The sequence below is a fragment of the Amblyomma americanum genome, chromosome 1, assembly GCF_052857255.1.
Source record: "Amblyomma americanum isolate KBUSLIRL-KWMA chromosome 1, ASM5285725v1, whole genome shotgun sequence".
NCBI classification, from domain to species: Eukaryota; Metazoa; Arthropoda; class Arachnida; order Ixodida; family Ixodidae; genus Amblyomma; species Amblyomma americanum.
Window position 1 is genome coordinate 155,338,547 of NC_135497.1, and position 142,463 is coordinate 155,481,009.

General features: G+C 46.4%; 3 protein-coding genes, 3 long non-coding RNA genes and 1 pseudogene across 6 annotated transcripts; 4 read left to right on the forward strand and 3 right to left on the reverse strand.

Annotated features, from left to right (window-relative positions):
* Positions 1-324: 324 nt before the first annotated feature.
* LOC144113988 (uncharacterized) lies at positions 325-2,040 on the reverse strand. The gene is made up of 6 exons (XM_077647412.1): positions 1,859-2,040; positions 1,694-1,726; positions 1,224-1,307; positions 1,044-1,097; positions 907-945; positions 325-700 (listed from the first exon to the last, which is right to left on the reverse strand). The coding sequence occupies exons 1-6, from the start codon at positions 2,038-2,040 to the stop codon at positions 484-486; spliced, it is 609 nt and encodes a 202-aa protein (XP_077503538.1). The 3' UTR covers positions 325-483.
* Positions 2,041-14,767: 12,727 nt separating this feature from the next.
* On the forward strand, positions 14,768-51,936 carry LOC144114338 (E3 ubiquitin-protein ligase RNF212B-like). The gene is made up of 13 exons (XM_077647993.1): positions 14,768-14,859; positions 14,963-15,099; positions 15,193-15,344; positions 15,412-15,473; positions 15,547-15,609; positions 15,756-15,812; positions 25,716-25,774; positions 47,013-47,084; positions 47,654-47,763; positions 48,753-48,804; positions 49,274-49,316; positions 51,119-51,209; positions 51,911-51,936. Exons 3-13 carry the CDS (start codon positions 15,236-15,238, stop codon positions 51,934-51,936), a joined length of 744 nt encoding a protein of 247 aa, XP_077504119.1. The 5' UTR covers positions 14,768-14,859; positions 14,963-15,099; positions 15,193-15,235.
* On the reverse strand, positions 29,922-38,257 carry LOC144113989 (uncharacterized). Its single transcript, XR_013310928.1, has 3 exons — positions 38,192-38,257; positions 33,441-33,512; positions 29,922-31,390 (listed from the first exon to the last, which is right to left on the reverse strand). It is a non-coding gene; the product is annotated as an uncharacterized LOC144113989 (long non-coding RNA).
* Positions 51,937-68,304: 16,368 nt separating the features above from the next.
* LOC144113990 (uncharacterized) lies at positions 68,305-87,705 on the forward strand. The gene is made up of 4 exons (XR_013310929.1): positions 68,305-68,444; positions 80,673-80,852; positions 82,013-82,298; positions 86,945-87,705. It is a non-coding gene; the product is annotated as an uncharacterized LOC144113990 (long non-coding RNA).
* Positions 87,706-96,414: 8,709 nt separating this feature from the next.
* On the forward strand, positions 96,415-111,945 carry LOC144114353 (piwi-like protein 1). The gene is made up of 6 exons (XM_077648015.1): positions 96,415-96,465; positions 99,346-100,191; positions 100,549-100,689; positions 104,427-104,999; positions 106,043-106,426; positions 111,413-111,945. The coding sequence occupies exons 1-6, from the start codon at positions 96,415-96,417 to the stop codon at positions 111,863-111,865; spliced, it is 2,448 nt and encodes an 815-aa protein (XP_077504141.1). The 3' UTR covers positions 111,866-111,945.
* LOC144116668 (U2 spliceosomal RNA) lies at positions 105,656-105,798 on the reverse strand (annotated as a pseudogene).
* A 19,547-nt stretch (positions 111,946-131,492) lies between the features above and the next one.
* On the forward strand, positions 131,493-138,636 carry LOC144136557 (uncharacterized). The gene is made up of 3 exons (XR_013315632.1): positions 131,493-131,575; positions 133,442-133,542; positions 138,461-138,636. It is a non-coding gene; the product is annotated as an uncharacterized LOC144136557 (long non-coding RNA).
* The last annotated feature ends 3,827 nt before the right edge of the window (positions 138,637-142,463 follow it).

The following is a 142,463-nucleotide window of genomic DNA, read 5'->3' on the forward strand; positions in this document are numbered from 1 at the left end:
TTTGATGGAACGGGAAACAGAAATATCAGACTTCAGTCATATCATGTAAGACATCGCTAAAAACATGAACTTCTGCAGTTGAATACAATAAAATCTGAATTAGGATTTGCTGATTTCAGTATTATAAATTAGAGTACAATGAAACACATAAAAAAGGAACCTAGAAAATGACTTTGTAGATATTGCACGTTCATTTGTAGAAAACTATTTGTACTACCTCGATGGAAAGAAACGCAAACAACCTGGTGCCAACACGCTCCCCTCTTTCAATTTCTTTTCACCGCGCTTTTTCTTCGGTGATAGCAAAAAGACCCTAGACTCGTCCATGATACATTCTAGGACAACTCTAACATCTTTTTCGTACCGCCCAGGTAAAAGCACAATGAAAATAAATTCCAACAGCAGGGCTTGTTGGCGCCGGGTTGTTCGCGTTTCTTTCCATCAAGGTAGTACCATGAAAAATAAAAGCACACCACCAACTATTTACACTTCAGTTCTAGCCTGCAGCATCACGTCGTATGTCATCATCTCGATGTTGTGCATGAAGTCTTCGGCTACCTGACGTGGCAGGCGTCGCAGGCGGGAGTCTAACAACATGCAGAATAGTGCAATGTCGTCTTTTTGTTGCCTTTCTCGCTGCTCCCGTATTGTTGACAAATGGCTCACACATGCCTGCAAGATGTTTTCGTCACCTGCGTTCCTGTAGACCAAGCATTTTAGAGTAGTGGAAACTTAACTAGTGAGTCAGTTCACGAAACATCACTGAAGGAAATCTTGAGCAAAAGAGACTGGACAAGAGAGAGCAACAGACTAAGCACAGTCTCACAATGAACCTTGCTGCAAATTCCTTAAACTTGAGGAACAAAAACATGTACACTCTCAGTAATAAACAGGTTATAAACTCACCCAGGGTTTTCTGCTGTTTGTTTCTGTGACATCCGTGGCCTACAATGCAACACACAGTTTTCTGCATTATACGAAAGAACTTGTCTTGCTACGCCTGTTTAACTAACTATCTGTTCCGCCAGAAACTGCACACATACCGTTTTGCAGGCGGCAGCTGGGCAGCCTCTGGCTCATACACATCAGGACTGCATCTGCAATACGAGTATCATTAGGGCACTTTTTCTACACATGTAATTTATACCAACACACAACCGACTGCGAAGTAGGCGGCTTACAAGAATGTGAAAATCTATCAGAGCATTTCAATTTTTCCTTACTCTTGTGCCCAGGTTTCCCCCTCCACATCACAGCCAGACGCCTGAGGCAGTGCTTCCGGAAGCCCTTCGACTGCCTGCGTGGAGCTGCAATACCAAAGATCAAGGATGAATATGTAGCAGCATGACAACAGTTTATGCAAAGGCACCATAGATTTTTTTCCCTAAAACGTAGCTGCATTCCTTATTGTTGAGGTTTATGCTTCATAAGTAACTGCAACAGGATTTGCTTATTTCAAACACTGTTCCCTAAAACCCTCTATTCTTGTTTTCACTAATGGCAGGAGCTTATACAAGACCAATTTCAAAGTTCAGCTCCTACTGAACTTTTGTGTCTAAGCTAGCCAGTGTTTCCTTCAACCGCTCAATCATCGGTCCTTTTATCATGTCTATTTCCATGCTGTCTTGGCAGGCCCACACCATGCGGCATACATCTGGAGTTATGCCTAAAAAGACTCCTGTTGGTCACTAACCTTTCACCAGCCTCGTCAGCAGATAATTTGAAGCTGAAAAGAAAATAACGGAATTATTTCACACCAGGATAACCACAATGGACTTTCTGCATGACCAAGTGCAGTTGCTTGTGAAATTTGTTTGCAGAAAACTATATGTTCTTTTAGTTGCCTATTGTTTCTCACCTTATATCATCCTCTGTACTGCAAAGGAGACTGGAAAAAAAAATTATGTAGTTCAGCTTTTTATGGTCCACTCTCAGGAGAACAAATATAGCTGCTTGATAACATGCACAGATTTGAGGACAACTGGTCATCGCACCGAGGCAGAGATTACAATAGGGTGAATTGACATTGATGATTCCCATAGCAGAAAAAAATTCCTAGAAATTCAACTCAGTGCAGGCTGTGGTGAGGGCTCCATCAGTGCCATCATTGATTCAAAGTGTGGCCATTTTATGGTGGGAATATCTGCTACCCCAGCTCCACTCTTTTGTTTATTTTTTATTTCTTGTTTTTTTCTCATATAAATATCCTTTAAGTTTTTGAACTTCTGCTCCGCCTGGGTGCCTGGAAGATAAAAACATCATGAATATATCTGCAAATAAAATAACCATCATTCAGGAAAGGCTGTGCGTTCAGCTTGTTTTGTCTGACTGTGCTCAAAGTGTTCCTACTTCGAAGTAGTGACCTTTTTGCTTCTCTCTAGAACACTGCGCTGCATGGCATGTGTATGCTCAGAGTGTGTACATTTTGTGTTGGCGCCGAAGTAACGCAATTGGGTGCGCACAAACGTGTGTAGTAATAACTTGCACTTGAGCAAGCGTTAAAGACAGGGCACGGGGAGAGAGAGAAAAAAAGGGGGGGCGGGCGAGAGTAAACAGTCCTCGTGGTAGCCAACGCACGTGTCTCGCGAGTCGCGAGCGTGAAAACACACGTGTCTCGCGAACGTGAAAACACACGTCTCGTCTTCCCGCATTTCAAGCGAAAGAGGGACAAATGACAAGCGATCGAAGGAAAAACAGTTCGCAGTATGTTTTCGTCGTATGTAAACATGAGCACGCGCTCTTGAGGAAAAACAAGCTGCCCTCATCATGCATGCTACAACAACACTAACTCAGCACATCTAAAAAACGTGGCATACTTACGGGTTAGGCCGAATAACTGTCCTATTTCTTCCCATGCGAAGTCCTTTTTGCTTCTGTTTTTGAAGTCTCGGCTGTGTTTATCGTACAGGAATCTGTGCTCTCGCACAGCGTTGATGAGCAGCTCTGCGGAGTACTCCATGTTGCTGTCTGACGCAAATTTCGATCTTGCCGCCAGGAATGAACAACCGGATGTAGGCGGCGCTTTCGTCAACTTCCGAAGCGCCGCTGATTGGTTCAGCCGTTTGCGAGTCGCAGTCGCAAGGCTGAAAAATCGAGCAGGGAGCGACTGGCTTGCGACCGTCGCTTTTCGACCAATGCGACCGTTTGCGACTGTCTCTTTTCGACCAAAACAGTCGCGCGACCTCTGCGACTCGCAAGTGTGAATGGGCCCTTATACGTATGCTGATGTCGGATACCCCCGAAAATCCGACATTCGGTTAATTCGGACGTTTTCTGCGGCGCCGTGAAATCTCAATTAACGTGGTTTTACTATATTTTCAAACAAGAAGAAGAATGAGCATAACCTCCGGCTCACAAAACTTTCCTTACGTAAGCGCGGTTCGACAATGGCCTCGTTGACCGTTTTGTCGTCGGCTATACCATCACTGGTAAGAGGTCCTGCGCCGACCAGTCCGGCAGCGCCTGCCTGTAAAATAAGTTTTTAGACGAAACTGCCACAAACTCCGAAAAACTGCTGGTTTTGACGAGCGTTATCGGCACGTTTCACGACGGTGCGCATAACGTGCCAGTTGATTGGAGCACCCAAGCTCGGGCTAGGTTTCCGCTCAAGTGTGCGAGAGGAAAGAGCGGCTCCTCGCGAGACTAGCGCCCTCTGTCCGGTTTGAGACCGCGGTCTGCAGATGGCAGGTCGACGCGAGAGAAGAGGCCGTGAGTAAAAGAGGTGACTGTCTCGAGCCGAAGAAAGAGGCCAACGACGAGCAGGAGGAACGAGTACGAGGCACAGAGTCAGGCTGCATCTGGATCCAGTCGCTTCACGCAGATCCTCTTCACATCTTGCCGCCGTGTGATGCTGCCTGCGAAGGAACAGCAAACGCGGAGCCCAAGTTGTGAGCCGGCGTGAAGAGGAAATAACGCGAATGTTTCACTACCCGCAGTCCAGTCACCAAGCCACGGCTGGACATCAACTCGTTCACTCCGCGGTGCGCAAGAAATGCCCCCGAGCGCGCCCTCCCATCACCAAAGGCGCCATACGGAAACAGACTCAATAAAGAAGAGGGAGATAGGCCTAACCCTCCCCGCACTCCCTGTTACCGTAACAGAAGAGCGCTATCCAGCCTCACTGAAACCGAAGGACGCTGTAGCGGCAGGGGCGGATTTATGAGCTAGGCTTGCCGGGGCGGTGGGTTCCTATTAGTTCATTTGCATTTCGTGAACTTTCTTCGTCCAAAAAATGGGGGCCACATCTGTTTTCCCATCAATAATTTTCCGCCGCCTGCTTGTAATTCGCACCCGAGTTCCAGATGGAGTTTGCATCAGCAATCAAAGAGACAGAGCTCCTGGCACGCGATAACGACTTGTTAGTGGCCGGCGACTTGGCTCTCGCATCGTTGGGAGCCGCGATTATGGCCAGCTCCATGGCCAGCTCAGTGCATAGGGCAGTCCCGAGCATTATTTACGTGCGAGCAGATTTCTAAACTCGGTCACCGATTGGCTGACGCCCCCAATGCAGCTCCCAAAACGATGCAGCATTTTAACGAGGCACAGGCTGGCAGGCCCATCGCGTGTCCTCGCATTTCCCTTGAACTTGAAATGAATGAAATTGGTTTTTGAGGAAAGGAAACAGTAACTGTCCCACATGTCTTGGTGGACACCCGAACCGCGCAGTAAAGGGCGGGATAAAGGAAGGCGTGAAAGAAGAGAGAGGTGCCGTAGTGGAAGTCTCCGGAATAATCTCGACCACCTGGAAATTTTTTTTTGAAGTGCACTGACATCGCACAGCACACGGGCGCCTTTTGCGTTTCGCCTCCGTTTCGGCGCGGTCGGGTTCGCACCCGAGAACTCCCGGTTCGGTAGACAAGCGCCTTAACCACTGAGCCACCGCGGCAGAGCGAACACCGGCTTTTTCCGTATTGAAAAGGTGCTTCGCCGCGGAAAACAGGGACGAGACATCGGAAGAAAACGCATCACATTGCGTTCACTTTTTCAATACGGATCACACCAAATGGCCCGCAACAGAACCTTGCTGAGCGTTTTTTTTTCTCATTATTATTTGTATTTCCTTCAAACAACTACAGCGTGGCGCAGCCTGGCTCTTTTCACCTATAATTATTATGAGCGGAACAGCGCGTCAACGCAGCGCAAAAGTGGAGAGGCACACTGTTCCCCCTGACAGCCACCTCCGCAAGTGGCGCCGCTGTGAGGCCAGGCACCGCGTACGCCACGTGCAAAGGTGAGCGCCGTATACCAGAAACCTTCTGACGTTCGGCTACAAGAGTAGCAGTCTACTCATGGACATTCTCCGTACAGCACCCAAGGTGATGACGAAAGGATGGCGAGAATCAGCGCGGTGCCCCAATCAGTGCCCCGAACGAGGTCCTCGATTTCACTGAACAACGACTGTAACGTGAATTAATTGCCAAAGGCGGCATTAACAAAAAAAAAAGAAACCGGTTTGAGGGTTGCTGACGGAAAAGCAGGCAAAACATAACACTGTAGGAGTCAAATTCGCTATAGACTAAAATGATGCAGAAATTTATACAGAAAGTAGAGTGACGTTCAAGAGAATAATTAATTGTTGGGGTCAAACAATGCCGCAAAATAAGTAAAGAAGAAATGGCTGGACCTCGTGGCCCCCGCCACGTCTCCGTTTCACTGTGAAGGATTTAAGCATTCTGCAAGAGTGGCTGACTTGGCCAGTCGGCGATTCGTAGCAAAAAAAAAAAAAAACAACGGAAAACAGCCCAACTTTTGAAACAAGGGACAGAAAATGGCGACCACCACCGCGCTGACTCATTTGATCCCAAAAGAGAATTCAGTAGTCAGCCTGACAGTGTTCCTCTTTTTTTTTCGTCCTGGTCTCCAAAGTTTCGCACTGAACGCCCGTCCATCCATGCGGGAAATGTTTGAAGTCCTCAGCTTTCTTTCACAGCCAGAAACGGCGAGACAAAATTAAAGGCTTATTTACAAAGGACAGGTCGGCCTAGGTTGCAATCTTTTGGCTTGATACGGCGCGTTTGACGGCCGACCTCCAGGGCACTTCAGGCAATCGCCAGGCACAGTGAAATAAACGCGAAACCCCACCACAGCGTGTGATGGCAGGTGCTCAGTCAGGAGGCATACCAGTGTCAACCCTTTACCATGCGCCGCGCGTGCACGGAAGGGCTAAACCAAATGCGCACAGCCAGAAAAATGGCCGTTGCGAATAGCTTGTCTGCGATCGAGGTTCACTGTCACCTTGACTCTTCGTGCCGAATGTTTTCCGCCCTCAGTGTCGCAAAGAGCGCGTGGCACTGGTCTCAGAGACAGCAGAAGACCGACCGTACACGACAGGGACGTCCTGGATGCTCATCTGGCGGCATGTCCGACTACAAGCGCGAACGTTTGTAGTCGCCCCCTTCGCGAAATGCTTCATTTAGAAATATTAAAAAAAATTAAAGCAACGTACTGGTACTTTGCACGATCCATTCTTTCGCAGTTCCCTGACAGAAGGGGCTGCATGCACATGTGAGTGCATATATAAGCAGTACTAAACCGAGGCTTCCAAAGCCCACGCACACACACACAGAAATGAAGACTTCCGACAAGCTATTTCAACTGCGAATGGGTTTGTAAAGGTAGTCGACCATACACTCAACTGTAACAAAAATATGTCCGATATGTTCGAACCTAAAACAGGAAAAATAGGTCTCTGCCCACAACGAATACGTACGCCTTCAGCGCACACCGCACGCGCTTTCCGCCCAAAAGGTTATACGACGCGTACAGAAGCTAAACCGTGCAAGCACTAACATTCGGGAATCCGCTTGTCCAGCCTGGCTTTGCAACGTAATAAAACCACGGACACCGAATAAATATCCCCCCCCCCCCCCCCCCCCCCCAGAATTAACGCGTGAAATTTGGACAGCTAGTGCTTTTAAGAGATTATCACACCTCGTTAGATTATTCCTGCACATTAGAGAATTTCACGAAAGTTCTCGGTTATATGCGTAAAAAAACAGCGCAACAAAGCCTTTCTGTGCAACAAGAGGTTGGGGTGAAGGCTGCGATACGAAAACTGTCGCATTGAAAAGAAAATTACTGTTATGGTGGCTTAATTTAGGCTACAACTTGCGCATAACTAAGATTTGCTCGTTGGTTTTGTGCAACCCAACATCAGGTGACACTAAACGCTGCGTGGTCGGTTACGATGGTCGCTCCATCAGAGGGTGAGGAGGCACTGTTGCGCTTTGCCTTTGCGGTAGTGACACAGCGGCGAGCGCAGCCTGTTTACGGCGTCTGCTACGCGGGCGACGAGCGTCGACAGTTTCGAACCAACCGGACACCAAAGCAAACTTAGCAAACCGACTCGGAGGCAGGCGTGAGCAGGGCTCGCTATGCTGTCCAGGAAGTCCATCTCGATTTCCGTTGAATCCCATCCGAGAGAAATGAAGACAAAACAGTCTTCCTTTTTTTTTTTCTTTTTCCCCCCCTGGCGACTCGTGCGTCTGGACGCAGCTGACACTGAGCCAGCATATTGAAAACAGCACCCAACAGTATCGCCCCGCCGCGGTGGCTCAGTGGTTAGGGCGCTCGACTACTGATCCGGAGTTCCCGAGTTCGAACCCGACCGCGGCGGCTGCGTTTTTATGGAGGAAAAACGCTAAGGCGCCCGTGTGCTGTGCGATGTCAGTGCACGTTAAAGATCCCCAGGTGGTCGAAATTATTCCGGAGCCCTCCACTACGGCACATCTTCTTCCTTTCTTCTTTCACTCCCCGCTTTATCCCTTCCCTTACGGCGCGGTTCAGGTGTCCAACGATATATGAGACAGATACAGCGCCATTTCCTTTCCCCAAAAAACCAATTATTATTACCCAACAGTATGACAGTAATTTTTCGCGCTTCTATCTTATTCGTAACATATGCTTTTAACAAGTACGTTTCTTATTTTCTCGCAACTTTTTCGTAGCTTCAAAACTTCCAGACCAGCTTCATCACGGGAAATCAAAGGAGCCGTCTTTGCCGAGTTGGCAAAAGGGAAAGGGAACACGAAAGGGAAACGAGAGGGGGGGGGGGGGGGGGAATGAACTATAAGCAAGGCCACCAAGCCGAGCGACCGCCTTCTCCCTCCCTATTTTTTTTTCTCCTGTCATTGTTTTCTCGGTCCATTTGGAAGGCTGGACGTCCGCGCAGAGCATATCGCAGCGCACATCATATCCCTGGTCACGATGCTGGCAGCCCGCGCAGAGTTGCAGAGAGCGGGCGAAAATTTTAAAAGAATAAGAAAAATGATGCGTGGACAGGACAGCAGCCTAAAGAAAGGCAACAGCTGGAGAATCGCTCACCGTGAAAGTCGGCGTCTTCGTAGCCCGACGCACTGCCGCGGCCCGTAGAACCGTAGCGGCACTCAGCCGAAGCGTCATTGGCGAGCAAATTTTTCTCGGTCTTGGACACCGTAAACCGAGAAGTCATTCTGCTAATCGGTAGTCCGCAAGCGCTATATGTGAGAACTTCTCAAGAGTTTGCAGTGTCTCCTTCCGTCGATGCTCGCATGCATGCAGTACGGATGTCTCTCCGCTCAAGCGCTCGGTCACACTTGGGAGCCAAGCACGCGCGCACGCACACGCACTCCGCTCATAAAACGCGCCCCGCACCCGACGGGCCGGCCGTCGGTCGAGTTCACCCCTGGCGCGAACAAAATTCAGATCTAGCCGCGAAAGAGACTTTCAAGTTCAGCAAAAATCGTTAATAGCTGCTCTACTGCCCAAGAACAAACTTTCCTCGGCCGCTCCGAACTCCACTCGGAGTTTTATTTGACTGATGCCGCTTGACTGGCGCACCACGCTCCCGATCTGTGCCCGCCAGCTCACAAGCAACGCGTGCAACAGACCTCGAGCCGCTCTCTACCTGCTCTCTGTCGTGGTGCGAAAGTGAGGAAAGTGAGGCGAAGAGAGCACGGCCAATGTTGAGGCTAACCGTGTAATATGGTTAATGAGTCGACGACTAAGATACGGGGTAATGGAAGTTAACAGGGAAGTGTATGAGGTCAGGCCCCACCCTTTTGCACAGGATGGCATTCACTACGGTGATGCCACTTTCAAAACGGTGGGTAGTAGGATACGTCGCCAGGCAACAGCTTTTTTGGGGGGACCAGAGCTCTGAGGGAACCATTGTAGAGAAGGAAGAACCAAGATCAAAAGGACGATGGAACCATAGGAGAAGAAATAGACACAAGCGCCAGGGCCAAGTTAATTCAGATACTGGTTTCATTAACATGCAAGGTGGCAGGAAGACTGAAATGGGAGGAAAGAGAAGAACAGTTAAGGCAGGAGAAATTAACAGTGTATGCTTTAGTGGAAACGCATCTTAGAGACATGGAGCAACCACCCTGTAACCCAGACTACGCATGGGAATATTGCACTAGAACAGAGGGCAGCAGAAAGAGGTGTGGAATCGGGGCATTCATTCATAAAAGTACGAATTTCCATAGGGTTAAACTGGGATGCAAGGAACATTTATGGCTAAAAGGAAAAGTGGCAGGGGTGCAAACACTCCTTGCCTTTGTATACCTGTGGACAGAAGCTAATGCCAAAGAGGAAAACAAGAAAATGTTAGAATGTATTGCAAGCGACATTGATGAGCTAGGAGGACAGGGCGAGATATTTATATTAGGCGACATGAACGCACATATAGAACACCTGGATGGGTACACAGATTCGACAGGAAGCATGCTGCAGGACATGTGTGACAGGCATGATTTAGTTGTATGCAACAGTACCGAGAAGTGTTAAGGGCTCATAACATGGGAGGCAGGGAGTCTGCACTCGACGATAGATTATGCACTAATGTCACAGAGGATGTATAATAGATTAGGCGTAATGAACATAGATGAACATGGTTCCAGAAGTCTAGGTAGTGACCACAAGCGTATCAAGTTGAGTTTCAGAAGAGAAACCAATGTAGGACTGAAGCAAGATGAACAATCACAGGGGAATTTTTACTCAGAAGAGCAATTGGAAGCAGCAGTCAAACAAATTGAGAAAGTGATTTTTGAGGATAGTGAAACAGAATGGACTTATACCAAATTAATTCGATTACTAGAGCTAGAGCTAGCTAAGGTGCGAGTATAGCTAAAAGGGAAAAGACCCAAACCCAAGAGTTGGTGGGATGAGGAGGCCAAGAGGGTGATAAGAGAAACATCAGGAAGCGTCCAGGGAACACAGATATTCCAAGAGGAGGGGGGAACCAGAAGTTGAAGTAGACAGAAAATGGGATACCTTCATAAAGTGTAGAAGGGAAGCATCCTATTTTATTAATGAGAAAATTAGAAGAAAGGGTGCTCAATGGATGTCAAAAGTAAATAAAAAGGATAGAAAAGCAGCTCAAAAATTCTGGAAACATCTAAATGCAATGAGTAATAAGACTAGGCTAAACAAAAGGTTTATTGTTACAGATCAGGGTATTCGACTAGAAGGGGATGAAGCGATAAAACACATAGGAACAACGATGACAGAAAAATTTAAAGAAAGAAATGTTGCACATAATTTATCGAAGTAGGATAGACCAGTTACTCCAATAGCTTCACTTGAGCAAAGAGAGTGGGAAAGGTCAGAGAAGAAGGTTCCTAGTGGCACATCAACTGGACCAGATGGTATTCCGATTATGTTAATAAAGAAGCTAGGACCAAAATCCAAGCAAACATTAATACATGTATGAATAAAATGATAGTGGATGGGAAAGCCCCCGATGAATGTGATTAAGTAGAATGAACGATATATAAGGAAAAGGGGGACAAAGCTGACATAAGTAAGTACCGTCCCATAACAGTGACATCTGTGGTGTACAGGGTGGTGATGCAGATTATAAAGGACAGATTGCAGGCTTGGGTGGAGAACGAGGGGGTGCTAGGGGAACTAGAAAATGGGTTCCGGAAACAAAGGAGGTTGGAGGACAATATGTTTTCATTGACGCAGTGTATAGAGATTGCCAAAAAGGAACACAGGGCCGTATGGCTAGCCTTTCTGGATATTAACCCTTTCACTGCCGGGTTTCTTCCTCATCGCTGCACACTCTCTGCCAGGTTATTTTTTTACATGTTAGTTTCTTGAAAATCTTAAGCTAGTAATACACTACAATGCTCTGAAGGCCATGTAAACATTTTTATTCAGGATTATCTTATAGGGTTTAGTTTCACTGAATGAAATAAATTGGCACTTAAATAATTAGCAAAATAATTATCTGCTAATTAGCATGTTCAGGTGTTTAGAAAACTTTTTTGGTGTGGTATTCCTCAAAACAAGGCACCACACAAAGCGGCACCTGGCAGGTATAACACAGATAGCGAGACTCTTTTCGTTGCTTTGGTCGATGCTGTGTGTTAGTGCAGACGCGGCAGACTCGTGTTGGGTTCTGCTTTGCGGTAGTCGGTGGTATGAGAGACAGGAAGTGGCGCGCTGTCAGCCGTGTTGGATCTTCACCCTTTGACGGGCGTCCTCCCTTTGGCTTCGAGTTTCCTTCATGGTACTTCTTGATTAGCTGGCGGACAAGTTCGAGTCGAAAGTCTGCCATGCTTCTTTTTTTACCAGAGGCTGTGCTTTGCAGTAAATTGCTGTTTAGGATGGTAATGTCCAAGAGGTGGAAGAAGTACTTCTTGTACCACTTCATGCACTTCCTTGTGACTGTGCCGGTCATGGTCACAACCATGTCTACCTTATCTACAGCACCCATGCATAAGTTGTACTTGGAGACACACAGGGGAATCATTCTGCTCTCGCCAGTCTTCCTGTCCACCTTCCCGGACTCTACCATGCCACTCTTGTGCTTCGTTGTGAGCATGAGCACTTCACGTTTGTCTTTCCAGCGGACGAAGAGAAGCTGATCATTGCACATCTCGCTGGTTTCCCCTTCTTCCAGTCTTTTCTCGTCGCGTGGGATACCCTTCCTGTTCTTACGGACTGTACCGCAAGCATTGGTCTTCTTTTCAAAAAGGTAGGTGAACAGGGCAGGACTGGTGTACCAATTGTCAACCCAGAGGATGTGCCCTTTGCCCAGGTACTTGTCCAGTAAAGTGATAACAACTGAGGCTCCATATCCCATCTCAGAGTCCTTGATCTCAGTTGAGGATCCGGTGTACAACACCATGTCCAGCACTACGCTTGTCTTCACATCACAGAGTACGAATGATTTCAGGCCGAATCTGCTTCGTTTGGATGGGATGTATTGCTTGAATGCCAATCGCCCTTTGAAGAGAAGCAGGCTTTCGTCAATACAAAGATCCTGGTATGGAGAGAGCGCCCCTTGAAAGTTTTTCCGAAGCGTCAAGAGAACCGAGCGCACCTTGTGCAGCCTGTCACCATGAATCTGATCTTCATTATTGGAGAAATGAAGAAACCTCAAAATGAGGAGGAAGCGGTTGCGACTCATCAACTTCGAGAATGCAGGTGTACTCAAGAGGGGATCCGTGGACCAATACTGGGCAATGCTGCCTTTTCTTGCATGAGCCATGAGCATTACGACCGCAAGAAATACATAAAACTCACGTGGAGTCACATCTTTCCACTGGTGTATACGGGATCCGGGCGCAGGTGTCAGCGCGGCATGTACTTGGCGCTGGAAAATGTTCCGTTTGATTCACAATTGCTTCCACAATGTCCGGCGTAAACAAACTTTCAAAAATCTCGAGCTCACTGGACGCCGCTGTGACGTCATTGCAGATTCCTGAGTGAGATGGATCGAATGCATGCTCCTGGGGCTTGAAGTCTTTCTTCTTCCAACAGAAATTCCGGTCGCCAGGTTTCCTCTTCTTACGCAGATTTCTCGGTGCTAGGGGCTCGTCATCACTGTCATCACTCGACAAGACACTTAGATGGGCTGCTTCCTCGCTGTCACTGTTATCGGAGTCCGAATTCATAAGTAGTTCTTGAATTTCTTCATCTGTCAAAGCACGGACACACGAGGTACGCTGCCTCGCCATGGCTGCTCTGCTGAGACCACGACCGGCTTTATTACGTGGCTGAGACGAAGACGAAGCGCCGCGGTCGTAGAAACGTGCGCGCCACCTGTTGAAAAATCTTCCTACTAGTTTAATGTTATTTATGTGGCACCTCCATAGATGACGCCACATGCTTATTTTATTTTTGTTTTGCACGAGTATTATCGGGAGCGGCAGGGAGTGAGTTAAAAGCCAAAACGAGTATACTCGGGAGAGGCAGGGGGTGTGCATGTGTGGTCGCCCGAGTTATCTCGGGAGTGGCAGTGAAAGGGTTAAGGGAGCCTACAACAACATTATTCAGGAGTATCTGTGGGACATACTTGGCACATTGGAAGTGGAAGATGGAGTAATTAATCTTTTAAAAGATATATATAAAGGTAACAGAGTGCTTATAAAATAGGAAAAAAATGTATCAGAGCCTGTAGAGGTACAGCGGGAGGCTTAGCCAAGGATGTCCTCCGTCTCCTTTGTTGTTCATGTTGCACCTGCAAGGGCTAGAGTCCAAGCTAGAGAGGAGCGGACTAGGCTTCAATCTTTCTTTTTTTAATAAGCAAGGAGAATTGATTAAACAGTCATTACCGGGACTAATATACGCTGATGATATAGTGCTAATGGCTGACAACAAGGAAGATTTACAGAAGTTGATAGACATATGTGGTACAGAGAGAGATAGATTAGGTTTCAAGTTTAGTAGGGAAAAATCTGCAGTCATGATATTTAATGATGAGGGCGGTGAGCATAGAACACAGGAGTTCACGCTAGAAGTAGTGGATGAGTACAAGTATCTTGGGGTGTGGATAAATAAAGGTGCTGAGTATCTGACAGAGCATGAAAAATATGCAATGAATAAAGGTAGTAGGAATGCAGCTGTCATGAAAAATAGGGCACTGTGGAATTACAATAGGTATGAAGTGGTAAGAGGGATCTGGAAAGGGGTGATGGTTCCTAGCCTGACCTTCGGTAATGCGGTCCTGTGCATGAGACCAGATGTTCAAGCAAGGTTAGAAATTAAAGAACGTGGCGTTTGGGAGGCTAGCTTTGGGAGCACATGGCAATACACCAAATCAGGGGGTACAGGGTGATATGGGATGGGCCTCGTTCGAGAGCAGAGAAGCTAGCAGTAAGATAGAATTTGAGGAGCGATTGAGAAAAATAGGGGAAAAGCAGTGGGCTAGAAAAGTTTTCAGATACCTGTATATAAGGAATGTTGACATGAAATGGAGAAAGCGAACTAGAAAATTGGCAAGCAAATATCTGGACAGCAGTAGGGTGGAAAACCAGCAATTATCGGTTAAGAAAAAGGTTAAAGAAAAAGAGAGAGCTCTGTGGAAACAGGGATAGTGACGAGATCAGCACTGGGAACATACAGTATTTTTAAGCAGGAAATTGCCAAAGAAAATATCTATCATAACTGTAGGGGAAGTTCTTTGTTGTTTGAGGCCAGGACGGGAATTTTGCGGACTAAGACATATAGAGTCAGGTACCACGAGATAGACACGATGTGCGTTGCGTGTGGAGAGGAGGAGGAAACGGCTGAACACTTGATACGTTTCTGTAAAGGGCTTCATCCTACAGTGGAAAACAGCCGGGCTGATTTATCCAAGGCATTGGGGTTTAAGGACAGTGAAGGGAAAGTAGATTTTAAGCGGGTAGAAGTAACCAAGCGAAGATTATCTGATTGGTGGCTAAAATCAAGAGAATAGTAAAATTTCTTAGCTCACGGCTAGGTGGCTTGAGCCACCGCCCGATTTAAAGGGTTCAGCCGTATCCATCCATCCACCCATCCATCCACGTTGGCGCGCGGATCCGGTGAAAAGGCGATGCGGCATGTTCCGGAGCTCTGCCCGGCAAATACGATTTCACAGAAGCATTGAGTCATGTATTCTCTGCGGTAATTATGAGGCCTTTAACGTATTTTTTTACTAATTTTCATGTATAAACAGGTTCTTGTTTAATGCAAAGACGTGAAACGATAGACGATAACGTCTTTGCAGACGGCAGTTTTTCCCCTGTCATTCCGACGGTGTTTATGAAGATCGCCTACATCGCTTCCTAAAACGTGTCATTCATTCTCCGCGTTTGAAACACTGAAGCGGCAGCACTGCTCAAGAGACGCAAGAAAGCTGTTCCCGTTCGTATGCTTGACTTGCAGTGAAGTATGGTGGTTATTAATAGTTATAATAACACTTATTGTAGCTAGGGTTGTCTGTTTTTATTCCTCCAGGACGTCGTTGCATCTGCGCCGAGGTGTTGACGAGAAACTTGCAATGAACAAGCTGGTTTATTGCAACAACTGCTTTGCTCAGCCAACCGGAACATCATTGTTCTTTGTTACAAATTGCGCACATGTCTTTTGCCGGGGTTGCAAAGAGGAATGTGAGTACATTCCCTTTATTAACGCGTGAAATGAATTTGAATTCATCTCTGTTGTACTTCTGCTCAGGCACTCGAAGCAAGTGCAAGATTTGCAACGCAACATGTTCAACTGCCCCCTTGAGTCAGAATGTATGTATCCCGACTTCTCGTGCGTTCAGCGCAAAAATAAGGGCTGCTCACGTTGTAACTGGTTCTTTTTCAGATGAGCGCCGACGTTCGCGAACTCTTCAAAGACCCCAAAATCATTATGCAGAGGGCAATGATGGTAGTAGCTTTTGCAGTCACATATTTGCAGTCACGTAGGGAAAAATGCATGCAGTACCATGACCTTATTGTATCCGGGTGCTTCTTTATTGTCTGCTTCGATAAGAAGCCCACCATTACTGTACTTCTTTTTTTTTTGCTTGCTAGATCTGCGGATTCCAGGTGTCGCAGCTCTCCGGGCTATCTGCATACCTGAGGCAACAGGTACGAGCAGAGCTTTCCAACCTATTGTACAGTGAAAGCTACACTAGGCTAGTCAGCGGCGCACATCGGGAAAGCATCCCTTGTCACTAGCCGCGGGCGTTCATTGGGTTCATTGGCGTTTACAGCGTTGCAGAGGCCGTTCATTTTCACAAAAGGAAAGGTGCACAACTGGCTCCATGGGTCAGTGGACACCTCAATCTCACTTTTATGTATGTGGCGTTGGTTTCTGACTGCAAAAATTTGCTTTGATTGCGTTGGTTGCGCACACTGGATAGGCAGCACGCCCACCCTGGCAGGTGGCAGTTAACGGTTGATCGTGAGCGGTTGGTCACCACTTCAATGCTGTGGCCTATTGCTGCAGTGCCACATGCCAGTTAGCCACAACGTTGTTAGCACTAATGCATGCAGCCCACATCTCTCTCTCACCATACGGAGCGTTAACACACCTAACATAGGTCGCCGGATCGAATCCCTGCCGCAAGCTAGGCTAACTTAACTAGTAAGTTTATGCTGCATTAAAGCCGAAATCTTATGCCACCATTCGAACACACTGCATGCGACTAGCGGTTGAGCCACACTGTTCATATGAAGATTCCTGAAGACGTGGAATTGGGAGTATATATGTCGCCGGTTGGAATTCCTGCCGTGAGCTAGGCTTCAACTTGTAAGTTTATGCTGCACAAAACGCTGAATTGTATGACACCATCCGGGACATTCTGCGGAAAGCGGTTTTGCCACAAATTTTGCACGAATCTCTGGACTAAGTGGCCCGACTTTGCTGCCTGCCAGACAGGGATATTTATACCGGCTTAACATAGTTTAGTTTAGAGTTATGGTGCTCGGGCGTCACGCTGCCGCCTGTTATTTTATTCTATTAATGTAACCACCTCGGCTACCATGGGATACAATGTCATTGCTGTGGAGGCCGCCATCTTGGATTCTATCCATGGAATCAGCATAACTCTGAGGCTCGAAACGTGACCAGTAGAGCTGACACTCTAAGAACGAACTGCAGAAAGATGAAAAAGCTTGAGGGCCAAGGCCCCACGTATACTACATAGACCAACGGTCTCAAACACACCTGCGGCAAAGCTTAGTCGTGTGACCCGTAATGATTTCAGTCTCTGTCCTGAAAAAGCGTTGATACTTTTCGCATTTTCACTCTCTCACGGCTTGGAAGAACAAATAATTCCTCGACGTACTGTCATCCCTGGCTACACCAATAATTAGCTTTTCCTGAGAAGGGCTCACAAATTTAGAATACGATGACCTTCTACACCATGTTTCTGCCACATTCGGAATTTTAACATGACAGCGTTAAGGCTCCCAGTCTTCAGCAAATACGTCGTCGCCGTTGTGAGCGAAAAATCACTGGAGGATTACAACCTAGGTGGGCCGTCACGGCTTGGTGGTCAAGCGTGTTGCTAAGTTAAAGAGGATTTCTTCGCATGATTGTTTAGATTTTTAAAATTTTTTCAAAGAGGAAAACTGCACCTCGTATTTTCTCAGCGTGAAAGCGTCTTCGTGTAGACTCGTGTGACTAGAATTGATTGAACATGCAAAATGGGCAGGAGATGTAGAGGTATTAAAAGCAGTAATGAAGGAAGATGAAGATTAGCGGTAGAAATAGTAGAATAGAAAAAGGTCGAAAACTGGTCGTGTTTGCATTCACCGCCAGTGTAGTGGAATCCCTGGCTACAGTCACCGCATTGTAATGGCCTATCCGCCTTGCAGGTATGTGCTATTATGTGTTGAGGACAAAACAGCACTATCTGCCAGCACCGAAATAGTGGAAGACGATCATGTTCCTTACTGCGCCCATGGAAAAGGACAAATTTTTCTGGGTTGCCCCTGGTCGAAGATATTTATTGGTACAACCGAATCTATACCACTGGCTATTTACGACCAAGAAGTGTTCTCCTATGTTTTGTTGAGTTGTATGACGAATAAGCGGCCAAGAAGTGGCAACGGTGAAAGCTTGAAGGCTGTATCGGGAAACAACGATCAAGCGAAAGAAAAGAAATAGTACATGTCTATGTTTGTGGAATGGAGAAAAACAAACTGCTTCAAGGCTTTTCATGCACATCAATTGTGGCCTTCGGCTCATGTTATGCTCAAGGTAACCAAGACGTGATTTTTGTCACATGAAAAATATATGTGCACCTAAGGCCTCTACAAGGGTAAAAGATCGTGTTCTGAGTTGGACTGTTTCAACCACTGGGCTGTGGCCTCCTCGTGGGAAAGCACGATTCATTATTCGGTAACCATGCATATGCACGATATGATTTTACTTTTTGGTTCCCTAGCCACAGTAAAGGACCTGAATAAGGGAATAAAAAAATTCTAGGACTGTATATGAAAATCAGGGCTAAAAGGGTTAGAGGTTAACATCAGACAATTATGCAAAAAGTAAGTGCAAAATTTGGCCAAGATCTGGCGCTGTTCACGACAGATGGTGCTCAAAATTGTGTAATGCTGTAGATATACTGCGCTACAACACGCGCGTCGTCCGAATATGTGCACCCACGTTCACTCTCTCGAGTGGAGGAGCAACGCTGGCGTATATTTTCATAGATCATCATCATCAGCCTGACTACGCCCACTCCAGGGCAAAGGCCTCTCCCATGTCTCTCCAGTTAACCCTGTCCTTTGCCAGATGCGGCCACCATATCCCCGCAAACCTCTTAATCTCATCCACCCCCCTAACTTTCTGCCACCCCTGCTACGCTTGCCTTCTCTTGGAATCCACTCCGTTACCCTTAAGGACCAGCGGTTATCTTGCCTTCGCATTACATGCCCTGCCCAAGCCCATTTCTTCCTCTTGATTTCGACTAGGATGTTATTAACCTGCGTTTGTTCCCTCACCCACCACCCGCTTCTGGTTTCTTAATGTTACGCCTATCATTTTTCTTTCCATAGCTTTTCTGTAGATATTCTGTAGCATTTAGCATGGTAACTTTTTACATGAAAGAGACATAGAATATCTTTTATACGTCGGTAATTCTTCTGCTGCAAGGGTTACGCAGCGGAAGTATCTATCTTACTTTGTAATGTCACCTGTTTTTGTTTATGTGAAAAAAAAGTAAAATATTTGTGCTCCTGCAGACATTTCTTAGAGTTCAAGGGGCCAGCATCAGTCTCCCGTCCTGCGGCTACAGTATACATGCTAATGGCACAGATATGGAGCTTTTAGTGGAATCATGTTGTGTTATATAGCTTTATATAGCTTATAGCAGCACACCTATCCAGAACCATCACGAAAAGCTGAACGAACTCTAAAGGAGGATGCAGGGACTTGGACCTCAGGTGCTGCGCCTAGTTCGGCTTTTGAACTAGATGCGCTCGAATGTCACTTCGAAGTTTTGAGCTGTACACATTCCAACTTACGGCTGACGGTCCTTGTGCTAGCAGCAGTAGTGGTAGCAGCAGTCAAGGTAATATCCCCTTCATTATTATTGTGCCTCGAGTTTCTGCTAGACTTATTACTTTTTAATTGCGGCTGGTAGTAGTAGTAGTAACTTGAAAAAAACCAGTCACAAAAGACAAGGGGCAAGAGAAGGACTGTTCACGCCACAACGACTGGACTGTCAACTGAGATTTATTCGACAAAACATAGTCCCAGCAAGGCCAGCAGAGCATGCGCAACAGCCACATCACAACTCCCATCGCATAGGGCACACAAGATGCACATCTACCGTGACCGGCCTAAAGAAGCGAATTCCTTCTCGAGTAAGCACACCGAGGTTGTGCTAAGGCAATCTTGGCCTGACAAACTGATATGGTATGCTTCCAAGATTTCTCGCTCTTGCTTTCCCTTGCCTCTACCAAGAATCATTACATTGCTGAACTGTGGATAATACCCACATTCATTGCAATGGCGAGGCAAGTTAGCACCGTCATCAGACCCGAGGGAGGAGTGGTGCTCACGCAGCCGGTCATTAATACATCGACCTGTTTGGCCTATGTATACTCTTTCGCATGTGAGGGGAACTTGTACACGGCCTGAACGACACACACCGTGAAGCGGTTCTCGTGCTGCGTTGTGCAAACGTGGTTCCTTTCCCTGCCTCGAGAAATGCGCGAGCACAGACCCGAAAGCTTGCAAGGGGCAGAAAACACCACACTCACTCCCTGCTTGGCCACAACTTTTTTGATGCTGTGGCTCACTTTATGCACGTATGGCATGACCTCAAATTTCTTGCGTTCAGTTGCTCCACCATCAGCCCGCTTTGTCCGTTCTTTCTTGAGCTTCTGAAGCAGCGATTCAGCCACTGCTTTCAAAAGATGCTTAGGGAACCCCGTGGCTTCCAAACGTTGGAACTGATTATCAAGGCCCCTTTTGATAGCGTGGTGACAGCTTTTTTCCAGTGCATTGCGGAAACAATTCATCGCAATCCCTCTCTTTACAATGTTAGAGTGTGCAGAACCGAAAGGTAACAGTGTTCTTGCTTCTAGGTAAAAACATCCAGCATAAATGACCATCGTCATCATCATCATCATCAGCCTTACTACACCCACTGCAGGGCAAAGGCCTCTCCCATGTCTCTCCAATTAACCCTATCTTTTGCCAGCTGCATCCACCTTTTGCCTGCAAACTTCTTAATCTCATCCGCCCACCTAACCTTCTGCCGCCCCCTGCTACGCTTACTTTCTCTTGGAACCCACTCCGTTACCCTTAAGGACCGGCGGTTATCTTGCCTTCGCATTACATGCCCTGCCCAAGCCCATTTCTTCCTCTTGTTTGCGACTAGGATGTCATTAACCCGTGTTTGTTCCCTCACCCACTCTGCCCGCTTCCGATCTCTTAACGTTACACCTATCATTTTTATTTCCATGGCTCGCTGCGTTGTCCTTAACTTAAGCTGAACTCTTTTCGTTAGCCTCCACGTTTCTGTCCCGTAGGTGAGCACCGGTAAGATTATGCTGTTGTACACTTTCCTCTTGAGGGAAATTGGTAAACTGCCACTCATGATCTGCGAGAATTTGCCATATGCGCTCCACCCCATTCTTATCCTTCTAGTTATCTCCCTCTCATGATTCGGATCAGCTGTTACTACCTGCCCTAAGTAGACGTATTCCGGCACAATTTCTAGGCTCTCGCCGCCAATTGTGAACTGTTGTTCCCTTGCTAGGCTGTTGAACATTACCTTGGTTTTCTGCATGTTAATTTTTAGACCCATCGATCTGCTCTGCCTGTCTAACTCGTTGACCATGATTTGCAGTTCACCTCCTGAGTGACTCAGCAAGGCAATGTCATCAGCAAATCGCAGATTATTTAGGTATTCTCCATTTATTCTTATTCCCAACTGTTCCCAATTCAGGCCTCGAAATACCTCCTGCAAACATGCGGTGAACAGCATTGGCGAGATCGTGTCTCCTTGCCTGACGCCCTTCCTTATTGAAATTTTATTGCTGACTTTATGGAGGACTATAGTAGCTGTGCAGTTGCTATATATATCTTCCAGTATTTTGACATAAGGCTCTTCTATCCCCTGATTACGCAATATTGGCCTGTATGACTGCTGAGGTTTCCACTGAGTCGAATGCTTTCTCGTAATCAATGAAAGCTATATATAGAGGTTGGTTATGTTCTGCGCATTTCTCTATCACCTGATTGATAGTGTGAATATGATCTATTGTGGAATATCCTTTACGAAAGCCTGCCTGATCATTTGGTTGATTAAAGTCTAACGTTGCCCTGACTCTATTAGCGATTACCTTAGTAAATACTTTGTAGGCAACAGATAGTAAGCTGATCGGCCTGTAATTTTTTCAAGTCCTTGGCGTCTCCCTTCTTATGAATTAAGATAATGTTTGCATTCTTCCAAGCTTCTGGTACAGTCGAGGTCATAAGGCATTGCGTATACAGGGTGGCTAATTTTTCTAGCACGATGTCCCCTCCATCCTTCAACAGATCTGCTGTTACCTGATCCTCCCCAGCTGCTTTTCTCCTTTTCATTGCTTCTAAGGCTTCTTTACTTCATCTTTCGTTACTGGCAGGATGACGCATTGCTGTGCACTGCTGTCTTTCACATTAACGCTCTGATTACATTGGCTACTGTACAGGTCTGTGTAGAACTCTTCGGCTACGTTAACTATCTTATCCATATTCCTAATGACATTGCCCTGCTTGTCTCTTAATGCATACACCTGGGTTTTACCTATGCCTAGTTTCCTCTTCACTGCTTTTAGGCTACCTCCGTTCTTTAGAGCATGCTCGATTCTCTCCATATTAAACTTCCTTATGTCGGCTATCTTGCGCTTATTTATTAACTTTGATAGCTCCGTTAGTTCTATTCTATCGGTAGTGTTAGATGCCTTCATGTTTTGGCGCTTCTTAATCAGATCTTTTGTCACCTGAGATAGCTTCCCGGTATCTTTTCGAACTGTCCCACCGCCTACTTCTACTGCGCACTCTGTAATTATTGATGTCAGGTTATCGTGCATTGAATGAACATCAAGATCATCTTCCTCAGTTAAAGCCGAATATCTGTTTTGCAGCGCTATCCTAAACTCCTGTGCTTTCCCTCTTACGGCTAACTCGTTAATGGTCTTTTTCTTCGCTAGCTTCTTCCGTTCCCTCTTCAAGTCTAAGCTAATTCTAGACCTTACCATTCTATGGTCGCTGCAACGCACCCTTCCGAGGACGGCCACATCCTGAATGATGCCAGGTTTAGCGCATAGTATGAAGTCGATTTCATTTTTAATCTCACCATTGGGGCTCTTCCAGGTCCACTTCCTGTTTTCTCGTTTGCGGAAGAAGGTATTCATGATCCGTAAATTATTTCTATCCGCGAATTCGACTAATAACTCTCCCCTGCTATTTCTAGAGCCTATCCCATAGTCACCTACCGCATAGTCGTCAGCCTGCTTCTTGCCCACCTTCGCATTGAAGTCGCCCATCAGTACGGTGTACTGCGATTTTACTTTATTCATTGCTGATTCTACGTCCTCATAGAAGCTTTCAACGGTCTGGTCATCATGGCTTTATGTGGGTGCGTAGGCCTGCACCACTTTCAGCTTGTACCTCCTATTCAGCCTAATTACTATAGCTACTACCCTCTCGTTAATACTGTAGAGCTCCTCTACGTTGCCAGCTATATCCTTATTATTGAGGAAACCCACACCTAGTTCTCGTCTATCCTCTAACCCGCGATAGCACAGTATGTGTCCGTCCTTTAGTACTGTATACGCCTCACCTGTCCTCCTAACTTCGCTAAGCCCTATCACATCCCATTTAATTCCCGCTAGTTCCTCAAACAGCACTGCTAGACTAGCCTCACTAGCTTAAGTTCTAGCGTTAAACGTTGCCAGGTTCAGATTCCAATGGCGGCCTGTCCGGAGCCAGAGATTCTTAGCACCCTCCGCTGCGTCACAGGTCTGACCGCCGCCGTGGTCAGTTGCTCTGCAGCCGCTGGGGACTGAGGGCCGAGGGTTAATTGGTTTGATCATAGAAGGTTGTGGCCAAGTACTACACCAGGGTGGCCAAATCCTGCTCTGGTGAGAGAGTGCGTTGTCGGTTCTGGTCACCGAGATAAGGCCGCACTCCAGGCCTGGTTATGCAATTCCATCGACACGCGGATTATTATTTTTTTCTAAAAAACCCGGTGGAGAATTGCGCGGCACCAGGATTTGAACCCCGATCCTCTTGCACGCGAGGCGGATGTTCTACCTCTACGCCATCGCTGCATCAAATGACCATCGTCAAAGAAGGTTATTTGCAATTCTAGGAGCCTGATAGAATTATTGTTATGGAGTTCATGAGTGAAATTAAGGGCGCGTGAAGAAGCTTTAAAAGCACTCAAAACATCGTCTACTGCGGCAGGCAGTGTGTCATTAGGTAAAGCTGTAAAAGTACTAAAAGATCGTCCACGTACCGAAAAACATTGCACACACGCTTTTCCTGAAGTAGTTCCTGAAGTGTTCTGTCAAATTTTGCTAAATATATCTGAAAAAGCACTGGAGCAACGCTAGAGCCAATACATATTCCACTTTTCTGAAGGAACAAGGAGCCTTTGAATTCAACAACGGTTGATGACAGGTAAAAAGATAACACCAAAAAGGCATCAACCGACATGTCACATGCCGCATTGAATTCCGACATCCCACATAGAATTCAAAGGCTCCTTGTTCCTTCAGAAAAGTGCAATATGTATTGGCTCTAGCATTGCTCCAGGGCTTTCTCAGATATATTTAGCAAATTTTGACTGAACACTTCAGGAACTACTTCAGGAAAAGCGTTTGTGCAAAGTTTTTCGGTACGTGGACGATTTTTTAGTACTTTTACAGCGTTACCTAATGACACGCTGCCTGCAGCAGTAGACGATGTTTTGAGTGCTTTTAAAGCCTCTTCACGCACCCTTAATTTCACTCATGAACTCCCTAACAATCATTCTATCTGGTTCCTAGAACTGCAGATAACCTTCTTTGACAATGGTCATTTCTGCTGGATGTTTTTACCTAGAAGCAAGAACGCTCTGTTACCGTTCGGTTCTGTTTACTCTAAGATTGTAAAGAGAGGGATTGTGATGAATGGTTTCTGCAATGCACTGGAAAAAAGCTGTCACCACGCTATCAAAAGGAGCCTTGATAATCAGTTCCATTGTTTGGGAGCCACGGGGTTCCCTAAGCATCTTTTGAAAGCAGTGGCTGAATCACTGCTTCAGAAGCTCAAGAAAGAACGGACAAAGCGGGCTGATGGTGGAGCAACTGAACGCAAGAAACTTGAGGTCATGCCGTACGTGCATAAAGTGAGCCACAGCATCAAAAAATTTGCGGCCAAGCAGGGAGTGAGTGTGGTGTTTTCTGCCCCTTTCAAGCTTTCGGGTCTGTGCTCGCGCATTTCTCGAGGCAGGGAAAGGAACCACGTTTGCACAACGCAGCATGAGAACCCAAGAACCGCTTCACGGCGTGTGTCGCTTAGGTCGTGTACAGGTTCCCCCTCACATGCGAAAGAGTATACATAGGCCAAACAGGTCGTTGTAGTAATGACCGGCTGCATAAGCACCACTCCTCCCTGGGGTCTGATGACGGTGCCAACTTGCCTCGCCATTGTAATGAATGTGGGTGTTATCCACTTTTCAGCAATGTAATGATTCTTGGTAGAGGCAAGGGAAAGCAAGAGCGAGAAATCTAGGAAGCATACCTTATCAGTTTGTCAGGCCAAGATTGCATTAGCACAACCTCGGTGCGCTTACTCAAAAAGGAATTCGCTTTTTTAGGCCAGTCACGGTAGATGTGTATCTTTTGTGCCCTATGCGCTGTGAGTTGTGATGTGGCTGTTGCGCATGCTCTGCTGGCCTTGCTGGGACTATGTTTTGTCTAATAAATCTCAGTTGACAGTCCAGTCGTTGTGGCATGAACACTCCTTTTCTTGTCCCTTGTATTTTGTGACTGGTTTTTTTCAAGTTACTATGAACCAACTGGCCCGCATTTCAACCCTTCTGAGTAGTAGTAGTAGTATTGGTTTAATAAAGAAATAAGAAATGGAAGGAAAAGATGTTGCTGGCCGCAGCATTTGCTGTCTTAAGAGGAAACAAAAGGGACGGGGAGAAGACAGATAGGGGAAAACGCAGATAGTACTGATGGCGAGAAACGACAGGGGTTGATTTTTGTCGAGTTTTGCGATGTAGCTGCCCAGCTTGTCTGGTTCAGTGCACTTTAAAGGATCCAGGGTGGTCGAAATAAATGAGGTGTCCTTCACTGTGACGTCTCTAATATGCCATGTGCATTATCAGTAGTTTAACCCCTTACACTGTACCATATAGTACCATGCCATACCGTACTGTACTGTACCATACCAAACCAGTTCTTTTGCCATTTCTTTTTCTTGCTGACCATATGCCTTACGCAAGATCCGCTTCCTTGTTACCCTAATAGCATCGCACGGCTCCATCCTTGCAGGTGAACTCGCTCAAGGCATCCCTCAAAGCGGCCACTGATAACTGGATCAAGCACAAGCAGTGAGTAAACCATATGCATGTGGCGGTTACGAGATCTGTCAGGTCAGCGAGGAAATGATTACGATTAACGTGCCCATTTCAATGCAGCCATGAGTAGCATTTCTTTTCAAAAGCCATATGCCTGCGCTCGAGTGGATGTTAACTGTAATCATTTCCCCCTTCGCGAACTGCTCCACCTCAGAAGGCTCCCCCCATACACTGCTCGATAAGGTGATGACTGTGGGCACTGCAGCGCCTTTGCCTTCATGAATTTTATGCGTGTGCGTGTGAGGGGGGAATCTGCATGCACGTGTGCGCAGTGACAAGTGACTGGTTGTGTATGTTTTACATTTGTTTTGTTTTAATTTTTTACACCCGGCCAGACACCATGTGAAGGTGCCCACCCGCTTAAAGGGCATGGGCACTAATCCATCACCATCAGCAGCAGCAATAGTTGCAGGTGTAGCACTGGCATTGATGTTCTTTGGAATTGGAATTTTATTTTTTGGATCATCAAGAATCATGGAGCCCAGAGCTCGAGGCAGATAAGTCTGAGTGATGAGGCTCTGGGCACCAAGTAAAAACATACAGTACAGGAATGCATTTACAGCAGCACTGTGGGACATTGTTTACAAAAAGATACATGCATCAATACAAAAACAGGAACCAATGCATCTGATGAAATGAAAATAACTCTTCTGAATAACGCAATGAATAAAGCACCAGGGATATGAAACAGCAAATCTAGCAAATGGGGATCATTGAAACAAATATCAAGTATACAAACGGTTGAAAGAAAGTGAAGTCTAATAACCCTTTTAAATGAACGAACAGCTTTGAAATGCTGAGATAAAGTGTATGAAAGGGAGTTTATAAACCGAAACAATAAGAGATTATCTGCATACCATAACTAGTTCTAATGCGAGGAGTGACATATCGTGTGTGTCTGAGGTAGCATGCATCATGTTTTATGAAGTTTGTATTGAAAGAATTCAGTTGTTTGTCATGTTGTACCAGACTAACAAACAATACTGGAGTCGAGATTATATTAGGGAACAGTAAAATAATGTTTTAACCCTTTCGGCCCCAATTTTTTTTTTACCCCTTGAGGAATATTTTTTCTTGTATTTTACTTCATTGCCACCCAAGAAACATATATACATGAAAGATTTCTTCAGGACCGAATTTGTATAAAAGGTGGCGTCGTATCCTCTATATAGGACACCTGGGCTTACTGGTTGTAAAATAGAGCAATGTGACAGAGATTGGTGTTAGTGTTTATTTTAAAGCTTCCGTGGTGTTTAGAAACTAACGCAGTGCTTTCTTTAACTTAAAACAATTAGTAGGCTGTGATTATTGCCTGTGAGAGGCCTTGAAACAATTCTTTGCTTTTGTTATGCTCAGCTAGACATTACACTCCTCACATTCCGTTTTTGGTTTCTATTTGCATTCGTCCATCTTGTATATATAGTATTGGATGCATATATCGTGGCATGCTGCCACAAATGTATTAATATTAACCACAGAGAAAACTTTCCGCATCTGTTAAGGCCTTGAGTATCTTTGAAATAATACACAAAATTCTAATCGGGAACACACCTGTAGCTATAGAGAAAAAAATGCCAAAAGATGCGCATACCAATGCAGCCACTGCTTTGAGTTTCCACCATCTTTTTTGTTTACTCTTGGCGGCGTTGCGACAAGGACACAAGCATTTTCAGGCAGGTAGGCTGGAAATGCTGCTAGGTCAAAAAACGTGACGTCACACATGTGACGTCAGTGGGCACGTGACATATGATGACGTCATGTGTGGTTGTGGACAAGCACATTTTCTTTAGATTTTTCCGAGAGTTCCCCACATTTTTCCGAGCGTGCGTGCCCCGCTCTCGCTGCCTGCTTCTGTCCGGAATAGCATCAGTATCCCAACGAGGGTCAACATCAACCTGATCACGGTGACCATGACTCTCACCACAATGATGCTGGTCATTATAGAGATTTCAGCATGTGCTACAAGGTCTTCACTAAGCGGAAGAACATGCTGAAGCGTATTAGTAATGCCCAGAAGTTGGAGACAGAAGGAGCATTCCTTAAGTACGACCAGTGCAGCAGCAGGCTGCAACACTGGAAAATTTGGTTCGTGACTGCTGCGTAGTACACCAGTTTCCTGCCGAAAGCCTGCAGCTTACCCTTGAGAACGACAAAGGTAATTATTTATATATCATGCACGAATTTGCGCGCGGTCAGCTACTGTGACGTCTCTGAATGTATCTTTGTTTTTTGGGGGGTGGGGGAGGAGTTTTTTCTGCGAGCTTCTCGTATCTCATATTTATCCGTGCTCTGTGCTGTGCTCCTTTTGTGGCTTGTGTAGAGCGCGCTCGAAGGGCGAGCTCGGCCGTTGTGCATTTGTGTCAGTCGCCACTTCTTGGTGTACCATACAGCTTTTAAAGATATGAGGTTAAACACGGTCCGAGTTCCATGGGGATGTGCATGCACGACAAGCCACAGGCGACTCAAATATGACACAAGTGCACCGACAGACAGGAGTGGTCGACTTTGCATGTCATTGCATGCATGTAGACAGTTCTGGAGAATGCTTGACAAAGCCCCTATAGGTTTTGTTAGTGCTGACATTTCGCACGGGAGTATCATTTGTGGTTCAGTATGTGTTTTACATGACGTTTTGTACGAGATATTAAAAAAAAAGGTTTCTGGAGGATGACTGCGACATCAGTGTTCAATATGTTGTATGCGTACTTTGACAATAAGTGACACCATATAGCGGTATTTGGTTGGACTGCCGTGCTAGAGAACAAAACTGCTCGTTTCTCTAACCTGCGCACAAATATTGTGCTGAATCGTTCGCCACAGTCTGTTGTGTGCATATTTATGATCCATTTCCTAGCTGGCCCAGCAAGCGACAGAAAACGAGGATCGCACAAGGGAAAGTCGCGGCCTAGCGTAATACCTTGCGAACTCTTTTAGTGTGAACTGTAAATAAATCTATACAGATGCGTAACTGCGAAGCCGGTGATGTGCCTTCCTAGATAGAAGTTCTGCCTCCTCTCATCTTTCATCCTGTTTTCGTTTTGCATGGATTTCCTTTCGGCAAAATTAAGGGCCCTAATTGTTTGAGTCGATTTCGATAAGCTTTTATATATGACAGCTGCACGCGAAAAAGCTTACTTGGCGATCAAGAGGCACATGTTCGTCGTTACATTGCTGCGGACAACCCCTTTTAAAATTGGGAGCCAGAGTTGCTTGTCTGGCGAAATCAAGTTGCGTTTTTGAAAATCGACACACGGAAATGTTTGCTTATGGCTTGTCACTCTTGCAAAAGTGAATGTACTTAAGCTCTGGAAGAATTGCCATTATTTTCGGCACACATTCCGCACTCTGTAGATATATTGCGCGTATACAATCTGTGCATCAAAAATGCATATGCAAGCGCTGATCATATATGATCTGGACTGTAAGAGAGAAAAAAAAGTCTTGTTTCTAAGAAAGGCTCATGCTTTCAGTATCCTCGGGTGCACATGTCCGCAATCCAAATAACATATTGCATTTCAGTATTCTATCACCTAATTGCACTCTTCTGCGTAAAAGTGGGTGTTATTTAGGGAGCAACTAGGGCCAGCTAGCAAACCCGCAATCAAATGTTTATTCAGGTGGCGGCAACAGAAGCACAGCTCGAGTATCACAAACCTTCGTGATTGAAATGCATTGGGAATTTGAAGATATACTGAGCAATTTTGAAAAAAAAAATGCGCTGTATATTCTGCAAGGTGCGAAGTTTCAACTTTTAAGCACTTACAAGTGGGGACAGCGTAGTGAAAATTAGAGTACACATGATCCACAATGTTTTGTTTTTTCTAACAGCCATGCTTGATGAGCACAGGAGCATTTTTTATTTGTCATTGACATTGAGTGTTTTCAATTTGAACACCGTTGTACATAATATTTTGTATAGTATATTTTTCCACATTTTACAGAATTCCATGAAGGAAGAGATCCAGGTGTGCAAGTTCATAATATCTATGTTATAAAAAGCTTACCGACAGAAGTACAAGGACGTTCTACAGCTGCAACATGCCTGGAGTGGCTTGACCAAGTCGAGGCAACAAGACTCTTGCGATGTAAAGTCAAGGAAGCTGCAAGTTTGGTAAGACATGCTTCTCTTTTATGATCATTACAAGAGAAGAGAGTACTTTCAAGGTCCTGTACCAGAGGACACATTATGGGCACGATACCAACATCGCACACCTGAATATAGGTTTCCTTATCTGGCTCCACTTTCTGCACTTGTTCACAAAAGTGCCAGTGCAGTGCCAGTTCTTGCAGCGCGGGTGTAACCTGACTCTAGTACTCCCGGAGCAGTGGCCAAATTGAGTGCAAAAGTGCAGAAATGTTCGTTTGCTCCGGCCATGTGTTGGTGTTTATCGCGCGATTTTAACTATGCACGGGATTGTGCTAGTTGTGTTCAGCAGCGTGCACTTGTTAGAAGAGGCACATCTCATGGAGTGGCCATTAAATTTGTTAATTCCAAAAGTGATGAAAATTTGACACTGTCCTTTCTCTTGCATTGTGCATAGTGGGCCAGGTTGACCATCACTGTGTCAACGGGTACTTGAGAGAGAGGCAACGAACTTGGAATTCAAGAAGTTATTCAGACTCGCTCGAGACGACCTTTGAGTTTATACATGTGGCTCAGGCTGTTGCCATTCTTTCGAAATCTGCAGTTGTCAGCCAATTACAGCAGAAAAGAGTTGCTTGATAACTTGGACTTATTTGAACTCAACAACTCGTGTTCACTGTCAGCAGACGGTGCAGCGGAATGGCTATCAGAGACTGACTGGCTGGCAAAGGTGTCGGCTGCCGGTGACCTCAAAGACAGTCGCTACTGCAAGCGGAGGTGCGGATGATGTTGCAGCGAGTCATCACTAACGTTATCATCCACATATTAAAGATCTCACCATCTGCCTCTTATACAAATGCTACATCGTGCTGCATGTAATAATATTTGCACACAAAACAGATATAGCATAAAGAAACTTGCAAGGTTGGACAGAAAGGTGAGAACCCATATGTAGTGCACCTGCCAGGCAGTCGCTTACATGCACATACACGGGCATGCACACACACTGTCATTTGAGTTCTTTGGTGAAGGCATGGCGCAGATGCTGTATCTGGCATGGGCACACAGCTGTCTCAACGTCACTTGGCCGTGTAGCTGTCTGGTATGGAGCACACTGCACTGCTTGCATGAGAAGAGAACTCTCTGGGAAGCTATCGCAGAAGAACTCATACAGCACGAAGTCACATCAAGTGCAGAAGTGCAGGTGGCGCTAGCTGCACTGTTAAATCGAGTGCAAAAGTGGTGCACCTCCTGAACCAGTGCAGAAAGTGCAGCCAAATCAAGGAGACCTTATGGCTGACCGTGAAAGGGCAAGCATTCCTGATGACCTTTCGAAAGGAGTTCTCATGAAGACAGTACTGAAAAAAATTGGATGGGCACTTAAGCTCTATCTTAAGGATATGACGTGAGTGTTAATGCACTAATTAATAGTCATTGTCAGCTTTACATTCTTCTGTCCCTGTGAGTCCCACTCCATGGGCAATGGTGCAGTGGTTGAAGGGACCCTGAAATGATTTCGATGGGCATATTTTAGTACAACAGATCTGTAGAAGCGATCTTTTTGGGTATTCGAGTCAAATTTGAAAGCTGTTCGTGTACCGTATAATTTAGAAATAATTTTTAAAAATTCCTGCTCGCAGTAGCTCGCAACTGATTAGGATGACACACCTCACAGCATGTCCCCTATCCCGATGACGACAGTGGGCAGAAGAGCCAACCTTCAAACTCGCCCCGTATGCTCACTAACATCATCGAGGTAAGAGACGCGTGGTGAGGTATGTCGCCCTAATCGATTGTGAGCTTCTGAGAGCAGCGACTTTTAAAAATTATTTCTAGATTATAGAGTCCACTTTGTTCTTGCCTTATAGAGTCCCTGAAAAGGGTGTTTGAGGTTGTCTATAAAATGCTCACATTATGTAGAGACCAATGAGCATTCATGCCGCGTACAGGACCTGCCGTGAGCCAATAATTTACAATACAATTTTTAAAACTCCTGCTTCTGCACCTAGCGGCGACCTGCGGTGCTAGGTTTTCGCCCGAATCTGTGCTCGTTGCGTCATGTAGCGCTCATTACTTCAGCAGCGGACTGCTAGTATTGGTTCGTGCATTGGCAGCCAGCAGAGGGGGCGAGTGCAAACATTTCAGTGTGCAAAAAGTGACTAGAGGAGAGGGAAAGGCATGAAGACGTGGAAATTCAAATTTTGACTACAGATAACTCAGCTTGCACAAAGCACGCCTGAAAAATTCTTGCTGGAGGATATTTGTAAAGCAGCGTTCTTAAGCTTGCTATGCACATCGCATCTTTGTTGAGACCTCCTTTCACTGCCCCTTTAATGACAGCGTCCCAGGAAGAGCAGCTGAAGGTATTGGGGTCATGAACAGTATGTGTTGATTCTGCACTTGGAACAATAGGGCAAGAATTTGAATTGGTTACTCTTTTGATGGTGGATGAGTATGGAGCAGTATTGCCTATGGCCTGCTTCATCTGCAGAACAATGCATGTGCAAACCTTGGCAGCATTTTTTTAATCCATGAAGTCCTCCACAGGAGCCCTGTCACTAGAACTTCCCCTGTGGTGGCTCGGTGGTTATGGTGCTCAGCTGCTGATCCGAAAGACGTGGGTTCGATCCCGGCCGCGGAGGTCGAATTTTGATGGAGGCGAAATTCTAGAGTCCCGTGTACTGTGCGATGTCAGTGCAAGTGAAAGAACCCCAGGTGGTCGAAATTTCCAGAGCCCTTCACTATGGCGTTCCTCATAGCCTGAGTCGCTTTGGGACGTTAAACCACCATAAACCAGAACTTCCACGTCACATGATGCATCTGAATACTTCAAAAGGTGCGGGTTCAGTGGAGGCGAAATAATGGAGGTCCGTGTACTCTTCGATGTCAGTGCACATTAAAGAATTCCAGGTAGTCAAAATTATCTGAAGCCCTCTGTTACGGAGTCCCTCATAGCCTGAGTTGCTTTGGGGTGTTAAACCTCATAAAACCAAGCATCTGAATTCTTGAAGGCCTGGCTGACAGTCATGAGCCCACCTCAAGCGAATTATTTAGGTGATAAAAGAAAAAGGAAAGAAGAATGTGCTGCTGGAGGGCAGTGACAAGAATGAGATGGCTAAGCTTCTCGAGTCGTCTCTAGCCAATATGGACCCTAGGCTTCAGGAGTTTATTCAGTACTTCGGAGGAAACTATGCTCGCTACCAGGAGATGTGGGCCTACAGTTTCTGAACAAGGCTTGGCATCAACACGAACATGCATCTTGAAAGAATTCACAGGACTTTAAGGCATAGTTTCCTGGAAAATAATAGGAATCATGTTGCAAGCTCATCTCTGCACTGATGGACATGACACAAAACTCTTTGATGGAGAGGGTAGGCCACATTGTAAAAAAAAAGAGAACAAGCAAGATGAGCCAGATCGAGAACCACCAGAGATCTGCAGTGGCAATTACTGCATCTGCCAAGAGGAATGAAGAAGGTGCATGGGCTGTGCAATCCTAGTCCACAAAAGTCCTCGCACACACAATCTCAAAATTGACAAGGTGTGCCCACTCACCTCTGAAATGCACCAAATGTGTTTGATGGTCTTCATACACGTGTATCCACTGTGTGGGCATTACTAGCCCACCTGAAAGAAGAGATCAGAAGATCCTGAAAACTACTCAAGCAGTGTCATCAAACTCAGCAAATTTCCTCATTTTGGAAAGTGTTAATATAGCAGAAGCCTCCACGAGCGTGGCAAACTCAATTTGTCTTGGCCATGGTGGAAGTGGTCAAAGAATAATAGCAGAGGAAAAAAATTCTCAGGAAGTGCACAATGAGGTCAGCAAGCTTTTGGACCCTGTATTCAAGATCTGTGAAGACAATGTGAAGCAATAAATGCCCCACACATCAGGGGACCCAGCAAACAATAAAATTGAAAGATTTCATTCTACTAAGAAACCATGTCTGTCGAGCTCAGGTTCAGGTTTTTCGAAGCAAGCCAAGCTTCAGAAGAAGAGCACGAAAAAGGCAAATTCTCAACAGCAGTATCGAGGCTACTGTTATGATTACATCCCCAGGACACTACTTTTGAAAGGTGTGATCGCCCTTTTGGCACCCTGTTCTAGTCATTGCATATCCTTGACTAGTTTACCTGTGTACTTATCAACATAACCAATGAAGTATGTAGCTATGGGGTACCAGTTGGGCGGTGTGTGTGTTAGAGAGTGAGAGACACTTCCATGCTCGCCACATGTGCTGCAGGTAAGTATATTTTTCTTTCAGCAGAGTGTCTTGCACACTGCGACTGCAGCACAGGGGTTTTGCCGCATCTGGCTGAGCCAGACCACTTATTATCTCAGCAGACCCTGGCTGCTATGGAGTGCGTATCCCAGGTTACGGATAGGGAGGCTCTAACTAAGCACCTGAGTTCAAAAGACACTATAGGTTTGATTAAATGGAGGCATCTCTCCAGACACGGCGTGTCTTACTATGCCAAGGGTGCTTGGTAAGAGTGGAGCTTGCATGTGCAGACCAATGGGGTTTCCACTGCATTGTCACATTCCTCACCTGTACATGTTTTCTTCTCACTCAGGTCCATGGTTGCATGTTGCTAGCAATCAACAAATTTGCTGTGAGGGTGCAGCTTAATGCACACATGTTCTGGTCAACTTTGCTGGGTGACACATAACACTATTATGTGGTATGAAGTAAGAGGCAATTGTGTACAGAGCTAAAAGAGATGACTGCTCTAATTTGTGCCATTGTGATGCATTTCAGAGGACAAACAGTCAAAGAGACGCGAGGACAAAAATGCTGGCTTTTCATGATTCCATTGAAGATGTTATTAGCGTCAGTTATGGAAATACTTGGAAGATGACAATATATACTGTGCCTTTTTTCTTTTTTTCTTTCTTTTTTTACTGATACTATCAGCCCTGTTGAAGGGCCATTAAAGGAGTGGAAACCACAAACAAGAAAAAAAGCAATTTTAACAAATCAAATAGGGGTAACGTGCAATGTATGCAAACAACTGGTCACACTTGGACAAAGGTTTGGAGGGGAGTCAGTTCGACCATATTTGTTGAAGATAAACCGTGAAGCCAACTCTGGACCCTTTCCAGTTTGTTACGGTTTTTCTTTGTGTAAGGATCCCAGACAATTTTCGCGTACTCAGTTATAGGTCTAACCAGAGTCCTATAAGCCAAATTTTTTATTTCAGGTGATGCACTCTTTAAATTGTGCCTTAGGCTCCAAAGGGCTTGTTAGCCTTATTACTACATATCTCAAGTCACTTCTAGATATTAAACCATGATATTTGTTCTCCACTACTCTCCCAAGCTCATTCTCATACATACGTTACGAAAATTCCAGGATCTTCTTTTTCCTAGTAATGGACATACATACAGATTTTATGGGATTGATCACCATTTGCCAGTCATCGCAGCATTTTATAATGTTTTCTAGGCTGTTCTGCAATCTTATTTGGTCACTGAGAGATTCAATCTGATTGTAAACAATGCAGCCGTCGGCAAATAATCTTAATGGAACACAAGCGAGGTTAGGCACGTCATTAATAAAAGAAATAGTACAGGCCCAAGGACACTTCCCTGGGGTACTCCCGATAACACCAGTCGTAAGCTGGACCTGTACATGTCGGTTTCTACATATTGCTGCGGTTTTGTAGGTGCGAGGTGAACCATTTAGTGAGGTTGGGATTCTTGAACACTGTATTGATTTTTAGCAAAAGTTTGGAAAGTGAAAGCTTATCAAAGGCTTTAAAAAAGTGTAGATAAATAAGGTCCATCTGTCCTCGCAAATTTATCGTTTCTGAAGCGTCATGCGCCAATTCAACTAACTCTGTGATCGTAGACAGACTTTTACGGAAACCATGCTGTACTGGTGATAAGTTATACATTTCAAGGTAGTCGGAGAGGTGTTTGGATATAATGTGTTCTAGTATTTTAGAGCAAGTACTAGTAAGGGAAATTGGCCGGTAATTGCTACCGTCTGAATTGCTGGCTGTTTTATGAACCGGAACTATCTTGTCTAGTTTCCATGCGTTTGGGAAGGAACTGTTCACAATTGAATGAAATATTTTCGTAAGGAACTTTGACACCCATTCAGCATACCTGACTAAGAATTCATTCATTAGGAACACCATCTGCTCCGGGGCTTTTTTTTGTGTTGATATTAAGCAAAAGGTTCAGGACACCTTCCCCGGCTATTCTAATCTCTGAAATAGGAGTACGAGCAGAGTAGTCGGTGAGGATTGGAACTTTGCCATCATCTTTAGTAAAGACGGATGAGAAGAAGATGTAAATTGTTCAGCTCTCTCTTCAGTATTAATTTCACCGTTAGAAAAGTGCTGCTTAGTCGGCGGCTTCACATACCACGAAAACTTAGCCGGTGCTTCGGAAAAGAAATTCTTTAACGTTACTTTGCAAATTTGGACTTTTGAATCCCTAATGAGGCGCTTCAAATCTTGTCTCATATTGCGAACACTGATTTTATCCACTATATTGCTATTTTGGAAACATGCTTTTTGTTTTCTTTTATTTTTGTGTTTTGCATGAATAATTTCTCTATTTTTGTACTTCTTATTCTCCTTAGGAATAAATTGCTCTATACAGTGGGCTACAACATTGGAAAAGAAATTCCACAATTCATCAGTGTTTGCCTGTGATTCATAAAAGTACACGAATTCATCAAAAGAAGTTTAAGGTAGTCTGGGACACTCGCATCATCTGCGGACTGAAAATTCAAAACTAGTCTTTTTGGGTTGCCCGGAGAGATGCATGGAGACATACTGAAAGTAGCTATCGGCATTCGATGATCTGAAATTCTATCTTCAACATAACAGTCTTTCAGAAGGCTTATCGAACCGCGCCATACTAAAATTAGATCAAGGATAGATGAAGTTGTTTCACACAACCTTGTACGTTCAGTTACTACCTGCACTAAATTATGAGAGAATTCCAAGTCTAAAAGCTGTTCACAGCTTGCCATATCCGTCTCCCTGGGTGAACATGAGGTCCAATTAATTGTTGGTAAATTGAAGTCGTCTAAGACATTTATATTGTCTGCCTGTCGAACATTATTTTCCATGAATTCCCTTAGACTGGCGATTACTGCACGTGCAGAATTTGGGGCCCTCTACACCCCTTCAATGTAAACTGTCTGATCCGTCAGCTTTATTTTAATCCATACTGCTTCTAAATTGTGCAACCGCTCAAGGGCAGTGCACGAAATGCTTTGCATAACTAGTATGGCTGCACCACCTCCTCTTCCTGCTCGATCCCTTCTGAATGCTTTATAATCGGTTGGCACACACTCGGCGTCTGTTATATTCTCATGCAACCATGTCTCTGTTATGATAATAACGTCAGATTCATGTTCCATAACCACGACTTTCAGACCATCTGTTTTGTTTATTATACTCCGAGCATTTATATTTATCATCTTAAAACCATCCACTTTTTGTGCTCGCGTCAGTTGCTGTTTTCAGTGGGGCTGGTAATTTGGTATCTCTCATTTTTTCCTTCGTCCCAACCATACAACATATTATTCATTTTTAGTTTGTCAAAAACAAGTTTGGCCTTACGGCCTTCTTTCCTTTCATCTGCACACGAGTTCCAAAGTTTCTTCCTAATCTCCACTACCCACTCAGAGTAATCCTCACTAATGCTGATTTCAGAGCCTTTAAGCTTAGTACAATTGCTCAAAATTTTTCGTTTGTCCCTAAAGTCTGCTACCCTGAAAATAATGGGGCAGTTTCTTCTAGGTGCTTTCTTACCAAGCCTGTGAATTCTTTCAATGGAGCTTACTTCTACCTTGAGGATGTCACTACAAATGTCTTCAGTCACTTTCTTCATCAATATGACCTCAGTTTCATGGGCATCTTCTTTCACGCTTCTGATTATTAAATTATTCCTTCATGAGTGATTGTCTAGTTCATCGACCTGTCTAGCAATGCTCGACATGTCATCATTCCACCTATCGGTAAGCGCTTCAATATTTGCAAGCCTGTTCTGGGTATTGTCTGGGTTTTCTAGCTTGTGTTTAATTGCAAGAACTCAATTTTGCACTTCAAGGATTCTCATTTCAGAAGAAGCCTGGTTTGTCTGGACCTCGGTGAGTTTTGACAGGATCTATTTTTGGTTCTGGATCAATTCTGGAAACATTTCTTCTGTCACTGGACCGGGATTCTCCTCCACATTGCCCGACAACTTTAGCAACAAGCCCACTAATGATAAATATTCGCAAAAACAACTTAACGCATTGTGTGGACACTGCAACACTACAAGACAGTTTTGAATGACTAACCTGCACAAACGTGAACATTGGGTGACATAGTCAGGGCCGTGTTGCCGCGTCCACTGAAGCTGTCTCTCAGTGAGCTCCAATTTATAGGCAGCAGGTGGTCCTGCATGGGGGCGGGTCCCGTAGTCATCGTGCTTGAAGAAGATGCGCAGAAGGTAATGTCCACGTGCGGTGTCAGTGGCATTGCGCTGCAGCTTTCCCTGAACAATCCATCGCAGTCGCTCTTCCGGTCAAAATGTAGCATTGGGTTAACGCCGCAGGAACGCTGCTGGCATCCATCCTCCAAGAGTGCTGTAATCCTGCTGAAGGCGAAGCCGATACACGTGTTCAAGACCAATACAAACAGGGGAATGTTGGGTGACATAGTCACGGCTGTGTTAGGTTCTAGTATATTGCAATTTGCCTGTTCTAGCACTGGAATAAAGCTATTATATTTAGTTTGTTCATGTAGTTGTGTTGTCTTCCAGTCTCTTTTAGGTATGTGCTTCCAGAGTTTTTTTGAATTTATGAGTAGCACAGTCTGCCATGCAGTGAACAAATAAAGCTGCAGCAGTTGCTCAACGGTTATGGTGCTAGGCTGCTGACCCGAAAGACGAGGGTTCGATCCCTGCCGCGGGGGTCACATTTCGATAGAGGTTAGAGGCCCGTGTACTGTGCAATGTCAGTGTACGTTAAAAGAACTCTGGCACCCTCCACTATGGCATCCCTCGTAGCCTGAGTCACTTTGGAACGTTAATCGTAGATCGTTTAACCATGCTCCTCAGCATCCACATAAATGGAAGTACATATGCTCAAATGGGACAATTAACTGATGGGTTATGAATTGAGATAAGGCTATGGAGTGCACAAAATAGACGTCTAGTTGTCTCTTTGTCCGAATTTGATTTTCATGCTCATGTGATGTCAACTGAGGGCCGCCTAATGAGATCTGGTATACTGGCTCAGGTGACAGTTCGCACTAGTAATTGTTGAGATAAACCAAAATACTGACAAGTGGCAATGATTAAATGGCAGTGCTCTAGAGGTTGAACAACGATGATGAAATATGGATACATGCTTGCTGCGTAACACTATGTTGCTGTAGTATTGGTGGTAAACAGCTGTTCTTAGAATGTGCAGAAAGAAGCAGAGAGCATTTCATTGAGTGGATGGTAAAATGGGTCAGTCTGCATTCAAAGCAACAGTCAATCATTTAGAACAGCAGTTTTTGCTTGCAGGTTTCCTTCTTTGAAGTGATGCAATAAATATTAGCATACATAAGTCACCACATGGTGTTCCCCTACGACCACTGAATTTATAACTGATTTCTTCTTGATGCTGTTTTGGTTCCGGCTTAAATGAAATTATGGCTGTGACATGGAACGTGTGTTTAGCTCACGTCAGGCATGAAAAAAAAACTAACTTCTCGCACGTCATTTCTTGTCTATCCAGCTTATGAAACAGGCTGGCTTAAGCATTGTGATGGATTGATACATGACTCTGAGTGAAACTACATATCTGTGATTATTGCACGTTTTTTTCACGCCTGGCATGACCTAAATGCACCTTGCACATCGTGGCCATCGTTCGGTTGTTGAAAACAGAACCAAATATATGTCGAGAAGAAATTAAATTGCAAATTATGTAGGGGCAGAAGGGGTGATTCATGTATACTATTGTCCAATGAACTATTCGAAATAAAGCACACAAGCCAAGAATTTGATGTCTCTATTCCTTCAAACATAAAGGCAATATTCCTGTAGAACACAAAAGGACACTATTGTAGTGAAACAGAAGCATGAATCAAAATATTTTCCCGCTCAAAATGTTCACTGGAGCATATGCTGTTTCAGTAGCCGCCAGCACTGCTTATGCTTGATAATGTCTGCTTTGCCTGTTGCACGTTTTCAGTGGTCAAGATGATATCAATATACTATACAACTTGCTTTAAGTCTCGCTATGTTGCATCACATGTGAGAAGGTTGGCGCAGTAGCTGTGCTGAATACATGGTATTTCACTGCGTGATTAGTTTGTTTGGTACTGAGCACTCCGTTGTGATCCACTCTTCAAGAGCTATGCAATGGAAGCACTTTACCATTTCTGGTGACCTATGCTTTAGTGTCATTTAGAGACATTAAGGAACAAGAAATTGTTACATCAAGGTCTGACATTAAATATTGACAGTCCATGTAAGAATTCTTATACGTTATGGTAAATCACAGAATCACCAGTGAATAATCTAATTCCCGACTTCACAGCTGGGTAAGTTGTTAATATATTAAAAGGATGTAAGGGGCCTAATTGACTAACACATCCCTGGAAGACATGTTAATGTTCTGTGGAAGAATTAAAATAGTTATTTGAAATGAACTTCATTGAAATGACCGAAAACTTTGTATCATCGCAAAAATGTCAGGATGATTGTTTAGTTGCTGTAAAGTTCAGAATCAGCCTGGGGTGAGGAACACGATCGAATCTCATAGGAAATCTAAAAACACTATCAAATTTGAAACCCAAATATAAGCATAAATAATATGAATATTTATTGAATACCTCAATAATTAAATCTAGTCAGTTGCATTTCATACCGATATCCCTTACAAAAACTGATGCTTAGAAACTATGTTTGGCAGGGTAGTTAATTATTTGCATATGTAGGCTATATTCTAGAAGTTAAAATGCTTACTTATGAGATTTTTTTCTTTTTTGTTCACACAACTTTATCTGCTCTTTTTTTTGATAGCATTGTTTATTGCCTCTGGGCATAAGGGGGGTTAGGAAGAAAAGAGAAAAGAAAGGAAAGAGAAGGGGGGTGGGAGTTAAATAAAGCAGGAAAGATGTGCCGATCTAATGAAGGCGAGGAGGGAGCGGTGATGTGGCCCCTGCGTCCAATCAATGTATGAGGACGGGTTGTCTGGGTGGAGACCCAGACAACCTGCTTTTGTTCTTTTTATTTTTAGCCGTGTCAATTGTAGGCACTCACCCATCCGATTGTCCACTTCGTTTGTTTTAAAACTATGCTTTCAGCGTTGTTTTGCCATTTTTTCTTTCTCGTGTTTTTCTGGGTTTATTTGCTCTTCTGTTTTCTCTGGCGGCATTCCACATGAGCTGTAGTTGTATGTTTCACTTGCTTCATCTACCATAGGGTGTTTTACATTTACCTTCAGTTCTTTCATTGTTGGTTGTCTGAAAAAGGCATGATCTGGCCTAGCCTGATCCTAAATGTGATTTCTTCGTGCATTTGTGCCAACACGTGTACTGTTCTTTTCAACCTTGGTGGGCGCTGCCTTGAGGATATATATGTAATGGCTTCAGCCTTCTCAAATAAAGTTGTTAGTTAAGCGCTCTTTCCTATCCGTCTCTTCCTTCCTTCCTTGAATGTGCTCACGCTGCTCACATTATGATCCAACACCAACTAGCCCGACGTCAGCTCGTGTTATTTAGAATACAGCTGCCATTTTAACAGACATGTGTGTCACTGCTCTCTTTTTCAACAGCATAATGCTTCTGGCAAACAGAGTCATATAACTGCTCAGAGCTTTATGTACCCAATGCAAAAACACAGCCAGAAGTTCAAAAACATTGATGCAGGTGCAACTAACTTCCAGTACTTCCCAAGAATTTTAGCAGTTGTCTTTGTTAAATCTAAGCAGAAATTGTTCGACCCTTTCTAAGGAGCAGGGCAAAAACTGTTAATAATTGTGTGTTTCTTGTTAACAAGTCAATAATACGCATCATATGTTTGCCTTGGACCTGTCTAGACTATAAGTGGAAATGTTATAAACTCTGCTGATACAGCTTCTGAGATACACCCAATGCACCCAGAACTCAGAATGGAGATATAAATCAAGCATTTTGTTCAGATAAGGGTACCAGTAGTAGCACACCAAGCAAACTGACTTTCCTATTAGTTTTCATGAGACGTGTGAAATATGTTTTACATCAATAATAATGCCCGTGTTGTGTCATATGCTGGTGAAAGAATTCTCACAAGTGCTTTAGAATTAGCTATAGAAGAAAGTGCAAAACCTGTGCTTATATAATCAAAGCATCAGGCACAAGTAAATTTGAGAAAATTTATTGCAAGTTAATTTTTCTTTGTATTCTACAAACAAATCGCTTCTACATTAACCCTACTTTTCTAAAGTAACCAAAGGATAAAACCACTCATTCGGTAAAAATGGCCAGGAGTCATTTCTTAAGATGTCTAACTTTGAATGCAAAAATACACTACTTTTGTTCAAACTTCACAGTAAATGCATGTAATTAGCACAAGTGCATGACCAATCAATTGAGGCTCACGCTTCGCTGTGCATTAGTACCAAATCTTATTTTGGGACAGTTTGCTGCAAAACAATTACGTAAGCGGTCAGCATTCATTTACTTGGGAACTAAGCACAGGCATTAAGAAACTGTTTACTCCAACCTCCAGAAAATTTAATTTTTTTTTTTATGGTTGATATAATATGCTTACATGCTGTTAGCACACCGAAAATTGTTAGTGCATCATGATAATACTGTCATGAAAGAACAGCTCTTGTGGCTCAAGGCTGAGAGCATTTTGATTTATGAATCAACTTCTTAATATTCTAAGGGTTCTAGTAAGCAAATGAAACTGGCAATTTTGATAATGTGTCTAATCCTTGTATGCAGCTATAATACCTTTAGGAGGTGGTACATGTAAATAAAAAAGTAAATTATTTGATAATGACCTGCATGTTGTTGCACCTGTGTTGTATGTTTCTTTCTTGCTGTGCATTTTCTTAATGCTGTGTATTTTTTGATGGACATGTTTTTGGCTTATTATATTCTTTGTTTAGGCTCACACTTTCTGCATTAGCTACATTTCACCCGCTTTCGTGTCGCGATTTCAATGCAAACATGATTTTGTGTTTGGACATATCTTTTGTGTGCGGGCCTTAAGTGCTGGAACAACTTCAGTTTGCGCTAGATGGTATATACTACTTCAGACAGGAAACAATAGCACCAACAAAGAGGAACACAAAGAAAAAAAGACACAGGACAAGCACTGAACTTCATCTAACTTTATTTGCTGAGAAAGTTGTACTCATCTTTCTTGGCACTATTGTTTCATGTCTCTTGTAGTGTTGCTCTCCTAGTACATGCCAATAATGTCTCTTGTAGTGTTGCTCTCCTAGTACATGCCAATAATGTTGAGAGCTGAGTCAGGCTGTTGTACTTTCTTTGAGTCTTGCCTCCTCCTTACCTTAGCCTTTACTTAGCTGGTATCATATTTTTTACGGAGACATTTAAAAACCAGGCACCAGTGTCGATTTAAATGTTATTTTATGGCAATAATAAGTACAGAATATAATATGCAAGCTTTGCAGCAAAAAGAATCATTCACATTTTTTTTTTCTGTGAAGCAGCCTAAACACTCACACTGACATTAAGGTTCATTTTTCATATTCACAAAGTTCTGTGCGGCTTTAAAAGTTACAGAGAAGAAAAAAGAAAAGGATGTGTTCACGGTTGGTGCTTGCCTCTCCGTTTTCATTCTTGATTTTTAATAGGGACATCGCCATTTATACCACCAGCACCCTTTGGTTCGTCCTTGATAACTTATTCATTAATAGGAAAATTAACAGCTGTGACAACCTGTTAGCCATCAATGAGTCTGTTACACATACATTTAATAACATTTACACTGCAAGATGGTGATAACAGAGCGAGTTTGTAACTCTGGCCACTGCATATAAACAAGTATTATCATTAATAAAATTGTTTTCATTTTTGTGTAAAGTATTTAAATATATGATGATCATGGCATCAATAAACGTACACAGCTTATCTGCCACATGAATGGAGATGCTGTATGAGCTGGTTGTATTCAGAGTCATAGGATGACAGTAGGCACATAAAGTAACAGAATGAAGTTACAAGGATGAAAGTTTACACCCCGGATGAAGAGTGCTTTGGTTTCTTCTAAATTTTAAAAATGCAGTCTTAATGGTCATGTGCGAGAATCGTCACAACATCCGTTACGAAAGCTGAACAATTCAATAAGTATTCAATGGCACCATCCATGCACCATCCAAACACTATCTGCAAAAGTGCAATTAGCAGCAGTCGAAAGTTGGCCCACAACACCTCCAAAGCTTCTACTGCTGATACTCTACAACATTGAAAACCATGCACTGAGATGCTCATAAAAAAGCTGTGCCCATTGACTGTGCTCTGATTGTTTTGCATTTTTCTCTTGTGCTCAAGCACCAAATCCTGATAGCTTAGGCATGGAACTGGCTGCATATGGTGCTCTTATCATCATCTGCAGTTTTGTGGTGCTGCAGAAGTCTGTCTTGCAGCTGTTACCTTTATGCTATTAAATTAAATTTAAATTAAAGCAAGTGAAATGTGAGAAATAACAAAGGCAAATCCAGATATGCACCATGTGAAGAAATAGGTTTCAGAACAAGACTGCACGTCCTCTGCTGTGCAAGGCCAGATATATTTGACTCAAATATTCACTTATCATGCTCAGAAAATGCTCTCGCTCGGTGCATGCCTCCCTTTTTAAATGAGGTTAAAGCATTAGCGCCAATTTTAGTGTGGTGATCCTTCAATATGTGCACATTACACAGATTTGGCTCTTTGAATGATCCATAAGCAGATTTACGTAGAGAATGTGCCTCTAAACTACTGGCCTAGCGCTAACCACGGCTCCAGTGAACACCGTCTCTGTTCGGTGAACCGTCTCGTACTTGAAGGGACATTCGCTGCCCCCTTCCAGCCGACAAGGAAGGGGGATTCCTAGTGCTGCCCTCTTAACTGCGCGTCAAAGAGGGTAGGGAAGCTTTTCTGTCTTCGTTTCCCGCGGCCAAGACATTTCCTTGAAAAAAATTAAAGTTAAGGCCAAGAAAGTGTGCAAAAAACTTAACCTTGAATTGTTAATGAAAGGAGCCGATTACAGTAAAGGACTTAGTTTACAAGTGTTTTTTAGCGCAAAGACCCACAAACCAGAGTGTCCGTTTTGTGTGATCGTATCTCAGAGCGGCACTTGGCAGAAAACTTGCCGTTTTTCTAAAGATTTTAAATTCACTCACGGACTATCCGTACCAGGTAAAAAAGTTTACAGGATGTAATCCAGTTTTTAGAAACTAACAAGGGATTGATGGCCTGCTCCTTTGACGTTAAGGACTTATATTCACTACCCCATGATGAGCTTTTCGCATGCTTAGAAGAATGTATTGACCAGCAAGGATTAATTGAATTCCGAAACAAGAACGGCATATCCGTTAGGGGCTTTTTAGAACTGCTTCAAGTGTATTTAACTTCTACATTCATTTCCTGGGAGGGTGAGTTTTACCTTCAAAAACGAGGAGTTTACATCGGGTCATGCATAGCACCCGTGCTTAGTGACTTGTTGTTAGCAAAAAAGGGTAGAAGGCTTCATGAAAAATTGAAAGGGTCAAAGGTTTTACAGTGTTTTCGCTATGTTGATGACTTTCTTGTTCTTATAGACACTAGTGTGGAAATATTTGATGCAGTCTTTATGCAGATCAAAGCTACCTTTGTTCAGTGCCTTCATCCCCTCATACTAACTACTAAAGTGCCAGAAAACAATGTCATCCGATTTTTAGATATCAAACTCAGATTAATGCACCATCACACGTGTTAGTCTTATGACTCACGAAGCTGCAAACCATTGCTCTCTTTTACGTCGTCTCATTCTAAGCTCGTTAAATGTGCCGCGGTGAAATCTTGCTTTCACAATGCGCTTAACAAATCTTGCCCGCGCTCCATATAAGATAGCTTCTTTGACATAACTGATCGGCTCGTAAAGGCTGGGTATCCCAAGGAGCTGCTAGTGTCAGTGTCAGAATCTATTCTCAGTAGTTTGAGAAAAAATAGAAAAGGGGAACGGGCAAATATATTGACGCGAAAGGAAAAAGAAAAAACTACTGTTGTGCCTTACATTCATCATTTCTCCCACTGACTGAAAAAGATAGCAAATAGATCACGTGTCAAAGTAATTTTTTTGGCTCCAGATAAGCTTGGGGAGATGTGCAAAATGGTTAATACCGATTTCGTTCCTAGAGAGTGCGACATCAAACATGAAAATTAATTCGTCTCCTGTGAAGAAGGTGTAGTTGACGCCATTCCCTTGTCATGTGGCAAGCTTGATGTGGGTCAGACGGGGAGATGCCTTAATGAACGCTTGAAGGAGCACAATAACAATGTGCATAATACTGTAAAAGGGCATGTCGGCATCCACTGTAGAGTCTGGGACAGCAAAACTTGCCATCCTGACTTCACTCGCACACAAGTTTTAAGGAAGCACAATAACCAACTAACGCATGAAGTAATTGAAGCAGCGCACATTGCCTGGTCAAAAGACGCCTGCGTCAGCAGCCCCTCTTTATCGATTTGTTCCAAAGAACTGGCATTTTTAGCAGGGCGAAAATGATGATCATGGTTATCTCCTTTGCTCAATGTGGCATGGATGAATGACTGTGAATCTATGAATGGTTGTTTTGTTTATTTTTGTTGGAACTGATTATATTCCTCATTCCAAGCAATAAACATCAGTTGGAAGTCAGTGCTCGTCTCTGTGTCATGTCTGCCTCGTTGTCCCTGTCAAACTACACACTGTTCTGTTTAAAATAGTGCTAACCACATTACTTTTAATGAAGCCACATTTGCTTGGAGTGACATCTGGCTCATCACAATTGACATCCTTTCAAAGAGGTCATGTCTATCACTGCCTGAGAAAAATACTTAGGCCATGGCATGGTATGGTACCATTATGGTACCAGTATGGTACCATTATGTACCATTACGTACTGTATAATTAGTAATGTACCCCCCCTCTCTCTCTCCAAGGGAAAACGAGAGACTGCGCAAGGAGGTGGCGGCACTCAGGAGCGAGGTCAAGGAGCTGAAAGACCAACAGAGGCAATCTTCTACTTCTCCATTCTTTTCCGCGCGAATGTGATGCAAAGTCAAGCGCGCGCAACTCCTCCCTCCTTGCGCCTTGCCTTGTGTGCAGCATGTCATGGCTGCAATAATAGGATGCATGCAGATGAAGCATCGGTTGGCGCAACTCATCCAATCGACCTCGAGGTCCTCGACTTGCGGTTACGCGATTAGCGTTCGGGGCATTGCGTTGGGACTACTGAGGCAGCATTTTTTTCGTATTAGATGCTCAAAAAAGTGGCGCGCAATTTGTAATATAATACCTCGTCTTAAAACTAAGAGGGATTCGCGCAAAGAGTGTTCACTTGCCAGATAGCGGAAACAAGGAACGTATTTCACGGTTTCTTCAAGGAATTGATCGCACCACAGCACGCTGGAAGAAACTATGCACGAATATGCAGAGTTATGCATATACGCAGGAAATATATGCATATATGCAGGAAATATCTTGGATACATGTGTCCAACGTAAACCAGTTCTGCACCCGGCAGTCCCGCATTGACCTTGCAGACAATGCTGAGCGCAGACACAACATTCGCACTGTGCAGCCCTGGCATCGAAATCGGCCAGTCGCCGACCTTCCTGACCCGGCCCGCTTACCCGATCCCGCCTGCCTTCGAGCAACCCACCGCGGCGCCACCGGTGGCACGCATGGAAGGTGAGAAAGGCATTCCCCAAAGCGAGAGATTTTACGAAGGAAAAGCATGCTGAAGCCACATTTTCTACCCCCCTCCCCTAAATGCCCCCCTCGGAGTGGCCCTTTGAGAGTTAGCTTTGAGAGTTAGCTTGCAGGTATATATGGATGGGTGAATTTGTCAACAGACACCCTGCGTTCAGGTTGTCTTCAGGAGGGTCCTCCAGTCCAGGGCCGCCTCTGTGCGTGGCGTGACAGCGCTGGAGTCCCCAGCAGAGAATAAAACAGTGCCCTAACATGACTCACTGAACGAAGAAGCGCAGCTCGCTTCCCGATACCAAGTCCACGTTTCGAGGCATCGATCGGGGTCTGTCCCATGCTTGAAATTAACTGACGCGCGACATATACTGCCGCAAGTGATCGGCCGTGGTCTTGCAATAGAAATCTGTACTCTAGAGAATTCAACATGCCGACCACCAACGTTCCATCGGGCTTTGTGCCCGAGTTACTTGGGTATTGCCACCCCAGTTCACTGGGTGTTTTAAATAGGACGTGACATTGAAACTCGTCATGCCCTTTGTGTTCGTGCGTGTGTGCAGTTCTCAGCCCGCAGCGTCAAAGTTTGTAGCATTCGAAAATGGCGTGCGGTATTTTTACGGGCCACGCAGGACTGAGCCCTCCGCTTTAGTTTCGTGAGCGATACACTGATTCGGATGCCCTCAAGCTGGCGGCAAACGGCTTGAGAGCTGCGATCTCCAGCAGCTGGGGGTCCACTTCAGAGCAGCAGGGCGCATGATCCCTTGAGACCTTCTGGGCGCGTTAGGCACGAATGCGTCGCTGCTGCGGTACTGTAGCCTCGCGCGATTCTGGAGCAGGACTCGTCCGCCGTCTGGCCATTTCAATTCACATATCGTTGAGACCTAACAGACGGCGGTCTCGAAGCCGGCGAACTGTGCGGTGCGCTCGTATTTTTGCTGACCTTGCCCATGTTGTTATGTTGTCACATTTCGCAGATTTTGGACAACGCACTCCGAGCATGCAGAATTTCTCCGGCGGCACCATCGGGTAAATTCACTGCTACCTCCCTACTGTGCTCACCTTGTCTAGAGAACTTCACTGCCTCACAGCAAACTTCTTCTGAACCGTGGCCATGATTCGATGACGCGGTACCTTCGAATAACTCAGTCATTCCAGTTGTTGTAAAACTTGCTTTGTAACCATTGTGCCGAAAAGCGGCTGCGAAGCTTGTCCGTCCGCTGCCAGGCAGTCTTTTTGGCCTTATTAGCTGCGACAGGCCGCAGACTTCGCCTCTGCGAAGCAATAATTCCGTTCTCCAAAACTGTACCTACCGCAGACTGCTGCTGCAAATTGAAGCAGGAGAGAACTCAGGCATCTGCACTGGGTTCTACGAGCTATTTACATTGGGCTTGTACTGCTTTGTTAAGCTGTCTGTCTCTGTCCGTACCTCCCTCCCTCCTTCACTCACTCATGGCCTGGAGCGGGCTGGTGACTCCCGAACTCTCTTCTCATGCAGTTACACGCCGAGCAGACGTGCCACCGCCATGATGGCCAGCACGGTGAGTTCATAGTGACTCCGATAAGGTACTGCACGGTGTGGAACGTTCAACTCAATCCACATGTGTTGGCATTTTTCGTGAGCCTTCGTATGCCTTCGTTGCTGTGTCGTGTGTTTAATAATACTACAGCCTCCTGGTGTGCACCTTGTGGCTATCTGCTCATGTTGTCGCAACTAAGGAGCAGCCAGCTCTTATTATCAGAACCAGCAAAATTCTCGACCCTCCATCCGCGCCGAAGAGCGTCCCTCCTCAATTCATGAGGACTCTCTGGCCTACCTGAAAAGTACTCCCAGTGGTTAGGAGATGGACGCGGGAGCTTTTGTTTATGGCATATTACGACCAGTAGCACGTTGATAGTAAACATATCCACACTAAGCTAGTCCTTCAGCGGCTAAACGTTTTGCGCCAATACCGACTCGACGTTGTGCATAAACTCTCGAACAGCTGGGCACCTCGACGTTCATTTGTTCTGCTTCGCGCCCCGTGGCATGCCTTTCGCCAGTACTACTAGAAAGTAACGCGAACCTCGTGTTGCTGCCGCAAGCTCTCATCAAAAAGTTTCTGGCCTTTCGAAATGCACTGTCGCACTTCTAGGCGAACTGGTTGCCACCAAAACCAGGGCAGCTCACAAAAGTCTCCTATACTAGCCCCATATCCAAAAGTGCTGATAAATTTGCTCCATAGCCTCGGAGGTTGAGCGTACTGGTCAGTGCGGTATCGGCTGTAGCCCAGTGCATGCAACGTACTCGGGAGCAGGTTTTGTCGCAAATACGATGCGAATGTCTTCCGAGTTCCGCAGACGGCGCACTTCTCTCTAAAGCAAAGCATCAGTGAGGATGTTCGCATGAACGAGCTCCAAGGTGACCTCTGAGCCACAGTTTGAGTGCGTATATTTGAGCCGGTATCGAGCAGCTCCACCACTCATTAATGCGACGTTGTCACTGCACACCACCCCATTCCAAGGAACTCGGCTACTGATCAAGCCAACCAAAATGACTCATATGACTTGCACAGTGAGGATCTCCCTGTAGCAGATGGCCAGCTGAAGTGAAAGCCAGCCGCAGGTTGCACAGATATCCAGTCCGGTCCGATACTTTGTGCATAGACCTCGTATTCTCAGCCGCGCAATCTTTACTGCATGCATAAGACTGCGCATCGGCAGTTTTTCTGAAGCTCTCTTGGTAGTTTCTCGCGCGCTCTACAATTTTTAAAAGCCAGTGGAAATGGTTAAGCGTACCACTTCTGTCAAGCAGTCAAAGAAAGGGTGTTTAAGCCTTTTCTCTTCAACTATACCTCCAAGAAATCGGTCTGCGTAATTTATTCCCTCATGAAAAATACCAATGTCGCTTCTTGACTGGTGGTCGTGGGGCTACTTCCAATACGTAACGCGCTTGCCACACAAAATAAACAGTATATTACTGCTGTAGGATTTTTATCCGCACGCTTTAAAATGGTGTTACGTCGTGTATTCGCATGTTTCAGTGCTGTAAGGTTCATACCACCTTGTATATAACACTGGCTGGTTTCGAAGCGAACGCACAAAATGTTGTTCCTCAACTTGAAGCCCTCCGTGTTCCATGGCCACCCGTTTTGTTTATGGCACCCAGCAGTACCAGTGGCGCCATCTATCTGCGTGGAATTTGCAGGCTCTCGTTCACTGCCAGGCTGCGTAGCATTTTTCACGAGATATTCTACCATTCTTCGCGTGGGTCTTACCGAGCGCGCGTGTGTCGATATGCCTGAAGTGCGCCGCAGACGAACATGTGCTCACGCGATTGACAGTCTTGACGCGAATACCGCAGGACCTATCCCAGCAGAGGGGTCACCGCACCTACGCCCATGATGACCAGCCCGCCAGCCGCTTGGACGTGGCTCAAGCCACGCTGGCCTTCGGTAAGCAATCTCGCCCACCACCAGCTTCCTTGCAACCACAGGGCGTCCTGTAGCCGCTGAAAAAGCTAACGGGTAATTGAAGACAGCATGGTTAACGCCAGGCCGCTGTAAATTTTGCGCTGCTTCCTAGAGGAATAACAAAAAAATGTCAACAAATTCGCCAGTTGGAGGACGAAGATATTGCTCAGTACACGGCGCGCACGAACCTTCAGAGTTACTATATATACCGGGCCGGATGCAGAGGCGACCGCTCTCGTGCGTCATTCCTCATATGCGTGTAGCATGAAAGTGATGCTTGGTTGGCTGCGGTACGTACACCTCGCAGGAAATTTTATGTGGAAACACCAACCCCGCTGGTTGCGAGCTGAACGTGAAAAGGCGAGACATCTTTGCAGCCGGTGTTCCCGTTTGATTCCCGCTTGATAGTAGTCGCACACGTATACGGTGCTCCCACGAGCAAAGTAGAAGACAGCGAATCTTTGTTGCGTGATTTGTTGATTACCTAGTTCATTTCGAAGTGAAGATCCAGCAGCGAACCTCCCCTGTAACTTGGTCACTGGGACTGAAATGCAATTCAAAACAGAAAGCTAGGGAGGTCTCTTGGCGTGCCTTCAGCGCAACGATTTCGGCAGCACGTCAATGATGCTGAACTTCAATTCAGCATTACTTGGCTTTACATTTTTTTCCCCCTCTCTTCTCAGGGAGTTCACCGAGAGAGCGCAGGTGAGGAGGCTTACGACTTTCCAAGATATGGGCGACGCTATTATTAACAACGTGTGCAAGATGAAAATGCTGCTGCGCTTTCCAATAGCATAATAGAAAAATTTTCTAATCAATCACGCGCAGCTAGTGCCACGTGTGCCACCTTCAAGAGAATACTCCCAGCACTTTAATGGCCATGATATTTCTGTGGGGCCGCTTCTTTTGGAGGATTCGCAACTTCCAATCGAAACTGCCACTATGCCCCCCGCCCGCTTCAGCATATATTTTATTTTTCATGATAAAAAAAGGCAAGTTAAGCAATGCGCAAGAACAACGCAAGAAATATGCTTAAAGGGGCCATGACATGGTCGTTCTTCATATTGCAGTTTTCTGCTTGAGTAACTAATGCAAAAGCTTATGATTCAAATTCTGAAATTTGGCTGCCCTGGACGCGCTGTATTTTCCAAAAAATACGATCGAAATTGAGACCGGGAGACTCCTCCCACCGGCATCGACCGCCATATTGAAAGCTGTCGTGACGTCACTAGCACATGCACGGAACAACGTCGTCTGCTCTCGTTGCTGCAATATGCGCAGCGAGGTCTCATTCCCTCCTGTGCTTTCGCGGGCGATCGAAGTAGCAGTCGTCCCCCATATATGAATGACTGGTACCGAAAAAGCGATAATAGTAACGCAGTTTTTCTTCGGTATAGGTAGGGTCCGGTCACACTATAGCTGATGCGACGGCGATCGATGGTCGGTGGGCTGATGGGTACGCAAATGCCGTCGCTGACGCACTGGTCTGTCACGCTAGATTGACGACAACGCCAGCACGATCAACGATCGCGTATCGTAGTAATGTTAAAGAGGCAGCTTAGTGGGAACCAGAAGAGAGTGGTAGGGGACTAGTTGGTATGACATTCTATAAACTTAAGAATTGACCTCATGCTAACCACGGCGACATACGCGGTGTGCGTGCACCAGCGAAGATGGGCTTTCATTCGGTGCCTGCGCATAAATCCGATCGGCGAGGCAAGCGACACGGGCAGAAAACGCCGCATGACGGTGCCGCTTGCCGCCGTCGCCTGGGCTTGTGCAGCCTAGTGTTCCTGTATATGCTCCCCCTAGTGTTCCTGTATATGCGCGTCTGTTTTCCCTCGCCGCTCCGAACGCCATTCGCCGAGAGGCGGTCACATGATTTTCGTGACGTCAGGTGTTCAATTTTCCGCGGGGAAGCTGACTTCACAGGTGCAGTGCCGAGCGACCCTTCGTCAGCTCGATGCCTCACGAGAGCCCATGCTGTCAGCTACATTTCACACATTTCCCGTGCACGCCTGTGGTGTCAGGTTTGGGGTTCTGCTGTGGTAGTGAGCCGTGCAGTTGTCAGCTATGACTGCATGCAGTGCGCCAAACTGCAGCAACCGCACTGGAAACAGCAAAGTGTTTTACAAAGTGCCATGTGGAAGTTCGGCGGCTGAAGTGCGTCGGCGATTGAAGTAGCTTATGAGAATGGGCAGCGTTAAGCGCTACGAAATACAACTTATTAACAGATGAAAAAATGCTTTTTAATAAAATTTAGGTAAGCTAATATCAACGAGAAAAGTACTTATTCGCGGTCCTTTAAAGATTCGTCATTTCACTGCATTTAGCAACGGGGCACATTTTGTAGAATGTTTTAGGCAAGCAATTGAGTTTGAAATTTTTTTTTTTAGGTCAGACTCGCCTGTTCAATGCATTGGTGTTGCTTTAGTCTGCTTGCCTGCGACAAGTTGCAGAATCATTTTAATGTGGTTCTAGGGAGATGTGTTTTCATATTTTCCTTGCATAACTCGCACAGAACACGCGGCGGTGCTAGTTGTGAAAAGTAATTCACCGCAATACTCCCTTTTTTTAAGACTCGCGCAGAGGAAGACAGGACGGGACAGACGCTGCCCCATCCGGAACGGGACTGCTTGTTCATTTGAAATTACTTGTTCCAGGAAAAAAAACTGCAGGCCGTTTCTAGTATTTTTCGTCAATTTATTGTCATGACTACAATTTGCTGTTAACCGATGACGATTTTTTTTTCATCCTGTATGCACACCCTCGGCAAGCCACAGATTAGTTTTTCGCGCTATGTTTAAAAAATTGAGATCGAGTGCAATTTTTACGCAAATAAAAAACAAGCCCAAGCGCTGTACACAGCGAGACGATGTATGCAGCCCCTGTGCGCACGAGTGGTGGCTTTCCCGCAAAGATTGGATCATGATGGCGGACCTTCGCGCAACTCTTCTCCCTGTGGGAGCATATACAGGAACACTAGTGTGGCCGAGCGAAAGCTCCACGCCCGGCCGGTGAGCCGACGGCTGGAAACACTGCGCTTGTGTACCTTATCCGTATCGAAAAAAGTGAAACAAGCGGCTACATATCATATCTTCACACTTTGTTACTAGTCAGTGAGGAACCTTTCCCATATTCTTGAATTTTGGTTGACGGTGGACCGCCGGCCCCTTTCGTGAGAAGGCCTAGCGAGTACGCAGGATTCGAATGTGCGACTTCGGCGATTGTGAAGAGCGAATTCGCAAGCTTTAGCGCCTGCAAATAGCTGTCGAGCGTAGTTTTGGCTACAGTTCCCTCAAAGCGATGACTGCCTACATCTCAGGACGCGAGTACAGTAAGGGGGAAGTGCCTATATATGTGACCCGGTCTGCATAGCATGTGCAGAAGACAGCCGGCAGCAGCCATCGGCGTCGACTGTGGACAACATATCTGGTTGTTTTCATTAATTCAAGTAATGCCCGAACGTGTTGTTAGCCAAACCGACCTAAAATTAAATTCTGGTGGCATAAAAGAAAGCAGATACAATTAGCATAAAGCGCCGGTATTTTAAGCGAAGCGTTTCCCAAGCAGGCGATATAGCATCATCGGCCCTTATTGCAGTGTTATCATGGTGTGTAAATGAGTAAAAGTGCAATTTGTGAGCAAGAGTATGTAATATTTAATAAAAGGATAACCCACTAGGTGTTTTATGCCACGCAAGCGAGCAGTACTGTTTGCGCACAGCCATGTAAACAACCTCAGCGCGGGGCTGCAGTTGTAATCATGGCACTCGTGGAGCACAATGCGTACACACAGCAAAATGCTGTACTATAATATCGAAGCACTTATTTAGACGGCGGCGACTATTCATCGATTCGGACAGTGAAAGCATTCGAGTCACGTAGGGTTTTGCAAGCGGCAATTGGTTCCTAGCTGCAAAAAGGTTCTATGAGTCGAAGGAAATGTATGTTCGACCTACAAACGCGTACATGCAGAGCGGAAGTCGTCGCACTCGGCACTTTTCTCTGCTCCTTTCGTGCTTCAAGGTTACGGTAGTGCACCTCTTGATAATTTAAGTTTAATTATTGAGTGATGAATAGCGGACAAGAACTTGGTAGCTATAGCTACAAAACGCCGTGGCTTTCACGGCGCACATCGGCCAAGGCATGCACGGCACGTGCCGCTTTTCACATACGGGAGCACTTGACTGCTCAAAAGAGACCACACTCATAACATACGAACAGCATGCTTCTAAGCGTAAATAATAAAGCAGGGGTCCATCGATTTCTGTTTCCTCAACAATCGGAAAGTGGGCGCCATGAGCAAGTCCGCTTTCCCAAGGATCACTCAGCTCGCTTACCAAGTTGAAGGCTTGCCAAAAGAGAACACGGAAAATGCATTTTATTTCGCTAGGCTAAAAGAAAAAACCTTTCGAGCGACCGCTGTCTACGGTGTGCATGCAAGCACCTCAACAGCTCGCAGCAGACGACGCGTGGCGTGTATGTGCTTGTGACGTCAGCGAACAGAGGTTGCCAGACCAGCAAGCATTTCGCAAAAGGAACGAAAAAAAATTCGTTTTAAGGATATTTACCGCACAGAATCAACTGAAAATTGGGGGAATTGTAAGTTAGCTTGTTGGGAATTAAAGGCGATAAGCAGGGTATGCGTGAAAATAGGCTGTCATGGCCCCTTTAAGTCCTACTAAAGTTGTTCCTATCCTTGCTACTAAAATGAATCATCTTTAGTGTAGGTGGACTTTTGACAGTATACGAAGCATAAGGGTGTGCGAACAGCGAATCAAATATCCTCCTATTTTATTCGCTGAATGAATTAAATTGTGCGCTTTCAGCCTTATTCGAAACGAGTTGAATAAGTTCTCAAGTTTTCGAATAGCTTTTAAACTATTGGCAGTAACGCTCGGCGTGGTTTTATTCAATGACTGTTTCAAAAACAGGGCCTATACTCTCACCCCGCACAGCATGCTGCCGTGATCGCACTGCGCAGGAAGTGGGGTTCAGCGCCACGACGCGGTCGTTTCCTATGGCGGCGTTCAAAACGCCCACGCATGGACCGCTGCGGTGGCCAAGTCGTTTGAGCATCCGCCTCGCATGCGGGAGGTGCGGGGCTCGATCCCCAGTGCCACCGGAAACCCACCGATGATACAATGGGTACAAGCCTTCCCCCGCCTGGTGCTTGGGTTATTTGGGGTGAAATGCTTGGGAAATAGGTCTTTGACCCCACCTTGAGCAATAGAAAAACCTTGTGCTATGGCGCTCTTTAGCCACAGATGCTCTTGTGCCCTAAAAATTCATCATCATCATCATGTTCATGCATTGCCGCTGTGGTGGCTGAGTGGTTATGGCACTCGGCTGCTGGCCCGAAAGATGCGGGTTCGATTCTGGCCGTGGCGGTCGAATTTCGATAAAGGCGAAATTCTAGAGGCCTGTGTGCTGTGCGATATCAGTGCACGTTAAAGAACCCCAGGTGGTCAAAATTTCCGGAGCCCTTCACTACGGCATCTCTCATAGCCTGAGTCGCTTTGGGACGTTAAACCCATATAAACCAAACCAAACCATTGCTTCCTAGATTGGGCGATGAGGTAGGGCTCAGGCAGGTTTCAGCAAATCCCGCCTTGATGCGGGATCTCAAAAGCCTTGCCTCACAACTCTTGCCCTCTCCCGCCTACTGAGATATGGCACTGGTTTATTCGCTGTCATCACCAGTAGCAAAAAGTATGTATGTATGTATGTATGTATGTATGTATGTATGTATGTATGTATGCATGCATGCATGCATGCATGTATGTATGTATGTATGCATGCATGCATGCATGCATGCATGTATGCATGTATGCATGTATGCATGTATGTATGTATGTATGTATGTATGTATGTATGACCTCCTGTATCAGCGAATGCTTTCGAAAATTTAAAAAAATAGGCTTTTCGGGGTAAAAATATGGCTTTTGCGGCATACTGTTTTCAGTGTTGGTGGACATGAGAAAACCGGATAATCGCCTTTAATAGTAAGCTGGTTAGCTAATTTTTAGAAATAAAATTTTAACTAATAGAGTTAAGTGACTAGTTGCAATCACAGATTTGTAAAGCCAGTTGTTAGTAATAGCCACATCAGTTTTTAGAATTTCGAAAACGCGGTTACCCTTGGCGCTGTGGCTGGACAAAGTTTGGGTGCATCGTGCGAAAATACATGCCCTTACAAAGGCATGCAGGCAAAGCAACCCCTTCAGTTCACGTAACTAGCCGAGAAAGCTGGCTCCCTGAGTCAATGGACACCTCAATCGCGCTTTGAGGTATGTGGCAGTGGTGTCTGCCTGTAAAACGTGCTTTTGCAAAACATTTCATTCTTAGCAATGCTAAACCATGAGCCATTGTTTTTTAATTTCAATGCAATTGCCATCTGCCCACCGTGGCACTGGGAATCAGCTCATTGGCGAAGAGGTAGATAGCCTCCCGAAAACATTGTGTAAAAATGAGCCTTACGGGAGCTCGACTAGAGCAACCTGGGTCTTATAAGCCCCATCGGTGGCCATCTTTGAAACAGCAACCTGCAGGGGCATTGGCGCATTGTTCAACCACACCACCGTGTCAGTAGTGGTATGAGGGCTCTCCGCGTTCTATGAATCTATGCAAGAGAACGAGTACTTGAGCGGTAGGGATCGCTAATGTTTTCACATTATACTCTTAAGGGAAGGTTAAACGTCGTCTAAGTTTCCCAAAGCCCATTTGTAACGTTTCACAAACGCCTGAAAAAAAAAGGCATTGATAGCAATTTATTAACCTGCGACAAAAATAGTAAAGTCGCATAGTTGTAAGGTTTCAGTGGTACAGAATTTTCCGATTGGTCGGCAGAGGTCACGTGACTTTGTGACGTCATCATAACCTGCCCATCATGGCAGGTAGCCCCCCTGATTTTTGAAGTTGGCCCACCCCCCAAAATTCCAAAGGACCGCAGAAATTTGCAAGTAGGTCGACCCAAGAAAATGAATTATTGTGGATTAGTGGGAATTGTTTGGCGGATTTGTTAGATTGGTATAACCCCATCTGATAATCCAATAGAAGGTACTCAAACACTAAAGAAGCTGGTGAGTTATGCATACCATATAAGGGCAATGGAGGCTGTTCCAACAGAAGTTTCGGCGTGAAAATCGCAAGAACATTAGACACTCATTATAGACACCATACAGCAGGCAACCTAAATGCTATCACATTTTCTTTTTTAAGAATGTGGTTAAGAAGTCCCCCAAATTTTAATCACAGGTCCACTTACTTTGAACTTCGGATATAAATGATAGAAAACCGCGCTACCCTCAGGTCCGTTTGAACTGGGCTCGACTGACTAGCCACTTATAACGGTCGCACGGATTCTATTCCTAATGTATCTGAGGTTCGGAGGCGACATTAGTTGTCAGCAGCAGTTATGACTGCATTGTCAGTGGGAAAATGCTGTCCTCTCAGAAAAGCGAGGTCGGGTGATTAAGGTGGGGTCGGTAACAGTGCATTGCTTCAAGCAAATGGGGTCCTGCGTCGAAGAGCGTGTTGTCCAGCTAAAAAATTACCCCAAGTTCTAGCTTTTTCAGAGTGTTTCCTCGAAATATTGGCAGGTTTCGGTGCTTCCAGAAAGTTCGAATAGTACTGGGCATTGATTTGTGGAGCTTTTGGAGGTAATCAACCATCAGAATTTCCTCAAAGTCCGATAAGGCGGAGGCTCTGACATTTCCCTGCAGAACATTTCCACTTCTGTAGAACGTTTTCATTGTTCTAACTGCTGCTTCATTTCTGGATCAGAGTGGTGCACCCAATTTTTGCGGCCAGCTGACCCAAGGAGGCCTCCCGACTGGCGCGGATACGCTTCATTCATATGAGCAGACCATCAACCTTTGTTGCATTTGCTCCGCGGAAATAGTTCTATATGCAAATCCATGTAGATAGCGCCTGACCACGTTGGCCACAATACATTTGCCACCTTGGCCTCGCTTCCAGTTGTCCGCCGCCTTGCGATTTCCACCGTTCTCCTACCTGGTGTTGAAGCTGTTCCTTGGGTCACTGAGTGCCTTGGGTTTCTCTCCATTCCCAAAAGAGGCACGTATAGTACCCCACATCAGGAATATATTGGGGACGCTGTGGTTGAGGAATTCGGGTTCACCGGGGTTCTTTAATGAGTGCCGACATCGCACAGCCGGCTTTTTTTTTTTTGGACTTTGCCTCCATCCGAATGGGCCCCCTTGGCTGGGATTCTGTCCGTCAACTTGGGCTCAGCAGCCAAAAGTATATAAATTGTAAATTTTGGTGTTTAATTAACGTCTTGAAGCGACATGTGGGCTATGGGGGATGCCGTAGTGAAGTGCAACGAATTAATTTCAGCCACCTGGGACTCTTTAATGTGCGTTGACATCGCATAGCTCACAGGCGCCTTTTGCGTTTCACCTCCGTCAAAACGCGGCCGCCCTGCTTCTGACTGAACGTTGGTCTTCCAGCTTGGCAGGAGAGTGTCCCAACCACTAAGCCGCGGTGGCGGGTCTATTTCTAGGCTTACAGACCATCTGTAATGGGCAGCGTGTTGTAGAATACACTCACGTGCATTAACGTTTCTGGTGTGGAATGAACTTATAAAGCACAGCAACACGTCTCATACTTTTCAATCTCTGATTAACGCACATGTGTAGAGCATTTAGCCCTTGACTGACTCTGAAGTGCCAGTCTTCTTCCCACCACCCACTGCGTGAACTACTGGCTGCTTTTCATACATAATGCTTTGAGCGGTGTTGATGTAGCCTTGTGACTCCTGTACTTAGTGACGTTAGTCCAATATGGTCAGGGTGGGGGTTAAAAAAGCAAAGCATCTAAATGACTGCACTCAATCGTATCCACAACTGCTCTTGATGAATATACTCAGGTCACTACCACGCCCCGATTCGTCTCTGAGCAGCATCCGCTTCCGGACACAAAGCACTGATTCTCATTCAAGGTGAGTGCATATGATTTATGGATCCAAAAGTAATAAAAAAATAGTGTCTTTCTTGGCCATGTTTCAAGCCATGTTTCAGGTATAATTGACCCCAGAGGTGGTATGCACTGTAATCTCTGCTTGTAGCAGTATGGTGATTATTTTAAAAGAAACCTGCTTTGTTCGCAGATTCAAAGACATATTTTAATCCAGCGGTAAGGGTGAGCCCATTTGTTCTTTAGGAAAAGCATCAAATACTTAATGTGGCCCACATTTACACAACTGCATTCCCAATCAAAAATCCAAGCAAAGAGCACTTTAATGTTAAAGTTGCAGTGACCTTCCAACAACCATGCTTTTAAAGCTTGCTTTTAATTCTTGTGAAGAGGGTTCTAGTTTTCTCATTAGGTACCTGCTGTATGTATGAATGGTATTGATTTCTCTTTCATCACAGTGTGCCAGCATTATTTAATTGCATAATTCTCTTGGGCAAGCATCGTCGTTCTCAAGAACTTTGAGAAATAAGTTGTAGAAGTGACCATTCAGTTAAATCTAATTGCCATTTGCTTAAACGTTGTTCTGGCCATTACCACAGCTAGACTCTCTGACAATAAAGTGCAGGCAAGAAACAGGTGCGCAGAGAATGTTTCTTGGGCACATCTCCCATTTCTAGATTCAGGCATCCAGCAATGTCTGGAAGTACAGTGTGTATGGAACTGGCGATAAGATTCTGATAGCAGCTTTTGTACAGGTTTTGTAGTAGAAGAAATTTGAATTTTTAGCAGTAGCTTTAGGTTTTGTAGCAGGGAAAATGGTGTTTCGTAGCAGAAAAAAAATTGGTTCACACCAAAATTTCAGTTCTTGCAGCGCATAAAAAAGGGGATTGATAAACTTCAGGTTTATTTGGCAAGTTCAATGTTCACTGTGACCGTAGTAAAGCAAAAAAATAAGTAACCCTATTCCCAACTGCTCTCGAATCGCTATTTCTTAATAAAAAAGGATAGCCAGACAAACAAATGGAAAAACGATTTTGCTGAAGGCTGTAATTTTTATTGATCGTGAACAATAACGAAATATGAAAAAATCAACACAACACGCTGGCAATGTGTGGTGCAGAAGTTCCTCCACTGCAAGTAACATGATAGTGGCACCTTGAATATTCCAATATTTGTCATGAGTTTTCTGTCAGTGCAAGCAGACAGCTCCATTGGCTCCAAGGCAATGTCAACACAATGTACCACTCAAAACTTCGCTTGATATTCTCTATGTGGTCACATTGTCGTGGATATGACATCAGCAATCATATCGCATTAGGTTTCTACTATACTGAATCTCATGTAAACCAGAGCATATGGACTAGAAAGGTGTATTTTCCTAATGTAACAGACAGGCCATGTTGTAATCAGTAGCCATGCAGGATGAAGTGCCAGTGCCTTTTGTGAGATACTATATGCAAACAGCAATTCACTGCCGCAATGCGATATTATTAGCATACCGTAAATTATGGTGTACAACCTGCATGCTAGACGTTTAAAAGTTATTTGGGGCTTTGTGGACACTATGCGATTCTATATACAAGGTGCGATCATAAGAAAAAATATTTTTGCAGCGAAAATTGAGCCCTGCAGACTATACCCAGGGTGTGTGTGGACTGTATACCAGAGATTACTAAATTCATTCAACACACTGATCTCGATTCAAAATAGTGAAAGCATCGATTGAAGACTGTTGCATGAGTTTGTGTACATGGTGGTGCAGCTGCGCTAGCTAACAAATCTGCGCCAATATTTTTGTTGCAATCAGTATTTAAGTTTCACCATGGTGGAGCAATTGGAGGGAGAATAATTGGAAGGCTAACCTTGCCGGTAGCTAACAACTCAGCTACGGTGAATCATACGCCCCATTAAATTCTGTGAGCCAGAACTAGTGAGGCTGGGCATTACTGAAAGAGCTTCAGAACAGCGAGCCTGTTTTAAACAGTTGGGTCCACAGGGCTTCCTAGGCATCACCAAAATTGCTGCGCTTCACTGATACCTACAAAGATGAGAAGTGTGTACAAAGCAGGCTGCATAATACCACGACACAAGGTCAGCTAATTGAATTTTCAGTTTATTGATAGCTACTGAAAACACCGTATGGGATAGGCCAGAAAAACAAGCAGTTGTGTGAGTACCTCCAAAAATGTCTCAGCACTTCATTTGTGTCTCTTGCCATTTCTTATGTCTCGTCCCTTTTCCTATTGCCATGCGCCAACCAGCCCAACTTAGCGCTTCGCTGAACTTCCAGAATTCAATGAGAAACTGCTACTGATGGCAGTTAGGAGCTCACGATGCTGGTCTGATTTTTTTCAGGTTCCCAGTGAGCAGGTGCTTCTCAGAAGACCACACGCGCTCTGGGAAAGCTTCACCTTCCAGGAGTTAGAACACAACGAGAACTGCAACATATTATTATAGCTACCTGTTAAAAGTTCTTGTTGAAGTTAAGTTTAAAGTCTTGTTCCAGTTACAAGTTAGTTAATTTAAAGTTCTTTTTTAAGTAGCGTGGTTCTTTAACAAGATGGCAAAGTATGCCTGAACAGCTGTGTGCATGTAACAGCTTCCGAGAATAGAACACAGCAATAACTGCAACACATTTAACGTAGCTAGCTGTTAAAGTTCTAATGAAATGTTAACGTTTTTTTCCAGTTAAAAGTTAGTTTTAGGCTGTTGTTGAAATAGCATTGTTCTTTAACAAGATGGCAAAGTGTGCCTCCTTTGTTGTGTACCTAATAAAACAAAACTTTACTTTATCTCAAGAAATTGTCCTGCAGACTCCGAAACCCGGCTTGTGCCAGCAGCACCAACACAAAGAACTGAACATCGCATAATCAATCCCTTGCGAAGTGAATTTTACAAGAAACTTGTGCGGGGAATGCAAAATGAGAGGAACACAATTTTCACATCTCACCTTACTGAATAAAGAACACAGAATGGCTTCAGAAAGCTTTAAAGGAAGCGTGAAATTTTTTTACCCATTCGTTAAGCGGAAACTACCTACTTAACCATGCAAATTTGTTAAAAAGGCCAAGACAAACCTCTCTGTACAATTGCATAATGAGGTGAATCAAGAACATGAACTGAAATTAGGCATTTCCAGAGATTTACTGTTAGCTATCAACTAGAACAAGCAAGTTGCCTGGCAGAGCTTTGCGAGTCACTTTGTTTGCCGTCTCGTTTTCATAATGAACTGAAATTACACGTTTCCAGAGATTTACTATTAGATGTCAACTAGAACTTGCAAGTTGCCTGGCAGAGCTTTGCGAGTCGCTTTGTTTGCCATCTCGTTTTCATAATGGCAGTGTGCTGGGGATATCCAATGTCAAAGGAGATTGGCTGATGGTTAGTTTTCCTAAACAGACTTGAGAGATTTTTGTAGGACTGGTTTCAAGTCTGTGAATGTCACCCATCGCCCATCTATTCATCACAACATTTATTATAAAGATATTTTCTTTGATGCCGTGCAGCTCTGCCACTGTGGAGACTGTTGTCCATTGAAGGTGATAGGAGAGAATTTGCCCTGCAGAAGTGGCACACAGAAACCAAAGGAGGAGCTGTGGTTTCAACATTTTTAGAGTGAATAAAGTTTATTCTCGCTCTCCTTTGAACATGAACCATGGGTGAAGATTTGGCTCTCTTGCGAGAATTTTGAATTATTTAGGTCAGAGCTGCTTGCAGTAGCACAGCTTGTGGCACACGATTCTTTGCAATGATGCGGGACATAAATCACATGATCGCTTTTGCAAGTGCGTGTAATAAATCATTTGCACTAGCAAATGCAGGTATAAATGCGTGCAGGCATAAACTGATCTTCCAAGCGCAACAGCTGTTGCAGTAATATGCGGCTAACATGGTTTTCCTACTGATGTTGGCTTCAGCTGTTGCAACAGCACATTGCCAGGCATCTTTTTCCTAAGTACCGTAGAATACAGTATCTGAGCAATAATATCACCACCCCCCCCCACCCCCCCGCAAAGATGAAAATTTTCTTTAGCTGCATAATATGTTTCAGATGGAAAATGTCTTTGCGCAAGCGTGAAACAAAAGCTGCTGAAAATGTACAGTGGGAGTCATAAAGGCATGAAAAAACCATGGTAAATCTCAATTTCGGATGAAGTAAACGCTAGGATGTAGAACAAAAAATGCAGCACTACCTAAGGATCGCAAGCGGCATTGCCTGTTGATATTTTGGCACCACCGTAATTCTGATTCAGAGTTGTCAGATTGGAACCAGATGCAGTCACTACCTGTGAGTAAACACAATTGATGGCTAGCCATGACACTGCCTGCACTTCCTCGTACAGTCTTCAAGTTCTCGGGAAGTTCCGCTTTAAAAAGTCCATCCCTAATCAACAGGGGCTTTTGCATGTAAATGGTCACTTTTAGAGTACCTGCAATTGAGTTGAACAAAATGGCAATATGACCTTTCAGACATTTGTTTCATTGACAATGGGTCAAGCTATGAGGTGGGGGTCAATACGCGCACTGCCATATTTACCCGATTTTGACACGCACTTCTTCGTGCTCGAAAATTGAGCCATGAAACAAATGCGCGTTAGAATCGGATGCAAAACCGAAACCAAGCTATGAACCGTCCCATCACAATGTGCTGATTGCAATTTTCTCCGCTAGTAGTTATAATCCTGGAGACTATAGAGACCTTTAATATAGCGCATGAGCGCTTACGTACGTTATACGCAAGCATTTAGCAGGAGGTTACAGCAGAAGTCGCATGAGCACACATTTAGTTTATCATATGCCTACAAGAAAGATAAAGATAAACTTTATTTTCCATCAAAAAAAAAAAAAAAAAAAAGATGGAGGGAGACGGGGCTAAAAGCTGCAACCGCAGCTTGACTGGTCCCCGCCCCCCTATATGAAAACGACAGGTGGCACTTGACAAACATTTAACAACAAAAAGCATGTCAGAAGAACAGTCGTTTTGACACGACTAAATGAAGAAATGCCTATTGTAACAATACATGGCAACAAAACATGAAAAAAAAAATAATAATAAAAAATAATAAAAAATCTCAGGAAGGTACATTGAACATGGTTAATTGAACATGGAATTTGAACATGGTTACCGAAAAAGTGATACATCAGATTTCACGACTAACAACAGAACATCTCTATGAATTATACAATATTAATAGCGGTTACATACAGTTTGCGTTTTATTGAAGAAAAATATTCTTAAGCTGCGTAGAATTCAGCGCTAAAATGTCTACATCTTCAGACAAATAGGAGTTTAAGACCGAAGGAATGCGGTGTTTTAGGGTTTGTGCAGCGTAATTTGTTCTGCAGGAGCCAACTTTCCAGTATTCTGGATTTCTTGTGAAGTGACCTGACGAACTTTTAACGGCTAGTTGTGCTAATTTTGTTAGGATTGTGCTATTTTGCCTCCTTTCTCGAATTAATGCGAGACATAGGTTGTACTTGTACATCTCTTTAATGTGTAATAGGCCCAGCTTGTGGAATAATGGCTGTACATTAGAATCATGGGCAGAGTGTGTAATGACTCTAACTGCCTTACTCTGTAGTCTGCTAAGTTTCTGGATACCGGTCATTGTGGTCGTTCCCCACACGAGTATGCAGTAATTTAAGTAAGACAGAAAAAGAGAGTTGTATAGAAGCATCATGACATTTTTCGGTAGAAAATATTTGTTTCTGTGGAGAATCCCAACTACACTCACGATTTTTGAGGCTTTATATTCTGTGTGCTTGTTCCAGGACATCGTTTCTGTAAAAATAACCCCTAGTGTTTTAAATTCGTCGACAACATCTATCTCCGAACCATTCAACTTAAGTCTTAACTCAGACGGAACTAGTCTTGATTTCGCGCGGAAAACGATCGCTTTTGATTTCAGGCTAATTATTATTAGTCCATTGTGTTTTGCCCAATCACTTACTTTAGCTAACACGGAATTTGCAGTGCTAAACAATTCTGTACATTTATCGGAAGCACAAAAAATGCTAATGTCATCGGCATAGATGACGAACTTAGTCTGCATATCCACGTTCACAATGTCATTTAAGTATATATTAAATAAAAATGGCCCCAAGATACTTCCTTGCGGGACTCCCGATTTAGTACAAGTCACGCTTGAAGAATAACCATTTAGCTCAACATATTGTACGCGATTTGAGAGGTATGATTTAATTAGCTCAAATGGTAGCCCGCGAACACCGTAATTTTTTAATTTTTCGAGGAGGAGATTTCGGTTGAGGTAGTCAAATGCCTTGGTAAAATCCAGAAATATGCCTACTACATACCTTTTACTATCTATATTGGTTAAAATGTATTCTTTCTGGTCAAGCAAGGCAAGTTGGGTAGATCGAAATTTCCGAAAACCGTACTGGGAATCAGTTATGCTATTCATTTTTTCAAAAAACGTTTCAAAGCGTATTAGAATAAGTTTTTCTAACCCTTTAGAAAACACGGGAAGAATAGAAACTGGGCGATAGTTATTAAGATTGTTATGATCACCTTTCTTGTGTATAGCTCGTACTTTTGCTATTTGCATGTCATTAGGAAAGACTCCAGAGCTTATGCACAAATTAAAAATGTATGACAGGATAGGTGATATAACATCGAGGACATACTTTACGGGCTTGATTTTCACGTCATGGACATCACAACTGGTTGAATTTTTTAGTTGCATCATTGTTAAGTACACTTCATTGGGGGTAACAGGATTCAGGAAAATACTACTAGGATATTCTTTATTGAGGGACTTTGCATGATCATGATTAGGTAATGCTGGTACAGGTAAATTGGCAAAGTGGTCGTTGAATGCATCCGCTAAGGCATGGCCAGATACCGTCGCGCCATTTATCTTTAGCTCGCTAACCGAGCCCGAAATTGATGAACGGCCAAGAACATCATTGAGTTTTCGCCAAGTAGACTTGCAGTCATGCTTGATTGCATTAAAATACTTTTCAAAATAGGCACTTTTAGCTTTCTTTATTTCTTTATTAAGACAATTTCTATATTGTTTAAATTCTTTCAGCTTAGCCATATCTCGGGTCTGTATAAACCTATAGAACAAGTCATTCTTAACTCTAATTTTACACCATAGGTGATCGTTTATCCAAGGTTTCCTGATCTTCCTAGACACTCTAATAGTTCGGAAAGGAAAATGTTTTCTGTAAAGCTCATTGAACCTATCTGTGAATAAGCAGAAGGAAACATTAGGATCATCTGATTCTAGAACGTGTGACCAGTCCTCCTTATTTAGTTCATCCCGAAATTGGTCTAATTGCGCTGGTAAAATTTGCTGGTAGGTAACTACGCGATTTACTTTTTTTCCCTTTTCTAGAGGCTTCACACATATAAAAATAGGAAGATGATCACTGAGATCGCATACAAGGACACCTGATTTAGTTTTATTGGCTGTGTAATTAGTTAAGAATAAGTCAAGCAGTGTTGATGTGCTGGATGTAATTCGTGTTGCAAGGTAAATGGTGTTTCTTATATTTTGTGCTTCAAGCAACAGCTTAAATTCTTTGATACGACCTGAAGTTGTTTCAAGCATGTTTAGGTTGAAATTTCCCCCGCAAACAAGGCCAAGTTCGCAGTCATTAACGTAAGAGAAAAGGGACTCAAGAAAATCGAAGAAAACTGGCAAGTTTCCTTCGGGGGGTCTATATACCACAACAAGAACCATCTTGTTGCAACGTAAAGACAATACCTCAAAATCTGTTGTTGATTCCGTGAAAGCTGTCAGCAATTCGTATTTTATGTCCTTCCTTATCAGCATGGAAACACCGCCTCCTCTGCCGTAACTTCGGTTGAGATTACATGCCTGATATTCCGCCGTACAAAGTGCCTCATCTTCGTGCCGATACCATGTTTCTGTCAACATGAGTATATTAAACTGGGTCTTAATTTGACTGAGAAGAACCTCAAGTGGCGTGCTTTTATTTCGAGCAGATTGCATGTTAGCATGAAATATTTTAAAGGACGAGTGAAAGTCTTTGCCTACAGAAGTGTCAAAGTTATTCAGAGAAACATATTGTGTATCCATGGCAGAATCTGAGGGAAACAAAATAAAAGCACTAACGTGGAACTATCGAGGGCCATTTCTTGCAACTTTGTTCAGTTCGTTCAAAGCCTGGATGCGCCATGCACGCTCTCCGTCTCTGCGCCGTAGAAAAATCCTAGCATTTCTGTGCCACACATACTGGAAGTCGTGCTCTTTGGCCCATTTCTTCGCTTCAAAAAGTAGTTCCCGTGAGTGCTTTGTCAAGTTCTCTTGTATGTAAACCTGCGATGAGTGGGTGCTTAAGGCACGCCTCTTCTCAAACCATTCTTCTCGTGTGTCTTGCAACGATAGCACAGGCAGCAGTGGCGCCATTTGGTGTTGAATTCTGGAAATAATTTGTGACAAATTTTTCACACTTAGCCAAGGTTATCCAAGTCGTATAGCGTAGACAGCCAGTTCCATGGCCTGTACAGTCGAGCCACGGCCTAATTTTTTTTAGGTTACTGAACCGAGAAAGGTTTTTAATAACATCATACTGATTTTTTTCGAACCTTTCTGCCTACCACCGTAACGACTACACTTGGCAAGGCTATGACCACTACGATTACCTGGGCGTAAAAGTCCAAATCAAGGCAATCCACAGGCGGTGGTCGCAGAATCGAAAACAGGTTAAGTTTATCCCTCATTCGTTCTACTGTCAGTGATAGGAGGAAAAGCGAATATCACGCGTACCATTTAAAGTCAATGAATATGCCTAAAAACCGAATAGCATTGACGAATTCTCTCCAAAGCGGGGGATGTGGGCGATGCGAATTTTAGAAGCTATTTTTCTTAGCGCAAGCAGCAGCGCGCACGCTAAATTTGAAAAACAGCGTACGTAATGCGAACGTAAAAGCTCAATTTGAAATATCGTTTGGCGCATGCACAGTACGAAGAACACTATTTTATAGACCTCCTGCATGTTTGAAAACAAACGACGTGGCGCTGGACTCGCTAGCGGGCTCGTGGTATGCAAAAGATCGGGGAGTGGCGTTGCGTATAGGTGTTGAGCGCGGGTTTTCAAGGGTGGTAGGCGCGTTTCCAGTTTCTGCGAATCACAGCAATGGTTGATGCTTCCAACTTAGTAAGTTGTCGAAGTACACGAGCTCGCGTTAGCCACGTGCGGCGTATTCAGAGAAATAGTTTGCCACTTTGTATTGTGTATATGGTTAGTAGTAAACTTGTAGAAAGTGTTCCTTCCGTTGGTTTATACGCTAAGCATTGAGTAAACAAGTTTTGACACTCTGCACTAGCCGGAATGATTTTACTTCGGGACAGTAGTGAGGCGAAGCGCTGGTGTTGCTTCGTCGGAGCAGACGTGCGCTCATCGTCTGTTGGCATACGTGTCGCGCTGTGCGAAAAGTGGGGACAGCGTCGTGTCTCTGATCTTCTCTGTCTCGCTTAAGCGCTGTTTTTAGCCGCATGACCACGCACCAGCCATGCTGACTTGTCCTCTTGTTTAGCTGGTCGATTTGGTGAAAATTTTTTATTTCTAGAATTATTGTCTTTCCTAGCCCTGGAGTCTTGTTTCGTGACGAAAAATTATAGCAAAATATTGAGTACAAATTTATAAATGACGCTTTTTAGATGTGTGGTCATCAAAAATTGTGAGGTAATTTCTTTGATTTCAGTGCCGCATTTCTTTCACCTAAGTGAAAGCGAAGAGGCCATAAACGAGGGAATGAACTTTAAGGTTCGTTTTCTGACCTCTCACATTTTCTGCGACTGGATCACTCACCTTCGTAATTCCGTAAGGCATGAAAATAAAATGATTCCATTTGTCGCAAACTTTTCCTGAGACGTTGAGGAACGTAATAAATCTCGATTTTTTTTCCTACACGGGCAGTACTATGTTAGTTTTTTTTTGTAAGAAACGTTTTCATGTAACTATGCATGCATATATGTTCTGATCATCTAGAAAAATAACTAATCGCGTCATCATACAGTACAGGGCTTTGTGTACATGCTGGCATACAAAAAACTGCGCACTATCTACTCAATTATTTAAGACCTTGGGGTGACTTGACGAGGGTGTTAATTATAATTACCCAGAACTGCACCAGGTATAGCTGATTGCGTTTGATGCTTTCGTTGTTCATTTGATTAGCGATCTCAGTTTTGTTTCGGTTCTGTCATGGTTTGAGATGTTTTCCTACGCTTCGGATTTCATTCACCCCTCCCCCTTTTTTAAAACCGTTGTTGTCTTAAACTGTTGTCCCGTCTTTCATCTTTTTGTTTTTTAAATGACTCGGTGCCTATTTTCACTGTTTTTGTGACGTAGCTTCTTGAGCTGATTCATGGTGTTTTTACCCTTTTGACCTGGTGCCTTTTTTCACTGTTTTTTTTTATTTTGACGATAACCGATGTGGTTGTTCTTGTTTCCCGTTTTGTTTGCTTTCAAAAGGGGGTGTGCTTCGTCTCTTGGTTTTGGTGTCAGCACCTGCGCTTGTAAGCGGTTCGAGCTTCAGTGGTATCAGATGGCTACAGTGGTGTGGTTTTGTTTTGAATTTTCTTACTTTGGAGAACGCGTAATTCTCAAGAGTGCACTGTCGCTAAGCGTTCCTTTGCTTTTTGTTTTCATAGAAAGGGCCGGCCCGGTATAAGATTATCTTGTAAGCGTTGGTTCTTGTGTGGTCTGTTTATCGCCTGGGCAGATTGTCACGTGCCATATTGATCAGATTTGAAGTGCGTTGGGATCGCTATATATATTTGCCTTGTATTCCTTCCTTTAGTAAAGTTGTAAGTCTGCGTTAGTGTGTGTCTGCCTCCCTTTCGTCCGTGTTCTTGTTGCGCAGTTCGTCTTTTTTGCATTATGATCAACCAACTAGCCCGACAAGTCCTGATGAATACACCAGACAGAGAGACAAGGACGAGCCCTGGCTTTATGCTGGGCGTTTATTTCCAAGTAGGAAAGCACGAGAAACAGAGCAGACGACACAAGGATAAGGGTGCCCAAGAATAAGAAGAAAAACACAACAAAACCAAGGAGAGGGGATAAGAAAATACAGAATAAGATTTGTGGCAGCCCCCACGTGTGGTACAGCGCGACACAAAGCCAGCCACAAGCACGTCGACCGAACGGGACGGCCGGAGGGAGATTGTTGTGAGAGGTGGGGACGTACTTAGACGAAAGCTCAGAAAGCTAAAAGAAAAAGAACGCTGCCAAGAAGGTGCCCCTGGAGGAGGAAGGAAAAGGTGCGGAAGAAGAAGAAAAGGAATGAACGGACGGGGAGCTGAAACGGAGAAGTGGAAACAAAATACGAGAAGCTGACGAAATGTCTGAAAATTCGCGTACGTCGGCCGGCTTTCCCTGTCTGTGCGAATAATTGACGTAACTCACGTAGTAGACAGGCAGAATTATTTTCAAAGGTTTCAATTGTCTCTCCGGTGGGGCACATTCCTCTTCTCCTGATGACAGAACAGTCCTTAAAGGTCGGCATGTAGCGGCGGTCTCCGCAGCGAACATCAACAAGACGCCATTTGATCATTCCCTCCACATCGCACTGGTATGCGCACAGGAGGTCGCTGATTCAGCATATTAGGCAGACCCTTACAAATGTTCCGATTGGAACATACGAATTCGAATTTTTTTTTTACTTGCCGTCAAGATACACCTGACTTAAAATTTTTTGTTTTCCCGTCTGTATGGTTAGAGAGGAAATCATCGCAACTATAAAATTTTTTATCCTTTTACTTAAGGACTGAATTATTATTGGAAAATGGACACATTTTAGCCTGTGTCGAAGCCGAGTGTTTGTGGGGCACTTCCCCGGAAAAAAAAAGTTACAATCATCAAAAGAGAATAAAAGTACTGACAAAGACTTGCTTTACCATTAGAGGAGAGCACTGCAACAAGACAGGAAGAGGAGAGTGAAGGACGGGTAGAAAAAAATGAGAAGAGGGAGGGGAAGGTTGTCAAACCACTTGAGAAGGGAAACGGCGGTGGAGCTGGAAGAAAAGGGTGTAGGTGCGGAGAAAAAAAAAGAACAAGGAGTGTAAGGACGCTAAAAAAAAAACTAAAGCAAATGAACCTATTTTATTCAAGAAAGAGAAATAAAGGATAATGTATTGAAATACAATTCTAAGCAAGAGAGACATCAGAAAACAACGCATTGAAATACGGGAAGCTGATCAAAACCTTACATCGGCCAACTTGCCAGATTTGAAGAAGAAGCGGCATTTCTCGGTAGACGGAACAATGACGTAGTCTTGTGCAGTAATTTCAAAGGGATATGTCGTTTATTTTATTTGCTCAGATATGACAGCGAAGATTGGTGCCTGACAGCGGCGCCTGCTACTTCTTTTCACATATTGGAAGAAATCGCTTGTATTCGCGACCTAAATGTCAAGCAAACACAATATACACACTATGAATCTGGTGATGCGGTTTCCGTATTTCACGGTCACTGCAGCGAACGCCAATGTGCCAGTTCATTACTTTTTCTACATGGTGCTGGTGCTTACGCATGCTATAGCGGACACAGTGACCCGTTGGGAGAATATAGACCAAACCACGGAGCGTTAGGGAATAACTATCTACGTCGGCGCACGCCACAAGACGCGTTCTGCGGTTCCTAGTGCAGGCCCTTTCCTTCTGTCGGGTAGGCTAAATGGCAACAGAAAATACGAGTGCAACATTGTGGAATAGCTAGATTCTTTTAAGATGGTGAGAAAAATTACGAATGCAGGGGTTTGTAGAGTGCCTTATTTTTCTCTTTTAGGAACAACGTCATGCGGCGAATACTGACATGATTGCCGGCTCACTGCTCGTCGGGACGAGAGCCATCCACTGTTCCTGTCGCTTTTCTTCGTAGAACTTGTTTGCGGACGTGAAAAACATTGACCCTGGCGAGTTCAAGTATGTGCTATTGCAGACTCCTGCGCTGCAATTCATCTGCGACCACAGAATATCACCAAAACAACAAACGAAGGAAGAATACGACGCGCTCCCGGGCAGTTTTGCCGCATCTGAGCGGCGCGGGCCGGCGCGCGTCTCCCACCCGGTCTGCCCATTTCGCCGCGAGGGGCGCGCGCATCGCGCCGGAGTTACTCCTGCACGGTGCCTATAGTGTTCGCTATGCCTTTGCGTATGTCTGCGTACGCCCTACTAACAGTCTCCGAACCACGAATGACGAACCTGCAGTGCCCGGGCGGAGCTGTGATTAGTCCATCAATCGCCTACAAACTGCTGCTGTAAGCCGCTTCGGCCACTACAATAATAATAATAATAATTGGTTTTTGGTGGAATGGAAATGGCGCAGTATCTGTCTCATATATCGTTGGACACCTGAACCGCGCCGTAAGGGAAGGGATAAAGGAGGGAGTGAAAGAAGATAGGAACGAATAGGTCCGTAGTGGAAGGCTCCGGAATAATTTCGACCACCTGGGGATCTTTAACGTGCACTGACATCGCACAGCACACGGGCGCCTTAGCGTTTTTCTTCCATAAAAACGCAGCCGCCGCGGTCGGGTTCGAACCCGGGAACTCCGGATCAGTAGTCGAGCGCCCTAACCACTGAGCCACCGCGGCGGGGCGGCCACTACAAGCATGAATCCACATTCTGAACGACCAAAGGCCCCTGTTTGGCTGATAAAAATTCTACGCCAAAGCGATCGCGACGTAGGGCAGTCAGCGAGCCCTCACGAAAAGTGGGGGGGGGGGGGGGGGGGGGGGGGGGGGGGAAAAGTGGGGGGGGGGGGGGGGGGGGGGGGGGGGGGCGACGCAGCCTGACGCCAGCTGCGGCGCCTACTACCTTTGTCGGCGCCGCCCCAGCTTCCAGAAATTTCGTGCTTGGTTTTTCGATCGACAGACCGTGCACACGCGTCGGCGGCTTGGTTAATGTGCTTCCGCCTTCGGCGATCGTCTCTCCCCTGCTCCCCCAATCCCTCTGAATGGACTCCTTATTGAAATTGTAATGTTGAAAGGAAGCTGTGCCGGCCGTTGCTCATGGCATTTTGCCGCGCCGCGTAAATCAGCGTGTGCCGAATCTTTCTTCTCCCGTTTGCGACCACGTTTCCATTCAAACACTGATGTATGATGTTTTGAGTTAAATGGTGCAGCGTAAGAGCAAATAGTGTGTAGTATGGTGTGCTACGTCGCGTGCGATTCATGACCAATCCCGCGAAAGTTAAGGACTCTGGAGAAGTGGAGGGGAGACGGCGAATAAGGCACTGAATTGCGCTACACAACCCACTGAATTCCAAGCAACTGCAATGGACCCCCGTCAGGCGGCGAATTTATAACGTCATTTCGGACGAATGACATTAGCCAGAGTTGACTTCCTCGCTTGCGCCGTTGGCACGTGACTAAAGCTGTAATGTCATTTGCTAATGTTTCCAGTGAGGATTCCCCGAGGAGAGGCGGCGGCGGTTCGCTGTGCGCGCTGCATGCAGAAGACTACACCCATGTCCGCCTCCGTTCAGCCCTGCGTGTCCAATCGGCGGTCGCCTATGGTTGAAATACCGCAGCAGCTGCGCTCAAACATCGCATTACCGAGAAGTGTAATCGCCGGCCAGTTTTTTCATGCTCACGCCCTCCTCCGTGGCATTCTCCTGCGGATTTAATTCTGTGCAGATGGCTATTGGTTAGATTCTTTCAGGCGTCACACAGCTACCATGGCCGCGGTCAGTCAGCAGCCTCGCTCCGGCGGGCCAGGTACATACGTCGTAAGTAAGCTCCGGCCCCTGGCGAATTCCCGCGCGTCTCAGCGATGGGGCAGGCGGGAGATCGCCGACTTTTGAGCGTGCAAAAAATGACAAGAGGAGAAGGAAAGGCACGAAGACGCCGAAGTTCAAATTTTGACCACACATAACTCAGCTTCTGCAAAACAAGGTAGAACGTTGGGCCAGTTGGTACTTCATTTTTTTCCATCGTCAAACAGCGCACAAAAAAAAAAAACACCAGAAACGCTCTTGTCCATGTCGTTCCTTCCAAGTGTCCTGGTGTTTTTTGTGCACTGTTTGACGTTGGAAAAAAATGTTCGACAAAACGCATTAAGAAGTTGGAGGACGCTTAAGCTTCGCCTTAAAGAGCGGGCCGCGACAGCGTGTTGCAGCGCTGCCAGGGAGTCCACGGAACGCCATCTTCCGTTCGGCGCGACGCTTTGCCCGTTGGAAACACCATTGAACGGATTGTTCTTTTTTTAATCGTTTCAATAATTTTTGATCAATTACACACTATAAATTTTCTTAATAATATTGTAATAAAATGGATTGAGGCGTACCTAACGCGCAGACAGCAGTTTGTTTTTCTTAATAACGTTGCCAGCTCAAATAAAAATGTACGATCAGGTGTTCCACAAGGCTCTGCGATAGGTCCTTTGCTTTTCTCTTTGTATGTTAGCGATATGAGCACCGGCTTTTCACCAGAGGTAACGATTAAACATTACGCAGATGATACTATTATTTATTGTACTGTAAAATCTTGTGATGATCAGAAGAGACTGAATGACCATCTGGACATAATCAGTACCTGGTGCAAACGGTGGCAAATGGATGAACACAGGGAAGACCGTTTGTATGCATATGACGCGTAAAAAACAACCCCTTGTATTTTCTTATAAAATTCATGATGTCATTCTAAAAGATGTCGCTGAGTTCAGGTACTTGGGCTTGTGTCTCAGATATGATCTAAATTGGTCATCGCATGTAGATCAAGTTTGTGATAAGGCGATCAGAAAGCTTTGGACGCTACGGAAGAAGCTAACTGATGCCACGCCAGATGTCAAGTTGTTAGCATATAAAATGACAGTCCTGCCACTATTTACTTACGCAAGCCCCATTTGGGAGCCATACACTGAGCAGAATATTTTGAAATGTGAACGTGTGCAGAACAAAGCTCTTAGGTTCAATTATAATGCCTATTCTAGAATACAGTCAGTTTCAGAACTAAGAATTAAGGCTGGATTAACCACTGTTAAGAAGAAAATGGAAAACAATAGGATTGTTGTCTTTTATCATATTTTACGTGGCTATTACAAAGTAAACCTCGAAAGGTACATTGTAACAGACAGTTCCATCCAGTCAAGGACAAAACACAGTAAACATATCAAACCACTGACTTACAGGACAGACTCTTTTCATTATTCTTTTCTCATGAGTACAATATACGACTGGAACAAACTACCCAATGGAGTTATAAATTCTGAGACTAAGGGCTTTCTACGGGAATATTCTATGAGGGCATAAAAAAATGTCTTGTATACTAGCCTTGTTACCTGTCACCCTCTAAGTGATCTATGTACATTGCTCTCTGTTTTCTTTTATTTAACTTCTGTCAGTCGGACCTACTCTTAATTACAATTGTTGTACTTTGCTATTACGGCCACGCGCCTCTCTTCTTCACATTGCACCACAGCGTCTGACGTTTTTGTGCGCTATTCAAATATTTTTTTTCCTGCCGTCAGTGACGTGCAAAAATTCCTAATGTTCAAAGAGTCTCTTTTTGTTTTTGATTGTATTTTGCATGCAAAAGTTCTAACAAGATGTGTACTTTGTAAAACTGCAACTCCTGCCTAGGCCTGTGCCGGCAGTATGAATAAATAAATAAATAAAAATACCATCATTAATCACTGGCTTCTTAATTCAGAGCAATTTGACACCAAGCTTTGAACCCCTTTTTCAATTTTTCATTTCTTTGATTAATCAATTGCAATGATTCCATAAAACTCGTCATCGCCAATCACACACCAATCAATCATCAATCACTAGAACCACAAATTACCATGATACGATTTCTTTTACGCAGCCCTCGATTATTTCGGACACATGTACGGTGCCGACTTCTAGTACGCCGACGGCTTTTCGACCGAACGAGCTGCATACGCTGTCGCGTAAAAATTCTTGCTGGAGGATATTCGTGAAGCTGCGTCTTTTAACATCCCAGGAATATCGCACCTTTATTGAGAGCCTCTTTAATTAGGGAATCAACATAAGTCAAAATGCTAGCAGCCAACGCCCACGCAAGGCTATTGTGCCGGACGCTCGCACCGGGTAATTTTGACGGGCTCCCGATGGGGGCCATGTGGAGGTGTGACTGGCACGGCTGAAAATAATGCGCATAGCCACAATCCTTGAGCATGAAATGCAGGAGGCATTCCTGTGCACCTCCGACGTGTGCGCAAAGACATTTGCAACAACGATCAGAGAGTCTGATTGGTGCATAATAATCCGGCCGCATAGCCCAGTGAAAAGCCGGTTGAACCCGGCTAGGTGGGGATTTGGGTGCTATAATTGGCGCGTAGCTTGCCTTTCTTTTTAGAAGGCCCCCTGTCATACCGGCACCAACACACATCCCCCCGCTTCCGTCTGTGTGGTGAATCTATTCTTCCAGTGCGCACTTTCTGTCCGGTGTTACTGCAGCGAGGCCTCCTGAGATGGGACGCTGTGCTTGCCAGGGCCACTATCGCTTCGCCAGGAGTGAATGCTCTATGGATGCTGAGCGCCGACCACCTGACGGACCTAAGCAAGTACATCAACGAAGAACTGTGGGAGAAGGGCCAGCTGCCGTCGGCTTGGAAACACGCGAACATCATCACTATCCCTAAGGCAGGAAAGCATCCGGCTATAGAGAGTCTCCGTCCAATCTCCCTCACTCCTTTGCAGGGAAAGGTCTGTGAACGAGTAATTCATCTGAGGCGTCAAAATGACATAGACGAAAACAACCTATGTCCTTCCTGTATGCTGGGCTTCCGAATGGGACTCTGCAACCAGGATGTCTTCCTCCCTATCAAAGAAGCCATAAATACCATCCCCAAACACGGCGAAAACATCCTACTCGCAATAGACTTGAAAGCAGCATTTGACAATTTAGGCCACCACACAATATTACAAGAATTAATCAATATCAACTGCGGGGAGAAAATCTTCAACTATGTGAAGGCATTCCCCTCAGATCGCACATCCACCATAGGAATCGGAGAGATCCTATCACCAATGGTACCCATGCACAAGAAAGGCACGCCGCAGGGCTGTAAAGTCACTCAAATGCTGTTCAACACAGGAATGCTCAACTTAGCCTAAAAGCTCTTAACCCGCGAGAATATCGGCTTCACCTTCTACGCGGACAATATCGCCATATGGGCTACACAGGGATCCTTGGCGTAGAAGGAAGAAGCTCTGCAAGCAGTTATAGGTATACGGTCGAAGAATTTGCCGAAGAGGCAGGTCTTCATTGCTCCCCAGAGAAATCCGAACTTCTCAGGTTACAAAGAAAAAATAAGTCCCTAGGAGAGATTCAAATCTACCTACGAAGCAAGAAAATTCAGGAAAAAAGAAAAGATCGGAGTTTTGTGGCTGTGGTTACAAAGCAATCTGAGAGAAGATCATGCAGTCAAAACTCTCAAGGCCACGGGCAACCAAATATCAAGATTGATTAGAAGGGTAACCTGGCATTGAAAAGGAATGAGGGAGGAAAACACCCTCCGCCTAGTCCAAGCCCTATAGTCGTAAGCAGGATTACCTACGATTGTAATCAAGAGATAAGAATCGTTGATAGGAGGGCCATTATTGATGCCATAAGGGGAGACTATAACACTGACCTGAACATCCTGCCAACGACATCAACGGAACGTCTTTTGGCACTCGGGGTACACAACACCTTCGAGGAGCTCAGGGAGGCGGTTCTGGAGGGTAAAAAAAACACCTAACCACAACACAAGCAGGTAGGGATATTCGGACCAAACTGGGGCTATGGCAGGCACTACGAACTAGTGAGAGCAAGTCCAAAATTTCGACACCTGCAAGAGAAAATATCTATGTAAACCCGATACCCAGACACATGCACTGTTATAAATCGGGTAGCATGGCCGGTTGGTTCGATGCAGGGTAGCGTTGTTCGGCCGGAGAAAGGATGAGGAAGGATGGAAGCTGACATTTGGGGAATGAAGACACGAACAGGGCTGCCACCAGTTGTTATAAATCGGGTAGCATGGCTGGTTGGTTCGATGCAGGGTAGCGTTGTTCGGCCGGAGAAAGGGTGAGGAAAGATGGAAGCTGACATTTGGGGAATGAAGACACAAACAGGGCTGCCACCAGTTGTCATAAATCGGTTAGCATGGCTGGTTGGTTCGATGCAGGGTAGCGTTGTTTGGCCGGAGAAAGGATGGAAGCTGACATTTGGGGAATGAAGACACAAACAGGTTTACTGCACTTAGGGAAACTTATTCAAATATATTACGAAAGAAAGAACCAACAGTCAAGAATTAAAAGTTCCTAGTGTCGAGCGACGGGATGAGCCTGTCGCCAAGGCCCAGAGCCACTGGATGAGCCATCTCGCTAAGGCCCAGAGCGATCGTTCGTACTCAGGACGCTCGTTAAATACACTGAGGCTTCGCCTCTTTCACCACACAAGACACAGGTCGGAAGAGTTGCCGAACGCACGTAGCCCGCAGAGCCCCGTGGGATTGGGAGAGGAGGATTCGGAGGTCCGCTGCTACTTCATCCGAAGCTGTCAATCACGGCCAGCTTCCCCCTTCAACTGTACACCGTCGGCCGCGTCTTGCGAGGAACTGCAGACGAAGGAAAGGTCATCTCCCCCTCTTCGTGTGCGTGGGAAAGATGGCAGCGGCTGCTTCCCTGTGAGGCACTTTTTTTTCGCAGGGGTCCTCGTGGGTCAACGGTCTGTCGAAATTGCCGCTTCCGCGTGGTCATCCCGGTCGTTGAATTTTCGCTTTAATCGCTGCCGGGCGATGAATCTTCGTTTTAATCGCCAGTGTGGATCCCGTTCATAACGGCACTACGAGCGGCAGAGTCAAAGCACTGGCAAAAAAAAAAAACTATCAAATCAGCTAGGCCACACCGCCGCTGTCACCGGCCTCCCCCGCGCCAAATTTCCAGCTGTCGAGTGTGAAACTCCTCACGACGTCGACGCTCCTCTGCTTCGATTTCTGCACACTGTGACCGATGACGTGCTTTTTTTCTCTCTCATTTTCCCCATTCACTGTATCGTTCGTCAAGGTAACGGCCATCGATAATTTCAAGGGGCCACACCGCTGAAAACACCCGTAGTGTGTTTTTTTCTTCATCTCCTTCATACCTGCACGAAACGAGAGGAAAGGGGGGAAGAGCGAAAGGCTAGCATGCAACGGACCGTATATCGTTATGCCGGTGTAAGGTCACATGTCCCCGAAAGTCGTGCATGCCAATAGCTTTCAGGGCGCTTGTAAAAAAAAATTAGGGGCACAATTAAGCTCCGCCTTATGGGTATGACGCGACAGCGTTAATGGCCCCCTCCAGCTGCCTGGGATCCTCTTTGCATATCGCTTCGCAGGCTGAAGCCACTATACATTTTACAAAGCAGTTTTGGCACTTTTCCCTGCTTTTTTTCTTTCTACAATTCCACAGCACTTGAGGGTAGGTAGAATAAATAAATATCTAAGGAGCACCACTCACATCAAACTGCTTGTGAAAATTGTGCACATACTTTTTCTTTCTGCCAGGAGAGTCCCCGGTTCGTGGCATCACTGGTGGTGCACGGTCGGACCGGCTCGGACCCGTCCATCTTGGACATTGTTGAGGCCAACCCATTCAAGCACCTCGTCTACCTCTCACTCAAGCTGTCTCGTGCATCAGACGCGGTCATCCGCAAGCATTTGACGACAACCATGCACCTGCTCAAGGTATGGGCTTGGAAGCCATGCATCTTTTGGATTTGTCTGCAAAGCTATAGTTGCGTGCAAGGGCTCCTGCATCGCGCCCATTCCTAGTTAACATATTCTTACTCATTTGTCTCTAGTTTGCCTCTTGTCTCCTGAGCAAACTCTTCTTTATTGGGCAAATATGTACCTTAAAAGAAAGAACACGCGATGGCAGAGATTGTAGTGACAATAATTTGCATGCCTGGCTGTTATTGGAATGAGAATGGCCATGACACTGTTGACTGCACTGTATTTAAACACAACTTGGAACATTCTTGATAGTACATTTATATTGTCCAAGGCAGTTCCAGACATTGCAGGAGTGGTCACGCTTGACAACTGTTCTGAAACGATCTAAGCACGTCTAGTGAGCCTGCGCAAAATAGTGGACCCCACGTGATGAACAGAAAATGACTGCGTTGCATGCGAATGGCAGTAAACAAATTACCACTTGAAGGAAAGTGAAACAGAACTCATCGCATTATTACACGGCTTGCGCCCTTCGAAACCAGTGTACTGTGGTGGAATTTTTCTTTTTGGACATCTGGCGCTAAACCACTGCACCAAGCACATTCCATTAACAACCACTCCAATGCCCTCAATGTCATCATCAATGTCCGGAGCTTGAATCGAATTATGGAAAAAAATATTGAATTTTTGTGCAAAAGCACTACTTAACAGGGTCAAACCCAATGAAGAATCTTGTGTGAAGCCTCAGAATAACATGGGTAATTGGGTTAGATTGGAGGAGCGTTGCACAAGCTGCAAACAATGGGAGGAAGCTCAGGTAAGTTCAGAGGAGCGTCACGCCAGCTGTAGCCAATGGGATGAGGGCGTAGCGCCAGCTGCCGCCGAGTGGAGAGATGGTGTGACGATGAAGAGCGAGAAGCGTGGTTTCGCGCACGGGCAGATGCCCGAAGGAAGAGGCGAAGAATGAACTCATGTTTTCACACGTCTACTCAGTTTAACTAAGTTAAAACCCTACCAATTTTTTAACTCCACATTTTCTGGGAATAAATATATCTTTTCCGCTGAACAAACTGCAACAAAGCCTGCATCTCTCTTAAAGTTTTTCTTTTGAGCTGTGGACGCTGGCTGGTATTTTAACCTTGCGATCCTCCCCCATTCAATGACGAAAACAGAAGGCTCGAGGCGGCACTGAGGAGCTCTGAGACGGACTTCCACGCACGCCTGCACCAGTACCAAGAGGTGACGACGGAACGGTCACGGGAGCTGGAGCATATCCGCTCCCTCCATGCCTCCCAGCTGGCTTCGCTGCGGGAGCTGCACGAGCGGGAGCTCACAGCCGAGAGGGAGCAGCACGAGCGGGAGCTCACGATCGAGAGGGAACAGCACAAATGGGAGCTCACGGCCGAGAGGGAGCACCACAAGCACGAACTGGCAGCCGAGAAGGAGAGTGCACGCAAGGTTAGCCAACCAACAAAAGGGGGGCTAGTCATTAAAATTAGCAGCGTAAAAACAGGCAGGCGCAGAAGCAAGGCATAAAAAAAGACAAAGGTAGGTGCTGACTAGCAGCTGAAGTTTATTCTACAGTCGAGCCCGCTTATAATGAACATGAGCGTCACGCGGCATCCGTTCGTTATATCCCGAAGTTTGTAGTAAGTGGCACAGCTTTAAAGAGAGTTGCTTGTCAAAAAACAAAATTTTTTCTTTGCAAGAAAGTCCGTGATGGACGTCTGTTTTTGCAGCGCAGATGCGATGAGTGAGGTTTCCAGTTTATTTAAAGGAGAAGCGTGCTCTTCGCCGAGGCCCTTGGCATAGACAAGTTGTCTGAGGCCCTCTATGTAGGCCATTGCTACGGGCGCGCTTATGGGTGCTGGCTCCGAAGTTTCATCCTCATCCGATTCCTCCGCGTCACTCTCGTTCGCACTTCAGAAACAATGTCCTCGTTTGTGCACGGTTCCGCGGTGCCGGCGTTGTCAGCGACAGAAATAAAATCATTCCAACCGACGTCATGACTCCCCATGTTGGAGTCGACAATGCGCTACCACAAATCGCCGCCGGGCTGGTCATCTTCTGAAGCATCAGGCTCAGCATCAGACACACGACGAAGCCGGCCTTGCAGAAACATTTCCGCTCGCCAGTGGCCGTCACCTCCGTCCAGGCCGCTTTCGTCATCTCTACCGCTGAATACAATGGAAATGGACACGGTGTTCCCGTCCGGCATCCCGAATAACAACCAGGGCCCGAGATTTGAAAGAAGCCAACAAAACGTCCGCACCACAACAAGAGGGACCAAAAAAAGATATCTTTTTTTCCCTGCGGGTATTTTTCCTGTAGACGCAGCATCTTCTATAATCACGATCCGTTTGAAGGCTTTTGCGCCATTCCGCTTACACGGCCAAATAATTTTCTATGCTTGAGACGCTGTTCAAACCATTTCTGGTCTTGACGAAGATGCTCAATAATGCTTTCTATGCTCCTCTTCTAAAAGCTCCCATTCTCTCCTTGCTTCTAGACCTTCCTTTCTATCGCTTAATCTTTTATGAAGGGCTGAACCAGCGCTGGTGGAAAGTCAAAATGGTAGCAATGCGAGGGCACTGTTCGATGGCATAGCTGCACAGATTTTTGTTGGCTTGTTTGTTTGTTTTCACATACAGCCTCGAATGAAGCTATGGGGGAAGGAAATAAAAAATGTGGAAACAAATCAAAACAATTCGCGGAATCTGAGATACAGTTGAATCTTAATGTAATGAAGGGGCCCGGTGATTACTTCACGAAAGCCGTAGCTTCGTTATAGCCCGCATTGACTGAGCTTGCAAGGGAAATCGTCATTCCTCCGTTATATCCATTACTTCGTTATAAACCGTTTCGTTATAACGAGGTCCGACTATAATACGGAAGCACTAATAAACGCACAACAAAAAGATGGCAGGTACAAATCGCAGAATCGAAAAAAACCCTTCACAGGCAGAGCATGAGTAGGGCCAGAGCGGGATTTCCAAACTTGTTTAGAGCACAAAAAAAATTATCTGAACAAGTGATTGCAAGGACTTAAGGTTGATGTTCAGTGCGTGATAGGCTCCTAATTGTGATGGTCTATAGAGGTTTCCAAATGACTCGGATCGCGTAAGGTTTATTAATGTGTGCAAAAAGTTTGGACGTTCAATGCAAACTCGTAAGTAAAGTGAGTCAGCCTCAGATCAGACAGATGAGAGACCAATGAATTAATGTTTATTAAGAGAGGATTTGCAAACATAAACGGCATTAGTGGATAGCACGCAATGCAATTACGTCTGAAACGTTCTGAAAGAAGTGTATTGCTCATTTTTGCTCTAGAGTCAATCTGCCAATGTCTAGTATGCCAGCCTTCAGCACCGTATTGAACTGCTCGGCAAATTCCACGATGAACCGGACACGACGGTGTACTCTTTGGTGAGGCTGACTTGCAGAAGAAACAACAAAGCACGACAGCGATGTTGGAGGCGCGAGATATATCCTCGTCCACTGTTACATGTTTCTGCAAAAATAATGGGCTGCATGGTTTTCCTGCTTAGCGTTTTTTTTGTTTGTTTTTCATGGTTGGCTGTTTTCAAAACACCGCAAGAAATTATAAGGCACCCATTCAGACGAAGAAAAGCAGACGTTTGTCAGAAGCAAAATTACGCTTTATGCTCAAATTTATCCTGTGAACAGATACATGCGTAATTGCAAGTTTTAATATTTCTGCAAATTCGTGCCTTAAAACATTTCAGATTCTGCAAGAAAACTAAATTCATAATTTTGTAAACTATGATCGGATGGGAGGCTTAAAGTGGATGACGCCGCAACTTCAGAGGACTTAATGAATTTCTTCTTAGGTTACGAGAATTTTGCGATATTCTGGCGCATGAAATAATGCCACATATGAGTGAGTTTATTCAGAACGAAAGGTCCTAGGCCACTGGCTGGCAGGCACGTAAAATGTAACTGAAAGTGTGAGCTTCTTCCATTCCAAATGACCTGGCATGTGGATTTCAAAATAATTTTGTACTTTGCTTTCGTTGCAAGGCTATGGTTTATTAAAAATATTTTCACAATTTCAGAGCAATTATTTCTGAGTTTTCGTAGGAAGTGTTGCGGTCAAAATTAACCAATTGCTACTGTACTCAGATACAACTAAAAAACGTAGCTGCCAATTGCACTGGAAGGAGGCACTCCGAGTATTGGTGTGGACCTATTTTCATGCCGTAGTGATCGACCACCTTGAAGTCTACGTCATCACAAGATATATACATCGCAAGGGTAGTTTGTGAGCAATATAAATGTAATACCCCTGTCACACGGACACTGTAAAGGTACTTTGAACTAATGCTCCATTACTCTAAGGACGAACGCGCGCCGCCACACGGACGCGCCAAAGGAAATCTAGCTCAAAGGAGCTTCGAAACAAAGCAGCTCGAGTTCGTCCTTCGAGGCTTCAAGGGAGTACTCTCTCTCCCAGCGAGTTAACAGCATAAATAAATTGAGAAAAGAAACGTTCAATTTTCATTTTATAAATTCACTTCATAAGATAAGTGGTGTTTTAAAATATAAGATCATTTGTTTTGTGGCAATATCACCACGCTATACTCTCGTTCCAGATATACGAGCGTCACGGTAAATATGCCGCCATGTCGGCCATGTTGTTTGTTGTTTGTAGCGAGTAGCGACGGAGAGCAGCTCGTCACATCTGCGGTGCTGTTGCCACTAGACTCAGGTCGCCACTGCTCGCCCACGATTATCGCACATCGAGACTGCACTGCTCTTTTTTTAAATACAGTTTCGTGCTTGTTTTTTTTGTGTGTGTGTGCGTTGACAAAATGAGTGGCGGTGAACCTGCGGCGTCTGGCAGTGCCAAACCGATAAAACCGCGCGCCACGTGGACCGAACGGGGGACTTGGGCTCTCATCGCGATATGGGAAGAGCATTTAGATAGCCTCAGGGCAGAGAAGAGATACGCCAAAGTATATGAGGCCATCGCGCAAGGCCTCGCCCGAAGCGGGATTAATAAATCACGCAAACAAGTGCAATCGAAGATTGACAACCTCACCCAGGCATACAGGTAAGTCCTTTGTTGGTCTAGACTTTGGTGTTCCGGGCTGGTTGCTAGTGCGTTTACAGGAATGAATGCGGAGGTGCTGCACGGTTTCGTGAAAGTTTGCGGAGTGAGTTCACAAAGGATTGAGACGCATTGTAGTCGCCGAGAAGGCGGGATGAAAGGTTTTATTGGAAGCGACATCACAGTCAGTTATAAATGAATGTGCAACTGCATTTAATGTCCTGACCCCCAACCTGCTAGCTATATTACGCTGCTCTTCCGAGATTGACTTTTCACCGTAAACAATTACTTTTTGTACCTAGATCTTTTTGCATGCAGCGAGCTCTTACCACTCACTATTTCCTGCTTATTCTGGCGCTTATATGCAAATAACAAATGAGTTAAACTGTTTCAGGAACTGTGCCAAACAAAGGACAACAGGCTCAGCGCCAGTTGCATGGATTTATTTCTCAGAAATTCGCAGGTTTCTGGGCAGCCTGCCAGCCAATGACCATTCATTGGTTGAAGAGAGTATGACAGTAGAACAGGCGGGCAGCAGTTTTTTTCGGCACTGCATTAATGCTTGCAATTAATAACCCATGTGAACGAAAATGCAGTCCATGCCACTACACTCACTTTTACATCAAACATTGTGCACATTATTGGTTGTATAGCAGCACAGAAAAGACACCATATATTAATAGGCACAGAGCACTTCCATGGTCTCCTATACATACATTTCCAGACTCATACATTCACTGCTTTCTCCAAAAATCAAATTCTTCATTAATGCAAGGAATTCCGCATGTGGATGTGAACTTGTTCACTGCTGAAAATGTTATACGATTACTGTTCCATACAAAAGGCTGTTTGTATGCTACGGTACAGTGCAATAATTTTTAATTGCAATTCAGTGCAACTCCTGAGAAGAAAGCCATTTTTTGAAGAAGTCTGCACAAAAGTGGTTACGTCGAGAACGTTTTGCTGCTTTCATTGCTACCAATACATGGAATATGACAAGCACATGTTAATTCTCTCACATTCGTTTTTTCAGCTCATCGCCAGCATGGAAGCCCGCACAAGCCCCTCTAGGAGCACAACTGAGGATTGGGATGCCCCAGTTTCACCGCATACAGCTGCCTCTTGCGCAGCTGCATGCGAGGACAATGCTGAAAATCAGGAGCCAGCAAGCAACCAGAGGCAGCGCTCACGCAAGAGGAAAGCTTATAGCTCAAGCTTCCAGCAGCAGCTGCTTGAAGAGCAACGCCAGCTCCTAATTGCGCTGGCAGCTGCCTCAGAGAAGGAGGCTCAGTTAATGGAACGTCACGTGAATGCACAAGAAAAGCTTGTAGATTTAATGAGAAAGTTTTTTAATAAAGCTTAGAAGGAGTAGGCGCACCTATTGTTTGCACGCTTTATTTTTGTTGTTGTTTCACCCCGCCGCGGTGGCTCAGTGGTTAGGGCGCTCGACTACTGATCCGGAGTTCCCGGGTTCGAACCCGACCGTGGCGGCTGCGTTTTTATGGAGGAAAAACGCTAAGGCGCCCGTGTGCTGTGCGATGTCAGTGCACGTTAAAGATCCCCAGGTGGTCGAAATTATTCCGGAGCCCTCCACTACGGCACCTCTCTCTTCCTTTCTTCTTTCACTCTCTCCTTTACCCTTTCCTTACGGCGCGGTTCAGGTGTCCAACGATATACGAGACAGATACTGCGCCATTTCCTTTCCCCCCCAAAACCAATTATTATTATTATTTATTTTTGTTCTTTCAAATGATGCTTTAAGCATTACATAGATCACCCCATGGTATTTGCCTACAACTGCTAAATCATTTATAATTCAATTTCTTCTTGACACTGTTTCGGTTTCATCAACCGAACAATGGCTGCGATGTGCAGTTTGTGTTTAGGCCACGTGATGCATGAAAAAACTGCAATATAACTGCTGCTACGTAGTTTGTCATTATTCCCGTTCTTGAAGAATGCTGGTCAAATGTTCCAATGAATTGTAACTGTGTATCAGCGATTATATCGCACTTTTTTTTCTGCCCCGTGACTTACCATACACACATCACAGCCATCGCTCGGTTGATGAAATCGAAACAGCATCAAGTTCAAATTGAATTTAAAGTTATTTAGCAGCTGAAGGCAATAAGCCACACCATGACAGATGTATTGAAATGTATAACCCATCATATGAAAGAGAACATGCAAATAAAGTTAGGTGCATATAGTCTTTGTTTCCATTAACAGTATTCAAGTCGTGTAGTACATATTCTAGGACTCGAATGACACTGTAGACAAAGTACATATTGGACCTCAATGTGCAGTACACATGGATTTGCAGCCTGAATCGGCAGCAATTCACAAAGCACCGCAATGTGCCACGACAAAAGAAAAATTACAAAATCATGGCCCACAGCACCAGCAACATGCTTTAGAACAAACTTGTGTTGCCCAGCCTCTGCTCTTCACAGCCTATGTTAAGCAGACACTGAGTACAAATGAGTTAAAAAAGCTTTGGGACAAATGAACATGAAACAATAATAATAAACGTGCGTGTTGTTTAGCCCAACTCTCCATCAGTAGGTCTATTATTAGGCACTAGGCAGAGAGATTAATTGAAAATCCCTTATTATGAGATGAAGGCATAAGGCCACTGTGGGGGCAAATGGGCATAGGATAAAAATCTGTTGAAGACTACATTATTCAAACAACACAAAGAATGACACATTCTTTCCGCAGATATGTGTACCAAAACAAATATTTCTTGTGTTGTTCAAACTGCCGGTAGTACTCGACAAGTGCTTCCCTAACATCTGCACCATTTGCAGTTACAACATCAGAGGAATGTGCAGGCTGCACATGCACAGCGTCATCAATTTCTACCTCGTGCAACCACTGTTGTGCCACAGAGTCATTAAAATGCTCACAAATATTGTGGAGCACGCAACACGCCCTTATTATTTGTGCCACATTCTTGACGTTGGCACCCATTCTTTTTGAAATGAGCCTGAACCTTGCTTTAAGCCTCCCAAATGCGTTTTCTACAATCTTTCTGCACTTGGACAGGTGGTAGTTGTAGCTCCTGTGCCCATCGCAAGTATCCAGGCTTCTGAATGGCTTCACTAAGTTTGGTGTCAGTGGAAATGCTTGATCACACAGGATCAAGGGTGGCACAATCACTCTGTTGATGGTGGCAGTTGGCGCACTGAATATCGGTGACTCAACCATCGTGGCCAACGTGGAGTTCTGGTATACATATGAGTCATGGCACCGCCTCGGTGAACCAGCGCTCACAAACCGGAAATGGTACTTGTGGTCAACAAGGGCCAGTAGAATGACACTGTACCTGCAAAGCACAATATTTCATGACCATACAACAAACTGCATTCAGAAAGAGTCATCAAATATGTACTCTCATGAGGACAGCAATGAAGGAGGAATATTATAAAAAGAAGTAACACGATGCGCACATGGAGTGCTTCAAATTGCTTGCAAATGTCACAAGATGCATTCCTGCCTTTGTTTCATATGCTTCCACATCAGTAGTTCATACGTTTGTTCTATCCTATCTTGACCATCAAACAATTACCTCAACACATACGCTTAGAAAACTCACATTTACAATGGCTATATATTGTTTTACAGACGAAGAGCACAATATATGTAATTATGAAAAGATGGACATTTCATTTACAACTGCTATGAGTTTTCTTTTTACAAGTGGCAATGAGCATAGTATGTGAGAAATAAAAACGCGGCGTCTCCAATGTATGACTGCTACAAGTTAATTGTGGTGGTGTCAAGCAGCACAGTACATGCAAATATAGTGGACGTCTCCTGCATGATCCTTTCAATAATATCAGAACTCGTTGACTACTTACCATCCTTTGTAATTATAATAGTCACTGGCATGCTCCTTCGACCCCGCAGGGGGGCGCCGGCAGCTTGCAGGCGTCGCGACGGTGAGTGGCGACACCGCGGGTTCCCGAGCATCCGCAGGGACATCCCCGCAAGGGGATGATGGTGAACAGTGCATCACCACGGACCCGAGCACCCGCGCCTCGCCGTGCGTGGCATCGCCGTGTCCGGGGAAAAGGGGATCCTGGTGGTTGAGCCGATGCCGAGCGTTTGGACCCTTAAGGCCCCTTGGCGGAGGCAACACACCACTTTGGCCCCAGCTTCCTGCAGACGGCACCTCCGGCCTGACCCGACCGGGGGGAATCGGCAGTCGCCTTTTCCTATCCTCCTCTTCATATGTCACTTTCCTATCTCTGTCTCACAACTCTCCTATATCCTACTCGCTTTTTGGTTTTTCCTTTTTTTCCTGGCGGCGAGGGTTAACCTTGTGTGACCAACTACCCTGAGTTGCGTCATATTTGGTTATAGTTGAGGTGTACAGCTGGCGTGGGCAGGACTTGCTATCAAGTTCCTGTCCCGTCCCCTTGTTGGACTCCGTGGTGGGTGGCTGGCACCATGACCGAAAAACAATTTTTTATGGCTTCCCAACTTTCAAAACCTGATCGCTCTCTCAAAAGAGGGCGGAACGAGGCAGACAACTTCTTTCAAAAAAGAAAAGTAACTTTCCCCAAATATCATGTGATCCACAGTGAACAAGAAGATAAACAGGCAAGAATAATATCCCCCTTCCTTGTGTCAAAGTGCTTGACTGAAACCTTAGGCATTGGCTATAAGCTGTCAAAAATGGCCAGCGGCGACTTATTGCTCGAACTGTGTGACAATGTCCAACAATCTAAGCTCTCCAACCTAACGTCCATAGGGGAAATCCCGGTCTCCATGACTCCTCATCGCTCACTTAACACTGTCCGAGGCGTAATATCGGAAAATGATTTTCTTCACATAACTGCAAAAAGAAATGCTCGAAGGGCTCATCGACCAAGACGTCATAGATGTCCACCGAATCAAAATCCGGAAGGACAACAAGGAAATAGACACAAAGCACATGATCCTGACGTTCAACACCAGCACCCTGCCCGACACAATCGACGTGGGATATCTGAAAATCAATGTAAGACCATACATACCAAACCCTCGCAGATGTTTCAACTGCCAAAGGTTCGGGCACGGCCCACAGAGCTGCCGCGGTCGCAAAACGTGCGCAAAATGTGCCTCGAACGATCACCAGTCTGATGTATGTGACGCAGCCCTGTGCAGTGCAAACTGTGAAGGAGAACATGCTGCATACTCCAGGGCGTGTCCGTCCTGGAAGAAAGAAAAAGAAATTATCACCATAAAGACAAAATAAAACATTTCTTTTAAAGAAGCGAGAAGGCGTTTTGCGCTTACAAACACATTCTCCTTCACAGCAAAACAAAACTTCGCTGATGTGGTGCGCAGGGGCGTAGCACCACACAGCACTCCGGCACCTGCCAAGGCCGCTCCCACCGAGCCGATGGCAGGGCCATCCATGCCCCAGGCAGGGTCAGCGAAAGCTGCCCTGTCATTGCCAAAGCAGGAACCGCCGGTCCATGGGTCGGCATCCCGCAGGACCTGCCCCCGTCGGGAGAAACCTGAAACTAACACAATCGCGACTGCGCGGTCCTCCAGCACCTCTGTTGAGGTGATGGATACAACACCCACTCCGCCTCCATTACAGCGGCGGAACAGCTATCTTGAGCGAAAAAAAGACAGGCCCTTCATAACGGGCCCACCACATAAGTAAATCCCCTTTCATTTTCTCTCAAAAACACAAGCATGGCTTTTTTAATTCAATGGAATTGCAGAGGACTTATGCGGAATTATAGTGTCATAACACATATTTTAGGGTCATTGTTACCCATAGTTTTATGTCTTCAGGAGACCAATCTTGGTCCACTAATGTGCATATCCTGAAACATTATCAAACTTTTAGACGCGATCGCGAGCAGGCAAATCGACTCTCAGGAGGCGTCGCAATTGTCGTCCAAAGCGGCGTCCCTGCTCGAGAAATCAAGCTCAATACAAAACTTGAGGCGGTTGCAGTCAGCATCGTGAGCTATAAAACACTAACGATCTGTTCCGTATACATTCCTCCACATTTTACATTAACAGTCCATGATCTAGAAGAATTGATAGATGAACTTCCAGAGCCATATTTGGTAGTTGGGGATTTTAACGCTCACTCCCCTTTTTGGGGAAGCGAGCGCTGCGACTCTAGGGGGCAAACAATCGAAGATTTTATCCTCTCAAATAACATCTGTCTTTTAAATACAGGAAAAGCAACTTATTGTTGCTCAAGCTCGGCAAAAATGAGCTTTCTCGATTTAGCTTTCGCATCACCATCGCTTTTTAACGATTTTAAATGGGATGTTTTAAATGACCCTCTGGGAAGTGATCACCTACCTATTATCATCAGCCTCTCATCGTCTACTGCAGTCATCCCCACAAGACCACGGCGCTGGAAACTTCACCTCGCCGACTGGTCACTTTTTACAGCAAGTGCCACACTAGAAAAAGAATTTTGTGAAGATCTCAGCATAGACGAAATTAATGGAAAGTTTACTACATGCATAATATCGGCCGCTACACTAGCCATACCACAAACAACAGGACTCGTACACAAAAAACATAAAGTATGGTGGACACAAGAATGCACATTGGCAAAAAAACAACAAAATAAAGCTTGGGACTCTCTGCGTCGGTATCCCACAGCGGAGAACTTGATTGCCTTTAAGAGGGCCAAGGCCAGAGCGCGATTCGTTCGGAGAAATGCCGAGAAATCCTCGTGGCAGAAATACGTGTCCTCAATAAACAGCTCAATAACCTAAAAAAAAAAACATCATTAGAACAGGCCAACATACTAGGTGAGCATTTTGCTGAAGTTTCCAGTTTGTTCAATTACACAAACACGTTCCAGAAGTACAAATAGCAGAAAAACAAAAACTTCCATTTGCAGCAGGTATGCACGAGGACTACAATCAACCCATCACACTCCAGGAATTGATTAGGGTATTATCTTCTGGTAAAAAGACAGCAACAGGCCCAGATAATGTGCATTACGCTATGCTTGCCCATCTCCCTGAGGCTGCCGTGCAGGCATTGTTGAAATTCTTTAACAAAATATGGACAACTGGAAATATACCTGAGGAGTGGAAGAAAGCAATAATAGTACCTTTTCTGAAACCCGGAAAACAACCAACAAGTCCTAACAATTACAGACCGATAGCCCTCACCAGCTGCATCGCTAAATCTTTCGAAAGCATAATAAACATTAGACTGACCTTCACACTTGAATCTCGTCGACTCTTAGATTTACATCAATGTGGATTTAAGAAAGCATGCTCGACCACTGATCACCTTGTCCGCCTAGAAAACACCATCCGGGAGGCGTTCATCCACAAACAGCACTGTATCGGGGTCTTCTTCGATTTGGAGAAGGCCTATGATACCGCGTGGAAGTTCGGCATCGTCCATGACCTAGCAGAGCTAGGGATCCTCGGCAGGATGCTGAACTGCTTGAACGACTTCCTGACTAACCGCACATTCAGAGTCCGTCTGGGAGCAACTCTATCAATGAAATTCACCCAAGAGAATGGCGTACCCCAGGGATGCATTTTAAGTACGACACTCTTTATAGTAAAAATGAATTCTTTGGCCAAAGTAATACCTAAGTCCGTAATGTATTCAGTTTATGTAGATGACATACAGATAGCATACACTTCTTCCAACATACTGTCCTGCGAGAGACAAATACAAATCACACTAAATAAACTGGCTGCTTGGGCAGAGAAAAATAGATTCAAATTCTCCCCTCAAAAAACAGTAGCTGTTTTGTTCTCATTACGACGAGGCCTACAGGTCGATCCCAATCTGTGCTTGAATCAAACTACACTGCCAGTCAAACAGGAACATAAATTTTTAGGCGTCACTTTTGACAAGAAACTTACATTTCTGTCACTCATTAACAACCTGAAAAAGAAAGCATCCCAAGCCCTCAATGTATTAAAGGTACTCTCGCGAAAACGGTGGGGGTTCGATAGAGCATGCCTATTGCAAATATATCGCTCTTTGGTGCGCTCCAAGCTGGACTACGGATGTGTGGTACATGGTTCGGCAAGAGCATCCTACTTGAAACGACTGGACCCTGTTCATAATCTTGGTTTGCGCCTATCACACTAGAGGATAGAAGAGTCACACTAACATGCACGTACATCCTAAAAACCCGTTCTTTCCCTAAATATCTCTGCTATCCCATTGTTATCAAGTGCCCATCTAGGAGATTATTCAGTAATAAACCACATTTTATCAGGCCACTAATAATGCGCTTTGAAGATAAATGTGAAGACTTAGCAGTGCTGGATGCCCTACCTAATATTGCACAAAGACATGAATATCTACCACCGTGGTACAGCCTTCCTTCGGTATGTGACTTCACATTGACACACGTAAACAAAGAGAAAATACCACACGAGCACATACTGCAAGAGTTCTTTGCACTACAAGAAAAATATGACACTTACACTGAATTTTACACTGATGGCTCAAAAACAGAAAGTCATGTCGGAAGTGCAGTAATTCAAGGAACAAAGGAAAAAAATGATACGATTGCCACAGTATACATCGGTATTTACTGCGGAGTGTTATGCCATCTTTGTAGCTGTAGAACAAATAGTAAAACAAAACATAAAAAATAGCATCATTTACACCGATTCACTGAGTATGCTAAAAGCGCTGCATTCTACAAACGCTGCTGAACCCATGATAGGAAATATCATACATAACATAGTTAAAATTACAAAGCAAAAACATAACATTATATTCTGCTGGGTCCCTAGTCATGTTGGAATTTTAGGTAATGAGAAAGCAGATGCTTGCGCAGCACAAGCTAGAATTGGCCATATAAAACAAGTTAACATACCACAGAGGGATTTTTCTAAATTACTGCACAGTAAACTCAGGAATAAGTGGCAGATTGCATGGGACGAACAACAAACTACATTCTATAAAACCTGTTTTGGGAGAATGGAGATCATGTACACATCAGGAGCGTTTCATAGAAGTTATTTTGTGTCTACTACGCATTGGACACACACACCTTACTCACAACTTCTTACTGACAAAAAAAGACAAACCTCTCTGCGAAATGTGTGGCGATGAACTCACGGTAAACCACATTTTAACTGTATGCAAAAAACTGGAACAACTGAGGAAAAAATATTTCACAACATTGTACAATGAATACATCCCTCTACACCCCATGTTACATTTAGGAGATCAAGCACTGGTTGATTTGTCAAGCATTTTTAAATTTCTCAGAGAAGCCAATGTTTTATACAAACTTTAGATATAAAAAGCGTAACCTTTAACAAAAGCTCTAACCGTGTGTTTGGCGCATCATAGCCTCAGTTGCTTTTGCGCCATTAAAATCAATATAACTAACTAACTAAGCTCCTTCGGTGGCGACACTGCGATGTGACATCCGTCCAGCGCTCCAACGGCTTGCGGGAACCCACACATAGCTTCAAATTCTCTTATGTGAGCACGCATGTGGGCATTTTCACCCACTCGTGTTCCAGCGTAGCCACAACAGTCTCACAGAATTCTCTGTAGAGCTCGTTGACTGTTGACCGCCCAATGCCAAAGACGTCAGCGACGCCTCTGTCCTCTGCGCACGAGCAGAGCTTGTACAAAGCGACTGCGACGCGTTTCTCTACGGGGATGGGCTCACGCATGTTTGTGACTTGTCGCTCAATTGCGGCAAACATCTACAAGATAGCGAAAACTTGTCTCCGACACGCGAAAAGATTGCCGGAAGTGTCGGCTACCTAAACCAGGCAGCGTGTCTTCAAACCACCGTTCATTACGGGGGTATGCCCACACTTGCCGCCGCACTGTGCGCCGAGACGAGGCCAGTGCTATAAGCTAGGCGTTATTCGCCAAGAGACGCCGCCTTATTTCACGCACCTTTCGCCTTGATAGCGCAAGGTCCACGGACGACGACAAAACCACACTCATTGCAAGCGCAATTTCAAATTTGCTCTCGTCGCCGCGTGGATCATCACTCATTTTGATGGAGACCGCCGAAAACACGGCACACCAGAAAAACGTGACCGCAAAAACAACGATCGCAGGGGCAAAACAACCAAAGGGAACAACCGAAGAACGAAGCTGAGCCTGAGCCAGACTGAGCGAGTAGGGCTCAGTGTGGCCAGCACTGTGATGTTATGCTCTGTACTTGGAAAGTCATGTCATTGTTGCAGTTAAAATTGCTTTGCTTTAACACAATACGGTTATAAAAGTAATTTGCTAAAAAAATGTGACATTTCTGTATTTACATCTGCAGTGAGGTTTGCAATTTTAATAACGCTTTTCGCCGATGAGGGCACTAAAAACTTCTTGCGAAGGTCGTTCCGCGACCGTGTAGCACGGACGAACTCCCTTGAAGTATAGTGCTCCTTTGGGAGCGTAAAGGAGCATTAGTTCAAAGTGCCTTTAGAGTGCCCGTGTGACAGGGGTATTAGAGGCACAATCATAGCGCAGCGAAAGCTCCAGCCAGTGTTGTTCACTGCTGTCACTCGATTGGCGATGGCTTTCTATAACCGGTACGAGTCTCTTAGGCCCAGCTGTGTGAGCCACGTGAGAGAGATTAACATTGCATTGTTCCGATAAGTCCCGTTTGAACACACGCACAACATTCCTACTGATGTGATTTCCGGCATGCAGTCTTGGAAAGCAGTTGTTTCAAGAATCCAGTGCCACTTGCAAGATGCACGCACAATGGCATCTCCACAACTGCCAGAAGTGCAAGTTTTGCTTGCTACCTCATCGAATTTGCCGTACCGCTAAGTATACAGAGACTCTTGGCAAGAACTTAACACCATGGCGCGCTAATATACACAGAAAGCATAGTGAGTCCCAAGCTGAACGTATATCCTGACTGGAAAAAGCTCTTGAAAATGTATATCCTGAAAAAGCTCTGCAATGCATCTAGTTAGCGTATCACAGGTCAGCAACGGCAGATGCAATTCGAAGGCACCTTGCAGAATTCCCACAGGATATTTCACCCAAGACTAACAGCAATTTGAAAAAAAGGGCTTTCTGAGTTACAACAGCGCTTTGCTTTTTTGAATGACATTGTCAGCGGTGCAGTGCATCACAATGCAGCTAAGACATGCTTACAAGAAGGCTGGTTAACTAATTCTCATTAGTTAATTTGTATTTCTAACTCTGACTATTAGGCTTCTTTTTTCCCAGAGGCTGGACGCAAATGATTTCTAATATCTCTAAACACTTCCACGCACATCTTCGTAAGAATTTGCGTATTTTTAGGTCAGCGGGCAACAACTAAGCTTTTCCAGTGATCAGCGAAACGTCGACGGCTTGCTATACAGCTACGGTGACAGTCGCGCAGTGCTGCAGGTATAAACTCGAGGTGACCTGTTGCCAGAGGTGACCGGCTGCAAAAGAGGACCACTTTTGCAAAAAACAAGTACTGTTACTGGATGTTATTGGGCTACTTTAAATCACGGAGTCAATTTATTTTTTTCAATAAAGATACCTCAAGGGCCCTTGGTGAGGTCTTTACATGAGGGGAGGGCCCAGGAGGCAGTGAGCGAAGGTTGTGGAGGCACAGAGGGTAGGTATATAGTCCTGGTTAGAAGAGTGGGGCGCTTAAGAGATTAGGAGATCACTTCCCATGGCGGTGGGGCAGGCCGCAAGGGTGGTGACTATGTGTCTAAGAGCGGCTACAGCCTTGTTGAGGTCGTCAATGCGGGAGACGAGAAGACTGACGACTTTGAGAATGTTCGCTACCATGGATTTCAGGCTGGTTATGCCTTGCGTTGGGCAGGAGATTTGTTGTTTGCATGATGCCAAACACTCCTTAAAGGCAGCACATTGCTGTTCGAGGCAATTACTTGATAAGGGTGGTTTGATGAAGTTAGCTTGGGTGGTACAAGGCAAGGGAAACGGCTAGGATGGTAAATGACTTGGTCAGCGACGGTACGGGCTTAGCAGGTGACTTAAGGAGCCCGCACTAGACCAAGGTGATCTTTCCAGTCCATGAATGCGGGATGGGATGGTGAGACCTCAGCTGCTGTCCGCTTGTTCCGCGGCGAAGGTGTTGGCTGTGATCGGTAAGGGGGTTGCGTTCAGGTGATTTGCACTGGAAATCTTTCGAGTCTAGCCCTAGTTACCGTATGAGGGAGGATGAGTGTCGGTGCCCCTTCCGATCTGTGTCCAGGGGCCGATGAGGCAGCCGATCACCTGAGTTGAGGTCCGACCGGAGATCTATGGAGTGGGGTAGGGTGAATTTGTGGGTTTTTGTGCATCAGAATGGCTTTCAGTTGCGAGGATACGGTCCAGCGTTCAGAGAAGATGAATACAGTGACCATAGGCCACCTGTATACTAACTCGGTCCGTTTGCTGTGGGACAGAGCAGCTTGCATTGAAAGGGGGTGGTCGCCTCCGCAGTGGCAGCACCACGGGGTGCAGGCATGAGGCTCTTGTTCATGGAGGGTGGCTGCACAACTGCAGCAGCGCCAGAAAGTTGTTCTGAGCTTTTTAATATGCGATGCCCACACTGTAGGCATTTTTCGCGTTTTGGAGCCTTAGTTCGATATGGTTAGCAGCCATATTGCTCGCACCTATTTGTAACAGTTCAAAAGAGCAGGAGCTTTTACATCTCCGCGTATCTGATGTAACGGTTGTACGGGTTGTTGCAGTATTCAAGATAACGTCGCTGATGCATACCTCAAGAGGAGTGTGATTTAAGACGTTAGCCTATCTTCGCTCATGAGTGTCGTGGACGGAAGTTGTGGACTAAAATTTTTAGCACGAACTTCAATAAGTTGTGTGGTAAATAAATGTATAAAAGCAAAGCAACAGTTCACAAGCAGTTAACATATATTCAATGAAATATAATTTAACGACAACACAAAAAACATTAAAATAGTTAAATAAAAACAATAATTAGAAGTTACAAAAATGAAATAGCAAAAGTTAACGAAAAAGACAACGAACGAATAACAAAAAGTGAAAAATAGAGGGAAAGTTGGTTTTTGAGGAAAAGAAATGACGAAGTAACTGTCTCACATATCTCGGTGGACACAAACCGCGTTGTAAGGGAAGTGATAAAGTAGGGAGTGAAATTAGAAAGGAAGCAAGAGGTGCCATGTGGAGATCTCCGGAATAATTTCTACCACCCGGGGATATTTTAACAAGCACCGACATCGCAAAGCACAGAGGCGCCATTTGCGTTTCGCCTTCACCAAAACGCGACCGCCCATGAGGGATCGAACCAGGGTACTCCGGCTCGACAATCGAGTGCCCTAAGCGCTCAGCCACCGCGGCGGGTGAAGAATGGAGGGAAGAAACAGAGGACAGGGGAAAGGTTTCGTAATTCCGCACTTAAGGAGACTGAAGTGCATTCGTGTAAAATTAAGTGTATGCGTAGTGTGAGCAGCGGCTTTGTGTGCAAAGCTCTCTCCCTCCCTCTCTCTGCGTGTTTTCGTGCAGCAGTTCCAGTTCGCACCGGCCGACACACCTGGCGACAGTGGCGACGGCGGCCGCCCAGTGGGCCGGCGTCACCGCGACGAGTTCGCCGTCGTCGAGACACGGCCTGCGCACATCGACAACAAGAGGGGCACTTCGGGCAGCCCCATCAACGTTGTGGCCAACTACATCCGGCTCATCTCCATGCCCCAGTTCTGCATCCACCAGTACCACGTGGAGTTCACGCCGACAGTGGAGTCTAGTCGCATGCGGCGCGCCCTGCTCGTGGACCACATGCACATGTTCAACAAGTGCCTCGTGTTCGACGGCATGTCTGACTTGAAGTCGCCCACGCGACTGCAGCAGGACATCACAGAAGTGTTCCCGCAGCGGCGCACCGACGGCATGATCATCTGCGTCCGCTTCAAATGGGTCCAGGAACTGGCCCCGACACACCCGGAGCTGCTGCGCCTGTTCAACACGCAGATGCGCCGCAACCTGGAGCGCCTGGACTTTGTGCAGATCAACCGGCACTTCTTCGATAGGTGCGCCGTGTCTAGAATTCCTCAGCACGGGCTCGAGCTGTGGCAGGGGCTCGTCACGGCCATTGGTCAGTACGACTCGGGTGTCATGTTGGTGACGGACACGCTGCACAAGGTGCTGCGTCGTGACAGCGTCTATGACCTCATGTCTCAGATCGAGCACGTCTCGAACTACAAGGATGAGTGCGTGAAACGGGTGGCGGGCTGCTTTGTCATGACGCCGTACAACAACAGGACCTACAGGGTGGACGACATCGACTGGGACAAGAACCCGGCCTGCACCTTTGAAACCAAGGAGGGACCCAAGACGTACGCCGACTACTATCGGGTATGTCGCATGTTATAGGTTCTGCACAAAGTGACGAAATAACTGGTGGCATCGTCACCATCACATCAGATAGTTCTTTCAATATACTATGCTAGGAGGGTCCATTCCGAAGTGGTCCCCGAATTTTTCCAAGTTTGTCTCTCTATCTGGCTCAGCCGCCTTTGAATCGCGTTTTCCTTCCTTTGATGTCGTCTTTCTGTGCCAAACCACTAGCTATCTATCATTCAGATCATTTCGTTGCCTCACAAACAGTTATCCATGTGTTTCAAAGCCCAGCGTATGTGAGAGATCGAGTGCTTAAAACTATAGCTGCAGGTACGACCGACCCCGTCTGTCTTTGGGCGATGCCATGTGCAGGACCACTACAAGAAGCACATCCGCGACATGTGCCAGCCGCTGCTGGTGGTCCGTCCCAAGGACAAGGATTTGCGCGCTGGCCGCACACAGAACATCTACCTGGTGCCGGGGCTGTGTTTCCTGACAGGACTCACTGACGAGGTGGGCAGGCAGTTCGAATGAAGTGCTGTTTGACCTTTTCTACGGCGGCCGCGGTTAATGGGCATAACTGCTGTGTTGGCGACTTGGCCGTTGACGTCCGCGCATCCAGGGGGTTTAAGAAGGAGGCGCAGAGGAAGGGGGTTATTGATACGCCGCTCGTTGAGCGTGAATACTTGAAAATACAACGCAGTGTGGTGGGGGGTGGTGGTGGTGAAAGCATTTATTTAAAAATTGCAGAGAGGTTGCAGCCGGGAGGTTTAAAGAGGAGGTGCGAAGGGATCAGGCCACTGATGCGCCGCTCAACGAGCGCGAATACTTGGAAATACAATGCAGTGCGTTGGGAGAGGATGAGGTGCAGCGGCACGGCACAAAAGGGCTCTCCAGTGACGATGCGGTGCGGAAAGGGGAAATTGTGTTAAGTTGAACAGCGCAACAGTTGCAGCTGTGTTCTCGTGTAAGGCGTCGCAAACCGAAATGTTTGTCAATTTGTCATTTGACAAACCTCATGGCACTTCTAATCTACCAGCCATAGTGCCAGGAACTCTAGACCAACAATTTCTATACGGCTCTTCGCCTTGCGTTTCTTCTTTTGTCAGCGTCAGCTGTTATAGCGGCAGCTTATATAGTTGTAGTTTTTTCATAAATCCTGGCATTGTACAGTGTCATCTACTACAGCGTCAGACTTAAGAGAAGAGCATAATTTAATTCAATTTGCTTGTTACATGCTTGCCACGGTTGGCAGATTGCAGAGTGGAATGAGTGAAATCCAGCTTTCCGTATAAGCGGAGAGGGGAGGGAAAATACGAGAGGGATGGTAGAGAAGGTGGGAGGTGATAGGTCACTAGGTCAAATCTCGCTCATTCTTATGACCACGGCTGCAGTCGGATACACCTCAAGAACGAAGCGGCTTTTCCTTGTCAAAGCACCTCCTTCCAGCCAACGGCGTCGGCCGATTCTCGTGACAGTGCAGTGAGCGGCGCAAAAGTGCAGTGTGGAGACTCTTCCTCTTTCGTCTACGACTCCTTGCATTGTGACACAAAAAATGTGAGAACCACCGGCAGACGCCAGTGGTCGCAAAGGGGTCCTTTGACGGGGGAAAACCGCTTTTTTCTTTTCTTATAAATTGACTATAGGCTATCGCTTATGATTGACAAAGTATATTCCAGGGCCAAATGCAGAGCTAAACGAAAGGAATAACAGCTTTCGCTGATTAACTGGTTAAGCTGGTCAGGGTAGCTCTGCTTAGTCAGCTTATATAGAATAAGTGCCACCTGTTGCTTACAGGATAAGAGGCAGGACAGCGCTCGGGACAACGGGAACATGGCTGTCGCAGTGCATTACTATCTGCCACTGCGTCATTCGCAACGTCGTTCATCGAATGCGCCGGTCTACTCTGCTGAAGTACCAGTCGTCCTGTTTGGAGTAGAGTACGTCTGCTGTGAATGCTATGCTACTTCACTCTCCGCGGTGGCCTTGTGGTTACAGCGCTTGGCTACTGAGCCCTAAGACCTGGGCTCATGACTGCGCGCTTCGATGGAAGCGAAGCGCAAAAGGTGCCCAGGTACTGTGCGATGTGAGCGGGCAATAAAGAATCCCTGGTGGTCGACATTAATGTGGAGCTTAAACTCCCTCAGTTTACAATTTACATTTTACTTCGTGTCATGGACGCTTGAGACCTTATTCCGAAGGCGTCCACGGAACGGGCAGGTCCACTTCAGTCCGCCGCGCCGATTGGTTCGAGCCCGAAAGGCGAGCGTGACGACTGCATGGTGACACCACAAGTATTCTTCTATGCTACGTCCTATTATCGTCATATTGCACCTAGTACTGCATCAATAATAGTCACTGCATCAAGAACGGAACACGCGGACGCTATTAGAACCTTAGGTGATCCAAATTATTCCGGGCTCTCTATTATGGCGTCGCTCATGGCTTGTGTTGCTGTGGGACATTAAACCCCATATACCGTACTGTACCGTTTTAGTCCGAAAACACTACTACAATGGGTTATCCTGGAGCAAGATCTTGCGCTGTTTGTGGTTTTGTGCCATCACTGCTGACGCTGCCGCCATCGTTTACAATCCTAGCGCGCACCGCTTGGCCAATGCTTTCACCCGTAGCGTGTCGCCAGCGCACACCGCCTGTCCGCTCACAGCGCGCGACAGCCATTAGGGCCGGAGTCACATGAGCAACCGCTCATGCCGTGCCGTGTCTTTTCTGCGGTTGCATTTGAGTGGCTAGAGTTTATGCAGTTCTCCTTTCCCACATTTATAGAATTTAGGCGAAAATTATCGGTCATTTTTATTCGCGCATGACAACAAAAAATTTGTTATTCTATTATATGCTTCGAGGCTATACTAGCGCAGCTTCTAGGGCGTTTTAATCTGCTCTAAATTTCTCCACTAGACGCCGGCTGATTTCGCCGCTAGGCCCCGGCTGTTTTGGTTGAACAGGCGAAGCCGTCTTAAGCTTCCTCGATGGCATTTCGACAGTGACAGAGGCAACAGTGTCGCTATCAGACCACGCTATAGTGACTCCTCAAATGCACAATCTGTCTCTAAGCTTGCAAAAGGTGTCAGTTTCGAGAGTACCTTTCCGCTGTAAACTACTACGAGCACTTCTCAGGCGTTATCTTCGACGGTGGGAAGCATTCGGAAGCATTCGGAGCGATTGCTTCGCTCCGATTGCTTAGCCCCGTCTCGCTCTAAAGTGCTCGTTCAAGCGTGCTACGCAGTATCCGTATCGACATAATACCTATGAAGCTTGCTTTCTTACGATACACGGCGTACTCGTGGGTGTGCTATGAGATATTCCTTCAGGCTTTTACGTGATCGGTACGCGTTAACCGAAATGTTTGCGATAAGCCACTACACTGTAAGCGGGCATCCAGATATGAGGCTGAATGGAAGCGGAGGCGGGGATTTCGTGCTCCAACATTTTAAGCGCACCTATTGCTTATGCGAGTATGCCTTGATCGGGCTTGGCGAGGTTTTGCTGCATTACAAAACTGGTGCTGCAAATGCTTAAGACTTATACTAAAAACCTGAATTTTATATTGAAAGGTTGGAAAGCAGAAATGGTGGTTTGTGGTTCTTCTTCTTATAATGTTTTTGGTTGAATTGATTTGAAGGTGCTGCAAACGTTTATGGAGCAATGGGCTCGGGGATCAGGGGGCATCAGCATCTTGTACCGTTCTTTGTAGGACCATAAAACGAGCGCATTTTTCGGAGCTTGGAAAAAAAATCCACCGAGCGCAGTTTAAGGCCTGCCAATATGAATTTACGCACTTTGTGGGCACTTAAAGAATGAGTACCCCGCACTGTGTAGTGGTCGCCAAGTGCACATGTGCTCCTACAAAGTCCCGTAAAGTGGTTTAGCATATAATGTGTGTACGGGCCCTCTGGTACCCGACCGGAAATCGTTGGCCGTCTTTGAACAGTTGAAGCTCCTCATACAAGTGCCACTGTCCGTAACCGCGGTGGTTGAGTGGTCACGGTGCTCGCCTGTTGTCCTGAAAGACGCGGGTTCGATCCTGGCCGAGGCGGTCGCATTTCGATGGAGGCGAATTTGTGGGGCCTCGCGTGCCGTGCATTGTCCATGCACGGTAAAGAACTCCAGGTGGTCGAAAGTATCCGAAGACCCTCCACTACGGCGTTCCTCATAGCGTGAGTTGATTTGGGCTGGTTATAGACCACAAATCACAGTCGCTGTCTAACGGGCCCATAATTCCCTCGCAGATGCGGGCCAACGTGACCGTGATGCGGGACCTGGCTCAGCACACACGCGTGGAGCCTTCCAAACGCTGGCGGAACCTGTTCGTGTTCATGGAGCGTATCAACAACAACGAGGCTATCCGCAACGATATGGACAGCTGGGGTGTCCGGTTCGACGACTCACTCGTCAGCATCAACGCCCGCGTGCTGCAGCCCGAGAAGGTGATGCAGGGCAGCAACACGTACCGCTACAGCGCGGCCACGGGCGACTTCTCGCGCGAGACGCGCGACCGGCCGCTGCACGTGGCCGTCGCCGTCGAGTCGTGGATCGTCCTCTGCCACCGGTGCGAGGAGGCCAACGTGACAGAGTTTGTGCGCACCCTGATGTCCGTGTGCCCGCCCATGGGTGTCAAGATCAGGCAACCACTCCTGGTGCTGCTGGACGACGACCGGCCCTCAGGCTTCGTGTATGCCCTGCGCCAGCTTGCCAGTGGGGGCAATATTGAGCTGGCTTTGATCGTGCTTCCCAACAGCCGCAAGGACCGCTACGACATCATCAAGAAGGAGGCCTGCGTCGACCTCGGCCTCCACACGCAGGTCAGCCGAGGCTATTGTTCTTTGTCGCCCGAAGTGGGGAGCGAGATCCAGTAAAAACTCTGTTTTTGTTTACTGTAAGATGACCATTGTACAGGGGCCTGTGGCTTCGTCAAGTGGACTTCATGACAGCTTTTTCTGCAGACCTCTGGCATCCTGTATATTTTATTCGATGCCAACAAGATTTATTATTATGATTATTATAGAGCACCGAGCCCAGCTTCCTTGAAACACAATTGCAATCAGTTGGAATGAGTGTTCCCTTTGTAAGGAAAATAGGGAAATAGTGTGGTGTGCTTTTTCAGGACTCAAATAATTTAGAATTAGCTCATTTCAGTTGTTCTTCGGTTAGTTTCATTTGTATAAATGGAGGCTCCAATGGGTCATAACTGGCGAGAACGCTGTGCGCAAAGAGAATAATCCCTTCGTTTCACGTGGTGGGCACCGAGTAATTCTCTGGTCAAGAGCATCACTGTCCAGTTGGTCGTGCTGTAATCTGTATTACTGTCAAGATTATCTGTCTGTCTGTTGCCAGGAAGAAAGAAAAGGAAAGTACACAGGCCTGCTCACTGGCTCAAGCCGAGCCACAATCGCTACCACGTGCAGATAGTAGGAGAGTTGAAAGATGGGATAGGAAGACAGGATAGTAAAGACGGGGTAAAGACAAGGCCGATCCCGGAGGTAGTGCAATACCGGGTCAACCGGTGGCGGGAGTGAAGGATCCTTCAAACTCTCCGCCACATTTCCAAAAATAAGTCCAATTGGACCCGTAACAGATACTCGACGGGGTCCGGACAAGGATACAAGATTAGCTGTTGCCTCTTTTTCCTGCTTACTATACTACACTACACTTACTACGCTTACGCCAAGAACGATGCGAGGGTTGTCTGGGTGTGAAAGTTGGTCGACGTGTATGTAAGTGTTAACGTAGCAAGGAGCTGTATGGTCAGATGAGGCAAGTAGACTGAGGAAAGCAAAGTCATGGCTAATGCAGTACAGTGCATAATGGTGACGATGGCCCTCATTGTTTTCGGTACACTTTCCAGGTTATCCTCACCCGCACCATCAGCAACCGCAAGAATGTGCGCTCCGTGGCCACCAAGGTGGCGGTGCAGCTGAACTGCAAGCTGGGCGGCGAGGCCTGGTGCCTGGAGATCCCGCTGGTCAGCACCATGGTTATCGGCTACGACACCTACCCGGACTCGAGCGCGCCCAATCGCTCTGCGGGTGCCTTCGTGGCCAGTATGAACAAGAGCCTGACACGCTGGTACCAGCGCGTCTCCTTCTACGACACCCACGAGGGGCTGGGCAAATCGCTCGCCACGCTGCTGCGCGACGCGCTGCGCAAGTACTCACAGTGCAACGACGGCGCCTCGCCCGACCGCATCATCTTCTTCCGCGACGGGGTGTCCGACGGACAGATCCCCCAGGTGGGCATTTCTGGTGGTACTCTGTTTACCTGCAGTTTTAATGCGATAGTGTCAGAGGCCTCGTTACCCAGAACACCCGACGTTGGCGTTGTGAGCAAAAAAATTCTCCGCCAACGTTGCCCCAGTGTTCGACTTCAGAGTGCTAGCTACGGGAGCTTCGTATTTGCAATGGTGTGCTCAGAAAACATGAGCAAGAGTAAATGCGAACGTTCGAGGATGTTTCCTTTCCAGAAACATCCTTTCTAAGACACAAGCAGCGCTGTCTACATCATGGATTTTGCACTATTATTGCAATTATAGACAGCTTCGCTATATCCTCTATATTTTCTCGTTATGTCAGATAATGAATGTTATAAACGTGTGCAGCACAACAGGACTAATCATTTGACACCAACCAGAACCACCTCCGACAGGCGGCCGCAATGGCCGCCTGAACACCCTCGGAATGTACGGTGTGGGGTGGGAATGTCGTTGGTGCGAATTTCGCATATATTTTCGGCTTCATCTCAATTAGCAGCTTTATCCTCTGGAACATGTCAAATCATTTGGCACCACATTGGACAATTTGCATCAAGCTGGTGGCCCCCAGAATTTATGAAAATGGCACCAATATACTAGCATGTATATAACGAGTCGAAAGTATAGGTATCTATTCAGGCGTTATGTACCCACTGTTGCTGTAATGTAGCGAGGTCACGTGGTAACTGTTTTGGTCAATTTGACCTTCATTGCAGACGGACGCTTGCTTGACAAACTTAAGTAAAGTCACGAGCATAACTGTGGCAGGTGGTGCCCGCAGAGCAACCCAGGAGGCAGGTGGGCCATCCAGGTCACGTGACCTTACAGTGGCGTCGCAACCTGCCTACCAGATAGGGAGCAAGCTGCCTACCATCACAGATGGCAGTTAATGGTTGGTCGCTCGAAAAGAGAAACCCGGGGGGGGGGGGCACAAGGGCGAAGGCACGTTTCTCATTGCTTAACCGCTGCACCACTGCACTAGGAGGGGTATGAGGAGTCCCATGGTTCTATTAATGTACAGAATGACCTTCTGCACATGTGGGAATCAACCTTTTATGCTGTCGCGTCATATCGTTAAGGCAGAGCCTAAATGTTCTCAAAATTTGTACTGTGACCATTCAACTGTACTGTTATTTCTTGGCTTTACGAATGCTCATTCTTTCTAGTTTTTCACAACCTTCCTGGACCATTCGAGCTCTGCAGTATTATTTGAATAAAATCCAATAATGTAGGTGCATGTTGATTGTAATGCAGTTTGGTAGTGCAGGCATTTTGCACTGTTACGGTAGTTGTGGCGAACATACGAAATTTCCGGAGCCCTTCAGTACGGTGTCCCTCATAGCCAAAGTCCCTTTGTGACATTAAACCCATATAATCCATAAACCATAAACATCCAAATACAAGCGAATCAGATTTACAGGTAAGCTGCTTAGCTAAATTGTAATCGCTTGCTACGTAACTATTGTGGTTATTAAGATAGTCGCAATAAGAGATATGTAGCTGGCCGAGGCTAATGCCATCCCCTCAAAAGGTTCAAATAGAGTTTCTGTCGACTTTCAGTAGAAATACATCGAGAGTCTATTACTGTCAGCAGGAGTTCTTGGCAGGGGATGTCAGTTCTCAAGAGTTTCCAACATTACTGGTCGAGAGGCATGCCCACCTTTCTCTTTGCGGCTTATGGAAAAAAGGAATTTCGAAGACGTGATTATGGCCTGGTATATGGCACCGTATGACCTCGAAAACTGCGTGGCTTGTATGGTGCAGGCGTCGCGTCATCTTATCTCTCCCACCTGGACGGACCATTGAAGGTCGTAGAAAGAATTTGTCTAACCGTCTTTCTAGATAATAACATGGTGTACCTGTTTCGTGGCGTTCGTCACCACTGGTAATAAATACATGGGCGCGAGGATTCATTACATCTGGGCCAGCATTTTGCGGGTGCTAAAACGTCCTGGCGAGACAGACTTTGTCATTTTGGCCCTGTCATACTGCAAGGTATTGATAAGTGTTTGCTATAGCGTGTTTCGTAGCTGGGAAGAAAAAACATTTTAGAGCGGTCAGTTGGAGTGATGCAGAGGAAATATGACAGCATTCTTCTTGACCTAACCATTCTATTGCAGTTTTCATTTTATTCTAATTATATTTCTATTCCAATTCTGAGTCCATTGTCTTCCACTACCCAGGCTACTCCAGTTGTTTTCTATTCAAAATCTGAGATTGTGGCAATTCATCATACCACTACCGGAGCAGTGCGGTAGTGGTTATGCAATATCCCTTACAAAAATGGTCTATAGATAGTCTATAAACTTGTTATAGACTCTATTGCCTTCCTATATATATTTCTTTGTCTATTCATAGTCTATAGACTGTCTACAGACAAAAGTCAACTAAAAGTGTATTGCTATAAATTTATAGAATGTGTATAGATTGCCTATAGGATTAGTATTGCCTACAGACTTTTCTCTAGCATTTGTCCATAGACAGTCTACAGACATTATAGACAGAAGTCTAAAGACAATGTATTGACTGTCTAAAGAAAGTTTTGTAAGGGATACCTCTGCACAGGAAGGTGTCCATTTCAAACAGAGCCACCGGTGGGCCTCTGAAAACCATGTTGTTTTTCCTGAGCTGTGCGAGAAGGAATGGATCCAGGAAGCTTCAATTTCGCACACATCGTTCCTTGGGAGGCTATATATTCTGAGCATGGGCCTGCTCCTCATCCTCATTCATCGACCCACGTCTTGCTTCTCTCCCCTTCAAGAGGACAGTTGACAGGTGGAGGGTGAAGAGAGGGAAGTCCCTTTATGACGGGTGCTTCACGTAGACATTGCTGGCGAGTTTTCGCCTTTATGGTCCATTTAATGCTGTCACATCAAAAAAATTGGAGAGGACGCTTAAACTTCGCATTAACGATACAATGCGATAGCGGAGTGGGTTAGGTTTTCCATGCTCAGCAGTTTGACACCTTTTAACGTATTTTTCTTTTTTCTCAACTGTTTCAGTTTATTATTTGATCAATTACCCCCTAAATTGTCTTAAATAGCATCGTCAATCATTGACTTATCCTTCTGAGAGTTCTGACATCTTTGAACACCGCTTTTTACGTTTTTTCTTTTCTTTAATATGTCAGTTTTTCAAATAAATCCAATTTTTTCCTTAACTCGTCATAGCCCATCCCACACCAATGAATCCTCAATCACTAGAACCACAGATTAGCATGAGAGGATTTTTTACGCAGCCCCGATTATAAAACGCCGGTTTGAATTCCTGCCGCGAGCTAGACTCGGACTTAGTAAGTTTATACTGCGCGAAACGCTGAATCATTAGAGACAATCCGGAACATTCTGCGGAAAACGCTTGGCATGGTAAGGTTTGTTTTACGCAACCTTCATTATTTCCGACACGAGGGGCCGAATACGATGACGGCTTTTCGACCGAACGAGATGTATACTTAATCGCCTAAAAACGTTTGGCACTGAGGTTATCAAAGCTGCATGAAAGCTGCGAGATATGGTGTAGTGGAGGGCAGGGGTATAATATAGACCTCCGGTGGCTAATTAATTTTTACAAGCTGTTCTTTAACTTCCATTTACATTGCCGACTACGTGGGTATTTTTACATTTAGTGTCCGCTGGAGATGATGTGGCCTCCATGTTGGAAGTTTGATCCCGCAGGAAACTGCAGTAGTGGACCACGCTTAACTTTTTGCCGATTCGTTGTAGTGATTACAGAAAGCTTTTATTCCACAGGTAAACTTAGATTTTCTTCTACGAACGGTAACTTTTTATCGCAAGGCAGGCTGAATTTTGGAGTAATAAAATAGGATTAGGAATCAAGATACGGGAGCTCTGAGCATCTGACATGTACGTACGCACTGATTTGATTTCCGGGAGTTCCGAATAGCATGAGAAAATGTTCGGATATTGGAAACTTTGCAGATGGCACCTGCGTGAGTGGTCGGTTTTCCATGAGGATGTCATCATGGCTAGAAAGTATATGACAGGCATGCACGTCTTGCTCTGGACCAGGCTCGCGGCAATACAGTGCGGTAATCGAAAGATTTAGTATAATGCTTTTTGGTGGTTTCCACATGAGGTGACAGGGGCTGTATGATGATGTGCAACATGAAAATTCGATGTTGGAAGCCCGAGCAAGTGGCGATAAGCAAATTAGACTTGCGCGTGGGCTTCCACCACATTCCATCAATACGTATACACCAACACGGCTGCCACTGGGGCTTGGGTGAAAGCTCCTGGTGAAGCTCCTGGTTACTATATGCCGCTACCTGGAGTACCTGCGCAGTTGGCCCCGGCTCGCTTTTTCTCATTAATGCGTAAGCATTGCTTGGTATTTTTCGCGGTTTCGTGTCATTACGATTTTGTCATCGCGACAACTTTCGAACGAATTGAGTTATAAGAAAAACAATGTTTGCATTAGATTCAACATCAGAAAATCTCACAGGGGAAATCATGAGGTGCATATGGGGTAATTTATTAGAGCCCAAAATGTCCCGAAAGTGGGCGGGGCCAGAGCAAAAGTGGCGCAAAATTTGAAAACGCAAGTATACGGAGCTAAAGCGTGCCGCCTAATCTGAAAAAACCGGAAGTGTAGACGGAGCGAAGCGTGGTGCCGTATTTAAAGACAAAGCATGGCACCAAGTTATTAACTCAAAATGGGCAATGATGGAACTTAATTTAAGCACAGAGGGGCGAGGAGTCGTCAGTGCTTACGCATTCCTCCAATGCGGGTGCCGCAGTGATCTCATAATTTTTTTTAACTGTGTTATAAATTGGTCTCATAATTCTCCGTTTTCAACTTATGTCACCTCTCTGCTTTTGAGCCACCAATCATCCAATCACTTTTCGGTAACTTCCAATGCCCTTTGCTGTCAGCAGAAAAGCACTGGCAGGTGATGCTGGTGGCGGCAGCGGGCGCGACTGAAGCATGTGTCGGGTGTGCGCGGCGCAGGTGAAGGTGTGGGAGATCGATGAGATCCTGGCCTCACTGCAAGCGCTCTTCCCTGGCGTGGAGCACAAGCTGGGCTTCGTGGTGGTGACCAAGCGCATCTCGACGCGCTTCTTCGTGTCGGGTCGTGAGCACGTGACCAACCCGCCGCCGGGCACCGTGGTCGACAGCGAGGTGACACGCCCCGAGCGCTACGACTTCTTCCTGGTGTCGCAGAGCGTGCGCCAGGGGACCGTGGCCCCGACCCAATATAATGTCATCTACGACACGACGGGCCTCAAGCCGGACCACATGCAGCGCCTGGCCTACAAGCTGACCCACTTGTACTTCAACTGGCCGGGCACCATCCGCGTGCCGGCCCCGTGCCAGTACGCCCACAAGCTGGTCTTCCTCGCCGGCCAGTCGCTGCACGCGGAGCACAACCCGCGCCTCTTCTCTAGCCTCTTTTACCTCTAAGCTGCTGGCGTTCGGGGTTTGTCAACTTTGGCTGGTGTGAGGAAGGTGGGAGAAGGCTTCAGGCCTTCTTGATGGATGCTTGATTTGTTTCACGTTTTCTTTCTTGATATATTTTTGTTTGTGCCCATGGGATGTTTTTCTATAATAAACAGATACTGGTTCAAGACTAGCGGTTGTCATTCTTCCGTGATTTTGTTGAGCTAAATGTCATGTGCTGCCCATGCATATGCCCATCAAGGTTTCACAGCAGGCATTTTTCTATTGTTATTGGGGTATTTCGGGTTTTTCCAGAGCATGAATCTTTTTATGGAGTTATGAATCTCTGTATGTTATGAGAGAGAGAAAGACAAACGGAAAGGCAGGGAGGTTAACTAGGCAGCGCCTGGTATGCTACCCTACACGTGGGAAGGGGAACGGAGGGAGAGATAGAAAGGGGAGAGAACAAACGGAGATGATCACTTTTCCACATGTCTGTTGGCCATTACTTACAGGGTACACAGGGCACACACTGATAGTTCAGAACCTTGTACTCAGTCCTGAGTCCTTCCAGAACTTGAAAAGTGCCTTCAAAGCTCTCCTCTGCGATGAAAGCTTACTCCAAGGACCCAGACTCTTGGCTTCAGTAAGGGGCCAAGGATCTAAACGGCAGAGTGTTGCAGCCAGGAGTGCACACTCACGCTGAAACCGAGGGCAGTTACAAAGAAGGTGTTCCATAGTTTCGTCGCACCCACAGATCTCGCAAGCGTGAGAATTTGCCGTTGCGATTAAGTGGAAGTACGCATTTGTTGTGAACGCCATGCCCAGCCACAGGCGACACAACGTAGCATCGTAGCGGGAGAGGCCTTACGGAGGAGTGAGTAGGAAGTAAGGGGTCTAGGCAGTGCAGACGGCATGTGGAGTTGCCAGTAGAAGACCATGACGCTAAAAGCTCTCTTCGGCGAAGCATTCGCAGTGTCTTGCTGCGCCGGCTCTTGTCAACGATATCTGGAAAATGTTGGCACTGCCGTGAGCCGCTCGAGCTGCAGTGTCAGCTGTGTCGTTTCCGACAATGTCAGAGTGTCCCGATATCCATCCACTGGCAGACGATGTCATGACCATCTTCCTGTGCCTAGTGTTGGAGATGTCTTAATTCAGCTACGAGTTGATCGTGATCGCCATGGCGTAGAGCAGAATAAAGACACTGAAGGGCTGCTTTTGAGCCGCAGGGCACAGCCCATTTGTGGGGTGTTTTTGCACCGATGTACTGCATAGCAGCACGAAGAGCGGCCAATTCTGACCCGGTGGATGTTGTCCGATGCGAAGTTTGCTGAATAATACAGGTCTGTCTTGCAGGAATGATTACGGCATAGGTCGAACTTGTACCTGAGACCGAACCATCTGAATACACTAGAGTGCGGTCACTATATGTGGCATGGAGTAGGTAGTGTGTCGACTGGCTGGTGCTGATAATTTCGATTTTTTCGTTATGGCCGGAGTTGTAAGGCGCACGCATGGCTCCTGCAGACACCACAGCGCAGAGGAAGGCCGTGCTGTCGATGTGAACTGTGATGGGATGGACGACTGGTGGGCTGCTAAAACCTTTGAAAACGCTGCGTGTGGTCTTTGATCCACCATTGGTACAAGGTGGTGCTGAGGAATCCTTGTTAGACGCCGTATGTGGATCCGCAGGGTGTCGAGGGTTATATACGTCGAGAGTGGGTAGTCCTGGGCGATTTCAATGGTAGCAACTGTTGATACTCTGTGAGGGAGACACAGGCATGTGCGAAGTGCCTCACCTTGTATAGTTTGGAGGGCACGCAAATTCGCCTTGCATGTGCTTGAAGGCACTGGTGAACAATACCGCAAAACTTCGAAAAAAGAGCGCTCTGTAGAGCTGCATAATTCATAGAATCGACAAGCCCAATGATTTTCCGCCAAGAATTCTGAGCAGGTGTATGATAGAGATTAGCTTTTTCTTTACAATGCTGCAATGCGGGCTCCATGATGAATTCCGATCTATAGCAATTCCTAAAAAACGATGAGATGCACGATAGGCAATGACATGGCCGTCAATAGTTAGCGGATAGCGAGTAATACTTTTGCGCGTAAATGCCACTATAGCGCACTTCTCGGCTGACACGCTTAGACCTTGCTCTCGGAGATAGGTGGAAGCTATGGTGGCTGCCCTCTGAAGTCTTGCTCGCACCTGGAGACGCGTCACACAGGAGGCCCAGGTGCAGATGTTATCGGCATGCATAGAGATATGGACAATAGGTATTAGGTAGGTACTCCTCGAGTCTTATATGTTAGATTAAACAAAGTAGGACGGAGCACTCCGCCCTGGGGCACGCCCCGGTAGGTGTAATGCGCGAGAGTGGAGCCTTCTTCACACATAATAAAAATGTCCTTTTGGTCAGATAGCTTTCATCATCATAATCATCATCAGCCTTACTACACCAACTGCAGGGCAAAGGCCTCTCCCATGTCTCTCCAATTAACCCTATCCTTTGCCAGCTGCATCCACAGATAGCTTTAGATCCACCTATACATCCGTCCACCGATTCCGACAGCGCATCAAGGATGGTGTGATGACCCCGCATAATGCGCAGGTCCACACGGGACGGAGAGGCAAAGAGACACCGTATGGCTCAGTTTAAACAAACAGATATATTCAATAATTACACATGATTATGATTATACGTCAGAGGCTGGGGCGTCCGAGCTTACGTGCCGACGACTTCATGGGGACGATGGAGGGGCTCCGGAGTTGTGCTTGAACGGTTGCTGGCAGAAGCTGCACGCCGTCGGGCTTCGGCGCTGAAGGCCCCCTTGGCGAACGATGTCGTCCTGAGCGTTCTTCTTCGGTACTCCTCGTCGATTTTTATATCCTCTTATCCCCACACTCCCTAGGGTGAGGACGCCCACGCCGGAGTGGGGGGGGGGCCTAGGGCTTTCACTTGGGCGCACAAACACACCACCGCACTTATGGTCTCGCCCCCCTCACGTGTTGAGTCCGAGAGAAAGAAGGTTGTCGTCGAGGTAGCGCATAGCGTCGGCTGTGGTAAGGCGCGCTCTGGCCCGCTGACGGTTCCCGCGGGTCACCGGCCTCCGTTCTCCATCAAATGACACTCGCCCCTCAAGGCCGGAACGCGAGGTCACTAAAAGGCCGGGAAAGTGGTCCCTTGTCCTGGGATGTGCTCGGGAGGGTTGATTGATGATGCCCGCCGTCTTGCCACGGGGCCAGGCCCGCCGAAACGAGGCCCTCTTGGAACGGCCACGGCAATTGGGGAAGATAATGCCCGTCTCCCCGCGGCGGCGGCGGCGGTGGCGTTCGACTCGTGCTGACACTATGGAAAGGGGGTCCGGTTGTGCTTAAACCCCTTCGTTCTGGTCGTTCACTCTCAACGAGTATGGCTCGGTAATTGATGATGCCGCTGTCACCTGGGTCGTCTCCGTGCGGTCCACGGCGGCAGGCCCGAAAGCAATCCCACTCAAGTTGCTTGCAGCCATATACAGTAGAAACATGAAAGGGGGTCCGGTTGTGCTTTCGCCGCCACTGGGGGCTCCGTCTACGCCGCGCCGTCGAACGCGGACCTTCGTAGCACACACAAGGAACGTCACACTCGCTCACCCTCCAGAAGAATGTTCTCCGAACATTTGAGCCCATGCAGCTCCCCTTGTCTTTCTGAATCGCCTCGCACAGTGCGTCCGACAAAACACTTTTCGCTGCACTCAACACCACTGCACAACGCCATATGCCTCCGCTGTCATAAATGGCGTCTTCAGGGGCAGCACTGATCTTATTTTACAGATAAACATGAAACTCAGCACCCAAGCCTCTCCTTTCTAGTCCAAACTGGACGAAATAAATTTACCACAGTTACAAAGGAGCTCCCACTTCTAGCACGATCACGGCACAGACAAAAATATAGATAACGAAAGGAAGTAGGGCAGGTTCTGCATGCGCTCCGCATGCTCTCCTGTGAAGGTGTTACTTAATGACAGAAAGGTTTAACTACCAACTCCGATAACTTAACACATAAGCGCATAGCAATGTTATGAGCTGCGGCATTACACAATTCTAACCAGTTCACAACTCCGCTCTGCTTACGCCATTAGTCCGACTTAACTTTCCGATTTCGCAGCGGATATCGGCCTTCATGAGTCATACTAAGTAAGTCTGTGACCCTTTGTCTGCTTTGGGACTCGCGAGGGCTCGTGGCAGGAGCCTGTCCTGGCATTATCTGCGCGGCAACCTCGCGCGCTTCTTCTTCTTCTAACAATGCATGAAGTAAATCCGGTGGTTCCGGCCGTCACCTCTGGCGCCTGCCGAACAAATGCAGGAGAGGGCGTTTCTTGCGAACTATCTGCGCGCTCCGCTTCACTTCTGTCCCCATCAAAATCCGCGCTTTCCCTTTCCTCATTTCGTGAATACTGAACCGGTGCCGACTTGAGGCGATTTGCGTGTATCCTTATCAAGCGCCGGTTCACGTCTCGGACTCTGAAGTTTACCGGAGAAAGCTTCTCGACAACCTCGCATGGTCCTCTCCACTTCGTCTGGAACTTACGAGCTAGCCCAATCTGCCTTTGGCAGTTTTCAATGTACACGCTGTCCCCCACATCAAACGGCGCGTCTCTAGCACTGCGATCGTGCACCTCCTTCCTGCGCTTCGCCGCTTTCTTTAAGGCCTCCTTTGCGATGTCCCTCGCCACTTGCAAGCGCGATTCTAGCTCAACCTTATAGTCGTCCAGTGAAGCGTATGGGACACGACGGGGGCCCTCTGGCACTTCACTAGGCTGGTCCGGGTCTCGGCCATAGAGAAGAAAGAATGGCGATTCGCCCGTGCTCTCGTGTGCTGCGGAATTGTAGGCAAACATTGCATACGGGAGCCACAAGTCCCAGTCCCGCTGGTCGCGCGAAACAAAATGCGACAGGAACCCGGCCGCGGTTTGGTTCAGTCGCTCCACCGCGCCGTGGCAAGCCGGATGGTACGGTGTTGTCTGCTTCTTAGCGATCTTAAGCAGCTCGCAAACTCTCCTCATTAGCTGCGACACGAAGTTCGTTCCCCGATCTGTCAAGAGTTGCCTCGGGGGTCCATGTCGGAGCACGATCTGTTCGACAAATGCTCTTGCAACCGTGTCTGCCTTCTGATCTGGGAGTGCTACCGCTTCCGCGTATTTTGAAAGGTGATCGACAAATACTAAAATGTACTTGTTTCCGGAAGTGGTCGTGGGCAATGGGCCCATTATGTCCATACCTGTCCGCTCGAAGGGAGCCGAAACCTCAGGGAACGGCTGAATTGGAGCTGGTCTTCGTCCCTTGGGTGTTTTTCTTTCGAGACAGGAATGACACTTCGCACAGTAGTCTCTAACATCCTGTCGCATGCCACTCCAAAAGTACAAACGCTCCACACACCTGCGTGTCTTCGCTACGCCAAAATGACCGGCGCATGGCGCATCGTGAAACGCGCGAAGAACCCTTTCTGTCCACGACCGAGGTATGACGACTCTCTCCCAAGCGGTTTTCTCTGGTCTCCCTTTCCTGGTTGGCCTCGTGCGCCGACACAGGGTGCCGTCTTTGCCAATGAATGAAATAACCTAGCTGTTCGGGGTGAGACGGTGCGCCCTCTAAGCTTTCGATTATTCGCTTCAGGTCAGGATCTTTGCACTGCTCTGCGCGTAATTCGGCGGGGTCGACTACGGGGACAAACTCATCTATAGCTGCCACGGCAGCTGTGCGGCTGAGTGCATCAGCATTCAGATGTGTCTTTCCTGACTTGTGCTCAACTTCAAAGCAGTATTCCTGCAGGTGTAGATTCCATCTAGCGAGTCGCAAGCTAGGGTCCCTGACACTCATCACCCATTTCAGAGGATGGCAGTCTGTGACTAGCTTGAATTTGCGGCCGTAAAGGTAGCATCTGAAGTGCTTTACTGCCCAGACAACGGCGAAGCACTCCCTTTCCGTAGCTCCGTACTTTTGCTCTGTGGGGCTCAGCTGCCGGCTAGCAAAAGCAACGGGATGTTCTTTGCCCTCGATAACCTGAGATAGCACGGCACCAACTGCGAACTTTGACGCATCTGTGGCCATAACGAAGGGCAAATTAAAATCCGGGTGGCGCAACAGCGGTGCACTCATTAGCTTCCTTTTCAGGGCCCCAAAAGCATCCTCCGCGTTTTCGTCCCAGCGAAAGGCGACATTTTTGGCTGTTAAGGCGGTGAGCGGCTTAGCGAGCTTGGCGAACTCCTCTATGTGCCTTCGGTAGTAACCGATCAGGCCGAGAAACTGCCGGACCTGGCGGACGCTAGTCGGGGATGGAAAATCCGAGACACACCTTAGTTTCTCAGGGTCCGGTCGCACGCCGTCAGCTGAAACAACGTGCCCGAGGTATTTCACCTCGTTTTTGAGGAATTGGCACTTAGAGGGCTTCAGCTTGAGACCAGCTCCTCTTAGTCGCACCAAAACCTGCTCAATATCGCGCAAATGGTTCTCAAAACTGTCACTGTATATGATTATGTCATCCATATACACGAAGCACAGCCTCCCCAGAAGACCTGCCAGGATAACATCAGCGGTTCTCTGCCAGACAGCAGGGCTGTTGGCCAGACCCATCGGCATTCTTTTCCATTCATAGTGCCCTGAGGGCGTGTTGAATGCCGTTTTCTCGGCACCTGCCGGATCCATTGCTATCTGCCAGAATCCCGCCGCCATGTCCACTACCGTGAAGTACCTGGCAGAGCCCAGCTGAGAAAGCGTCTCCTGTATATTGGTGATGGGGTATGGATCGATGCGAGTTACGGCATTTAGTTTGCGGTAGTCCACTACCAATCGATACGAGCCATCTGGCTTTTCCACCAATAGTGCTGGTGCTCCCCAGGGTGACTTTGAGTGTTCGACAATGCCGCGATCAATCAGGTCCTGCACCTGCCGCTCCATCTCCTCACGTTGGGAGTAAGGAATCCTGTACGCACGCTGGTAAACGGGCGATGAAGTGCCGGTTTCTGTCCTGTGCTTTATAACGCCACAGCAGCCCAAATCCAGGTTGGACGCGGCGAATACCTCCGAGTAGTGGTTCAGCAAACCAGCCAGAGCCTCCCTCTCCCTGGATTTTACGTGAGAAAGATCGAACGACACCTTTCGAGCAGCCGAAGGACTAGCATGCTCTACAGTTGCGAGTACCGTATCGGTGGGCTCGCGTTTCTCTATCGCAGAGGTGAAGAAAGCCAATGTTTTGTTCTTGGGAAGGCTCAGTGGCTGCTGGCTACAGTTAACCACCCGTAGGGGCACTCTGTGGGCGTCATTAACTGTCACGAGGCACGCGGCTGCCTTCAGGCCATTGCTGAGAGAGTCGACCGGCTCAAGCACTCCCACGGCGCCGCTCTCTACATCTTAAGGCACAAACGCGTACCAAATGTGCTCCGACCAAGGAAGGACGACCGCCTCATCGACCAGCCTGACGGCAACCCGCGAATATACCTTCTCCAATGATCCCACTGTTTGAAGGGTGTCAATATCGGTAATGCGAATCTCAGCCCCTCTCCTGTTCAAAAACGGAACTTTTGAGCCGCCCGCATTAACCTCTTCCTCAGAGAATGAGACTACTACCTTCCCTTTTCTCAAAAAATCCTGCCCTAATGTACCTGACACTCCGTTTGGCAGAGACACCGTGTCCGGGCATACGTAGCAGGGGTGCTCCATTGCAATTCCGCCGAGAGAGAAGTGTAACCGGTAGAGTCCACTTATGCCAAGAGGGTCCCCCGTTATGCCTACAAATTTGGTTGCCATACCACCAGACGCTTCCAACACCTCGCGGTCCCCCTTCCTTCGAAGCGTGTTTAAACTGCTCTCCTTAAGCAATGTCACCTTTGACCCCGTATCTATCAACAATTCCATGCAGCAACCATTTAACTTGCAACGCACAACAGGACATGCCTCGTCGGCCACGCAAACCACCACCACCTCATCATCCACTGCTCCCTCCCCATGCTCCTCAAGATGGGGAGGACTATCTAGTTTTTTGTCTCGGTATCTGGAGCCCCGCTGTAGGCTTGCTTAGGGCGTGTCTCGCCTGCTTCTCTTTGTGGCTCCCCACAGCGCACGTTTTGGCAGAACCTGGCGATGTGTCCGCGACCCTGGCAAGCGAAGCATACGATTTCTTCAAGATCTCGCATACCGCGCCTGTAGCTTTGTGGCGGTCTCCGGTTTCCAGCGAATGGGCGCTGTTGAGCGCGCGCTTCAACCTGGCGTTCCACCTGCTGAGATAGCAGCTGTTCTAAGCGATCTAACCGCTCTGTCAAGAGAGCAACCTCAGGGTTGAGCACCGCTCTCTCTATGACGCGTACTCTCGCTGCGGCTGTCGTTAACGCCTCATTTCGTTCCTCATCTAATGCGGCCGCCACGACTTGGTCGAAATTGCTCGGCTTGCGCGAGAGCACGAACCGGCGCACGGGGTCTTGCAGACCAGCCACGAACAAAGCGGTCATTTCCTCTTTAAGTAGATCCTCCGCGTATTTCTTCCTTAGCTGGTCTCCTTCCTCCTCCCTGCTTAACGTATCGCGTGCTAGGCGCTGAAGCCGCGACGCAAACGTTCGCACGTCCTCCCCTACCATCTGTCCGGCGTCACGGAACCTCTTTACCCGCACGTGACGTGGTTCAGTGTCGAAATGCTCAAACGCGAGCTTCTTAAATTCCGCTAATGATTTTGTGGATTTTACTTTTTCGTCTCGCCATGCAAAATCATGAGCAGCTCCTGCCATCTTACACCTCGCCATTCCCAGCATTTGAGCATCGGACCATCCCCCCATTTTCCCAATCTCTTCTAGCATGGAAAAGAAATCGCAGATTGGAACCCCTGTCTTATCTCCTGTAAACGTCGGAATGACGCTTCCTAATGCCAGCATGCTTGCTCCGAGCAACGGCTGTGGAGTGGGAGCTCCCTCAGATACAGACATATTTTTTTTTCACTCAAGCCCTCCGGTGCCTCAAGCCTCTCAAATGGGGGTAAAAGTCCCACAATCAGTCCCGTGATTCCCTTTTGATTACAATTTTGAAGTCATGAATGTCGCAGCATTCAGAGGACATTTGCTTTTGAGACCCCACTTCTGACACCAGTGTGATGACCCCGCATAATGCGCAGGTCCACACGGGACGGAGAGGCAAAGAGACACCGTATGGCTCAGTTTAAACAGATATATTCAATAATTACACATGATTATGATTATACATCAGAGGCTGGGGCGTCCGAGCTTACGTGCCGACGACTTCATGGGGACGATGCAGGGGCTCCGGAGTTGAGCTCGAACGGTTGCTGGCAGAAGCTGCACGCCGTCGGGCTTCGGCGCTGAAGGCCCCCTTGGCGAACGATGTCGTCCTGAGCGTTCTTCTTCGGTACTCCTCGTCGATTTTTATATCCTCTTATTCCCACACTCCCTAGGGTGAGGACGCCCACGCCGGAGTGGGGGGGGGGGCTAGGGCTTTCACTTGGGCGCACAAACACACCACCGCACTTATGGTCTCGCCCCCCTCACGTGTTGAGTCCGAGGGAAAGAAGATTGTCGTCGAGGTAGCGCATAGCGTCGGCTGTGGTAAGGCGCGCTCTGGCCCGCTGACGGTTCCCGCGGGTCACCGGCCTCCGTTCTCCATCAAATGACACTCGCCCCTCAAGGCCGGAACGCGAGGTCACTAAAAGGCCGGGAAAGTGGTCCCTTGTCCTGGGATGTGCTCGGGAGGGTTGATTGATGATGCCTGCCGTCTTGCCACGGGGCCAGGCCCGCCGAAACGAGGCCCCCTTGGAATGGCCACGGCAATTGGGGAAGATAATGCCCGTCTACCCTCGGCGGCGGCGGCGGTGGCGTTCGACTCGTGCCGACACTATGGAAACGGGGTCCGGTTGTGCTTAAACCCCTTCGTTCTGGTCGTTCACTCTCAATGAGTATGGCTCGGTAATTGATGATGCCGCTGTCACCTGGGTCGTCTCCGTGCGGTCCACGGCGGCAGGCCCGAAAGCAATCCCACTCAAGTTGCTTGCAGCCATATACAGTAGAAACATGAAAGGGGGTCCGGTTGTGCTTTCGCCGCCACTGGGGGCTCCGTCTACGCCGCGCCGTCGAACGCGGACCCTCGTAGCACACACAAGGAACGTCACAATGGTCTCATGTGTCACGTTGTCGTATGCAGCTTTGGTATCAAGAAAAAGTGCCACGCACATTAGCTTCTGCCGCTTCTGTTGCTGTACTGTGTACACAGATCAATGACGTTGCTGTGCATGTTATGAGTTTATGGTCTAGGCGACCGTCTCCACCTCAGTCCGCCGTATAGATGTCGCGGAGAGGAGAAACGACGCGCGAAAGGCGATTACTTGCGACATTTGGAAAAAATAAACGTGATCAGGAATACCATAAACTCATAACATATAGTATTCCCAATCACATTATCTATTTTTTCAAATGTCACAAATGGTCGCCTTTCCCGCATCCTTCTCTCGGCGACGTCTATACGGTGGTAAGGTGCCTAGACTAACGGTGGTCTGAGGCGGAGACGGTCGCCTAGACACCGTCGGGAAAACCAGAAACGGCAACATTTGGGGAGACGCTGCGCCGCTGCAAGCTGAAAAAAATGTCTTGAGGAAAGGAAATGGCACAGTACTTGTGTCACATTTTGACGGACACTTGAATCGCGCCATTAGGGAACGGATAAAGGAGGGAGTGACAGAAGACAAGAAGAGGTGTCTTAGTGGAGGTACAGTGCCTAGATTATACTGGCAGTATTCTAGGCACTGTAGGTATATGGTCGTCTCCGAAGCCTACTGGCGCCGAAAAAGCCGCGGGATGAACCTTATGAAGCCATCATTGCACTTATCAAGCAGCACCTGAACCCGGCACCGTCGGAAATTTACGAAACGTACCGGTTTCAAACCCGCGTACAGAAAACCGGCGAGAAGGTAGGCGAATACCTGGCAGAACATCGGAAGATCGCAGACAACTGTGGCTTCGGGAGCGCGTTGGAACGAAACCTGCGTGACAGATTTGTCATCGGGTTGCGAGAAAAGATGGTCGAACGAGTACTTCTGGCTAAGCCAAAGTCTCTTACTCTCCAAGAAGCAGTAGATATCGCCACGTCGGCGGAATTGGCGATACAAAATGTTGAGCGCCTACCCCACGTGAGCACCGCGGAATCGGCGAACGAAGTCAACGCCACAGCGTTTAAGAAGAAAACGAATCCGCAATACCGACACACCAAGGCAAATACGCCGCGCCCGTGCATTCGTTGTGGCGACTGCTCACACGATGCTCCCAACTGTCCGCATAAGACGTCGACTTGCTATAAGTGCCACAAGCAAGGGCACTTAGCTACAAGGTGTTTCGGTGGGGTAAAAGCGAAAAGGCCGACGAAATTTCAGGCCAACGCGGTAAGTGCCGAAGCTGGCGACAGTAGCTGCACTCCAGTCCTTGATATTTACACGGTTACCAAGCGAAGGTACTGCGGTCGAGCCGGTCTACAAGACGGTGAAGTGGGGACCAGTGAATCTCGACATGCAGGTGGATACGGGTTCGCCAGTCTACATAATTCCTGAAGAAATATACCATTGCCATGCCAAGCAGTGGCCAGCCCTGAAGCCCACAAAGAGCTCCATTGTTGCTTGGGGAAGCTACCTATCAGCGGGGTGCTTCATATGACAGCGCAGCACCAGAACTGCAATGCAACTGCTGAACTGTATGTGGTGCAATGCCCAGGACCTTCACTGTGTGGTAGAGATGTGATCCAAAAACTTCATCTGCTGTCCGACCAAGAGGTAGGCACAATCCTGACTCCAGACTGTGAAATCTCAAGTGTCACAGAACAACTGCAAGAAAAGTTCAAAGACCTCTTCGAGCTGGGCACAGGACTGATGAAGGGACCTCCTGCCAGCATTGCCATGAAAAAAGATGCAACTCCAAGATTCCTGAAAGCCCGTTAACTACCTTATGCATTGCGCGAAAAAGTAGGAATGGAACTGGACAGAATGTGTCAGCAAGGGATCTTGTCTCCAGTCAGCCACAGCTGTTGGTCAACGCCAATCGTTCCAGTGGTAAAAGCAGATGGAACCTTGAGAATTTGTGGGGATTTCAAGGTCACTGTAAACCCAGAGTGTGATGTCGACCAGTACCCACTCCCAAAAATGGGAGACATTTTCGCCTCTCTCAAGGGTGGCTATTGGTTTTCAAAATTGGACCTACGTGAAGCCTACGGCCACATACCACTGGACGATCAAGAAAAGAAAGTTGCTGTACTGAACACTCACAAAGGTCTATTTGCTTACAATAGGCTACCATATGGCATTGCATCAGCCCCTGCCATATTCCAAAGGAAGATGGAAGAACTTCTGAAAAATGTGCCGGGCACGCGTCTTTTTAGATGATGTTCTGATTGCAGAGGATAAGAATAGCTATGGGAAGACTGTGAACAAGGTATTGGAAATCTTTCGAGAAAATGGTATCCGGTTGCGGAAAGACAAGTGTGTGTTCGGAGCACAGGAAGTGACCTACCTGGGACACAAAATTGACCGACACGGCTTGCATCCAGCGGAAAAGAAACTGGACACTATTGTAAGAGCACCAGCGCCCAGAAATGTCCAAGAACTCAGATCCTTCCTGGGCCTGATCACCTATTACCGCAGTTTTCTGCCCAACATGTCAAGTCTCCTTGCACCTGTGTACCGGTTGCTACAGAAAGAGAGCAAATGGAAGTGGGCATCTGAAGAGAAGAGAGCATTTGAAGCTGTGAAGAACTCTCTGATTAACTCTAATATGCTCGTGCACTTTGACCCCACGAAGGAACTAGTGCTAGAATGTGATGCCTCACCAGAGGGAATTGGTGCAGTGCTATCTCATGTGATCGATGGCATTGAAAGGCCAATAGCGTTCAGGTCCCGCACCCTCACAAAGACAGAGAAGAACTATTCTCAGTTGGAAAGGGAAGCCCTGGCTGTAGTGTTTGCAGTGGCAAAGTTCCGTGACTACTTGTTGTGTAGGGAGTTCATGTTGAAGACTGATCACGAACCACTGGTTGGACTCTTCAAGGAAAATAGACCAATTCCTACTACTGCAGCATCACGCATTCAAAGGTGGGCAATTACCCTTGGTGCCTACAAATACACCATAAAGTATAAGCCCGGATCCCGCAACCAAAATGCAGACGCACTGAGTCGACTACCTGTGCCAGCCAGTGAGACTGAACTGCAGATGCAAGAACCTGACCAACAAGACAGTGCACTAGTAGCCAGCATCTTGGACACGGCACCGGTCTCAAGGAAGCAACTCGAAGACGTTGCTGGGAAGGACCAACTCATGCAATGCCTTCATGAATACATACTGGGAGGATGGCCTAAGAAACTCCCACAGTCTAACCATGACCAAGTACTGCCATTCTGGAGACGTAGGAATTTCCTCACTGCAGATGGACAACTCATCTTCATGGAAGACCGACTAGTGATCCCTGAGGCAGCTAGAAGAGCATTCCTGTTGGAACTGCACGAAGCACATTCCGGACTCAGTACCACAAAAGCTTTGGCAAGGAAACTTGTGTGGTGGCCAGGAATTCATCAAGACATAGAACAGCTCCTGCGGAATTGCCCTATCTGCCAACAGACGGCATCAATGCCACCCTCCGAGAAGGCAGCGGCATGGCCCGCAACAACCCAGCCGTGAACACGTGTTCACATAGACTATGCTGGTCCAATTGAAAACCAGATGGTGTTGGTTGTTGTGGACAGCTATTCAGGCTGGATCGAAGCAGTCGCAACAAATAGTGCGACTACAGCAACCATTGAGATCTTAAGGAGCATATTTGCACGATTTGGTCTGCCCAATTGTCTGGTGTCTGATAATGGCAGTGCCTTCGTCAGTGCCGAATTCCAAGAATTCATCACGAAGAATGCCATACGGCACATCCGTACAGCGCCCTTCCACCCTCAATCTAATGGGCTTGCAGAAAGAGCGGTGAGGGCAGTCAAAGACGGTCTCAAGAGACTCACACGTGGAACACTCTCAGCTCGCTTAAACCGGTGGCTGCATGACCACAGACGCACACCATCCGGAAGTAGGGACAAATCCCCAGCTGAAATGTTCCTGAGCTATCGACCCAAAGGACGCCTGGACCTGCTTCGGCAGAAACCACAAGAGCCGAACGTTGAAAGGCACACGCTAACAAAAGAGAAATGGGTCCGTGGCCAGACTGTCTTGTTCCGCAACTTCGGTCTTGGCCAGCGTTGGATGAAGGGTACGGTTCAACATGTCTTGGGAAACAGAATGCTCAAGCTCAACACAGCCGGAGGACCCGTTACCCGACATTTCGACCAGGTTCGTCGTTGTGATAACGGTAGCCCTACTGAGCAAAGTGAATGGTGGGACTTAAATGAACAACAGTCAAGTTCAGCACCAACCCCTGCAGCCGAAGGTCAACCCGGACGGCCCACTTGTATCCGGCGACCGCCAAACCGACTGAACTTGTGATGTGAGTGTCAGTGGTGTGATTCTCAAACCAAGTGTGGGGGAGTGTTGGCCGAGGTAGAAAACTCGTCTGGCAACTGATGTAGGGGCACAGGGGGGAAGAAAACAACATGGCGTTCCAGTAAAACGTGTTCGTATCTTGCTCTCCGGAGTCGGACTTATTACTGCTTGTGGTGGCTCCGGCACGCCAACAAGTGGACAACAGTGAGAAAGTTACTGCGTCGTTTCCTTTCCTCAAAATCAATTTTCTCAATGTTACAGACACCAAGCCGCATCCACTTGCCCGATGTACCGCAATACAGGTTTCGCGCTCTAACCAGGTTAAGCAGTAGTTAAATCGCAGCTAATTTTAATGGGAAGGAACTGGTGCAGTAATCGTCCCACATCTCGGTGGGCACCCCAACCGCACCGTAAAGGAAGGAAAGATGAGGACGAAAGAAAATGAGAAGAGGTGCCGTAGTAGGGAGGCGCCTTCGCAATAATTTTGACCACCTGAGAATTTTTTGCGTGCGCTGACATCGCACAGCACACTGCATGATACCTTTGCGTTTCGCCTGCATCGAAAACGTTCTTATACGAAAAAAATTTCGTGGTGTACGAAGGAGATTATATTGTATTCGGCGAAAATGCGAGCTTCAGGGATCGGCAAGGATGGGTGGGGCAGTGGTAAATCAGTCAAGTCCAATTTTTCTCTGCTTGTAGTGTTCGTCGACAGTTAGTTTGTAAGCCCTTACGGTGTGCACCGTCGATGGAATCGTCCATGGAATCACGGCGCTCGGTTTATAGTCTAATGTTAGTACGTGCATCATTTCCCTTTGTCCGGCACTTGAAACTGTTGGGCACATGAGTCTTGCTGCTGCTGCACAAAACGTTAAGGGTGTCTGTGCAAGCTTATGTGCGCGGCAGCCATAGTAGATGGGGCTGTAATTTTGAAATTCAAACAATTATATTAATGCCTTAACACCTTTTCATCTACATTTGACATAAAAAGCTGGCTCAGTCAGCGGAGTGCGAAGATAAATAGCTCGGAAATTAGCGACATTGGTATAAATACGCAAGTAGCGCCGCAAAACAAGCAAAGCACCTAGTGCTCTCAATATCGGAATATGACCGTGTCAACGAGACCCGATCGGTTCCATTGCCAGTCTCAACTCAGGATACTGCTGACGCACATTTTTCAGGCCCCGATAGAGTAATTTTCCGCTAGCCATCTTCCGATGACCACCGATTGATGCGGTGGTTAACCGTACATCAAAATATGAAATTTGCAGCATTCTTCAGAGCACGTTCAAGGCCGAATGTAGCTGACACACCCCTGTGCGAGTAAAGATCTCCAGGCGTTCGCCACTGATTCACATCTCTACACTGTGCTCCCCTTCCCAATCTTTCAATGCATCCCTCATAGACAGGCCTCTAGAATTTCGCCTCAATCGAAATTCGACTGATCCTGACCGCGGCGGTCTATATTTGATGGAGGCGAAATTCTAGAGAACCGTGTACTTTGCGATCTCAGTGCACGTTAAGGAATCCCGGGTGGTCAAAATTTCTGGAGCCCTTCATTACGGCGTCTCTCATACCCTGAGTCGCTTTGGACGTTAAAACCCCACCTCCCCCCTTAAAGCCTTCCTTAACAGCGCTGTTGAAGTATCCAACGAGAGTGGCATACGAGTTTTCATTACCTACTGTTGCGTGCTTGAGCAGAAATGATTCTTTAATTTGGGGAGTTAAACATTACACCCACAAAACGATGCAGCCGGGCAGGCCAACCTTTTAATGCTGGTGTGGCTAAAAGACAACATAGTAAACAAACACTGATGATGTTCAAGTATAAAATGATTAAAGAAACTCTCTGGAAACAAAGCAATCACACATAACTGCAGCTCATGAAACACATTCACCTTAGGAAGAAACACTGACACACACAGATGAGCGCTTCACCCACGGCTGGTTCACTGCATTCCTTACAAAAATAGTCTATAGACAGTCTAAGGACTTGTTATACTCATTGCCTTCATATAAATATTTCTTTTTGTCAAATCATAATCTACAGACTCTCCATAGACACACGTCTACTAAAAGTGTGTGGCTATAAATCTATAGACTGTCTATGTCTGTCTATGAAAATGAAAATTGGTTTTTGGGTAAAGGAAATTGTGCAGTATATCTATCTCACATATCGGCGGACATCTGAACCGCGCCGTAAAAGAAGGGATAAAGGAGGGTGTGAAAAAAGAAAGGGAGAAAGAGGTGCCGTAGTGGAGGGCTCCGGAATAATTTCGACCACCTGGGGATCTTTAACATGCGCTGACATCGCACAGCACATGGTCGCCTTAGCGTTTCGCCTCCATCGAAACGCAGCCGCCGCGGTCGGGTTCGAACCCGCGAACTCTGGATCAGTAGCCGAGCGTTCTAGCCACTGAGCCACGGCGGCGGGTTGATATAGACTGTCTACAGGATTTGTATTGCCTATAGACTGTTCTGTGTGGTTTGTCTATAGAGATTCTGTAGAATTTACATGCAGGGGTCTATAGACAGTCTATATATTGTCTAAAAAAATTTAATGGCAATAAGACATCCTGCTTATAAACCTGTCGTCGTGAATGCGTGCGCAAAATACACTGATAAAGACACGTGCCAAAGGCGAACCTAGAGCCGACATGCACTCTAAGAGATATCAATTGTGGCAGAGAAAACGTTTAATTCCGTTTTGTACAAGAAAATAAAGCATCGCTCACGCAATTAATGCAGCTGTCATTGTGGGGCAACAACGGTGTAAGCGATGCTTCCATTTTCATGTACACACTGGAATTCGACATTTTCCCTGCCAGAAGGTGTCTCTTAGGGTGCATGTCGGCTCTAGGTTTACCTTTTGCACGTGTCTTTCTCAGTGCATTCTGTGCGCGCATTGCTGTGTCTGATAGGAAGAAAGAATATGAAAGTGCACGGGCCTGCCTACTGGCTCAAGCCGAGCCACGCTTGCTGCCGCGTGCTGAAAGTAGGAGACTTAAAGGATAGGAGAGCAAAGATATAGAAAGAAAAGGCGCGTGCTAATATGCCCAGCGCCGATCCCGGAGGCAGTGCAATACCGGGCCAAGCACACCGCTATATTCCAAAAATAAGTGTAATATCTTGGGTCCAAGGATTCGCAGCAAATATTTGTGCACGCCTTCACGACGCAGGGTATATCACGACGCGGGGCCTGTCTTGCTGCAGTAAAACAACCGCGAGTGCAACGTTCGTCCGTGCGTGTGAGTGTTTCTTCTTAATGCGAATGTGTTTCATGCGCTGTTCAATTAAGTGTGACTGCTTTGATTCAAGAGTGTTCCTTTCTCGACTTTATGCTTGAGCGTAATCAGTGTTCGTTTACTGTGTTGTTTTTTAGCCGCTCCCGCATTAAGAGGTCAGTCTGCCCGGCTGTATTCGTTTGTGGGGTTTAACGTCATAAAGCAGCTCCAAGAAAATTAGAGACGCTGTAGTGGCGAGGTTGCCGTATCAATTTCGCAAATCTGGGTTTTTTAATATAAGGAGAGGACTGAGTAGGGCTGGTGTATTTTGATGGAAGCCCACTGAACAGCGCTAATAGACACGGCGAGAGAGATAAACACAGGCACAAGCACATATTTGTGTTCCCTTCCGCCTTGTCTGTCCGCGCTGTTAACCGGTTTCTTTAATCTGCACTCAAAGCGCACTGTATATGTTGTGCGAGCGCGTGCGTGTGTGCGCGCGCGTGCTTGTGTGTGTGTGTGTGTGCGCGCGTGCGTGCTTGTGTGTGCGTACGTGCGTGCGTGCGCGCGCGCCCGCGGCGTTGTTCCAGAAGCTGCATATGTGGAGTTGTGTTTTATTTTTGTTCAAAATTCTGCAGTCCTGACTCAAAATATTCCCTATATATTTATCACTAATCACCAAAAGCCGTGATCAAAAAGCTATAAAAAGCAACAGTCCCCTGTGCCTTCCATGGCCTCAAACACTTCTGGTTTCTTTTGCAACAAATTATTACGCGTCCCTCGATTCACTTATTCGTTCTGCTCATAGTATAGCGAAGGAATCGGTTCTGGTGGTCTTGATGCCAAAGGTAGCATACCAGGGTTCTCGCGCACTTGACGCTGCCTACCCTCGATTAGGTTCCACGTGACACTTACGAAAAAGAAGAGGACGCCACATGTCCGCCACTCTTCTCGTGTACGGCGCTGCCTAACGCCCTCAAGATTAACCTACAGTTAAACGGCACCGGGGGGGGGGGGGCTCTTCGAACATTTTGAGTTGACACTGGCATCAAATTCGCTAGGACCATGTCTCTCCCCCACATCAAACCATTTTAGAGCAGGGCAGTGACTGCTGCAACCAGGTCGAAATAACGCAAGCGTTATTTCAACCCATGACGTCGAATCCGGTTTGAAAAAAAGACGTCACGTCCGGCAATTTTTTTGCTGTTTGAGCCGAGCCGAGCATTTCTTTCAGTAGCATTATGGCCGGTCGACGGAAAGAACGCGCGATCGTGTTGCACGTGAGTAATTTGTTCTTGCTATCTTTTGGTATGCACATACTGAGTGATTGCCCGTTATCTGACACTCAGCATTCCGTTGTCAACTTCCTTGCGCCCGAATATTTTGTGTTAGCAGATAACCCAGGACTAGCGCTGAGCCCGCTTGCCCAGCAGTGGACCCAAAGGCTCGGAGGGAAAGACTCATCTGTTTTTTCGTAAGTTCTGCTCAAAAGCTCTGTGCAGTTCAACAGAAAAGAGCTTGCGCTGAGCGTGTTTTATATCTTCTGTCAACCAAGCCCAACGTAACTCATGGTCATGTAAAACACGCATAATTACCAGCTTTTGAGTGCGCCCGAAAAAAGGCGGGAAACTTTTGACAACAGTCCAGTTGAACTAACCGTTTGTGCGATGATTTTTGTACGCGGTTGGATTTTTTGTGGCCCCGCGGCTGGGAAAGTCTGTACAGTGTTGAATTAATGCTGCACTTTACAGTTGTGTGCTGCTGTTACAATTCGCTTTCTAAAACAGGCGCAAAAATTGCGGCGAGATAAGCGATTACGCTTTGGTGTCTGCAGCGCGAAACATGTTCTTTTAAATTCATATTTATTTCAGAAAACAGGACTTCAAAAATTGACTGGAAGTTTTGTGGTATGCACGGAGCTTCCCGATTCCTGCTTCGATTCCGGCGTTGGCTTGCTGGCGCAGAGGCTTAACAAATGGGACGTTGAAATGCTGAGGCAGCAAAGGCTCTAAGGCGCCACAAGGTGAGCCCTCAACCTTCTGTGAGAATTTTAAAATGAGTGCTGTGCCACCTGCGCCGAGCATCTGTTTTACGTGGGAAAGGTGCTTGGACCCAGGTAGCCAACTAGAATGGAGCGCATGAGGCAACTGGAGAAGCAAGCTTAATTTTAAGGCCTCTAAGCTTAAGGCATTTTTACAGCTGATGGTATAAATAGCCCTTAAAGAGATGAACATTGTGGGCAATGTGCTTGATGTCCTTTAACTGTTTGAAAGCTTGTGAGGTGCATAAAGCTCCCAAGGCACTGTTGCAGAGTGTGACAGCTCATTGTGGTGATATTAGAAGAAGACATAGTGCAGCACAATGGGACAGAGAAAAGGAGCACACAGGATAAGCGCTTGTCCTGTGTGCTTTTCTCTGTCCCACTGTGCTGCGCTGTCTTCTAATATGCTATACGAACAAGCCCAAACTACAACTTTGTAAAGATTGGTCATGATAGGTTTCTTTGATTTGGCTGCACTCTCTGCACTAGTTCGGTGAAGTTCCGCGGTGGTGCCGGCAGCGTGCAACAACAGCTCAGGCAGTTCAAATGCAGCTTGGCACTGGCCGCTTCCAAAACGAATGGTCGAGTACAGGCCCGATTGTCCAATAGTCTTGCTGTCGTCACGAAATTGCAACCAACTGCATGCCGCCGACACCATCAACCACCAAAATCCTGAAACACTTGGAAGAATTTTCGAGCAGCAAATTGCAATGAAGTTTTACCATGAACCTGCTCTAGGAAATGGTCGTTTCACAGAAAGAAAAAAAATTGTTGCATGTATACACACAGGCGACTTACGAATTAGCTCTGAAATGCTGCCCATGCGACTCGACCTGACCGCCTAGGTTTTCATTATGACTCCTCAAACAGTCACTCACCTCCTCTATGTGTAGGTCGAAGAAGCAGAGAACGTATGGCACGAGCTATTTAATGAAATGGTGACAGTTATTTGCTGCTGAAAGGTTATGGCTTATGGGGGTTTAACGTCCCAAACCAACTCAGGCTATGAGGGACGCCGTAGTGAAGGGCTCCGGAAATTTTGACCACCTGGTGTTCTTTAAGGGAGCATAGAGACCTACCTTTTGGGTGCGTGGTTTCTTCTTTTTAATGTAATGACGCCACTGCGGTGGCTCAGTGCTTATGAGGCTTGGCTGCTGACCCGAAAGACGTGGGTTCGATCCCGGCCTCGGGGGTTGAATTTTGATGGAGGCGAAATTCTAGAGGCCCATGTACTGTGTGATGTCAGTGCACATTAAAGAACCCCAGGTGGTCGAAATTTCCAGAGCCCTTCACTACAGTGTCCCTCATAGCCTGAGTCGCTTTGCAACATTAAACCCCCATGAACCAAGCCAATCTTTTTTTGTAATAAGGTGTAAGGCATTATTATACACGGATTATCACGTGGTATGCTCTTATGGCTGATAAATAATTTATAACTGAATTTCTTTCTTGTGCTGTTTCAGTTTCACTAGCAGAACGATGACTGTGGCATCAAAGAGAGGTTGTCGGTCATGTGAGGCGTGAAAAACTGCAATATAATCGCTGCTTCCACATTAGTTGTCATGCCGGCTCTTGAGGAAGGCTGGCTTCAGCAGTGCAGTAAATCATAACGATGAAGCAGCGATTATATGGGTTTTTTTCCATGCCTCACGTGACACAAAAGCACTCTTTGACGTCACAGCAATTGTTCGGCTGTTCAAACTGAAACAGCGTGACAGAAAAATTCAATTATAAATTGTTTATTGGCCATGGGCAAATATCACATGGTGATTCATGGGTAGTAGTATTTTCTGCATCGTTGTAGAGGAGAAAACATGCCACCAAAATTACGTGTCTATATTCCTTTAGCATGCAGAAAACCAAATGGAAAATGCTCTTGGCCATTCCCTCCAATGCAAATGCTGGAGTGCATTGACTGCTTATCCACGCATCATCCCAGAAGTGCACAGGTGCGCGCGAAGCTGCCAATTCTGCTGTTCAATTGATTTGCTCTGGAGGCAAGTTGGTGGAAATGCATTGCATGTCACTGAGACGCTGTTGCCTATGTTGCCCTTGAGTTAGAAATAGGGCCCCAAATGAGGCCACAAAAACCCGACAACTCACGGCCAACTTTCTTAGACGTGTCCTTTGAGACTTCTTGTCAGTGCGGCGACGTCAAAGCACTAAGTGCTTTGAGTGCGTTGTGTGTGAGATCGTGTGCAGTGCAGGAAGATGCGTAGCAGTCCTGTGACTGATATGCAGACTCTTCACCAAGGCAGTACTGATGCCTATGCGCACGTCACCTCCCGTCCACGTGCGCCGCTTCCCTGGAGAGCTGGCCATTACTGGTTGTGCACTTTTAAGGGGAACGCATTATATGGCACATTGACATTGATACCCAGCGTCATTGTCGATGTCCAGGAAACGTGGTCCATAACCCCCAATCACGTCATCAGCAGGGGGCAAAATTTCTTCCGAAGGTACAGAGAATTGAACCAATTGAGGGCCTTCGATTGCGAGGCGATCACGCAACGTATGGGCCACGAAACTGCGATGCTTCTTGGCGAATAATGATTCATTTAATTTATGTTACCTTATGACTGTATGCTAATGAGTAGGTGTGTCATTAGAAAGGAAGGAAACAATATAAATTAAAAAATTAATGTTTTTTTTTGCCTTCAAAGCATCGAAGTAGTCTCAAGTGCCCTCCGTAATTTATTCTTGCTTTGGGAGTCGCCGCGGTGGCTCATTGGTTATATGGTGCTCGGCTGCTGACCCGAAAGACTGGTTCGATCCCGTCTGCGGCAGGCTCATTTCGGTGGAGGCGAAATGCTATAGGCCCGTGTACTGTGCGATGTCAGTGCACGTTAAAGAACCCCAGGTGGTCGAAATTCCCGGAGCCCTTCACTATGGTGTCCCTCATAGCCATAGTCGATTGCTTTGGGATGTTAAACCCCCATAAACTGCATCTTTGCTTTGTATATGCTCATCTCCACAAACGCGAGGCTAAAGCATGGCAGATACGAGGAGAAGCATGGACTCGGTATGCAGCAAAAGTAATATTCCTAGTAATTGATTACTTTTCCGTGAAATTACTGCTTGAAAGTAGTTCATTACATTAATAAATTACCAGGCCACAAAAGTAATGAATTACATTAGAAATTACTGAAAAAAGTAATTTAATTACTGTAATTATATTACAGTAATTTAATTGCTGGCTAGTCTGGCACACACTGATTTCAAGGTGATTGCACTCTGCTTTTCAATGAATACGAAATCCTGACATGATAGCTTCTGCAAATGGTACGCAACAAGGCCTTTTGCATTTTTAAGGCAAACGTTTGTGCCACCTTCAATTTTATTTTTTTGTCCCCCCCCCCCACCCTGTCCCCCTTCATATTTTTTTATGTTAGGAATGCAGTGTTTTAGCAACAAGCTTGAATTAGCCCCTATGAAAAAATTTTTTGCTGGTCTGCACGTGAATGTCTCCATGTTCAGGTTTTGCGCCATTTCCTAGTCCCTGGCATTTATTGGCACCTTCACTTCATTAAAACTTTTGTGAATGTGCTGGTACAATTTTTGAAAAGTTACTTTTCTAGCGCTTGCAAGTTGTTTCCATATTTTTGTTTTCCATGGCGGTGAAGTTTCATGGCATGTCCAGTCCGTCACCTATTTCTTACGGTTCTCAGATACTTTGACCCGTTACATTTGTGTATTGTGGAAGAGCTGCAGCTGCTCTTAAGATGCTTTGTGTCCTTGCCTTTGTGCAGGGCAGCAACGGCGTCTTCTCCGCAGTGCTCAGTTGCATGTGGGCAAAGCATCCAAAAATGATAACTAGCTTGGCTGGCATTTTCTCTTGGTCTCTGAATGCATGATATAGTCAGAATTTGGCAAAATTATGGACATGTATACCAAGGAATCGTTTCAAAAAGTTATCCAGGATTTGTATTGTGAATAAAAATAGCACAACACGCATAATTTTTCGTTTTATGATACTGCAGATTAGACGAACCAAGAACAGAACAGCAAGGTTCTACTGAATTTCTTTGAAGGGCTGTGACGGTTTTAAAGGGTGTCTAGCAACCTAGAATTGTCAAAAGGAATTTCGTTTACCTGGAAAAATTGGAGAGTTTTGAGGAATACGGTCAAGAAAGTGGTCAAGTCTTGGAAAAGGACGGACTGAAATTAACGCAGAGGTCTGCTGAGAGTTTTAACGATACTGTGAGTGTCCAGCACATGGTTCGTTCTTATTGGCATGACATATTTTTGCTTCTAATGAGTATTAGCCGTGGCAGCCTGTCTGTTTTAGCTGTCTTCCTTGTCTTCAATTAAGTGAGCATCGTATATACTGGTTGGTTCTGTATAGGTTGCCACACTCCTCATTAAATTTGGTCTGGTGCATATGAATAGACACAGCTACGTTCAAAAGTATTTTCTGTGGAATAAGCCGTAGTCATAGTAATGTGAAGAATTCATGGACTTTCAGTATACTGATATGAGGTGCCACGCCACCCCAGTGTGACATCAAAATCGATCTGTAAATCTTGCTCTCAGGCCTCGTCAATCTTGTAGGCTATTGCAGAAACAGAGGTAGTAAAAGGCAGTGCTTCTCAGTGATGAGCAAACCAACCTTTGTCAGCCCTCTTGTTCAAGGGTTCCTTCTTGAAAGCCTGAAGTATTCTTTTGCAGTAAAATGAGCAGTGTATGGAGCCCCTGAAAGCATGCAGAGTGTTCCGTTTAGAAATTTTCCAGAATTTTCTCAAAGTAGAGTTGTTTGTTTCTTTTGTGAAAGCACATGTAATGTCAGCACATATGGCCACCACTCTTATGAACCATTCAAAGAAAGCAAAAACTTGTGAGCATAATTTTAACAAACTTCCAAATCTAAGACTCCGGATCACCCAGGCACTTTTCATCTAGTGAGAAGGGAAACAGCTGCTGAAATTTCTGCACAGATTCCTAGTTGAAATGTGCCAGCATCTGTGGGTCCGTTACGGCCAGGGATTCCAGTGTGGTGAAACCCATACACAAGAGTTAAGCGGGCCATGTCCCGTCAAGAAAGCTGCATCTGGGGCAGCATTTCACAGCTGGAGGTGTCACAAGGGAGTGTGGAAGAGGTCGTCTTGTTAATGCTCTCACTTTTGTTGTAGCTTAAGCTGCTGTTCATAGATTTTTTGTGTCATTAATGTTTCTCAACAATGCCACATCATTGCATGCGCCTTTTCAGTGTCTGAACTGTGACAAGAGCATCTCCACCGCAGCTGTGGCTTCGTGCTTAAGTGCTCGCCTCGGCTACGGGAGGTCGTGGGTACGATTCCCGCGGCCTCCGGTCCACCAGCCAATTAATCCAATAGGAGCAGGCGGTCCCCCGGCCTAGTGCTCGGCTCTCCAGGGTGCACTGCGTGGGAAGGATAGCCCGCTCCTCAAAATTCCCGTCAAATGCAGGCACAAAAACGTCTCCACGTGGTTAAAACCCGCAGTCCAAAACTCTCGCCTTGTGCCAGTTACAAAACTTACAACGTTCACTTCTCTAGCCTCAAGATAGATGTTCCATAAGCACTCTCCGCTCACAGACACCCTTCGAGCAAAGTGCGGCGGTATTTGCTTGCTACCGTTGTGGCTGGCTCACAGGCATCGGCAGGTGTGCATGACGGGTTAAAAAAAAGATGGTCTTCTACTGCACGAGGTGGATTTAGGGTTGCTTGACGGCGGAACTTATCTCTGATCCGTCAAGGCAACGGTTTGGTCGAAGAGACTTCTCCCAAGCATCTCACCCTAGATGAGCCGAGCACCATGGCGGGGAAATCTTAAAACCGGTGGGTACCCGGCGGCACTGGGAATCGAACACAGCACCTCCCGAATGTGAGACGGATGCTCTACCACAAGGCCGCGCTTCGGTGCTATGATCTTCACCAAAAGGCTGAGAAATGAAAAGCCGAAAGATTGTCGTTCGGCAGCTTACAAAGTCAAGCTGTCATATTTTTTCCTGAACACAGTTATGGCTCAGACTAATTGTACCATTCTACATGATTTTCCCTCATTCATTGAGATGCTCAATAAGCTTTAGGATGCGATAAATTATGAAGAGGAATGAAATGTTTCTTTACGTCACTGCATTTTGTGGAAACATGTTTGTATTGTAATTTCAAATATCTGTTTTATAATTTGAACTACTCGAAAATAAAGCATATCGCAGTACTGGCCGGCATTTCAAAAGGCCCTGATATGCACAGCATGTGTACGAGAGCAGACGATGCAGCAGTCCCTGTGTCACTACTTTTGGAGCCTACATCACCAGGGGAGTGACGTCATAATGCACCTCGACACTCAGAAACCGAAATCGCTCAGTATAAATAATGCGATAATATTTAATGTGCATATTTGAATTGTGGAGCACGTATCACGCACCGGGTGGGAGTATACAATGTTTGAAACTAAGAACACTCCAACCAAACATTTGATGTCTCCGCCCCTTTAAGGTTTTTCGGTTTAGCATGTGGAGCTTGTGACCTCCTGTGTGCCAGCATCAGAAGCCTTTCAGAAACCCTTTCGTTGTTTGTCTTGACTATTTTTATTCATTCTTGGTCTCTGCCTTGTACGCACTTCTTTTTGTGTGTGGTTTCTCTGGCACATCTTGAACAATGTTCCTTTTATCCTTTTTTTAAGGATCTTTCTAATGTCCATAGGCAAAGCCACTACAGCAGTGCGTGGGCTGCTGCTGTACCCTGTTGGGAGATGTCCTTATCTTTTTTCCCTCATATGCATTCCATTTTTTATGTATTTGTTTGTGGGTTTCTCTTAGTGGTTTATTAGTTGCATTTTATTGTTGTGAGCTTGCATACTTTTTCTCTTTTCATGGCATCCAACCCTGTGTATGACTGACACTAGTGGAGGGACTGCAGCAGCCGACCTTGCATGGCGCGGCATTCTCTGGTCCAAGGCACCTATTCCCCGTTCCAGGCTACTGGCTCAAGATTGTGCCCACAATTCTGCACCTTGGCCTACAGGCAGAGTCGCATTAGGCCCACGTCGGCCAGGACTTCCTTGCCAAATAAAGTGTTCCTACCGACATGCTGTTGTGTACGGCATGGTTGGGCGCCGCACGGCCGCTCCATCTGCCATGCCCCCTTCGGGCAGACCGAGGAGGCCATTCACCCCGCTGACCACCTGCGACTCGTTAACGTCCCCCTCCCTCTTGCTCTTCCCCATCTCCCGCTCCCTCTTCCTTGCTCTTGCAATAAACCAGTCTCTACCCAGCAACCGGTTTGAGAGGTTCCTCACTGACGGGGCTCCCACGCACCGAACTTAACACTGGCGACGAGGATGGGATTTAGACCGTACGCAGTTCGAGATCGCGCCGATGGCTACCGGAGTACCACACGGTGCCGTCGAGCCTTTTAACGGCAAGAATTGGGCATCGTGGATCCAGCGCCTCACCTTCTACTTCGTGGCGAGCGACGTCTCCGATGAAGCAAAGAAGCGCGCACTCCTCCTGACGCTGTGCAGGGCTGACACCTTCGAAACTGCCTGCGCGCTGGTCGCACCGGAGACTCTCGGAGAGGTCAGCTATGAAGACCTGGTCACACTTCTCCAGAACCACTTCGATCCTAGACCATCCGAGCTGTACAGCCGGTACGTTTTCCAGCGGCCCGACCAACTGCCGGAAGAAACGATCAGCAGCTACGTCGCAGCCCTCAGAGGTTTGACAGCTGATTGCAACTTTGGAGTGCTTACGACAACGTCTGCAGCATCGCCGCCGCCGGCAGAAGGCCATACACCCGTCCGAACGAACCCCACGATGCCGCCCCAGGACGTCATGCTTCGCGACAGATTCGTCTGCGGGATCCGCGACGAGCACCTCCAACAGAAACTGTTCGCGGAGAAAGACGACTTTTCAACGTGCTTTGGACCTGGCTCTGTCATCGGAAAGTGCGTCGTAGCAGCAACGAGGACTCAAGGGAGTGACGAGCTCCACAGGGGTGCACAAAACTTCTGAACTGAAAAAAGGACTTCAAACATTCACCGCAGCAACGGCGCTGTTATCGATGTGATGGCTGGCACGAGGCTGATACCTGCAAGTTCAGGACGGCGCAGTGCCGTTTTCGTTCCAAGAAGGGCCACATCGAGAACGCTTGCATCGCCCGGAGGAAGAAAACCAAGGAAGGCAAGCCCAGCACCAGGCAAGGAACGCACAGTGTGAACGCTCAGTCTACGAGCAACGACACTACGCACAGCGATCCGTGTTACGAGCTTCACTCCGTAAGGGATCGAACACCCTGCCCCAAATTCCTTGTTGACGTTAAGGTCGAGGGAAGGCCCCTGAAATTCGAAGTCGACACGGGCGCCGCATGTTCCCTAATCAGCGAGGCTACGTACCACCAAACATGGCCAACGAACGCCCGAAGCTTTAGAGGGAACCTCTGGACTTGCGCACTTGGTCGGGAGAGGAACTTCGCACCATCGGATCGGCACGAGTTCGTGTACGATTTAAGTCAAAGGACTATATGCTACCACTGCTGGCGATGGAAGGGACTGGCTGCAACCTGCTTGGACGTGACTGGTTTTCGGCGCTGCACATTCGCGTGCATGGAATTAACCTGGTTGCCGAACCAAGACAAGAGCTCCGGGAGGTTCTCGCTCGCCATCCTGATGTGTTTAAAGAAGACATCGACGGCTATGTGGGACCTTTGGGTCACTTCGACATGAAAGAAGGCGCAACACCCAAGTTCTGTAAGGCGCGCCCAGTGCCTCTAGCCTATCAAGAGCCAATGGAGGAAGAGCTCGACCGTCTGCAAAAACAAGGCATCCTGGAGCCGACGCAACGTGCTGAAATGGCCACACCTTTAGTGTGGGTGCGCAAAAAGGACGGAACCTTTCGCGTTTGTGGCGACTACAGGAGCACCGTTAACGCAGTGGTGAAGAAGGCCGCATACCCGCTACCGACAACAACGGAAGTATTCGCAAAGCTGCGAGGTGGAACCATCTTCTCAACGCTGGATCTCTACCAGGCCTATCAACAGCTAAGGGTCGATGACGAGACAGCTGCACTGCTCACCGTCAACACCACCAAAGGACTGTTCAAAGTGAAACGGCTTCCTTTTGGAATATCCGCTGCGCCAGCCATCTTCCAACGTATGATGGAGACGACACTGGCAGGAATTCCCGGGGTGAGTGTTTATCTGGACGATATTATTGTCAGTGGGAAGGACACTACCGAGCATGCACAACGTCTAGACAAAGTGCTGTCGAGGCTAAGCGAGAAAGGTCTACGCCTCAAGCAAGCGAAATGCTGATTCGGCATCGACTCGGATTTCTGGGTCACAAGATAGACGCTAAAGGTGGATTCACACGACGGACCAAATCGCGAAGCGCCTTCGCGGATGGCCGTGACGTGACCCTACGTCACTGATTCCCGCTGCTCCGCTTCACTTCGCGAGCAGCGATTCGCGATATGGCCGGGAGACCTTTTCACACTTCGCAATGCTCGGATCTTTAGCGGTGACTCTCAATATCTTTAACGGTTAAACTGTTTAGTCTGGCAACGTGCATGTTTTCAAAATCCAATCCAAGCCTGTGGTCGAACCGAAGTACATGAGGGCGAGAAACGAGAGCGGCTGTATCGTTCCGTATTGACAGCCGCGAACGCCTATGAACGTCCCGATGGATTCACTTGCCGACCTTTCCAACAGCGAAGGCGCGTCGTGTTCGTACGGCTCTACATTCACGGATGATGCGACCTTTTTCTTTATCGCGCTTGTTGAAAGTTTTCCCGCTCTGTGGGATATACACCGGGACGACTACTCTGACAATGGCCTTCGTGCCGCGCTGTGGCTCAACATTGCTAAAGAAATGCAGCTGAAGTTCCCGGACTGCGGCCCGTTTACTCCAGGTACGTCTTAAAAACTCCCAAGTTATTTCCTCTCGTTTTCCTTCACGTTGCAGTTTGTTCATGAGTTTGTTGCAAGCAGCGGCGCGCTTAACTCGCGCGCGTTGTCCTGGGTGTACGTTCGCCGTTACTAGCATTCGCAGAGACGTTAGCAGGCTTGTCTCCTTCGCTGCAGCAGTGTGCTGCATGTGAAACGATGCAAAATCTAGGCGCAAGTGCTTTGTTGCAAGCCCGGTGCTTGTTCCTTTCTTGCACGTGCGTCTAGGCGGCAGCGCCTGAGCGCGCAAGCCTTACCCGCCGAAACCACTACATGATCTATAAAATCTCTCTTGCTGCGCTCCTCAAACACCGCTCGAGGCTCCTACAAGCCTGCTCACGTCTGTGCTTTATAGCATGGTGTATCCGCGCGCGTACAGCAAATGCAACTGAATGTAGTGCTTCGAATATACGCTGTCTCGAGAGCGGTTATAAATCAAAATGTTGCGCATTGTTGCAGATCGCCTGCGCACCTTCTTCAACAACAAAAGGAGGACGTACAGGGCCGAGAAAAAGAAGATAAAAAACACGAAAAGTGGTCAGTCTGCCAGCGAGGTGTACTCCGGGAAATGGAAATTCTTCCACTGTATGGCGTTTGTGGACTCAACACAGCCAATTTCATCGACTAGAACATATTCCGAAGCTTTCGGCGAGGAATCTGAAACAGTAAGATTACTACTGCCTCATGCACTATCCACATATCACAAAATTTCCGGCTGTGTCGTGCATTAAACAAATTAACCATTTTGCACCGTCTTCCAAAGTGCCAGCTGCCTGTTTGATTGACCCAGCCCATAGATATTAAATAAGCTACAAAAGCTGTCTTTTTCTTCTGCCAGTGTGTACAACTACTTATCAAGCCTTGTGGTGCTAGCTTGTTGTCTTGTTTTAAATACTGCGCAATCAATACAGCATACTTACACTGGGTTAAGAACACGCTCCCATTTTTTTATTTCATGGTGCTCAGCG

Bases quoted from the DNA above. Each gene is read 5' to 3' on its own strand.
- LOC144114338 (XM_077647993.1), top strand. From the start codon at position 15,236: ATGAACAAGCTGGTTTATTGCAACAACTGCTTTGCTCAGCCAACCGGA. The intron at 25,775-47,012 runs GTGAGTAAACCA...TCTCTCTCCAAG, and splicing joins AACTGGATCAAGCACAAGCA to GGAAAACGAGAGACTGCGCA. The intron at 49,317-51,118 runs GTGAGTTCATAG...CGAATACCGCAG, and splicing joins CCGCCATGATGGCCAGCACG to GACCTATCCCAGCAGAGGGG.
- LOC144113988 (XM_077647412.1), bottom strand. From the start codon at position 2,040: ATGGGAATCATCAATGTCAATTCACCCTATTGTAATCTCTGCCTCGGT. The intron at 1,727-1,858 runs GTGAGAAACAAT...TTTTCTTTTCAG, and splicing joins AGTACAGAGGATGATATAAG to CTTCAAATTATCTGCTGACG. The intron at 946-1,043 runs GTATGTGTGCAG...GTTGCATTGTAG, and splicing joins CAGCTGCCGCCTGCAAAACG to GCCACGGATGTCACAGAAAC.
- LOC144114353 (XM_077648015.1), top strand. From the start codon at position 96,415: ATGGCTTTCTATAACCGGTACGAGTCTCTTAGGCCCAGCTGTGTGAGC. The intron at 100,690-104,426 runs GTGGGCAGGCAG...ATTCCCTCGCAG, and splicing joins TGACAGGACTCACTGACGAG to ATGCGGGCCAACGTGACCGT. The intron at 105,000-106,042 runs GTCAGCCGAGGC...TACACTTTCCAG, and splicing joins ACCTCGGCCTCCACACGCAG to GTTATCCTCACCCGCACCAT.